The sequence below is a fragment of the Cryptomeria japonica genome, chromosome 9 (assembly GCF_030272615.1).
Source record: "Cryptomeria japonica chromosome 9, Sugi_1.0, whole genome shotgun sequence".
In the NCBI taxonomy this organism is placed as follows: Eukaryota; Viridiplantae; Streptophyta; class Pinopsida; order Cupressales; family Cupressaceae; genus Cryptomeria; species Cryptomeria japonica.
In genome coordinates this window covers 45,217,758-45,357,860 of record NC_081413.1, presented here as the reverse complement: position 1 = coordinate 45,357,860, position 140,103 = coordinate 45,217,758, and the positions used below count along the sequence as shown (strand labels likewise).

At 35.8% G+C, this 140,103-nt stretch overlaps 2 protein-coding genes across 3 annotated transcripts; one reads left to right on the top strand and one right to left on the bottom strand.

The window, feature by feature from the left end:
• Nucleotides 1-20,353: 20,353 nt before the first annotated feature.
• On the top strand, nucleotides 20,354-79,872 carry LOC131043923 (uncharacterized). 2 transcript variants are annotated; one of them, XM_057977158.2, is made up of 6 exons: nucleotides 20,354-20,438; nucleotides 20,585-20,723; nucleotides 21,652-22,243; nucleotides 50,793-51,196; nucleotides 51,710-51,808; nucleotides 79,247-79,872. In XM_057977158.2, exons 2-6 carry the CDS (start codon nucleotides 20,599-20,601, stop codon nucleotides 79,455-79,457), a joined length of 1,431 nt encoding a protein of 476 aa, XP_057833141.2. In that variant the 5' UTR covers nucleotides 20,354-20,438; nucleotides 20,585-20,598; the 3' UTR covers nucleotides 79,458-79,872. The 2 variants fall into 2 exon arrangements, with proteins under 2 accessions (XP_057833141.2, XP_057833140.2); XM_057977157.2 differs by having other exon boundaries at nucleotides 20,414-20,723.
• Nucleotides 79,873-113,489: 33,617 nt separating this feature from the next.
• On the bottom strand, nucleotides 113,490-115,124 carry LOC131043910 (phenolic glucoside malonyltransferase 1-like). Its single transcript, XM_057977145.2, has 2 exons — nucleotides 114,831-115,124; nucleotides 113,490-114,455 (listed from the first exon to the last, which is right to left on the bottom strand). The coding sequence occupies exons 1-2, from the start codon at nucleotides 115,122-115,124 to the stop codon at nucleotides 113,490-113,492; spliced, it is 1,260 nt and encodes a 419-aa protein (XP_057833128.2).
• Nucleotides 115,125-140,103: the final 24,979 nt, after the last annotated feature.

The following is a 140,103-nucleotide window of genomic DNA, read 5'->3' as shown; positions in this document are numbered from 1 at the left end:
GAGAAATTGGCTTGGCAGCAGGGTTTTTCTAGATTCAAGACACCCGCTTAGTACTGTGATAGAGAAGGAAAAATAATTATTTATCTGCCCCATAATGCAAATTTATCATATTGTATTCGATTTGTTAAACATAACTCCTGGAACAACATTTAGAGTTTTTAAGAACCTCCGAGTATTGCATCTAAATTCGTCTCCAAGTTTGTTGCAAGAGAAATTGTTCTCAGAGATGTCAACCGTTTCCATCATTTTAAACACAAACAATGTTCTTGTGGAGATTATTGGTGATTCTAAATGAAACTCAAACAATCTGAAAAAAAAAAGGCTTGCACTACAATAATGTGCACTGTATCAGATGTCCAGTGATGATAAATTGATAATAAAGGAAAATCCATCAAATCATAACGAAAGGAAATTTTTATGAGACGTAGTTGAAAGTTCAACTTCTAATCACCAAAGCCTGGACAACGACTTAAACTAAGATTATAATAATAGAAAAAACACGCAGATCTTATACAAGAAAGCACTGACATGTAGACCACTTAGTAAGATATAGGCAGTAGAATATTGGGAGCCAAACATAATAGAAAAGAGAGTAAATATGATATGCAGAGAATTTCAATACAACTTAAAGAAAATCATTTAAAACTTCAACATATTTCATTTTCTAGATTGATTATTTAGGATAAAGATCTTTGTCACATGTTGTTGAAGCTTAGGAGCAAATAATTGCTACATGTGAAATTGCCTTAGTTTTAAAAAATTGTTGTTGTTGTTGTGTTAAATTCTTTCATAAAATGGTCTATTTTTGTCAATTTTTTGTTTTATTTCTAATTAGTATCCCATCAAATTAATTTTCCTTCCTTTTACTGTGTTTTTCTACATATGCATCAATGCACTAGTCTAATTTATATTGCTTCAATTTGGTTTTCAGATTTCACTCTGTTTTACCCTAGTAAAAGTTTGATTTTCATAGTGATTTAAATCATTTGAAAATATTTTTCTTCAAAGTAAAAATTATACAATAAAAAAGAAATCTTTCACAAGTAGGGTTCTAATTGGGCTCTGTAAAATTTCATTTATAGTGTAATGTAGATACTTTGCAAAGTAAGGATCAACTTGAAATCACTATCAATTCAAATGAATTTCAAAACAAAGAACCCTAAATGGAGACAACATTTTATCAGACTATTCTATAGAAGATAAAGATTCATTCATACTACAGTTGCTCTCAAAATCTCCCGTCACTATAAAGGGTAGATTACTACTATGTTATAATTTCAAATGTTTCACATGCCTCAGAGAGATTCCATCTCATGGAATGATATGATTGCAAATATACACAAAATGATTTTATGACAAAGATTAGAAACAAATTCAATAGAAGAAATTTTATTTTTCTATGGCTGGAGGTGAATTTTCAATTAAAACACGAAGTAAATTTGATCACTCAAACCAATCCAACTTACCATACCAATAGGGTTGCAAATTTAATATTTAGTTTCAATGTTTTGTTTACTAGATGATTGTAGGTAAAAAGAAAAGAATTCTTTTCAAGTTTGGTTCTATTCAATCAAACTAGATGGTTTCAACTGTCAGACTATTAAATAAAACGATTGATGGGAGTTGACATTTGTTTTCAACATATTTCCATCTTATATTGTTCTTTTAATATCTTTTTGGGAATTTGTCTGGTAGCAACCATGTTATATCAGATGAATATTGATATCAATTTACTGTTGTAGTCACATAAATCTGTCCACTTAATTAAATGAATATTTAGTATTTATTTGATTATTTAACCATCAATCAATAATTAAGTAATTTAATATTTAATTAATTAATCTTAACACTCTTCTCCTGTTAATTAAATAAATTATTGAATTTATTTGATTTAATTCACTTAACCAAATTCAGACCATTAATTAAATAAATAAATCATATTTGTTTAATTAAATCTTCTCTCACATTTAAATAAATTAATATTTATTTAAATCCCCCAAAATCTCATCTCTCACATTTAAATAAATTAACATTTATTTAAATCACATTTATCCTCCACCCACTTGCATTTTCCTACAAATGCAAGTTGCACAACTATTTTAAATAAATAAATTATTTATTTAAAATCTTATTTATCCTCACCCACTTGAAACCTTTAATGGTTTCCGTTAAAGTCTTCAAACTTAATGGCTTCTTTCTAGAGTCTTCTCAAACCTTTAATGGTTTCCCTTAAAGTCTTCAAACTTAATGGCTTCCTTCCAGAGTCTTCTTAAGACCTTAATGGTTTCCCTTAAAGTCTTCAAACTTAATGGCTTCCTTCTAGAGTCTTCTTAAACCTTTAATGGTTTCCCTCAAAGTCTTCAAGCATTTAATACTTTATCTCCCTTTTTCTCGTGTAAATAAATTAAGATTTATTTAAATACAATCCAAAATTCATATTCACATTTAAATAAATTAAGATTTATTTAAATATCCATCCAAATGCAAATTACACCATTTAATTGAAATAAATGATTTTATTTTAATTGAAAAACCCAAAATTCCTCTCACTTGTATTCTCCTACAAAATCCACTTGCATGCCTAAATCCCTTCTAGATTCTTCTAACTCCTTCTAATTAGCCTAATCCTATCCTAGTCATTGTCACATTCCTAAATAAAAAGAAGTCACTTCTCAAAAACCTCCAAAGTCTTCAATAACCATTAAAGGCTTTATGTCTTCAAATGGTTAACCTCTAAAATCTTCCAAACCATTAAAGGCTCTTACATAACCATTTGTGGTTAACTCACCTTTTACCTCTGGTTAGAGACTTTCCTCTAACTTAGCCATCCTTTTGACTCATGGGTCTCTTCAAAGCTTTTATTTATTTGACTAAAGTAACCATTTAACCCTTGCACATTCATTTATCCCTTGGATAAAAGGAATATCCATTAACCTAACCCTAACCCACCCCCTAGTGTAACCATCATGTCCCCTCAAGCATTTAATGCTCCTTATCTCTCCTCTCAAGCCTCCTCATGGTGACACTTGTCAACATGGGATTGGGTTGAAAGTTTCACATGGATTGAATATCTTTCAATCCTAACCCTTGTTAAGATTGCTCAATCTTAACCATTCATTTCCCCATTTCTTCTATAAATAGAACCCTTCTCCTCAAGCAAAGGAGGACGCATTAGAGTATTGTTGTTATACTGACATTAACATAGAGCTTTTTCATAGCATCACTATCTACACTTGCATAACATTTGTTTATCATATTCAACCATCTTGAATCTCCATATGGCATCCATGGCTAGTGCTAAAAGCTGAGAGCTACACTCGTGTGGAACTTGGAGAGGAGAGGAACAAGGGAGGAGCAACTATGAGCATCTTGATTAGCATTTGGAGGAGTATAGTTTATCTATTCTATGTTTGTATGCTTTCTATTTCATGCTTAATATCTCTCTTGATATGCATGTTTAGGATAATCTTTTGTTGCTAACACTAACGTTTGTTTCTTGCTCTCTTGTGTGTGTTGCCATAAAATAGATTTTCTAATCCTTTTTTCAGAGCATCATTTGGTGAACCCGATGTGAATCAAAGAGCAACCATTTTGAAGGCTACTAACTTTTTAATGTTTTAATTGACACACAGGTCATGCTCTTGCACTTTTGTTGTTAGTTTAGCGCCTTCACAAATTGATACTTTAGCGCTATTATTTATACTATTGCTCTTTTGTGTTAAATAGCGCTTCTATTTTCACATAGAGTGGAGCTATTGCAACAGAGAGTTGTAAGAAAATTCCTTGTAACCGAAAACCAAAATTTTTAGGCTTGTAGAAGCCCACCAAAACATGCGGATTTTTCTAACTAATTATCTTTTGTGCAGGTTTTAACTAACCCCTACAATAGGATTTTTTTAGCAATTTTAGCTTAGGAAATAAATTTGTTCATATTGCTGACTTTGTCTTTCAAGTTAGGATAAAATAAATTCATTTTCCTTTTGGGTTAAAATCAACTACACTTTTATTTGGAGTTTTAAAAAGAACTACATCTTTCGTTTGGAGCTCTAAAAAAGAATCACACTTGTTCAGAGTTAAAAAGAATCACAAAAACAAACACACAAAATTATTTTTTGCAAAGTTAGCAACAAATTCTTTTGGTGCTTAAAATCAACAAGGCAAAATTTATTTCTTGCATCAAATTAAAATTCACAATCAACACTTCATTTTGTGCAAGTTAAAAAGAATCTCCAATTTGTCAAAGTTGTTCTCAAATCAATTTACTTCAAGTAAAACATGCTCTTAATTCAGTTGACCAGGATTTCCAATTCCTAGATTACAACACATTTTGCCATTGAAGGATAAAAAGAACACCATGACTACTGGAGCAACATCTCCAAATAATTAGATCACATTGCAAATGATGAATTAAAAAGAAAAAATATCTTTTGTGTTTGGCACGCTTGTGCAAAAAAAAAGTTTGTCGAGTGGTTCTACTTCTAACAGACACTATCCTCTCCCTTGACTTTCATGGTCCTAGGTGCAAGAGAAAAGTGTTAATAACACTCAAATTTTATCTTTTTAAGAGAGGCCTGCCAAGAGACCTCGCGCGGTAAATCCTTCGAGCCGTTATAGAAATCAGGTGTGAGCGAAAGTTGTAGCCTTGGGTATAGTTGTTCCTACAGTGTAACTTGTCGAAAGGACAAATGGGACCTACCACAAGTTACAAGGCTCTTAAGTGAGTCGCTGCATAATGAACTTATGTCCAAAAACATCGAAAATTACTAAACACCTTTATGTAGTAGCCCACCCATTCTATTGATTGAGGATATTTGCGATAAATTCATTGCAAGAGCATAGATGGTTTTGCTCCCAAGATAATCACCATACATATTTCCTTGAGTAAAAACATAGCTTTTTGAAAGGTTACTTGTAGCTCGATAAAAGTGGTTACTCCCCCATCACAGGGATCATCTATTTGTTATGCTCGTGCAAGACTTAGTATATCACATCCTTACCTACTACGACAGGATTCATAAGGTGTGTAGTACCAAAGTTGAAGAAATATCAAGATGTGGACTGAAATTATCGCAACTGGCCATTTGACCTTAGGGATAAAGTGTGTTTGAAGTCTCTTCATTTTGTGTTAGACCATTACAAATTGAGCCGACTTCGGGCTTTGGAAAAACACCTAAAAAAAAACATTTGAAGGAAAGGGTCATAAAAAGTTCAAAGGATTGGGTTGATCTAGACCCACACCTATTTGTGCATTTTGAGGCAACATTCTTGTGTTTGTGTGCTTGCTTTGTTTTCTTGTCAAAGAAAAATTAAAAATCAGTTCCAAAAACAAGTATTCATCCAACACAACATTTTCAAATACCGACAAAAGATCAAAAACAAAGAGCAAAAGCAAATTATCAAAACTATATGACCATTCTTCACATATTAAGAAAGAAGAATCATCATCAACATGTCAACTTGAAGAGAAGACCATTGAGCTCAAAGGCTCTTATCAAAGGAGGAAATTCTTCTATCTTAATAGACAAATCTTTGTCTCACATAGAACCTTCTTACGTCACATGCGTTTATATCTTCAAGGAAAATCAAACGAGTTTGACCAAGAGTCATTAAATCTCATAGCTTTTACTCAATATCGAGCTTTGAGTTATCACAAAAACAAGGGAGGCAAGATCAATCCTGCCTTCTTTCCAGACATTTGTATCACATATAACTCAGCTAGGGTAGAACTACCAACCCCTGAACAAGAAGAAGAATAGTTTGTCCCTTTTGTAACACAAAGTTTCTATTGAATTAAAAACATTTCATCCATTATCACATTCACATAAAATCCATTCCAACTCTCAAAACATCAAGAGGTTTTTGTCTTAAGTTCTATTTTGATATTGCTTTAATCAAACACAACACATCACCTTTTTTTAGAGTGTCTCTACATCTAGGATAAACTCATCCTGAGAGGCATTTCTACGCTGGTTAAAACTAGTCTATGAGTGAATCCTCTCACTGCTAGGTAGTTGGGTTTGTAACACATCTCAGATCTCTCTAAACTTTATCACATCAAACTTTGTCAATCAAACACAACAATCAATTCAAGGAAGAACTTTTGGTAACATCTACCTTTAGCGTTAGAGATCCATATGCAAAACACTCCACCAAACATAAATCTTTCGTTTCATCACCAACTCATCATCATTTTCATCAAAATTCAACAAAAACTTGTAAACAAAATGGCTCAAACCAGATCTGGATCTAGACAAATAGAGATTGAGGAAGAAGAGGAGGAAAATATCATGGAATTCCAAGAAGCTCTTGGAGAAAATGCAAATGATGAAAATCCAAGTAATCCTACTCCTGCGACAATAGAAAGGGCACAACACAACCCTCTCTTTAATAGACTTTTTGACGAAATACTCAGGAGCAACGTTGATGCTCACTTTTTAAGACTTGCTCAAGAGGGAGCCAAACTACCCTCTGATTTTTATGTGGCACAACTAAGGCAAGCATCAGAACGCCAAAGTCGTAATGAGGATGAAAGAGGTTGAGATCACATTAGATGCAACCTTCATCAAGGAAATCCCTCACCTCCTCTCCTCCAAATGACATAGACATGTTGCGGCAACAAGTCGAGAATCTTGCCCAACAGCTTCAGAGTGGTGTGAAAACTAACCAGTTTTCACTTAATGATATTTGTCCCTGTCCCTTTGATAGGAATCTTCATATGCCATCTTTTCCACGAGGGTTTGAAATGCCCAAGTTCAAAAAATATAGAGGAAAAGGAGACCCTCGCGGTCATGTTAGAGAATTCCATTCAGTATGCCTAGAAGTGGCATATGAGGACACATACCTAATGAGTCTCTTTCCTCAAAGTTTGGCAGGGACAACCACGTAATGGTTTTCTCAACTAACAAGAGGCATTAGGACATTCGAAGAACTGGTCCAAAAATTCATAGCGCATTACTCACATAACATTGAACGCGATATCACCATAGCCGGTCTATGTAACACTAAGCAAAAATCAGGGGAGCTATTTTCAGCTTTCCTGCAACGATGGCGACAAATGTCTAGCAGACGTTCCCTTCAGCTACCTGAAAGAGAGCTAGTGGAAATATTTATTTCCAACCTGAACGAAGAAATGGAATTTCATTTAGACATGAAAGGAACAGAATCTTTCAATGACGTGATCACACGGGGTTTAAAATGTGAAAGGGCTCTCATCAAAAAGGGTCTTATCAAAATATACAATGAACCCAAAGATGCACCTTGCTCGCGCTTCAATAGTGACAAGCCTAACTTCTGGAACAAAAACAAAAACATCATTAATGACATGGTTGTGGATGCTAGAACTATCAAAAGTGCACAACCTGTGGTCTGATTTGCAAGACAAATCAAGGACCCAATGTACCTCAAGAGGAACCTAGACAACGTCAGCAAAATTTTAAACCAAAATAAACATACACTCCCTTAGGGGAACCTATTGAAACAGTGTTACAACAGTTGGTTTCTCAAAATCTGGTGACCTTACCCAAAACATCAAATTACGAACCTCAGGTCAAACCTTCATGGTGGAGGGATACTGAACATTGCAATTTCCATCAAGGGAAAGGGCATAAGACAAGCAATTGTCATTGATTGAAAGATCTTATTCAGGATCTTATTGACTGAGGTGAGATCAAAATCGAAGGACACGATCCGAAAACAACAAGCAATGATCATCTCATGTTTAAGAATCCACTTCCATCACAAGATCAAAGGGGTCCTTCCACTTCAGGGCGAGACACAGATACCATTGATTGTACATGAGCCACATATAATTACACTGTGAATCACCTATATGATGCCAGTGAACAAATTGCAACTATTGCCATCAAAAATCCTAGCTCCACCTACAATGTTGTTACACATCGCGACAAGATTACCATAAAAGCAGCTCCACAAGGCACACCATCTATCCCAAAGCAGTATAACCTTATGGAACAGTTAGACAAAACGCCTGCACTGATATCTATCTTAGAGCTATTGCGCCTATCCCCATCTCATAAAACAATCTTGGATCAACTTCTCCAAGAGGCGTCAGTCCTTGCAAACCTAAATACAGATCAGTTCCAAGCCATGGTTGGAAATCTAAGGTCATCACCTTGTCTCACATTCTCTTAAAGTGACAACTCATCCTTCCAGCAACCTCACAATGCCTCACTCCACATTGAAGGGTTTATCAACCAACATAGAATCAAGTGAGTCTTGATCGATAATGGAGCAGACCTGAATATCTGTACACTACAATTGGCCATAGCATTGGGATATGCAATTGAATCAACGGATCCCCGCAAGAAGATAACAATCAAAGCCTATGATGATGCAGAGTGTTCATCCAAAGGAGCAGTTGTGCTATTGATTTGAGTGGGCCCAGTGGTGAAGCACATCATCTGTCAAGTTCTGGACCTTCCTCTACCATATAATTTATTATTAGGAAGACTTTGGATACATGTCATGCAAGCCGTTCCATCCACCTACCATCAGTGCATCAAGTTCCCGCATAATGGTGTAGAAATCACAATCCTGGGAGATGCAAACCCCTTTGCATATTGTCATAATATCAGTCATCGACCAGAGATTATCGTTCCTAACAATAGAGAAGCCATCTCACCCACATCATATGTAAGTCCAACCTCTCTTTCCAATTCAAACACCACTATACCCAAGCAAGAGAAGCTCAAGATGAAAATACCAGAAGAAGGTCCTGGGGAGTACAATTTGAGCCATCTCTTTTGTGTTGGACAAATACCTACTTCTCCTAGAACTCATGGTAAACATCAACGGTTACTTCAACAACCACTGATCAAGCCAGCATGTACTTTGAGGCCATTCATCCTTGGAAAGAGTCAAGAGGAAGAGACCAGAGATGAGGACTTAGCAGAATGGATCTATAAAGACCCAATCATCACGGACATCCTGCAAGCTAAGCTTCCCACTAATCAGTATGGTAAAGGCCTTCTCATTATGCAAAGAATGGGTTATGATGGTCAGAGTGCTTTGGGACCTTGCAAGCAAGGACAACATGAACCACTGCAGCCGAAATTAAAGCCCAAAGATAACATAGGACTAAGCTTTCAAAAAGAGATCCTTCCTAAGCTTATATTTAAAGGGAAACCTAACAAACCACTATATCAGCCTAAAAACCTAACGAGGTCACCTTTGATTATATCAGCAGCACCGCACACCATAACAATTGCCCCATTGAGGCTAAAAATCCCAGGAAAACCATCCACAACACCAATTATCCCACCAATCAAACCAACAACCCCATCAATAGCAACAACCACATCAACAACACCATTAGCACTATCATAACACCCAACAATATCTACAACACCAACAATTCCAGCAGAAGCAGCAGGTTCAACACTACCAATACTCCCAGTATCAGATTCTTTGATCCCCATAATTCTTCCTGCAGCACCAATTATTTCATCTACAATGGTACATCAGCTGATCACACTTGTAGTGTTTAACTCAAAGGATATCCTAATATGGTATAGTAATCGGATACTGGAAAGCAACTCAAAGACTGAATCACATGAGTGGGAATTTGATTCCGTCTAGCTTAATACTTTAGATGAGGAAGACACATCACTACCTCCACCTTGTAAAGACATCCCTGTTTACGAAGAAGCACAGATAAAGACCTCTCGGATTCTTGAATTGGAAACTTCTTCCACAGACCCTACGTCACATCCTACACTTGATTCTGATAGGGAGAGTACCATCAATGACCTTCACCACAACGTCTTAACCCTCACCGACACATCTAACGAACTTAACCTAATCGACGAGGTAATGCCCATTATCCATCCTGAACTTATTGAATGGAACCAACCTAGTCCCCCATATCTTGACCACTTCCAAAATGGCAAGGCAATCATTGACTTTTTGGAACTATGAGATAACATACCAAGTGGGGATCACAAAGCTGGATTCGCCATTGAACTTAATAGCGCAGCATACTTCGAAACGGATGCCAAACCTTTCAACTGCAAAAATATAAAAATAAAACATGGATCTTCCAGTGAAAACCACACCGTGGCACTGTTTGATCCCACAAAAGTAAAAAGAAATAGCGTATCCAATGGTGAAAACCTCTTTGAGGTGCCAGAGGATAAAAGGTTTGACATTCTCCCCCCTAGTACACAGCAGGAATGATCAATGATTCTCATCGAGGAAACCAAAAAATACAACGTGGGGACTCCTGACACTCCTCACCACATACATCTGGCATCTCTTTTGACTCCAGAGGAACAACACAAGTTTGTCAAATTCTTCAAAAAATGCTAGATCAACTTTGCATGGTCATATGCAGATATGCCTGGTCTTGATCCTGATTTAGTCATGCATCACCTCACCGTCGTAGAAGGAGCCAAACCTGTCAAGCAAAAGCTTCGCAAGATGCATCCTCAGATTGCAATACTAGTCAAAGAAGAACTTAAGAAACTCCTAGATGTTGGTTTTATTAGACCAATTGATTATGTAGATTGGATATCCAATATTGTGCCTATCAACAAACCAAATGGGGGCATCTGTATTTGTACTGACTTCAAATATCCGAACAAATCATGTCCTAAAGATGACTTCCCCCTACCAAACATCGACATAATAGTAGACCTAACAGCAGGACATGCCATGCTTTCACTCATGGATGGCTTTTCAGGGTACAATCAGATAAAGATCACACCAGAGGATCAACATAAGACGACCTTCACATGTCCATGGGGAACATACTGCTGGAATGTAATACCTTTTGGTCTAAAGAATGTGGGAGCAACCTATCAAAGAGCAATGACCACCATCTTTCATGACATGATGCATACCACAATGGAAGATATGTTGATGAGTTAGTGGCAAAATCAATAACAAGAGAAGGTCATCTAGACATATTAGAGAAAATCTTTGACAGAGTGGAACAATATCATGTTCAACTCAACCCAAAGAAATGTGTCTTTGGAGTAACCTAAGGGAAACTTCTAGGATACATTGTCTCAAGCAAAGGCATTGAGGTCGACCCAACAAAAGTCAAAGCAATCATGGACATGCCACCTCCAAATAACATCAGTCAACTAAGGACACTAAAAGGGCGGCTACAATCCATTCGAAGATTCATTACACAACTGGCAGATAAGTGTCACCCCGTTACACACTTGTTACACAAGAACATCCGTTTTCAATGGAATGCCAGATACCAACAAGCATTCCAGATACTTAAGGAGAACTGCTAGCAGATCCGATCAACAACATGCACCTCAAACTATTTTATACATAAGCTGTCCAGAGCATCAGGCTCCCATACATATCGGAAAAACACCAAAAACATTCAGATAAATGCCCTGAAGAACAAAACAAAAAAAAATCAAAATAGTAAAGAAAAATCATGCATCCAAACGATGAACAACCACTTCGGTGGCACCTTGGGTAAGTGCTATGGTGAAAACCTCGAAAATAGATGCCACTCGTAAAGGCTATGGCTCCATTGTCTTTTAGACTTTTTGCGATCACATTCATTTCATCCCTTCATCCATCCATCCAAACTATGACTTGTTATTGATTTGCAATCAAGGATAGTACTTCATGCGTCTTGCTTCCCACTTTTTCATAGTCGTGTCTAAGTTGGGGGCAATGCCCTTAACCTATTTGATGGAAGTGGATTCCGCATTACTTGTGATTCATTTAGTTCTTAATTGAAAACCACTCACAAAATCCAAAAACATTAAAAAATGTCTCACAAAATTCCAAAAACATTCAAAACTATCTCACAAAATCCCAAAACATCAGAAAACATCAAACAAACAAAAACACTGCAACGCATTGTACATACACATTCAAGCAGATGCCAAACAAACATTGTGAAATACTCAAACGATGATCACTTATCATATCAACCAAACAATCAACATCTACACACAAACTGTCTTAACAAGGATGCATCCTTCCTTACCAAAACAAAGACAAGATAACATTTTCTTTGACCATGTTTAAGCTATCAAGTACTTGGTTGATTTGTAGGTTATTTATATCAAGTTCCTACTTTACTTCGGGATATCCACAAGTGATTAGAGTAGTTAGGATGGTTCCTAAGTGTCGTTTTGTATGTATGTCTTCTACGAATTATTCCAATAAAGTTTTGGGGCATTTACTAATGGTGTCTACGTGGGAAGTTCACTAAGTTACGTGATCTTATGCAAAATATAGTCATGAATCACTACGGCTTGCTGACTACAACGTATACCTCAACCATATGAGCATGAACCATTATGGAGGGTCCATATTCTTTATTTAATTATGCTGCTTGTTTGCAGGTACAATGCTCCAAACTTAGTTCCTACTGCCTCGTCCAAGATTGATACTACCATGCTCAATGATGAAAAATAAAGCACTATGGATCGTCATTTCACCTCATCTGTATATATTGCATTCAGTTACATTCCATCCATCCATACATTCATACATAGTTGCATATCATTCATACATAGTAATGGCAATGGGTGCATACTCTATTTTCCTCTTCTTCCATAGGAATGAGTCATAAGTCCTCCATTTCTTCTATCTAACATCGAACTCTCCCCCACCCTCCCCATCTCGATAATCAACATCACATACCCTACATCATGCCCCATCAAATCAATCAAGCCATGTTCCTCGCCATCCATCTTTAATAGGAGGGGTTGTGTTTCATATCCTAAGTCATCCTCTAAATCAAGCAAGTTACTCTGTCTGCACAGGTACATCAACTCACACACACCTAGACTATCAACAGATACTTTGATCGAGTCTCTTCGGGTCTCAACAGGTAATCGATCGTGGTAATCCTAGACTACATCAGGCATTTATCATAATGACCTAGTCTCAACGGGGCTGCTATGATTAACCACAACCATCCATCACACACACACACACACACTATCAATTGATCAACCAATTAAACACAATTCAACAGAGCAATTACATCAATTGTCTAAGTCACCAATAGGTCACTTTGATTCACTTACTCAGACTTTATCCTGTCCAAGCGAATAACTGACATCAACTATCATGCTTTGACTCGACTGGGGCAATTAAACTGGTTGCACCAGATTGTCCAACCATTTTGATCAATTGTACAGTATCAATCAAAAGCACAACACCACATTTGCACCGTATCTCCTGCATAACCTACAGGTACTCATTGGCTTGCCATTTCTCCGTATTCACTCTGTTTTCTTCCATTTTTTCACTTGTATTGCTAATTTCTTCTATTCTACCTCCCCTCCACTTCTTGTTCTTTTTCGAGAGATCACCCGATTTTTCAAAAAAATTAGCCCATCTCTCGAGGGGGCATACCACCCACTAAATTAACATTTATGGGGCATATTTCTTCACACCTATTTTTCTTTCTTTGAAACGATGCGATAAAACTGCACTGTCTCAAAGAAGGGCAAATGTAGTCACATAAATCTGTCCACTTAATTAAATGAATATTTAGTATTTATTTGATTATTTAACCATCAATCAATAATTAATTAAATTAATATTTAATTAATTCATCTTAACCCTCTTCTCCTATTAAAAAAAAAATTATTGAATTTATTTGATTTAATTTACTTAACCAAATTCAGACCATTAATTAAATAAATAAATCATATTTGTTTAATTAAATCTTCTCTCACACTTAAATAAATTAATATTTATTTAAATCCCTCAAAATCTCATCTCTCACATTTAAATAAATTATTTAAATCACCTTTATCCTCCACCCACTTGCATTTTCCTACAAATGCAAATTGCACAACTATTTTAAATAAATAAATAATTTATTTTAAATCCTATTTATCCTCACCCACTTGAAACCTTTTATGGTTTCCCTTAAAGTTTTCAAACTTAATGGCTTCCTTCTAGAGTCTTCTCAAACCTTTAATGGTTTCTCTTAAAGTCTTCAAACTTAATGGCTTCCTTCTATAGTCTTCTTAAACCTTTAATGGTTTCCCTCAAAGTCTTCAAGCATTTAATGCTTTATCTCCCTTTTTCTCATGTAAATAAAATAAGATTTATTTAAATATAATCCAAAATTCATATTCACATTTAAATAAATTAATATTTATTTAAATATCTATCCAAATACAAATTACACCATTTAATTGAAATAAATGATTTTATTTTAATTGAAAATCCCAAAATTCCTCCCACTTGCATTCTCCTACAAAATCCAATTGCATGCCTAAATCCCTTCTAGATTCTTCTAACTCCTTCTAATTAGCTTAATCCTATCCTAATCGTTGTCACATTCCTAAATAAAAGGAAGTCACTTCTCAAAAACCTCCAAAGTCCTCAATAACCATTAAAGGTTTTATGTCTTCAAATGGTTAACCTCTAAAGTCTTCCAAACCATTAAAGGCTCTTACATAACCATTTATAGTTAACTCACCTTTTACCTTTGGTCAGAGACTTTCCTCTAACTTAACCATCCTTTTGAATCATGAGTCTCTTCAAAGCTTTTATTTCTTTGACTAAAGTAACCATTTAACCCTTGCACATTCATTTATCCCTTGGATAAAAGGAATATCCATTAACCTAACCCTAACCCAACCCCATAGCGTAACCATCATGTCCCCTCAAGCATTTAATGCTCCTTATCTCTCCTCTCAAGCCTCCTCATGGTGACACTTGTCAACATGGGATTGGGTTGAAAGTCTCACATGAATTGGATATCTTTCAATCCTAACCCTTGTTAATATTGCTCGATCTTAACCATTCATTTCCCCATTTCTTCTATAAATAGAACCCTTCTCCTCAAGCAAAGGAGGAAGCATTAGAGTATTGTTGTTATATTGGTATTAGCATAGAGTTTTTTCATAGCATCACTATCTACACTTGCATAGCATTTGTTTATCATATTTAACCATCTTGAATCTCCATATGGCATCCATGGCTAGTGCTAAAAGCTGAGAGCTAAACTCATGTGGAAGTTAGAGAGGAGAGGAATAAGGGAGGAGCAACTATGAGCATCTTGATTAGCATTTGGAGGAGTATAGTTTATCTATTCTATGTTTGTATGCTTTCTATTTCATGCTTAATATCTCTCTTGATATGCCTGTTTAGGATAATCTTTTGTTGCTAACACTAACGTTTGTTTCTTGCGCTCTTGTGTGTGTTGCCATCAAACAGATTTTCTAATCCTTTTTGCAGAGCATCGATTGTTATAAGTGAAACCGTGGCATTCTTTCTGCCACAAATATGGAGTAAATTGTTATTATTAATAATATTTTTTATTTTTTTAATTTCATTTGTGAGGATAAAAACAATTAGTGACGTGCACTCGTTCAGAAACAAGTAAATTTACTGACATATTTACGGGAAAGTACTTTATACCCATTTCGTCTTGTCTAAGGTATTCATAATGTTTGTCAAGTGAAATGAATTTATCTTTTTTTAAATTTTCTCTACCTAACTAAATGGTAAGTAATTGTCTTTGGATCATGATGGAATTCTATTATATATCACCACATAATTAATTTTTTTTGAAATATTAATTGAAAATATTTAATTCATCAATTTACCATGCTAACAAAGTTTCGCAAATTTAAACTGTGATTTCTCTTCAAGGTAAAATTTATCATATGGTTATAAGTAAAATTTTCAAGATATATTAATCCTATCATTCATGTAAATCCTATTGTTTGGTTCTAAATATCAACTTGGCTATGATACCAAATGTAATGGTACTTTTCCCTTGTGATTTATTAAGTATCAGTAGTGGATTAACACTTTACCTAAGATAGATAATTTAATATTAAGGTGTTAAATTCATTATTTATTATTAAGTGTTTACACAATATTTTAATAAAGTATCAAAGTATTTTATTCAAGTAATGATAAACTAATTACTCAAAATATAAAAAAAATTGAGATAATGACTTGCAATGGTGAAACATTAGGACAATGACTATATGAAATTGATTAATACATATCTGTAAATTACAGAGAGGCTGCTTTCCTGCACACAGATGATTAGTTATAGGTATAGGGTTTCCAGGCAAGGGAGTGTTATAGGAGGACATGGTTCTTACACAGAACCCCACATGCCTTCACGACATGAAATAAACACGGCTCTTACATAGAACCCCACATGCCTTCATGACATGAAATAAACACAGCTCTGCCCAGGACACTCCCGGGTGCATGTTGTACCTCGAGTTGGACACACACTGTATGCCCCTTCTCCAATATCCAATGCCCAACCACCAGACCTTAACTATCCTCTCTCTTTTATTTTTTTCAATTTCTTTTTCCTCTACTATTTTCTTCCTCTGTGTCCTTCTTTATTGATTCATAGGTTTTAAATAATGTCTCAAGGGTGGTAACAAAAGTCATAACCCTTCATAACAATTATAATGTCCATAATTATATTTATTTAATACTATTTATTATAACTCCATTCCACGTGAAAAAGTCCCATAACAACTTGCTCAACCTTCAAAATTCCTCCCCTCAAAAAGTATCTACCCACCAATTTTCTGAGGGACCCGTGGGGTTGTGTCACTTTTACCAAAACCTCCCATGTTTGTGCTTCACTGCTCCATTTTGAAATTTAGGGTTTCTATGAAATTAGTAATCTGCAAACCCCTTTTTGCCTCTAAAGAAGTTCCCTCTCTGTCTACCATTTCCTTCTTGCAAATGATATCTTGCAACACCTCTATTGAGTCCTCACCTCTTGGTTGACCCTTGCAAAAATTCATCAAAATCCTCCCTTGGTTGTGCTTTACAATTTGGGAAACAACTATATCCACTCATCTACCTTTCTTATAGATCCACTGCGAAATGTGCTCAATTTCCTCCACCTTGCTTTTGCGCCTATCGTTTTCTTTAGTCACATATTCCACATCACCCCACACCTAGCCTTCCAAGTCAGCTATTTTTTTTAATCCAACTCTAGGTCGCTTGCTATTTAGTAAAAAAACATAAAATAAAAATTAGAAGCTTTCGTTTACTATTTTATCTATAGAAAACATGTTTACATGTACGAAGACCTAAAAATGTCTCATGTCATAAATATGGTATACACATTTAAAAAAAATTAATATGACTAAATTGAATTTAAGAATAAATTAAAGAAACAATGATAAACCTTTTAATAAATAGTATATGTATATCCTACATAGTAAAATATATATACATTACTCAAAGAAAAAATTAAAAATATCATAATTAAAAACACTAATCCTAATCCTCATTTTACATTAACATTAATTAACCTTAACCCAAATTGAAATCTAACCCTAACCTAAATGGAACAATAACCCTAATTGAAATATATGTATAACCTACTTAAATCATTACTGTTTTTGAACCCTAACGCTAACCCTAATCTTAATTGAATCTTGATTCAATTATATCCCTAATTTATCTCCAACTATAACTCCTAACCATAATTAATTTCTAACCTCATTAAATTCCATCTAAATCAACAACCCTAAGGCTGGGGTCCCATGGGAGGGGCTTGGGCTCTATTTTTGTGGAAGAGACAGTTCGATAAAGAATTTTTTTTAGCAGCCCCTACTTTTTAGGCATGCAAATTCGAGGGGGTGCAAAAGGGGTGGGGCAATTTGCTGGAAATTGCCCCACCAGCTTAGGGATGTTATCTGCCAATTGTCAAAAATCTAAATTTAATTTCTATTAAAAAGAAGTTTTGGAGGGAGATGAATAAGGAAATGAATTATTTTTATTTGTTTTTATTATGCACATCATATAGCCAACTTAAATTTTTTCCTAAAAAATCTTAGCAACGCCGACTCTATTTTTTAGGAAGCCCCCTCCATGGGATCATAATTGAACACTAATATACAAGCCATAAAATTCAAAATTTAACTATTTTACATAAGAAAATTATTAATTTAAAATTTGAAGCTTGTTATGTTTTGAGTACCTAATTTTTGTCCTTCAAATTTGAAAGTATTTGGACACAAAACACTTATTTTGAATACAAACATCCAACATCTTTAGCTTAAAACATTTATTAAAAATTACATTTTAGTATAATAGAAATTTAAATCAAAGACACGTGTCGATGTAAAGTTACTTTAGAGGCATATTGTGTCGATGTAAAGTTACTTTAGAGGCATATTAGTTAGTTCCTCTTAGAACTGTATCAATCACATTTTTTTAACATAAATTTTTGATATGCAAAAAATGTTAATTTTTCTTAGAATTTAAATGCAAAATTTTCAAATAAACATATTTGATTTTTTTTTTTTCATTTGGCTAAAAATAATTGAGTCATATGGACGATTAATGTGCTAAATGGAGCTTTTAAGATAACCAATTTTACTCATTCGACAGTTATGTAAAATCGAATCACAACAATTAAAAGCCAATAAATCTCGATATTTTTAAATTAATGCTGCAATAGCAACCAATCATAACCTAAGCCTATGTCAAGTCTATATTACCAACTTAATGTGCCTGCCTTTGAAAAGATACATGTACATTTGTATTCTCTATTGTATTTTTGTCAATAGCCTTCTCATCCTTGCAAAATTTCAAATTTGTTAACACATTTTACATTGGTATTCTTGTTCATCTCATTTCACACCAAGCCAAAAAGAAAAAAACATAATTTTTTTAATAGGTTTTAACTTTTATTACAAATAAGTCAAGGTGGATCTATTTCCATATTTGGGCATTCTTCTCTCTTATTAGTACTTGCCGTTAGGCAAATACTATTGTAACGAGTTTTTTATTTTTGTTTTTAAAAATATTTTTATTTTCTAAAGTTACTTGTGCAATTTTTAAGTTTACATATTATAAAATTATGTTTTTGTATCCTGATTGGTCAATGGAACTTTTGTTGTTATAAGTAGATTTTTTGGAAATCGAAAACAAATAATGTTCGTGACAACCATTTAGGCGAGATTTTTAGGAAATCTAAAACAAATAATGTTCGTGACAACCATTTAGGCGAGATTTTTAGGAAATCTAAAACAAATAATGTTCGTGACAACCATTTAGGCTGGAATATAGGTACCGATTAATAATGTAATTTTTATAATATAAAAATTTGTCAATTAAAACATATCATAATGAGGGCAACCAGATTAATCATTCATTTTTCATTTTTTCTGATAGCTCAATACCAATCATATCATATCAGTGGTTTGGTGTTAAATATTTAGATTAATTAGTTTTATTGATGTTTTTTATAAAGATATTATCATATAAATTTTTTTTTTTTAATAATTAATATACATAAAAAACTAAAAAGTCATGACAATTAATCTTGAACTATGATCTATTAGGAATTATATTTTATTTTTTTAATATATATATTAAATAAAAAATTCACATTGAAAATTTACTTGATAACAAAATTAATATAAAAATATTAATAAATCAATTTATTATTGTAAAACGTAAGAAGAGTAGGGGTCTTAGCAAAATGAAATACTAAAGATTAGCTCATGATTGAGATTTTTTTTTTTTTTTTGGAAAAACATCATTTTTATGAAACTCTTCAAAATATATACAAGTACCTTTGTCCCCATTACAAGTCACAAACAATAGCTAACGATACTTTAAAACATCTTTTATGCATATTTGCAACATTGATAAAATTGCTTTATTTAAGATTTCAATTACACTCAATTAAAAAATTAACAAAGGCAAGTACTCGCCACTATGTGGCACTTATTAGAATTGGCTTTGTTCCAAGGATTCAATTAAGGCCTATCTGAATTTGATAAAAGAAGAAGAAATAACTCTATAGGGATTTTTTACATTGTGTGCATTCGTTATCTTTTTTCTTCCACATAATAAAATATTTGTGCGTTGTTGTATTCACACATTTGATCATATAATAGTAAATGAATAGTGTATTTTAACTTCAAGTAAATATAAATATTGAGTAAATATTAACTAATGGACAAAAGGTTGGCTTTAATTTTATTATTGGACAAATATTTTCTTTGTATTTGCAATGCAATTTTTTTTTCTTATTTTGATGTTGAATTATATTTTAAGAAGAAAGAAGTAATGAAGAGGTTTCAAACAAATGCATTTCAAGAAACAAAAGTCTTATCGCAATTATCTACATATCAAGAAACAAAATCCTATCACATTTCCCAAACTACTATCAAGAAACAAAATCATCTTACTACATTTAGCAAGAATTTCTTAACAACCCAACCTTGTTTTTAATAGATATATTAAATAATCTATACTAATAATTTTATACTATTATATAAAATATTTACCTTGCAAAACTCAAATATTTTAAAATGTTTAAAAAAAATGAGAAGGAAAGGAAGAGAAATAGTCCCACCTAGAAGTTTGTTTAGAAAATGAACTTTACACCAAACCTAAATTCCAAATTTAAATATTATCGTTAAGATATTCCCGGGCATTGTCTACCCGGTACAGCAACATCTGTAAGTATTCCCGCCACAGTTTTTCTCTGTTCCCTGTATGCCTCATTTATTGTTCATACCTCCAAAGCTGAAAAATCGCGAAACATAATAAACAGAGAACCCAATTTTTATATCCCAAATCTAAAAAGTTGCGGTATCGATCACAGAGAGCTGCAGAAAAATGGAGCAAATGACAGAATATGAGCGCAAAAGGCAAGAGAATATTGAGCGCAACCAGAAAATGTTAGCAGCTCTGGGCGTCTATCACACAGCTCAGGACCTCCGCTCAACCGCCAAAAAGCCAAAGTGAGTTTCCTATATTTCCCCAAAAACACAACCTCTTTAATTTTAACATGAAGAACTATAAAACCCACCTAATATTTAGATTTGCTTACAGTTTGAAGTTTTAAACCCACCCTTACTTGAAATGTTATGTACTAGAAAGTGTTTTTTATTAAAAAATTCAATCGGAGTCATGGGCTACGGTTATATTTCTGGAGGGGAGTGGGGAGGGCATTTGGGAGAGGAGCGGAAACTCTTAAGAATGCATTTCCATAGCAGGAATACTGCCTCGAAGTGGTGTATTGACTGGAAAGGCTTGGAATCATTGTAAGCTTGGTCAGAGATCGAAACGGACGACAAGTTGGAAAATAATCTCCTAGGTGGTGTATGAATTGGCAAGGTTTGGAATTATTTTAAGCCTGGTCAAAGGTCGAAACCCTAAGGTAAATGGGAAAACAATCCTCTTGCTGGCATCTGCAAGTGCTGTCTGATAAGCTAAATTATTGCCTCACATGTAGTTGACTTAAAAACCCTAATACCTTACTACTTAAGGTGCTTAAGAACAAACTGGAGTAGAACCTGTACTTGCGACATGAATGTTCAACATTATTCATTACTAGATTCAAACCTTTTGGGCTTTGGGGAAAGTTTATTAACTTGTAGAGAGGTTTGCTTATTCTTATAGGTAAAGCTTAGATGAGATTTTGGGTTACCTTTTGCATGTTTGTATCAAATTCGTGCCAGCCGTTTAAGGTTTGTAATTAATTGCGGCGGCTTCTTCTTTGCATCCTTTTCGAATATAGCAAATATTGATGTCCTTTTAGGCCAACGTGGTGTTTAGTTATATTCATGTAACTTAATTTCATATTCTTGATTTAAAGATTTCATATACTGATCATTACTGCAAATTGATATAATCGAGCATAATATCATTATCTGTGTTATATTGCAGGTTGGAGACTAAGGGTTTTAAGATCTCAAAACGAAAAAGAGAATCAGAGCCTACGATTATCCGAAGATCCCTGCGCACAAGGGGAATTTCACCTGAAACCCTCAAGGGTTTAGAAGTGGACAGTCCCTCTTCTAAGCCCTCACACAGAAAATTCGATTTAATCACTCCTGAAGTCCCAGTCTCACAGAAGAATGGCCCCATAAGTTTTGCTGAAACTTATGTAGAACATGGGGGCAATGCATCTAACTCTCATTGCCTTGGCTGGCTAAAAGATCTCGCGGATGATGTGCCTTTGGTTGATTTAAAATTTAGAAAATCCAGTCAGCTATCAGAGGGTGGAGGGGCTGACTATAGCCCGGGAGGCCTAAAGTTGAAGTCTGAGAATATAGTTAGGATTAGCCCTGACAGGATTTTTTGTGTTGAGTTTTTGCCTTTTAGGGACAAGGTAATAGTGGTAAGTGGAGATAAGGAAGGACATTTAAGCTTGTGGGATGCAGGTTGCAGCAAAGAAGAAGGAGATGGGCTTCATATATATTGTCCTCATTCTTCTCCCATAAGTGGCATTGCAGTCGATCCCTTTTCTTTAACAAAGGTTTTGTATTTTTTATTTCAATTTCATGGTCTGGGTACATTCTTTTGTAGTTCATTAAGGAGTTGTAAGGTTTCAGTGGAACATAGATTTAAATTTGAAGGTTCATTCCTTCCTTTTTAGTACATTGGAGCTTTAAACCTGTGCCTTTTGTCTAGTGACAGTCCAGCTCAACTATTCAGCCCATCACAACAGATTAACAGTCAATGTTTGTCTTGTTTACATGGTTTGTTGTGAAGAAGGATGCATTTTAGTAGACCATTGAAAATAATTTATATATTCAGTAAGCCTTTTATTTAATTAAGGCCTTTGCATTGTTGTGTATTTTGAATTTCCTTGCTTTGGATATAGAATGATTGAATTCAGTTTCAAAAATTTGAATCTCTGAGGTATTTTCATTCTACACCTTTATGAAAGTGTCTTTAAGTGTGTGGAATTTGTTTGTCATTTATATGCTTCCTCCTTGTCCTTTGCAATTGCGTAATACGTTTGGTAAAATTTTCTGTCAAGGCCTTCGCATTATATTATAGTGGAAATCTTAACTATCCCCCATTTGTTCTTCTTAGTTGATTTTTCTATCCAAGGATCTTTATATCCTAATACTTCTCTTTTAAAATTGATTGTACTTTTTAAGTCCTATTGACCTTGTTAGGTTATTCATGGACATTAGTGTAATTTCTTTCTTTCATTCTTCTTTTCATTTATATATGGAATGAGTGAATACAAACTTAAAAATGTTGAATATATAAGACTTTTTCATGTTGGATTGTTTACCATAGATATGCCTATTTGTCATTCTCCTTTAAATTTAGGTCTTATATCTCACTAATTTTAACTCAGATGATAACGATGCAACATATAATCATTCTTTTAAATTTTACACTTCTTTATGCGTGCTATTATTAGCAATAAATTAAATTCTTCTCAATAACACTCATAAATTTATTACTGTTCATTTTCAGTTAAGCTTACCACTTCTCATACAACCTTGCTTTTTACCACTTAATATTTTTACTTATTGCTCTCGTATATTATATTTGTTGTTAAAGTTCAATTAATTGTGTCCTTTTTTTCCTAAATAGTGGTAAGTAGGTTGATTAATACTTAGGAAGTGTGCTTGCTGATTCAGAAGCCAAGAACTTCTTCACACCTCCATCATGTTTTATACTTGAATTGCAGAAATTCAACCCTCGACCTTTTTTCATCCAAGTCAAGGAAGAATGGAGGGCCAGCTTGTCAAGTATTAAGTCTAGATTATTGTAGCAAGGAGTGTCCCATCTCACCTCTAGACCGCAGCCCATTCTAGTATAGTTATTATTTTGTTTGTGTTCAGTTCTACTCTTAAAGAAATCCATCCACAATCTTCCAAGTCTACGATATGCATAGTACCAAAAATGTTAAGCCCTAAATTTTTGCTTTTACCAAGAACAATATCTACAGATGGTGTTGGAGACATACACAAACATTTATTTCTTATTGTAAGAAACCTTAAATTAAAAAAAACCACATTTCAAATTTGCTCATTTTTTAATTGGCTGGCCACATAAGATGTTTATTTTTTGAGAGATTCAATTAACATTTTTCCTCTCTCTATAATTATTTAACCCTAAATCAAAGATTTTAAGGAAGTTCTACATGCTTTGAATTTTTTGTATGGGATTTTTTTTTGTTTGATAATTTAGTTGTCAGTTCTATAGCAGGACATTCTCTCGAGAAAAATGATTTCATCAAGCTAGAAACCGCAATAGAAAGCTAGGTATAATGATTCCAATATTGAGGCCTTTCGATGAAAAATGACCTTTGAAAATCATCAAGGATGTGTTACCTACACTCACAAATGGGCTTTAGTTGGTGGCTCACAAGAAGAAAGAGAAAAAGGCCAAGTGGATGATCTTGGATGTGGTGAACGATTATTTAATTCCTCTTTTGTTTGAAAATAAAGTAGCCAAGGAGATATTTCATGCTCTAGTTAGTCTCTACCAAAGTGAAAACATAAACAACATGATGGCATTGTGAAACAAAATCAAATGCATAGAGATGTCTATATCTGATTTATTTCCAATTACGTGACGTTCACACAACTTCATGACCAACTTGCAGTATTTGGGGAGAAGGTAGAAGATAGAACTTGTGAATTTGGAATTGAGTGGGTTCCCATCTTCATGGCAAGCTTTTATTTAGGCATTTGTTTTTATGATTATCTTCCTTTGAGAGACTGTGGAATGATTGTCCAAGAGGAAGCAGAATGCACTCAAAGCTTGCAAAAATGGTCGTGACAATAGTTTAGCCCTCTTTTGGGTAGATGAAGGGAAATGAAGGAAAAGGGAACACGGGTAAGGGAAAGGATGAGGATTCATCCTCAGCCAAGGAAGGACTTAGAGTAAAATCAAGTGTTTTATTTGTCATAGGTTCAATCATTACGCATTAAAGTGTGTATATAAGAAGGACAAAGGGAAGCAATAGCAACAAGAAGTTGTGACCTTTGTATAGATTTAGATAAAGGAATTTATTGCCAATTTGGAGGAGTTCTCAATGGTCTTTGTCTTTCTACTAGCATGACTTTGAAGAATGACAATGGGGCTTGTAGGCATTTGACGTTAGCCCAATAATGTTTTATCAACATAAGAGGACATAACTTTGGAGTTTAGGTTGAGCTTGGTGATGATGGCAAGTACCTAGTAGTAATAGGTACAATTCCCTTTTCACTTTAGTCAGGTAATTCTTTAGAGTTTGATGATGTTTTGTAATTTGTTGGAAATTTTGTTGTCATTGATGTCAAAGGGGAATTAATGTCAAGACAGTTTATTATTTATGTTAAAGGAAGTTTAATAAAAAAATATTTATTGAATTTCAAAGGTAATTACTTGAATTTTAAGAGCTGGCTGACCTATCTATTAATCATAAAATAAATTTATTTAAGTTCAAAAGCTGGCTGACCTCCTTGGTAAAATAAATATTCGGGGAATTAAAATAAATTTATTTATGTGTAAAGGCTGGCTGACCTCCTTGGTGAAATCAAATTAAAATTATTATTTTCATATGAGGCTGACCTCTTGGGTGTAAAGGCATGATTGTGGTATAAATAAAAGATGAAGTTGAGGTAAAGATATCAAGCAATTAACGAAATGACTTTCAGATTTAGAGCAGAAGTATATTCTACATCAGCAGATTTGTAGCAGACCTTTCAAAGAGATTTATAGCAGGCTTTTGGAGGTGATTTGTAGTAGTTTTGGAGTAGACCTAAGAGCAGATCTAAGGCAGATCTCCATGTTGATGATTTAAGGCAGATTTGTAGTAGACCTTCAAGGTGATTTAACGAAGATTTCTAGCAGATCTCTTAAGGAGTTTTATAGCAGATTTTTGGCTATTTTACCCCAAGTTTTTGGGAGGGGGGGCACAATTTTGAGTCCCCAACTTTTTGAGGCATTTTGGGGGACGGCCAGGTGACAGCAAAGGGGACAGCTATATAAAAATAGGGAAAATTTAAAATATAAAGGGAAATTTTAAATATTCATATGATAACATTGATATTTGATAAATCATGAGTGTCAAAGTCAAACAAATTAGCAAAACTCAAATCTTAATTCAAATTAGCAAGTGTTGAAGCTTCACTTGTAGCCGCCTTGCTCTTAACATTGCTCATCGATGATAGAGTTTGTATCTAATTTACAGTTTATTGACTGAATCCAGTTCTTAAAATTATGCCAGTTATGCTCATCAATCTCGTTGTAAATCTGTGAAGGTTAGAAATCAGTTTCAATGTTCATTATGTGTGTTGCAGCTATTAGGGCTAGTTAAGGCACAATTCGGCTGTATTTCATGTTGTTGTAGTTAGAATTGACATATGCAGTTTAATATGTGTATGAAATTTATCAATCACTTTATGTATGCACTATTGCTGAGGTGTGGAGGGTCTCAAAAAGGAATAATTTTTTTTAAAAGTATTTGAGTGTTTTGTTTAAATGTTCTTGGAAAATGGGGACAGCTGGTTGTCCTCGAGATGGTTAGGGGATGTCATAGATGTCCTTGATCATCTTAGGGATGTCGGGTCATCCCTTTTGAGAATCATTGTTGTCCTTGTTTTTTTGCCATTTTCTAGATTTTGGGGACGATTGGGGGATGTCCTCAACCTTACTTCCATTTTTGGGACGAAACGGGGAGGCATCAAAAAGGGTTGGGGACGTGCCCTTGGGTAACTCTGATCTTTGGAGGTAATTTATAGCAGATTTGGAACAAAACTAAGAGAAGATTTGGAGCAGACTTAGGAGAAGTCTTATAGCAGATTTGGAGTAGACCTAAGAGCAGATTTGGAGTAGACTTGAGAGCAGATTTATAGCAGATTTTATTAAGTAGACTGTCATGCTTTGAAGAAGCAATGTTAAGAAGAGCAAAATTGTGTTGCGTTAGAGTTTGGTGCCTCTCTAAAGAAGAGACTGTTGTCTCTTGTTGAGTTGGTGCTTAGTAGTGGGGGTTGGTGCCTCGAGTGGGTGTGCATACAAACATAGGTTGGGATTGGTGTTTGCATTGGGTTGGTGTCTACAAAGATAAGTAGGGGCTTACAAAGTTTGTAAGACAGTTTAGCTATTAAGATTTTCATATAGCAGTTCGATAATTATATCAAGGAGATCGATTTATATTGGTGCAATTAAGTCAGCCTTGTGAGTGGCCTCATAATTGGCTTTGTGTTAGCCATATTGTAATTGAATTATGTCATTATATAAGAGGTATTATTGCTGGGTTTTTCTCCCTCAAGTAGGAGGGTTTTCCTAGGTTATATTGCTGTGTTAATTGTTCAAATATTGGTTAATTTCTGCTTAATCTAGTTCTGATCATAAAAATAACATGGTATCAGAGCAGGTTTAAGAAAGATCATGATTAGAATTGATTAAGCATCAAACCCTCATTTGTTCTTCTCATTCTTAGCGTGTCTATCTTAGCATAAAAAAAAAATGGTGAACAGAATCAAGGTCGAAGATAGACTTGATGGTGCCTCTAACTTCACCTCTTGGAAGTTTAGAGTTCTAATTACACTAGAAGAGAATGATATTCTCGAATTTGTGGAGAAGGAAGTGCCCAAACCCGATGATGAGAATTAGAATACTTAATGGAGAAAGAATGGCACAAAGGCCAAAAAGATTTTGATTGATTTTGTAAAAGATCACCTTGTGTCTATTATATCCAAGTTGAAGACAGCTAGGGAGATGTTCAAGACTTTGGAAGGATTATATGAGATCAATAATACCAGTAGAGCTCTTGCATTAAGGCAATAACTACATCAAATCAAGATGGCTAAAGGAGATTCAGTCATCTCCTTCTTCATGAAGATCACTGAATTGAAGGACCAACTATATGCTATTGGAGATATAGTTGAAGATAGAGACTTAGTGATGTTGGCTCTCAATGGTCTTCCTCAATCTTGGGAACCCTTTATCCAAGGTATCAGTGGAAGATCTAATCTACCAAAGTTTGATCGCCTTAGGGCTGATTGTATTCAAGAGGAATCTAGATTGGCCGCAAGAGGGATTGGTTGAAGCTCTCACAATGAAGACACTCATGTACTAGCTGCTCAAACTTCAAAGAAGAGAGGAAGGGAAGGGAGAAAGGGAAATTTCAAGAGGAATAGAGACATGAAATCATATGCTGCTCTTGATACAAAGAAGAAGAATCTCTCACAAATTCAATGCTTTAGATGTGACAAGTATGGTCACTATGCTCGAGATTGCCCTACAAGACCAAAGCAACATGCTTCTATGGCAAATGTTGGCGAAGCATCCCCTCAAAGGGAATCTAGAGACAACAAAGAAGGGTTTCTATTCATCTTTACCTTGTCAAGCAATGTTCCAACCAATAGCAGCACATGGTTGATTGATAGTGGCGCTTCTCGACACATTACAGGAGATAGAGAGCACCTTTCAGATTTGGTAGAAAGAGAAACCAACCTCCAAGTCATAATTGGAGATGATGCTTGCTATTCAGTGAAAGGAGCTGGAACCACCTCTCTTCACCTAGATTTCGACATTCCTCTCCACTTCAGTGATGTCTTGTTTGTACGAGGCATCAAGAGGAACCTTAGATCAATTTCAGCTTTAGAGGATAAACGTTATCAAGTTGCATTCTTAGAAGGGAAAGTTCTTGCCTGGCTGAAGAACTCTAGCATCAAAACAACTAAGGTGATTGGTGTTCGCCAAGAGTCTTTATAAACTTACCACCAGCCCAATTTAAGCGTCGCTGCATGATTCTTCCAGTTCGCATGAGCTATGGCATAGGAGGCTTGCTCATCTTCACTTCAAAGCTCTTCTATCCATGCAAAAGATGGTTATAGGCCTTCCGAAACTCAGTTCGGAGCATGATGGTATTTGTAAAGGATGCGTAATGGGTAAGTTCTAAAGGTCCTTTTCATAGTAGTGAAACTAGATCAAAATGCATTTTAGATCTTGTTCATTCTGATTTGTGTGGACCAATGTCTGTAGCATCCTTGAGTGGTTTTTGGTATTATGTAATTTTCATTGACGACTACTTTAGAAAGACTTGGATTTACTTTTTGAAATCTAAAGAATTTGAAGAAGTGCTTGATGAATTCAAAGAATTTAAGGCACAAGTAGAAAATTTGTCCAGGAAAAAGATCAAGGTGTTAATGGTTATATCTGCATGAGACATCATTTTTATTTGCTTGGTTGTATTTCTGTTTTATTATTTGTTCTTTTGTTTTCTGTCGATCCTTTATTTACTTCATTTAGTTGTTTATGTATCGGATTTTGTGTATGCTGTCACCGACCTAGTATTAGCTGGAAATGCGTTTCTTTTATGAGTTTCAGTTTCTCTTTGCCTTGGTGGCTCAATTCATGTTTCGTATTTCTTGTAACTGCCATCTTTAGCAGTTTTCGTGTGAAGTGTTATTTAACCTTCACGTTATTCATTTTGGCGTTGGTTTTTGGTCATCTCGCATGAATTTCAGATTGCTTATAGGAGACGGGTGTAGCTCAGAAGAAAGTATATATTTTTTATATACAGTGGTGATTACATATACGTGTGGAGATTTATGATTGATATCTTCTTCGACATTTCTATTTGATCTTAGATGTGTAAAAGCCTTCTGGTTACTGTAACATTCTTGGATTCTCCTCTTGTTTTTTAAGTGCAATCAATCATGATTAGATGATTGATTATTAAGCTCGAGAGATTTGCTTATTAAATTTGTGTCTTCAATAAAACTTGATTTGGTGTGGTTGGGTTTTTCACCCTCAGGTGGAGGGTTTTCCCAAGATAAATAGTTTTTTTATCTTGTTCTTCAATTTTTCCTAGTTACAATTATCTGAGTTTTTACCTTTCTGGTTCTAATTTTAATACAAGGTTTTGAAATTTGATAACAGAGGAGAATACACCTCTAGAGGTTTTCGTAACTTTTGTATCGAGGTAGGGATTAAGAGGGAGTTTTGTGCTTCTTACAATCCTTAGCAAAACGGAGTAGCAGAAAGGAAGAATAGATCTATAGTTGAGGCAGCCAAAGCTATGATCCATGATCAAGATCTACAAACCTTTCTTTGGGCAAAAGCATCTAGAACTGCAGTGTATGTTCATAATCAAAGCCATCGTCAAACATTAGAAAATGTGACTTTTGAAGAAGCATTTACAAGTGTGAAACTTGAGGTTAGTCATTTGAGAATCTTTGGTTGTCTTGTTTATATTCATGTGCCTAAAGACAAACGAATTAAGTTAGAACCATCTGGCAAGAAAGGAATATTTGTGGGTTGTAGTGAATCATCAAAAGCCTACAGGATTTATATTCCATGATAGAAATAGATAGAGATCAATAGGGATGTCTCTTTTGAAGAAGATGTTGCATTCAAAAGATCCAAAGGTTCACACATGGAGATAGATAATGAAGAAAAGGAGACTTCTCAGGACATGGACATTGATCATACCCTGCGATTTAGAGGGAGTCTATTGAACCAGTAGAAGTTATTGATCCGGTTGAGCCCTTGGAACTTATTGATGGTCCGAGGGATGTTGTTATAGGTCAGAAGAGACCTCTATGGGCTAGACAAACTATGCAAGAGGCAGAAAAGTGTGCAGCTCCTCGAGGCACCTTTAGAGAAAGCAAGAGACCACAAAGGTTTCCAGGTTATGTGGCATTGATGAGTCACATCATTGATTCCGAGCCTTTCACTGTTGAGGAAGCTTCAAGTTAGTATGTATGGAGAGATGCTATGGATGAAGAATATCAATCTATTATCAATAATGATGTTTGGGACATTGTTTCGAGACTTGAAGGAAAATCAGTTGTATCTTCCAAATGGCTTTTCAAGATCAAGTATGCAGTTGATGGAAGTATTGAAAAATACAAAGCAAGATTTGTGGCTAGAGGATTCTCTCAAAAAGATGGAATAGATTATGAGGAGACATTTGCTTCAGTTGCTCATTATACATCCATCAGGACTATCATTGCCATTGCAGCAACAAAGGGATGGAAGCTTCATTAGATGGACGTAAAGACAACATTTCTTAATGGTGTGATTGAAGAGGAAGTATACATTGAACAACCTGATGGCTTTGTGATTCATGGGAAAGAGTCTCATGTTTGCAAACTAAAGAAGGCCTTGTATGGCCTTAAGCAGGCTCCTCGTGCTTGGTATGAAAGGATTGATCAATATTTGATGGGCTTGGGCTTCTTTAAGAACGATGCAGATTCAAATCTCTACTTAAAGGTAATTGATGGCGAGGCTCTAATATTGGTTCTTTATGTTGATGACTTATTTATTATTGGAGAAGATCATCTTATTGACAAATGAGTTAGCTTCTGAGTTTAAGATGAAGGATCTAGGTCTTATGCATTACATTCTAGGATTGGAGGTATGGCAAAGACCCAATGAAATTATTCTAAGTCAAGGGAAATACATCATTGATATCTTAAAGAGATTTGGGATGATAGGCTGCAAGTCCATGTATACACCTATGGAAACAAATTTGAAGAAGTTGAGTGAGTTTGTAGCTAGTTCAGATTTAGTAGATCCTACCATGTACAAACAGTTGATTGGTTCATTGATGTATCTAGTCAATACTAGACCTGACATTTGTTATGCAGTAAGTGCTCTTAGTCAGTTTATGTGTGAATCAAGACATTCATCTAGTTGCATCCAAACATATCTTGAGGTACTTGCGTGGCACAATAGGATATGGTTTGAGATATACTTCCAATGCAGATTTGAAGTTACAAGGTTACACTTATTCTGATTGGGTTGGGAGTGTAACTGATAGAAAGAGCACATCTGGTTGTTGCTTTAGTTTGGGGTCGGCCATGATTTCTTGGTGCAGCAGGAAGCTGACTTCTGTAGCACTTAGTACTGCAGGGGCTAAGTACATTGCAACATGTGTAGCAGCTCGAGAAGTAGTGTGCCGTCAAAAGCTCCTTGCAGGATTGTTTGGACAATCAATGTAGTCGACTGTTATTCACTGTGACAATCAAGTTATGTGAAGCTATCTATCAATCCAGTGTTTCATGACAAAACAAAACATGTTGAGATCAAATACCATTACATCAGAGATATGGTATAGAGGAAAGCTATCCAGTTGAGTTATATTTGCACTGATGAACAAACAGTTGATATTCCCACCAAGCCTCTCTCCAAAGTGAAGTTTGTGTACTTTCGAGACAAGCTTGGAGTTGTGGAGAATGAAGCCCTTGCTGAGAGAGACTCAACATTAGTGATTTTTTGTGGCTTGCATCTTTCTCTGTGATGGAGAAATTTGAGGTGAAAGCCCTTGTTCATCTCTGAGATGGAGATGTGGTTCTTTCCACCCTTTGGGAGTAGCCATGGTGGATGTCATGGTGAGAGACTCCACGACAACATCATGTTGAGAGACTCCGTGACAAATTCTTTATACTTGTGTTTTTCCACATGGGAGTAGCCATGGTGGACATCATGTTGAGAGACTCCATGATGACATCACGTTGAGTGACTCCATGATGGGCACTTGTACACATGTTTCTTTCCACATGGGAGTAGCCATGATGGACATCATGTTGAGTGACTCCATGATGATATCACGTTAAGAAACTCTGTGATAAACCCTTTTCACTAATGGGTGTAGCCATTGTGAGTGTCATGTTAAGAGACTCCATGACATGTGTATCTGAGAAAATATCTCCCTAGCTAAAGAGGGAGTGTTGATGTGTGTAGCGGCGAGAGATTTCATCATGATCGCCGCCAATGATCATCGCCCATGCATTTGTCGCCACCTTGTCTTATTTATCATTTGGGCCGACTTAATTAAGGGACACATCCCTTCACATTGTGTGGTCATTCATTTCATACTTCAGCAGTTAATATTTTCATATAGCAGTTCAATAATTATTTCAAGGAGATCGATTTATATTGGTGCAATTAATTCGGCCTTGTGAGTGGCCTCATAATTGGCTTTGTGTTAGCCATATTGCAATTGATTTATTTCATCATATAAGAGATATTATTGCTGGGTTTTCCTCTCTCAAGTAGGAGGGTTTTCTCAGGTTATATTGCTGTGTTAATTGTTCAAATATTCGTTAATTTCTGCTTAATCTAATTCTGATCATAAAATTAACACTTGTCTCCCCCAAGTGATGAAGTTCTTTCTTCCTTGCCCGCACAACCTTAAAATCAAACACACCTTGATCAAGATATAGAAGAGAACAAAATTATTCTTTAAATTTGTAAATGATTTCTCTTCGTTTGATCTCTGATTTTCATCTCTAAAGTCGGATTTTTGCAAGTGTCATTTTTACTGTTTTCATGTTTGATTTGATAGGTGATTTTCATATCAACAGGTCTGATTTTCCACTTGTATTGTTGTGGATTTTGATGCGAAGTGGAAGTGTAAATGGAAGGAAGGAAGTGGAAGTGGAAGGAAGATGGAAATGGTAGGGGATGGAAATGAAGGGAGATGAAAGAAGAAAAGAAGGAAAAGGAGATGGAAGAAGAAGGCGGTCGAGGTTTGAGCATCCATTGGCAGTGTTGGGAGAGGCAGGTCAGAGATTTAGGAGGGTAAAAGAAATGGCTAAGGGAGGGTTGCAACTTTGCTTCAACGCTGGAAGTGAGTAGAAGATCGCGCATTTGGACCTGCATTGGAAGTGTCAAGGTGAAGGTCGTGCTTTTAGACCATCATAGGAAGTTCACACATTTGCAAGGGCAAAGGAATTTTTTATGGTTTGGAGTAGCATTGACAACACCTCATAACTTGATTCGAATTGCTCCCTTCACTTGCCTTGGATCAAACTTTTGAATAGCCTTTTGGAAGCGCTCAAGCATGGTCATGGCTATCGCTAAGCAAAGAAAATGTCGAGGAGAAGGTCACGGATTTGAGAGGTCAAAAGAAGTAGCACAAAGAAGGTCGTGGATTTGAGACGCCAAAGGAAAGGACTCAAGGACGATTGTGGATTTTGGGGGTCAAAGGAAATGATGCAAATGTAGCTCGTTGGTTTTGGTGGGCAAAGCAAATCACTCTAATTGCTCCCTTTACTTGTCTTGGATCATACTTTTGATACCCTTTTTGGAAGTGTTCAACCATGGTCAACATTTTTGCTAAGTAAAGAAAACGACTAAGGGAAGATCGTGACTTTTGGGGTTCAAAGGAAATGCATGAGAGAAAGATCGCGCATTTGGGGGGTCAAAGGAAGTGGCACATGAAAGGTCACAGTTTTGGCCAGGCAAAGAAAATGACCTTAAGATGTTCAATTTTGCTCACTTAATCACCTTACCCCAAGCTGCTGCTTGATGATTGCTTAGACCTTAGCCTATCCTCCTTCCAAGTCTTCACTCTCTTTAAGCAATTGGCCTAGATTAAACCTCGACATTTCATATCTGATTTTGCAAGCCAATGATGATGATCAAATGAAATGATCATCATGAAATCATTCATTTCCTAAGCCATGAAAAGCCATATTGACTCAATTCCATGCACAGGGAGAGAATTGAGCTGATCAACTCTTGTCAATGTGAGACAATATACTTCCTCCAAATGAAAGGCTAAAAACATTACCAAACGACTAAACTAAGACAACTAACCTAGAAAGCGGAAAAAAGTGGGGTCCCCATTTGCAATGGGGCGATGTGTGAAAACGTCACAATAGATACAAAAGCATTTGTTGATTGGAATGGCTATGGGTTTGCGTTTTGGTTTTAATTGATTTTTTGGGCTAGCTTTTTGAGGCATATCTTGATTGGAAATTTGTTAAATCTTCTAAATGTTTGGATTGATAAAAATGGTGTTTCTTGGATGGATGATCATACTTTTCAGATTGACAATGAATGCTGTCCATGTCCAAGTATTTCTTCTCATCTAATTTTAGATGAACCACCTTAGTAGATGGTAGGAGAATATGAAAGGTACATTTGCAAACCATGAGATCATCTTGTAAGTAAGAAAATACACATAAATATGTAAAATCAAACACATTCACAACAAGGTCATCAAAAAGCATAAATAAAATGAACAATCAAACCATCTAAGCTCCTTTGATGAAGGCCTCGCTGCTCCTTCTTTCTTCTCTAATCAAATGGTATGTTGGCTCAATTCATTATGCAACTCATATGAAGCAAGGGAAAAAGTGTGATAGGCGAGAATACTAGAAGATTTAGAATGATAGCATAAATGTAAACTGCTAAGATATCAAAATGAGGAAACGAGAGCCCAATTTATAGACCTTGAGATTACATTGAACCGACAAGATCAACTCAATTTAACAGTTGAGATTTCGTGCAAGAATGAGTTAAAAGGGAAATTACCATTAGAAGTGAAGAGGAAAAGGTACTAAATCAAAAAGAAAATGGAAACTTCCATTTGTATTCGAAATATTCCATTTAAGCAAGAATGAGGTGGAATTAATAATTATAAATTATTAATTTTTCCTCATTTCTAAAGTAGCCAATTAAATAAATAAATTATTTAATTGTGAACTTAGGATAAGAGGAGTAAATGAATAAATTGATGAAATAATTATAGGATTCCAACCCCAATATCGAATTAGGCCCAAATTATGACTGAAATAAAATGACTGATTGGCAATATTGACAAAATTGATGACAAATGACCATAATCCAAAAGTGTTTTGATAAGACCAAGAAATTGATAATGATGATAATGACAAGATAATTGAACGCAATAAGGGCAAATGAGATGTCAAAATGATTAATTCTGACATTGCAATTGATTAAAATTGATAATGTTGATTGACAAAAGACCAATGGAAATTGATTAAAGATAATCGAAAAGGATTTGATAAAAAGATTGAAGAGATTGATAATTAGTGGCTAATTAATTATCAATAAAGGTTTATTTAGAACCAAATGATCAAATGATAATGTAAATGTTATTGCAATTTCCAATTCAATGAACAAGTTATATGCTAGATTGTGTATTTTCAATTTTGGTATTATTACTATGACAATAATATTATTGTATTTCTCTTCTGCAGGTCTGAAGGATGAACATTTATCGATTTCAATGTCATTCCTTTTCTTTTGAATGGTGTATATGTAGCAAGGTAGCCACGATCAAGTGGCACCTTGATCGGGCATGTCTTTTAGACATGTCCGACCAAGATGTCACTTGGTCATGACTTGTCCACATATTTGCTTCGGTGTTTATGATGACTAATCGGTGCCATGTTAACAGATCGACATAAACACACCCGATAATGAATCGGTGTGAAAGCAAATGGTAATGGATCGATATGAACACACCCGATAATGAATCGGTGTCAAAGCAAATGATAATGGATCAATATAAACACACTGATAATGAATTGGTTTAAAGTAAACAATAACAATAATTGTTAGCATTATATGTTATCAGGTTAATACCCCGATAGTATATTAATGCTGATTCATCTATGAATCGACATTAATATGCTATCGGCTTACTAGCTTGATAGCATTTAGATTGACGCTTAACATAGTTAAGTAGGTCGTCAATCTAATCCATCATTATCCAATCTAATCCGTCATTATCCAATATCAATATCATAATCAAGATCAAAGTTACAGTCTGATAAACATATTCAGTTTTGAAAGCATAAATCAGATAATCTAACAGACTGGAGGAGATTAACGGGTCAGGAAAATCTTATCTTTGCAGAGGCTACTAATGCATTAACATTCTTTCTTAGCTTTGAAAGATAGATAAAGTAACCTGCATCACATTTCTTTTTCCATAATGTCAGTCTCCAAGAATACATATCATCTATACATATGATATGAAGTATCATCAGGACATAATATACAAAGATAATATATCACTCTAAGCATGTGATATAGAATATCACCTAACCATGTGATATAAAAGATTCATCATTTCATTATGACAAGATATCACCTCAACACGTGATATCAGTATTGCCTAAACATGCAATACTAAGGATAAACATACGAGGATGGTTAGATCCCCATCTTATCCAGGTTGTGATATGTGCACAAACATTCTATACAAATATTTTATCACAACACTATCATGGCACATCCATGACATACCAGAGATCCAACATGATACTGGTTTAGAGAATCATAAGATCGTCACTTTATGATGTCTGCATACAAGTGTTCATAATCTGAGAGATCGTCACCTCTTAGATATAAACACAGGGGGTCAAACCTAGAATGTCCCAACATGACAAAAGAAGTTTACACATTAAACATCTTATTAAAGCAGATTACCTTTCTATCATACCTAAACCTTTTCGGAAGTGATCAACCTTCACTCTGGAAAGTGGTTTGGTTAGAATATCTGCAGTCTGATCTCTTGTGCTAACATATTCCAATTTGATCACATTTTTGTCTACCATGTCTCACACATAATGGTATGGAATCTCAATATGCTTGGATCTGTCATGAAATACTGGATTCATAGAAATTTTTATGCAGCTCTGGTTGTCACAATGGATGATAGTGGGTTTCACAGGTTCACCAAATAGTCCCACAAGCAACTTCCTAAGCCACACTGCTTCTCGGGCAGCCATGGAGGTTGCAATGTATTCGGCCTCGGTGGAACTTTGCGCTACAGAAGATTGCTTTTTGCTGATCTAGGATATCATGGCTGATTCCAAACTGAAGCAGCACCCAGAGGTACTTTTCCGGTCAGTCACACTTCCAATCCAATCTGAATCTGTGAATCCGTGTAGATCAAGATCAACTTTCTCATACTTGAGACCAAGACTTAAGGTGCCTTGTAAATATCTCATAATGTGTTTTACTGCAACCAGGTGTATCTCCTTTGGCTCACACATAAACTGACTCAAAGCATTTATTGCATAGCAGATATTTGGCCTTGTATTTACCAGGTACAAAAGAGACCCAATCATCTGCTTGTATAGAGTGGGTTCAATAGAAGGTGATTCTGCTGTTGCTTCTTTAAGTTTATGAAGATTGGTTTCCATGGGAGCGGTCATGGGTCTGCAGTTTAGCATTCCAAATCTCTTCAGGATGTCCAAGGTATACTTGCCTTGGTTTAGAACAATGTTATCATAATTCTGCCATACTTCCAACCCTAGGAAATAATGAAGGAAACCCAAGTCCTTCATATCAAATTCTTTGGATAGCTCTTTCTTGCATTGATCTATAAGGTGATCTTCTCCTGTGATTAATAAGTCATCAACATATAAAATCAATATAAGCATATCTCCTTTATTCTGTTTGTAGTAGAGATTAGGATCTGCATCATTTTTAGAGAAACCCAGTTCTGATAGATATGTGTCAATTCTTTCATACCAGGCCCTGGGGGCCTGTTTAAGACCATATAGAGCTTTCTTGAGTCTACACACATGAGACTCTGCATGATGAATCTCAAACCCTTCAGGTTGCTCTAGGTATACTTTTTCAGATATCTCTCCATTAAGAAATGCTATCTTTACATCCATTTGATGTACCTTTCATCCCTTTGTTGCTGCAATGGCTAGCACAATCCTTACTGAGGTATATTTGGCTACTAGAGCAAATGTTTCTTCATAGTCTATTCCTTCCTTTTGAGAGAACCCTCTGGCTACAAATCTTGCCTTATGTTTTTCAATACTGCCATCTGCAGCATGTTTGATCTTAAAAAGCCATTTAGAAGAAACAACAGATTTCTTAGTTGGCCTAGGAACAATCTCCCATACATCATTTTTCATTATGGATTGATACTCTTCAGACATAGCATCCTTCCATACTTGATGTTTAAGGGCATCTGTTACATTGTTAGGTTCGTTTTTAGATAGATCATTCATAAGAGCAACATAGGTAGTGAATTTATTAGGCCTTTTGCTTTCTTTGAAGGTTCCTGATGGAGCAGCAAACCTCTGAGCTTCTTCTACTGTTTTGGTGGCCCATAGTGGTCTTTTCTTGAGATTTCTAGGTGAGTGTTCATTGTCATTTTCAGTTTCATCTAGATTCTCCCTCTGAAACTCAGGAGTAGGATCTTCATCTAAGTTAGAAGTAGGGACATAGATTTCAGGTTCTATGAAGCTCTGAGCTCTTTTGAAGGCTAAGTCCTCCTCAAAGATTACATCTCTACTTAGTTCAATATTTCTTTGACCAGGTACATAGATTCTATAGGCTTTGGAGGTTTCACTATATCCTACAAGCAATCCTCTTTTTCCAGAAGGCTCTAGTTTTAGTCTTTTTTCTTTAGGTACATGGATATAGACAGGACACCCAAATATCCTAAGGTGGTTGATATCTGGCTTAATTTTAGTGAATACTTCCTCAAGAGTTTTGTCTTCAAGATGGGAGTGAGGGCATCTGTTCTATATATATACAATGGTGCTGGATGCTTCTGCCCAGAGATTTGAGTTAAGGTTTTGATCTAGAATCATGGCCTTGGCAGCTTCGACTATAGTCCTATTTTTCCTTTCGGCTACCCCATTTTGTTGGGGGTTACAAGATATAGTAAGCTCCCTCTTAATCCCATTATCTCTACAAAATTCTTTAAACGAATCTGATGTGTATTCTCCCCATTGTCAGTTCTTAGGGTTTCAACTTTGTTTCCTGAGTGGTTTTCAGTTAGTGATTTAAATTCTTTAAACCTAGAGAGGATCTCTTTTGATTCTTTACTTTTCAGAAAGTAGATCCAAGTCTTCCTAGAGTAGTCATCAACAAATATTACATAATACAAGAATCCCCCTAGAGAGGATACGGACATAGGTCCGCATACATCAGAATGAACTAACTTTAGAATTTTGCTAGTTTTCCTAGTACTATTTTGGAATGTACCCTTGGTATTTTTACCTAGGGCACATCCTTTGCATGCCTCTGAATGATCTTGCTTTAACTTGGGTAGACCTGTGACAAGGTTTTCCATTGAAGATAAAGCCCTAAAATTCAGATGGCCTAATCTTCTATGCCAAACTTCATTTGCATTAGTGGCTTCATGGATTAGGGCTAGGTTGGGTTCTGTGCACAACTCATACAAATAACCTTGTCTCTGTCCAATGGTCTTTGCCTTCTTGATGGAAGAGTTCTTTGGCCAAGCCAATACTTTGTTGTACATGAATGTCACTCTGTATCCATTATCTTCCAGTGTCGATATAGAGACTAGATTCCTTTTTATGCCGGGGACATATAATACTCCTTCGAGCTACAAGGATATGTCTGTCTTCAATTTGATGGTGCAGGTTCCCATTCCTTTGACTGGATGTGTGGAGTCATCTCTGATGGTTACTTCCTCATTACTCTCCTCTGTCATGGAGTCAAGTACTTCTCTAAACCCTGTGATGTGCCTGGATGAGCCACTGTCAATCACCCATGCTTTGATCTTGTTAGAAGCTTGGCTTGTGAGTGCTGAGTAGAATACATATTTTCTGGAGTCATCTTCCTCTTTAGTCTTTCTTGCTTTGGCAAATGTAGCATGTTTCTTGGTTCTTTCCGGGCACTTTGCAACATAGTGTCCGAACTGATCACATCTGTAAAATTGGATGTGAGATAAGTCCTTCTTTGAAGTATTCTTACCTTGACGACCTTTTCTCTTTCTAAACTGCCTTTTCTTGTTTTGCTTGGTGGAGTTAGTGTTTAGGACTTGTAGGTCTTCATCTATATTCTTATGTTTCATTCCTATTTTGTTCAATCTTGATTCTTCTTGGAGACAATCGTCCCTTAATCTTTCAAACTTAGGATATTTGGACCTTGCACTGATGCCTTGGACGAATGTACTCCATCCACTAGGCAACCCATCTAGAGCAATGAGTGTTAACTCTTTGCTTTTGATCTCATAATCCAGAGTAGCTAGTTCATCTCTTAGAGTTGATATTCGCATAAAGTAGGCGTTGATTGTCTCCCCCTTGTTCATGGTGATATGATTTATTTCTCGTTTTAATGCCAGAGTTCGACTTGCATTCAAAATCTCAAATGTGCTTTCAAGTGCTTTGAACATTTTATAGGCTGTCTGATGTTTTCTTATGATGGGCATTATGTTGTTTCTCACCCCATCAACTATTATTTTGATGGCTTTTTCATTTCCTTCAATCCATGCCGTTTTGTCAGGTTCATATTCAGGTTGGTCATTTTTAGTTTGAACAAATGAATCCACTTTGTTCTCCTTTAAGATCATGTGGATTCTGAACTTCCAGGCTGAAAAATCATCGCCACCTCTGAGTCTGTCTTCGAATCTGATAGCGCTGGCCATTGGAGAAATGTGATGTAGTATATAACCTTGTGTCTTAAATTGTTCACGAAATTGAATAGCCTCAAGTTCGATCAACTTGGCTCTGATACCATGTAAATGTTATTGCAATTTCCAATTCAATGAACAAGTTATATGCTAGATTGTGTATTTTCAATTTTGGTATTATTGCTATGACAATAATATTATTGTATTTCTCTTCTGCAGGTCTGAAGGATGAACATTTATCGATTTCAATGTCATTCCTTTTCTTTTGAATGATGTATACGTAGCAAGGTAGCCACGATCAAGTGGCACCTTGATCGGGCATGTCTTTTAGACATGTCCGACCAAGATGTCACTTGGTCATGACTTGTCCACATATTTGCTTCGGTGTTTATGATGACTAATCGGTGCCATGTTAACAAATCGACATAAACACACCTGATAATGAATCGTTGTGAAAGCAAATGGTAATGGATCGATATGAACACACCCGATAATGAATCGGTGTCAAAGCAAATGATAATGGATCAATATAAACACACCGATAATGAATCGGTTTAAAGTAAACAATAACAATAATTGTTAGCATTATATGCTATCGGGTTAATACCCCGATAGTATATTAATGCTGATTCATATATGAATCGACATTAATATGCTATCGGGTTACTAGCCCGATAGCATTTAGATTGACGCTTAACATAGTTAAGTAGGTCGTCAATCTAATCCATCATCATCCAATGTCAATATCATAATCAAGATCAAAGTTACAGTCTGATAAACATATTCAGTTCTGAAAGCATAAATCAGATAATCTAACAGAATGGAGGAGATTAACGGGTTAGGAAAATCTTATCTTTGCAGAGGCTACTAAAGCATTAACAGATAAAACTGCCAATCATGATGATTTAGGGCCAAATATGATTGAATAGGTTTGTTAGGGTTGGAAAGGAATCAGATAGAATAGGAAGAATGACCCAATGTCCACACATGATGAAAATCAAATGTGACATAGAAAGACATGTTAAAAATTAAGGTTTAGTGACACAGGCATAAACCAATTTTTAGTGTCTACACATCTAACTTAGCTTCCAAGTTATAGAAAATTCCTCAGCTATCGATGCCCTATTGTTCTTTAAAACCTGCATTTCCCATATCAGCAACACCAAAAATCTCTTTTATGAAGGCCATAGTAGCAAATTTTTTTATTTTAAATGTGCATTGTCTCCAAAGGTTAGAGACAACACCAATATATGGTGTGTCATGCCCCATCCCATGTCTTGTTATTGAACCTCACAGATGTGGAGGCTCTTAATCACTCTTGTGAAACACTACAGAATAGCACAAGCAAGTACCACAACAAAACTATATATAAAGAATACCTACATCTCACATATAATAGTGATACCCATGTAGATGCCAAACGGATCATGCTACATGTGAGAATGAATAGAAGGAGCAAACAATGGATGATAGAGCTTATAGACACTTGAAGTCCATAATGATTTGTTAACACGATGTTGAGCAAAAGCTAGGAGGGTGGGTTGAGAGATGCATAGCCTCAATTGCTAGAAAGCCTTCAATATCTCATTCGATGGAGTTCACACTAATTTTACTCGAAAAGGGACATTGGGAAACATCGGTAGCAAGACAATCTTCTACCTTGTTGCATTTCTCACAACAATGACTGAAATTTAAAACATTGAATCTGCTGCCTATGTGCAACAATTTCTCTAGAATAATCTGCAATTTCCAGTCTTTCACACATCTCTTACTGCAGCCCAAAGTTGTAACTTAGGAATCTCCTTCCACCACCAATTGCTTAAAATCTAAAGATTCAGCTACCTTAGTACCTTCAACAAGAGCTACCATTTCAGCTCATTGTTTGACTTAGCTCCTAGAAAAAGTATCTTGCTACAAGTGCACTAAATTAAGATTGAAAGACCACCTCAGTACTGATTGGACTTGGATCACCTTTAGCAGCACCATTGAAACTAAGCTTAATGAAATCCTCCCGGGGAGGTTGCCATTTGCATGCAAGTGTATTCTTATTTTTAGCTGTTAACCCTTTAATGATCATGCAAATTGGTTCTTATGTTGAGAAGTTCTTTTGTAAAAGCTTGCCTGCAAATCTTTATTTCATCATCATTTTGGATCACATTGCTTGATCTGTGATTAAGGTGAAATGATAAGATTACAATGTAGAGTCCCTTATTAGATGTTTCCATCATGGGACATAAGTTGTAAATCTTAGGAAAATATTAATTAGAAATGTTTTAATTAAATTGACAAATAGTCTGGTAATTAGTATTTTTTGGATGAGCTATCAGGCGTAGCCTTTAAGAACTAGCATACCACCTAATTAATTAATTGAGCCTTTAACTAAATTAAATAAATAAATATTTAACTTTGTGTTACTAGGTGCTCAAATCAATGCTAGTTAGAAGTACTAGTTCTAAGAGTTGACTTAGATCCAGAATTCATCTCGATTTATGATGTTAGGCTAGCTTCTGGTTGCCACTGCTTCCCTGAGCTTCTACTTGTAGAGGTGATCCTGCTTTGTAATGATCAAAGTACTTTCAATTCAAATCTGGTGTTTGGTTCCATTGGAATGCTTTGTCAAAGCTGATTTCCCCATATTTTTTAGACAAGTTTCAGCAATGTGCTCTTTGATTCTAGTTTGAATGGATCTATGTGTCTCCCTCAGATATGGTCTCTTGCCAGAGCTTTTTATGTAATAAACCTCTTCACTCAACTTCATTTTAAGCCAATCCTTAAGCAGTCTGTGCAAGAGCATTTTATATGTTGCTCTTTTTGTTCTTTTCTTCATTTATTTTGCTTGAATTCATTTCATGGCCTTTTGAACCTCTTGTTTTGTGTACTAACAAAATGGCTACTGTGCTTAAGACTCATACAAAATCATTGTGTAATATATAGACCAAAACAAAATTTTGCCATTTCATGACTATTACTTGAATTGGCATTGCAAATAAGAAGGCCATGCTAATACTTGTCAAAATATTGAGATGGGATGGTTCTTCAGTTGGGATGGCTGGCTTTATATGCTTGCATCCCTGTGATGCCCCCTATTAGGACTTACTTAATTTGCCCTAGAATTCCTAGTTGAAGCCTGGATTAAGAGCCACAATATCTGATAGTTATGTAACTATATATATATATATATATATGCGTGTGTGTTAATTTCTGAGTTGTAACTTGTATTGGCTTGAGTGCTGGTTGATCTTCTTTTCTGCGATGGTACTGATTTGCTCTTCTTTGGATGAATCCTTGTGCTGATTTATGAACTGATCCCTTCTTATGAATATCAATCTGCCTCTATTGATTGCTGTACCTATTTTCTCTTCCTCTCTTGATCACTTGGTATAGTGCTTTTATACTTCTCCATCATGGGTGTAGGGTTGTGACTTTCCTCGTGGTGATCTTTGGGAAGGGGTGTGTCCTCTTAACAATCACATAACTAAAATGCTGCATCATAATGTGCCTTGTTAATTATTCATAACTAATTCTTTATTCATGTCTTAGAGGAGATCATACATAATCTCTTAACCACAGATCTTATGATATCGGGTTCGTAGTGTTCTTGACCATAGAAGATAAGCGATGAATTTGTGAAGCCTGGTCTGCAATATTTCTTGTCATAGCAGATAAGCGATGATTTTGTGAAGTCTGGTCTGCAATATTTCCCGTCATAGCAGATAAGCGATAGGATGAAATTGTGAAGTCTTACCGGATTAAGAAAATTTCATGCTCTGCTTTTGCAGTTCTTAGGTCAGGGTCATGACAGTCCGCTCTCTTCCCGAGATTGCTTGCCCTCAAGCAATGTAGGCTTCTATGAGCTGAATCATGAAGGTTTTAAACCAATTCTTGGAGATTTGTATTCCTTATTTAAATTGGTTGACCCAACATTTGCACAATGTCTTGGATATCTCTCTGAGTTAAAACCAAGGGTGACCTTAACATATATTAAGATGAGAAGCATGACACATATCTATGATCTCAAATGCAACTCATAGCTGTTTGCTCTTGTTATTCTTATATATGTTTACTCTAGTTATTCTCATATCTGGAACTAATTTTAACACGAAGCATACACATGAAAACACAAATTATACACATGAATATATGCAGACACGGAGCATACACATAAATACTCAAGTATACACATGAATATATGCAAACATGGAGTACACATACAAATACACACGTTGTTAGATCTCTTCCTTTTTTTAAGTTAGAAAGTGGGCCTAACCGCAACCTTGTTGCTCATAATCTTTTTTTAGCTAGAAAGTGGGCCTAATCTCATCTTTTTACTTGTAATCCATTGGAGCCAGAAAGTGGGCCTAACCCCAATCTTTTTGCTCCTTATCCATTTCTAGCCAAAAAGTTGGCCTAACTCCAATCTTTTTGCTCCTAATCCATTTTGAGCCAAAAAGTGGGCCTAACCCCATTCTTTTTGCTCTTAGTCCACCTTTTGAGCCAGAAAGTGGGCCTAGCTCCAATCTTTCTGCTCCTAATCCCTTTTGAGCCAGAAAGTGGGCCTAATCCCAACTGTCAGCCATAATCTATTTTAAGGTAGAAAATAAGTGTAACCTCATCTTTCTCCTCATTGTCCATTTTGAGCTAGAAAGTGGGCCTAACTCCACCCTTCTCCTCGTAGTTCATTTTAAGCCAGAAGGTGGGCCTAATCCCATGTTTCCGCTCCCATATGCTCATTGATGTGCCAAAAATTTGCTCCAATATGCTTCAAACATTTGCTCAATATGTCCCATAGATCTTGAGGATGTAAGGGTGTTGTAATTACTAGATTGGCTCCTCCACAAATCTCCACTTGTGGATGCTTTTAAAATCTTTGTCATCGTGTCTTGTTTTCTTATTTGGATTTCCTTTTGCTTCTTCGTTGGACATTGCCTCTATATCACATATTCTGCTTCCACATGTGTCCTAGCCTCCATTTTTCCTTGCATTTGAAGCACAAACCTTTTTCGTTTGGGTCTTCTCGTCGTCTTTTAAGTCCTTGATTACAATCGTGTCCACGTACCATTTTCTTTTACATTGGAAACAGAGTCCTTTGTTCATGAGCTTCTTCTTTCATTGAAAGATAGAGGGGGATAAGGTTGATTTCTTGTATGGTATTTGTCTTTTGTATGTGTAATGTCCAGCTTTAGTGCCTTTTTGATTGCATCTTCAAGATATGTAGGATTTAGGGTGCTTTCTAAGTCATGGAGAGAGTCCTTTAATCCTTCGATAAATAAGTAAGCTAGTCTACTTTGAGATACTTCTGGTACCATAACCAAAAGTTTTTGGAACTTAGTGACATACTCCTCTACGGTTCCTTGTTGCCTTAGTTGTGTAAGTTCCCTAAAGCATAATTTGAGATGTTTTTGGTTGAACCTTTGGAAATTTTTTTGGGTGAACTCATCATAATTAATTATGTGTTGGTAGCCTTGGGTGATAAGACCATGATGCCACCAATCATGGGCTGTTCTCTCACAAATTTAATGGCATTTTCTTCCATCAGGGACTGAGTGAAAGGTAGGTGTCCAACTTTTGGACCCATGAATGGGCCGTAGTCTTCCCGAATCCATCAAATTTGGAGGGGGTCATTTTACTAATTCTTTCTTTTAAGTCTTTGTTGGGTTGCCCTCTTCTCTTGATAGGGTCAATTCATGTTTTAACATCACAATAGTCCCTAAAGTAGACATCACTTTTAATTTCAGGATCTAATCTAGAGTACATTTCTGCAAGTTCTTCCATATTATCAAAGGGGGGATTATTTACTTCTTCTGTCATGGGTTCTTCCCTAGCTAGGAAGGGATGTCTTGTTGGTCCAGGTGTTGATACCCTTGTTGGGTTGCTATTTTCAGAATGGTTGGAGTGGGTATCCCTCCCATTGTTTTGGATGGCTTGGAGGAGAAGGTGGATCGTTCGTTCAATTTTTTCATTTTGCTCCATTATGGTTTGGTTGGTTTGCTCCACGAAGGCCCTCATTTCGTTGCCCATTTGCTCACTCATGGTGGATGTAAGCTTCTTCCTTTCTCTTTCCAAAGCCCTTTGAGCCCTTTGGCTAGTTTGCATTAATTATTCTCCGTCCCTCAGGCTGGCAAGAATGGTGCTCTAATACCAATTGTAATGTCCTCTTTTAGGACTTAACTGAATTTGCCCTATAATTCCTAGTTGAAGCCTGGATTAGCACCTTGATTTAGATCCACAATATCTGATAGTTATGGAACTGCTGTGTAATGTATACATATATGTTAATTTCTTAGTTTGTAACTTGTATTGGCTTGAGTGCTGGTTGATCTTCTTTTATTGGATGCTACTGATTGCCGTTCTTTGGATGAATCCTTGTGCTGATTTATGAACTGATCCCTTTTTATGAATATTGATCTGCTTCTATTGATTGCTGTACCTATATCTCAGTCTTTTCTTCCTCTTTTTCCCTTCCTTCCTTGATTGCTTGGTGTAGTGCTTTTATACTTCTCCATCGTGGGTGTAGGGTTGTGACTTTCCTCATGGTGGTGACCTTTGGGAAGGGATGTGTCCTCATAACAACCGCATAACTAAACTGCTGCCTCATATTGTGCCTTGTTAATTATTCTTAACTAATTCTTTACTGGTGTGTTAGAGGTGATCATACTTAATCTCTTAACCACAGATCTTATGATATCAGGTTTGCAGTGTTCTTGACCATTGAAGATAAGTGATGAATTTCTGAAGTCTGGTCTGCAATATTTCCTGTCATAGGAGATAAGTGATAGGATGAAAATGTGAAGTCATACCGTAGTAGTGACATGGTGCAAGGGTGCTAGGTTCTTTCAACTGTGAGTTAAAAGGGTGGCTTTGGATTTGCCTACTAGTGAGGATCATGGTAGGCTAGGTGATAACGAGTTGAAGCAGGTGACTAATTCAACTATGTAGGATTCAGCACTGATTCAGGCTATCCTGTGGCCTCTGTTGCCACCTAAGTACTTTGAAATAGTTAGCCTATCTCAGTCTCAGTGGGTGCAAAGTTAGTTTCTATCTTCCCAGAAGGGTAAACAGACAGCTTTTGTTAGTATGGCAGAATTTAAGAAATGCCCGAAAATCCTGTTTTATTCAATGAATTGCAACCAGTCGTTTGTCCTTTGTCTCCTAAACAGCTGGTGGGAAGCATTGTTGCCACGATGGCCATTGCGTCTTTTGACTGAAGAAGAATAGAGTTGCTTCCCATTTTCAGCATTGATCAATCAATCATTATTTGACTTGTCTTATATGGATTATGAAGTGGATGGGTATAACGTTCCCATTCATTTGGCCTAGAAATATAATTAAATAATTAAAATTATGTTTTAATTATTCAATTTGGTCATTAACTCCTTAGGCTTAAGTGACCATTTTTTATGTCAATGAGGGCTACTTTATTATTTCCCAAGTTAAAAGTTTAAAATTAAAAGAAGGGAAATAAGATAAAGGGAAGTTGAAGAGGTGAATTTGAAGAGTTATTCCAAAGGTTATAAAAGAGTGGTGAAGGGCTCATTTGGAGCATGTTGAGTTATTCATTTCCTTTGCTTGAAACCTTCGTGGTTCTAGAGATTGGAACTTGTTCCATCTTAGCCTCTCGAGGATGCAAACCCTCTTGGGAAGGCCAGTTTCGGGGGTGAAAGATTCCTTGCTAGCTGGTGATTGGCGGAGTTATTCAGACTTCGCATCTGGAGTTCAACGATTGGGATTTGGAGATTCTATGGAGCTTTTTTCAGAGAGAAAATTTGTAGAGGTTGGAGTTTAATTACTGGATTGATAGATTTTGCTGCCGCATTCTCCCTATTTTGCATACTTCTGATATTAACATTAGCAACTTCCAATGCTAAACATTAATCTTCCATAACCTGTATGAATCTGATGTTGCAAATGAAAAGTCAGATTAATTATTTCTTAGTATATTATTCTGCTGTTTGCACATTATTTCTTCTGTCTATGCACTTTAATATTACCAGACCTGTGTTAGAAAGCATTAAATAGACAAGATATCAGATCTGAAACTCTTAACAGCAGTATTGGTGAGATTCTTCAAATTCAGAATAAGTATTTTATGCCTAGGAACCTGGTAAATAGGGAAGGAATCATTACAATGAGGCTTTGTTTGGTTGGAAAGAGGTCTAGCAAAGAAAGAAATCTGTTAAGTTTCAACGTACAGGACATATGGTGACAAGAGCAAGAAGCAAGAAGGGAAAAGTGTAGTGTCTTCTGTTAAGCGGGTTGGTGGTTGTCTGTGTTTTGTCCTTTTTAGTCAGTTTCTGTTTGTGGCTGGGTGGGTGCCCTGTATATTGATCCTCCAAATTTTATATTAAAATAAATATTAATCACGGTACAAAACCTTTTGGCCCTTCTAGTGCTACTTTTTAGAGTTGATGATTCTACTGTCAAGCATCCCCTTGGACCGTCCAGCTGTTTTTGAGATGCAGTGTTGCTATGTAAAAGGCCTTGTCATTTCCTTGACAGGCATAGAGCCTTAATATTTGTATGTTCTGTGTATTTTGGTTGGTTTATCATGTAAGGAGCACCACATTGTTGTGCTGTAAGGAGATAACATATCATATTCCCTGCAGTGGAGGTTGGGTGCAAGAAATGGGTGAATTTCAGAGAAGTGTTTATTTGCTAATCATGCCATCTAATCTGGTGATTTGTACCCACTAAAAGAAATTGTTGATGCAAAAATAATAGCATATGCCATCTGATTAATAATTATTTTTGAGTATCCTGCTATAGCCATCTTCCCATAGCCTCTGCAGAAAACTAACTTTATCTGCTTAAGGAGAGCATTTCCTTCTGCCAAATGGCAATGCTTAAATTCCATATCGATTACAAACACTTGTAATCCCTGTTCCCAACTCTCTTTAGAACTCCTCCAAAATCAAATTATCTTGGATTCCTTCTCAGCGCTTCAAAACATTCAACAAAAAAATCAGTTCCTATAAATCCATTTTGCTTAGGTTGTACTGATACATTTTGAACTGTCTTTATTAGATACCCTATAACTATTAATGCATAAGCATATTTCTTTCAGTAAGTTTCAGATTTGTAACTATTGCGTGATGCTTTATTCCTATTGTGGCAATTGTTGTGTCTTATTTTACACATAAGGTATGGTTTTATAATGTTGGATGTGTTTTTGCTGCTTATAAAAGAGTAGGTGCTTGATGGATTGATATTTTTACTGTGCCTTCCCTGACTAGGTTTTCTTTGGAATACTTAGAAGTTTCGTTAATGGAAGGATGATTTGATAGCTGGGTTGAATTTGAGATCCATTTGCTTTCTAATATTTTGGTTCATCTGAGCAGATAGATTCTTTTTGCCTATGATTTCCATATATTTTGTGTTGAATAATGGGTTAAGTCACTAGTTTAACTGCAATAATGCTTAGCAATATGATACCTTACTTTGGAGTGACAATAAGTAGTCACTGTTGGTGGTAATATTGTACGGGAATAAAACCGTAGTTAATTAGGTAGTACTTTACTTTGTTAGTAAGGTAACCGAGGGATGGTAGTTACGGGTGCGACGGTTGCCCCTCGCATCCCCTCAGTACCTTTATATACCATGGAAGGTAACTTGTAAAGACACGCATGATTATGAATGGAAATAGTATCTCTTATATTTGCTTGATCTTATCTGGTACCTATGGCATTATTGTTTCTCGTCAAGCATTCTATCTGTATGTTCTAAACTATTCACCCAGAGGGTAAACAGTCACTAAAATATCTTAGGATACATTCCATGGGTAGACATTCCTATAAATTAAATATCAGCAAAATCTTACCATCTTTGATTGGTTGGCCTAGTTTCCATGCTATTTAGTTTTATGTTGAGGCTGTCAAAGATCTTAATTAGTAAATTCAAATTATTTTTTATTACTGTGTGACAAATGCTAATATGGTATCTTTACATTCAGGTCATTTCTTGTAGCTATGATGGGTGCATTCGAGCTATGGATGTTGAGAAGGAAGTATTTGACATGGTGTACAAGGCCAACGATTCTATTTATGCCATTTGTTCATCATCTAGCTACCAATCCATCTATTTTTCAGAGGGGTATGGGACAATGAAGGTGCTGGATAAGAGAGTAGGAGGTGTTTCAAATTCATACTCTTTACATGAAAAGAGAATAAATTCGATAGATTTTCACCCTCAGAAGTCACATGTAGTGTCTACCAGTTCAACTGATGGCAGGGCATGCATATGGGATTTGAGAAAGATGAAAAAGATTAATACTGAAAGCTTGGCTACTGTGCAACATATGAGAGCAGTGCATTCGGCTTACTTTTCTCCTGGTGGAGATATGCTTGCAACCACAAGGTTTGTAGTTATCAGGTTAATGTAGCTTTTGTTGTTTTTAGAAAAGTAATGCCACCTAATTTTCATTTATTAAAGGGCAAAAAGCACAAAAGGTCTTTTCCAAACAAGACTGCTTATTGCTGAATTCAGTTTCTTGAATGCTTGATTGATCTACACTCACATGATTTGGAAGCAGTACTTTTGCACTAGATAATTTAATTTTTAGGGAAAGGGAGTGGATATGAGGTCCTTGCTAGGTTCAGAACCTTGAAGCTAGCAAGTGTAGTTTTTATACTTAAGACCCTAAATCTTCAGAATCTTAGAAGCTAACAAGTATAGTTTGTTGTTGATTTAACTTTAGAGTTATCTTTCTGTGGGGGTAGACTTGTTAATTGATAAAATCATCGATGCATTCTACAGTTGCTTTAATTTTGCTCTAATGCATAATCCATGATGCACTTTTTTTGTACCCAAAGTTTATTTGAGCAAAGCTAGTTTGTAATAGGATCATGGTTTTGGGATTTTGTACTGCAGCTATGATAATAAGGTGGGATTGTTGAGTGGACTTGATTCGGCAAATACAGATATGATATATCATTACAATCCTCCACGAAGATGGATCTCTTCTTTTAGGTATGAACCAATCCTTGGTCACAATATGATTGCAAATTTAAGAATTGTAATTCTGTTAATTAGTTCAAGCAGATATAAGTATGGGTGGTCCGTAGTGCAGCTATGAAGAGTTTTATATTGCTTCCCTTTAAAGTGGCTTGTTTTCTGGCTGGGATGTTTCTTTAGTTTGCATTTTTATTATGATTACTATGATGGCTTTCACTATCGATATGTTGATTATTTTGTTACAAATTGGCATTATATTTTAATCAATCCTTATAGAACAATGTTAGATGCTATAATATCTAATTGATAAGATCAAGCAGATAGATGATCATTCAAATTCCTTTTTTAAAGTCTCGTTGTAGCCATGATTAGTGAGTCTTTCCCAAGGATACAGTGTTCATTCTATTTTAGATTTTCCACAGGATAGGTTTTATAATTAGTGTTTTTGGTGTGTATCTGTGTGCCTAGATTGATGTCGTGGATTTTATTCCACACCCCTCCGTCCTCCCTACCCCGATCTACATTTCTAAGTCAGATTACATGATCTGTCATGCATATTTTCTTATTAGAATCCTGAGTAAAACTACTAAAACTTGGGCCAACCTATTTTCAGTTGAATGATATGGAAAAAGACATTAAAGCTTATATAAAGTTCTGATGAACTGCATTTATGAATTCATTTAGTTTGATAATATACTGGAACATCTATCATAAAGTTACGACAACGTGACCAAGATATTAAATGGTGTAACAAAGACATTTATCCTCTTACAATATCTATCAGGGAGTGCAACATGTTGGATGTTGTTCAGGCAAGTGAAGTTTACCATTGATGTCAACTTTTGTCTGTTGACCTGTAACATTTTTTTCTATTGCGATGGATTTGTCTTGTGAACATAATTGTGTTCCACAAGATTGGCAAAGAACAGAAAATAGAAGGATGCTGCTATCCACACAGTATACGACAGACAATGCTTATTTATGTAAGGAAGGTCTTTTATTAGGTTTGGTAGAAATTTAAACTTAGCATGTATTCTGCTAAATTATATATAAATATTCTTTCTGCCAGATTCAAGTGCCCTAATATTATGGGTTGATTGGAAAGTTATTACCGATGTTACCTGATTGAGCAGTTTGAAAGTGTGTTAATGTGTCTCTTCATAATGAATGCATGTTCTTGTCAGTCCTTGCTAGGGTTTGTGAGATTTGGCTGGGGAATTGAATTTGCAAGTGATCAAAGAGGATGAGATATGTCAGCTTGGGACTTGCATGGAACCTCTTCACTAGGGCATTTGCTTGTATATTTTATTTCTCAAGACAGTGAGTAAAAGGGTTTGAACATGCCCTTAGTTATGGGAGGTTCAGTTAAGTGGTATAATAGTTATGAGAGGGTCAGTTAAGTGTTATAACAGTCGGCCAAGGCTTGTTTACGAATGTTATGCATGTTTTTAATCATATATCCTTGAACTCATGATCTGAGGAGCTACAGTTTGTTGGTGTTGGAAATAAGCCACACCCGGACCGACAATGGACTGGTCCAAGAGGGGCCAGTAGCTCAGTGGTAGAGCACTCCAGCAGCGTATGGAAGGTCCTAGGTTCGAGTCCTAGCTGGTCCATGTCTCAACATGGTATCAGAGCCAGGTCCAGGCTAGGAGCCCCAAGCACACGAGAGGTGTGGCTTAAGGGGGGGTGTTGGTGTTGGAAATAAGCCACACCCGGATTGACGATGGACTGGTCCAAGAGGGGCCAGTAACTCAGTGGTAGAGCACTCCAGCAGCGTATGGAAGGTCCTAGGTTCGAGTCCTAGCTGGTCCATGTCTCAACACAGTTGGCATACAGTTTTTCTGTCTGTCCTAATTGAGTTCAATATTTTTTGAGGATTCACTTTTTATTTCCAGTTTGTGTGTATCAGAAAGATGGTTGGCAAGCGTTGTCAATTGATGTGATTGGTAGCATTACAGTTCAAATGATAAGTGGATGGTGTGTTGATAAAATAATGGTGTTGTCAATTAAAAAAAGGTTTTGAATGGAACATCTGCTAGGATGGATAACAGCTGGTGAATTTATAGGCATATGATCCAATAGATAGCAAAGCAGGATGCATTTTCATGAGTGAATAGATACCCAGTTTTTATTTAGAAACAATGTCGCGAAGGTTTGTATGGTACAAATATTTGAGAAGTTCCATATAAAGATAATATATAAATACCAAAGATTTGGTTTCCATTCTAAGAAAAGTTGATGTCAGAATGCTGAATTTCTAGTGGCTTCTTAGCAATATATGTTGTAACTAGCACCCTTTTGTTGGCGCATTAGCAAATTTTAGTTGGAATATAGAGTAGATATTTAATCTGTGCCTAATAATATCATTTATTAGAAAGCTTCTTTCAAACCCAGCCCTTTTTTTTTTATAAAAATATTATCAGAAGCATAAATAAATACTTACACCTTGAAATTTATTTTTTCCAATGATGTTGATTTCCCTTGACAATTATTTGTATGCTCCACATTACATATTTTTCTCTTCGTACTGTTAGATGTATTGTCTGCAATTTTACTTGCTTCCATCGGTTGCACTTCATCGAGAGTTATGGCTTCAAGAAAATTATGTTGGTGAAAATACTCCGTAGTCCTCCATTTGCTTGTGCAATAGTCCATTGAGGGAACTTGTTTCATCCTCCAAGCAATCTTCTAGTTCTAGTACCCCTTCGTCATTCAGTTCCATCCTCTTCCTTCCTTCCTCTGTACTCCACTCGCTCTTCAGACTCCGAGTTTGAAGATGCCAATTCTTCACTCACCACTTGATTCCTTAGGTTGATGACGTACTTCCTTACTTGACTCTCGATGGAGAGTGTGTTCCGCTTCCAATTGCGATCCGCCTTCGCAATGATTAACCACCCTCCCTCGAGGAGAGCCTCGTACGCCTTCTATTGTAATGGGATGATGACGAAATTCAAGGAGGAGGGTTGTGTGCCAATTATTACCTTTGTGCCATCAAAGCCCCCAATGGCTTAATGCCATGCTAGTCGACACCCACTAAGATAAAAGTTGGTGGCTAGAGCGTAGGTTTTCCAAGGCTCTTCCCAATTTCCATTGGTAGTACATTGACCCCCAAGCCTCCATGGATGATATTGTTTGAAAATTTCATTCCCATAATTTTCATCTCCACGATGGTTGGCTTCCTGCCAATGCTCACCATTAGCAACATCTGGTCACTTGCCTCGTCCCCTTCACATGGTGGTTTCTTTGGCGGTTTCTCTTGTGGCTTGTTTTGTTTATGATGATTGGAGTTGTTGTCACTGAATGTGTTGGTAATTGCCATTCCCAGTTGCGACATGGTTTGAAGGTCTATCACCTTGATGGGTACGGTTGTTTGTAGCATCTGTTGAACTATGTTCTTCTTTGACTCCGATCGCAATGACGTACTTGTAGTTTTGTTGGAGTTTATTCGTTCCTTCGCCAACACTTGTTCTAATTTTTCTTTGGCTTCTCGGAGTCGTTCCTTCTCCATACATGGGTCCGAGTACATTGCCTTCTTTGTTTGTGTTCTCGTTCTCGTTCTCGTGATTGCTAGAACTGCCTCGTCTTTGGCTTCTCGTAGTCGTTCCTTCTCCATACATGGGTCCAAGTACATTGCCTTCTTTGTTTGCGTTCTCGTGATTGCTAGAACTGCCTCGTCTTGTTTGTCGTTTTAAAAATTCTTTTTGACAGATTTTTTGTATGATGAGGACACAGAGTATGTTGTTTTTGACAAGGCTTTCTTTGTGGAAGAATACGTTTTTTTTAAGGAATCTGTAGGTGTGTAACGATATTGTTATGAGGTGGAGTTGTGTCTCTTCAACTACTGGCTGTTGTAGTTCTGGCAGTAGCTTTTCAACGGAGGTAAAATGAAGTATTTTGATTAAAAAATAAAGAATCATGTCTTCTATGTAGTGGCTGTAGTTGAATGATAGAGTATCGTGGTTGAAGTTTGAAAAAGGAGGAATTTTTGTTATGATATATGCAGTCTTTGAAAACAGTTGTAGGATGAAAAAACATGATGATGCGCAAGGATCATATGGAATGTTTTGCGGGTTTTAATGTAATGTAAAAAAAGACCGATATTGTTTAAGAATATTGTGCATGGTGAGTTGCAGATAGGTTAGGATTCAACAGACTTCAAATCATGTGTTTTACACGAAGGGTGCTAAAAATTGTTGAATGGTAATACGTTTTCAGAATATGTAACAAAATGTTTTTTGTGTGATGGGTGAACCGCAAGCTGTTGTTTTTCTGAAGACCTCAATTTGCTGATGTGAAGCAAGAATTATCACAGGAAGTGCAGAGAATGTATCTTTATTCTAATGTGTGGGTCCTTTTTATATGCATATACGTTGTTCTTTCTGAAGACCTCAATTTGCCGACGTGAAGCAAGAGTTATCACAGGAAGTGCAGAGAATGTATCTTTATTCTAATATGTGCGTCCTTCTTATATGCATATACATGGTTATGATTTGGGGGATATAATGCATGACAGCAAAAATGTTTAAGCTGATTTGATTCTGGGTATTCTGTGTTCATAAAGAGAGAGAACATATTGATAGATTTTCAGAAGCAATTAAGCTGAGAAGGAATATCATAGCTCTTGAATAGTGGATATATCTACCGGAGTTTGTTTTCAGCTGTGTAAAGCTTTCGTGGACATTGAATGCACGGTGAAATTTATCTATCAGAAAGAGTCAAGGTTTCATATACTTGGTTTGTTTGCTAAAGATTTTGATTTGAGTTCAGAAGTGAAAATGTGTAACTGGTGTGTTCAAACAGAATGTCAACTGGAATCAGTTTGCTGCTACAGAATTGCTGAGTGTGATTAGTTTCTTCACCTCGAATCTTTTCTAAATTTGATGTTGGTGCTCACTTATGTAAATTGGGTTGGTGCTCATTTTGGCTATAGAAAGTTTTTGATTTGCTGTGGGTTTTTACTCGAAAGGGTTTTCCACTTGAAATCTTGGGTTCTTGTGTTTGTGTACTTTCTTCATTCTTTTTGATTGTTTTTTTTGTTAAAAGGTAAAATACTGATTCACCCCCCTTGGTAATGTCCCCTTCTTAGCAGTGATCAGTTCAGTTGGCTGTTAGCCTATTATGGAGACCCGTAGGCCAGTCAGGAGCAGTAATTAAGATTTCCTATTTTCTAGGAGGATTCTTTGGTAGTTTTGGTGGCTTGCATGTTGGAGTTTCACAGTTCTGATTTTGGATTTCTTTTGGGTTTTCAGAGAGCTTCACAATGGTGTGACATGCAAATGAATCTGAAGACTTTTTCGGACGTACTATTTTTAGTAAGTTGTGACGACTGCTTAGAATGTGGTTAAAATGCATTTGGACACACTATTTTTAAGCAGTATACTATTTTTAGGATGTACTATTTTTGGCAGTGCTATTTTTGGTAGGTTTCAGTGGTCCAATTTAGAGGCTATTTCTAGTAGTGCAGTTTTCAATATTTTTGGCCTTCAACTCACCATGGCAGTTGTTCAGCACATGGAAAAAGTATTTTTAATATATTTTATTCCCCCCTTTGGCCTAGGTGTGTGACTTATGTATTTTTAGTTATGATTTAAGGGGACGACTTGTGGTGATAAAGTATTATTTAAGTCAAGGTTGGGCATCCACTTTGGAGATATTTTATTCAAGGTTTTAATCTTTGAAATGCAAAAATATGAGCTTAAGTTGGTGTTGATGTGTGCTTTATGCTCATAACATTTCAGAATAAAATACCAAGGTAATTTACCCTCTCTTGAACAAAATCACCTCAGATGCTAAGGATAAGATTCACTTGTGGACTTATGCAAATGTTAGGATTATATTCTTTGATCATGAAATATGCGGAATAGGTGTGCTTACAACTTAGGATTTAACAATATGGCTCTGGACTTAATTCTTACTTAAAAAAGGGGAAAAAGAATAGGGTTCAGGAAATCTATTCTAGGCCTAAGAATGTAGGAAATGATGAACAAATCTAGTGGAATCAAACTAGGCAGGGTCTCACAAACAAGTATTGACACAAGCTTAGTGCAATCGTCTAAGGTATACTCAAGGATTTGCAGACTATCACCATCAAATGTTGACACCATCCAAGTTGATGCTTGCCAAGGGATGCGTAATAGTTGAAGTTAAGCTTACTCAAATCTCCTGTTGACCACACAAGGTGCACTTACCAACGACAAGAGGCTAGTGGTATGGATTAAGGATTCCACACAAATATATTCAACAAGTCTTTCACTCAATCTAACAAACATGAAAATAAATTCTAAATTAAAATTGTAATCTAACTTGGAGGAATTGAAAACTATGAATGCAAAGACAACATTTGAAGAGCAAAACCACCAACAATTGAACAATGATTTAGATTCAAATAGCTGCAGCATATACCAACATTCTACAAAAACTCTCCCTTACAAATGAGAGACAAGGAGGTATATATAGAGTCTCTTACAAAATGGATGGCCAAGATTGCTACAAGATCAACGACCAAGAGCATGCTAACAAAACCCTAGAATTGCCCTAATTAGGGTTTACATAAAAAATGGTGCCACCAACATATGGCCCAATAAAAAGATACCTAGTCATCAAACAGGGAATCTTCTAGAAGATTCTTCCTTGCATCTATTTCTCTCCTAGCATACTCCAAGGATCTAGCCAATACAAAATCTAACTCCTCCATGGAAATGCTAGGCAAGGTATCTTGCTGCAAATCAATCACGTCCAGTGAATCCGAGCAAGCGTCCAAAGTGTTCTCCCAATCTGGCATGAGCTTTTGTGAACTATGAACATGAATCAACAGAGACCAAGTCATCTATCTGACTCTTCTTCAAAGAGTCCAACTGACAAAAATACATAAATTTCATCTTGTCTCTTAATTCGGCTAAGTGTAAACCACTAGCATCACTAACATCAACACCCAATAACTCCTCAATTGAGGCAAGGATCTTCATTTGAATGTCTTGAATCAATCCCTCCATCTCCATACAGCTCAACTGGGCGCTCTCATAAGTTGATCTCTTCACAGCCAATGAACAATACCAGCCATGAAAATCATATTTGTCTCCACTGTGCACAATGTTCTCGCTAACCCAGGTGGAATTAGGAATCCTCTTCAAAGCTTTGAGGCGTGGAATAGTCTTCTCCTGGATAAGCCGAAATTCTTCCCAAACTCCCTCCAAATACTAGATTCGAAACACGAGCCTTGTTGTCCTATCATATGCATGGACAAACTGAGTAAGGAAATCATCCGCTTGTTTTCTTGCACTCTCAATTCACTTTTCCACCTCCGAGAGTGTATTTCTCGCTGCCTCATAGTGTGAATGTAGTCCATGATCAACTGCAATAGGGGAAATAAGGGTGGGATTCTCACGCCTTATCCTTGCAATATACTCTCTAAGTCTGATGTTCTCTTCTCTGTACTTTTCTTTCTCTTCAATTTCTCTATCTAACCCTGTGTTGATCGCCTTAAGGTTATCACCAACCTCTTGAAACTCTTGCTCTCTTGATGTATGACCAAGGGCAATTGAAGTAATTTGGAAATCCATAGGAGGAGTGATGTCTGCCGTCACACCTCCAATAGGAACAATAACCTGTGCTATCTGCATTCCTGTCTCATCTCTATCTATGTGCGACAAAATCTCAGCTCTCTTGGGTTCTTTCTCCTTACTGCTCCTAGCTAGGTAATCATCAATGTTATCAATAGGTTGTACCTCTATCATTTTCTTACTCTTTTCCATACTTCTCATCAACCAATCAAGAATAGCGGCCATCTCCATACCATCATCGAGACACATCTCGATCAAGTCCTCTCAATGCCGAGATAACAACATCATCATCATCATGATTATTCGTGGTCAAATCGTATACTTGATTTCCCAAACTAACCTCCAAAAGGACCGTAGGGGATCCCAGATGATCATCGTTCTCATTTGGTGTAGCAGATGTCGCTGTGGCATGTAACTCCTAAATATTCTCTGGTAGTATCACTATGTTTGAACATTGTTGGGTTTCCTTATTTTGCTTTGTTATTTCAATTACCTTAATTAATGAGACACTGAGAGGTGGTGAAGGAATGATAGGTGGAGGAATGATAGTCTTTTGTTTCTTCTTCTTCTTCACCTCCTCAATCTTTTTCCCTTTGGCCTTGACTCCTCCTGGCGTGTTTTTCCTTCTTTTGAGAGCTTGACTCTCTTCATCTGCATGAATCTTGACATCATTGATAGTCCTCTGATCATCCTCGGAAGTAGACTCTTCCGGCTTCATCTTTTCATAAGTGAAGGAAACAACCATATCAACTAACTTATTCATTTGAATATCTACCCATGTATGGGAGAAACTCAAGACCTCTGTCATCAATATATTCAAATCAATCTCTTCTGATTCTAACTAATTAGGCAATAAGATTGCCTTCTTCATTTCATTTTCATATTGTGGATGCATATGATCCCTGTCATCTAACACCTGATCAAGAATGAGGAAAAGTCCACACTTCCTCATGAAATCCATTGACATTCTGGATCACATTCGTCTCTTCACTGCTTGCTCGTCCATCAGGTTGGCCCAATAATCTTCTATGTCTACCTTGTGGATGAACTTCTCTCCCTTGATCCTTCCAACTTTCTTATTTGGATCAAATCTTTCTCTTTTCTTGAAGGTTGCAAATCGATAGAATGCAAGCTCCTCACTCGCAGTGTTGGCGGCTAAGGTAGACTGACAAACTTCCAACGTCTTCCCAACTAAAATAGGGAATGTCTTGCTTGTCCTATACTTCTCTCTCTGAATGGAGTCAAACTTTAGAAGCTGTCTCACCACTTCCAACAAGATCATTCTGTTTGACGGATACCTAAGAAGCTTATAGGGTTCAGATTGAAACCCATGAATCCTAAGGTACGTGAAAGTGGGAAACTGAATATACCACGATCCATATTTCTCTATTAGCTTTGTTGCCTCCTTGGACAATCTTCTGTGGATTCCGCTTTGCAGCATCCGCGTGATGTACATGGTGAATACATCATTCACTTTTATAATCTTCAATTCTATACATGTTCAGCTGGGGATAGCACTCATGACTCCTGAATTGTCCTTGCCCATTCTTGACTTCACCTTTGCATATCAATCTTTTATATGAAACAAATCGTGCAAGCAGGTATACTAGGTAGGAAGTCATGGCGAATGAGTTGGATCGCTCTACATTTCTCAGCTGAAAGTCCAGATTGTCACTTATGATTCTAGACCAATTTATCAATGTCCCTCTAAGACAATCTTGGATGAAGTAGAACATCCATCCATCAAATATTGCACTATGCACCCATCACTTTGTTAAGTAGGAATACTAAGTCACTATACTCCTCTTTGAAGTTTGTGCACATGAGTGTCTTGGGACCCTTGGAATGACGAAGCCTAGGCTTGATCATCCACTCTTTGTTTATCATACTCTTACACGCATCCATCTTCTTCGTGTACCGCTCTTCATATTCATTCTTAGTTGCATCCTTCATATCTGCTCCGCCTTTAATTCCAAACACCTCCACAATCACATCCTCAACAAGGTAGGCAATGACAATGCCCTTAGGAGTCTCGATCATTTGCGAGCGAGGATCATAACATCGTGCACAATCCAGGATAACCTCACTGCATTGTATGGACTGTGGAAATCCAACGGCTTGAAAAATACCACTCTTCATCATATTTACATATGTGGGGAAAGGAATCTGATGTCCGACTCGGAACATTCGCTGTCGTATCAAGTTTAGGCTCAAGAAATGCATGTTTGTATCCGTAATCTCCTTCCATCTGGATGACATCTTAGACTTTGGATAGAATCCAGTCTCCAGTATCTTCTGCTGTTCTCTTCTTTCCTTAAATCCAGACTTCGACATCGCACCTGTACGAAGCTTGAAGTTAGAACTTAGGAAAAAAACAAACAATATTCTTAATAGAATTTTTAACTTCCTAATGTTTTTAAGCTAAATTAAAGCATGAAGTTAGAAAAATATTCCACACTCTTGGTAGATCTTAACAATTTAAACACAAAATATGACAAGACTAGGGTATGAAAACCCTCATGAAATCAACACCTCCTTATACTTGGAAATTTCGTGCAAATCATAGTGCAAAGGAGTATACCGGATTGAGAGTGACTAGGGAAAGGTGTGAAAGGTTGTGTTTTCACAAAAATTATGTTTGAAGACACCTTCCGCAGTCAACAATGGAGGTCACAAATCTGAAGACAACCTGCAACTAATAAATTAACCTCTCAAAACATGTTGCAATTATCTAAAAATATGCTCAAACTTGATAAAAACCAGTCTTGATGATGAAACAAATCAATTTTGGGAACATAGGTATGACTGGTAAAAGATAAATTTTCTTGAAGACAAGCAGCCATGGCGAAGTTGCAGACCTGTAACAGCCTTCAAATGGTTTGAAAATGATCCCAAAATGTCTCCAAAAATGCCTCCCAATGCAAATCACTAAAATGGCAACTAGCTGGGCAAAAGTTAGGTCTGAAAAATGAATGTACAGCCAACAATGGAGGTCACCTTGTTGTGATAATGGCGTTTAGGCTCAGATTTGAAGCAAATGACAGCAAGTAGGAATAATGGCAGCCACCAAGTGTGAAGCGAATTCACCAAAATATGCTCCAACACTTTTAAAATAAAAATCGAACTTTTCCAGCTATGGCGTCAAACACTTAAATCTGAAAACAATGGTTCGAAAAAAGGTCTGAGAACAGCAAGCAATGATGGCGATGTCAAGGAAAAATCGTGAAGTTCACCAATACTAAAATCACCAAATACACCAAAAATGGCAGACTTCATTAAAATCGTGGGATGGGAGAGGTCTCAATGGCATTCCAATCAGCAAGCAAAAATGACGGACCTCATTAATATCGTCAAACTTGAAAATCGCTTAGCCACCAAAGTTGCCAAACTTGAAAAAAATCACTATCTCCCAAAATCGAAAAATCTGAAGACAATGGAGTCACTAAGCCTCAATGGCAGCAAAGGAATGGATTGGCCAGTTGGCTGGAATGGAGGAACAAGTCTTCAATCTAACACTTCACCAAAACACCAACTCCAAAATCACCAACTATGGAGAAATCGCCTTTGCATGGAATCCACTTGGCAAACTTAATAATAAAATATTGCTGGACTCCTCTCTTTAAACTAACTTTCATCATCAATTTTCACCACACAAGCAATGTGGGATAAAACACTTGTTCTTATAACTGCTTGGGTGAAACTAACTTGCTTCTAGAAGGTTGAAAACATTAAATGTTCATTGCAAATCATTTATTAATTGCTTTCATCTTTTAAATAATCATTGCCTCTTATTAAAAAATAATTAAAATGGGGCTCAATTATTAAAATATTTCAATTTAAATCAAAATGAACCAATTGGGGAAAATTGATCTCAGTAAGGACAAAAAAATCTTCACAAAATCATTTTAAAATCGCCAAGTATCCCCCTCGGGGAAAATTAATAAAAGTGTGGAATGAAAATTCCTCACAAAAAATTAAGTCATCCCCCAAAATACCCCTCTAGTGGAAAATCGACCTCAGTTTGGATGAAAATCCGGGCTCAAAATTATGAAATGCACTCCCTGTGGAAAATCGTTGAGTCTGGATGAAAATCCGGACAAAAAATCCTCAAAAACTTGTCACAAATACCTTGTGGAAAATCGATCCAAGCGTGGAATGAATGCAAACATCATTAACAACCTATCCATACTTCCTTGGTGGAAAAACGCGGGTAGTCAAGATTAGAGTTCCGTGACTCATGGCGAGTCACATGAGTCAGTGGGCTGGGTGACCCCTGTCGGGTCACGGTGACCCTGACCCGGGCTCGGGTGGGCCAAGGGGCGTGACTCGCCGCGAGTCAGCGAGTCACTTCCTGACTCGTCAAGTTCGAGGGTCGTGACTCGGTTGGGTGATGCATTTTGAGTGGTCATTTGTCATATTTGGATAAGAATTGAATTTTCTAGGCTGATCTCCCTACTCCAGGAAGGCTGTACATCTTGCCTTGGCACATGGGAGTTATAACAGGTCTGAAATCTGCTATTTGGTGGCTTATTGACATCAATCTTGGGTGCCTAATACTGCTGGTTAAGGTTCTATCATTGCTGGAGCAGATTTATATGAGTTTGGAGACTTGGAGGACCTTCATACCAATTGCCCTTATCATTTGAATGCCTAGTAGTGGTGTTTGAAACATTTCTGAGCAATGCTTTCATGTATTTGAAGACTATTCCAGGTCTGATTATGTTTTAAATCTGATTTATAATGCTACGTAAGAGTGTGATAAAGTCATGGATTTTATATACATTGGACAACATTTATAACTCTATATATCTATGTTTTCTAATTCCTTCAGCTACAATTTACATTTCTACGCATGTGATGGATGTATGTGATCAAATTAGCTTCTATTTGATGATGTTATAGTGTCTTTAAGCTTAATTCAATAATGGGTGTATGAAACAAGTTTTAAATCGTTAAAAATCTCTAAAGTTCAAGGGTTTTCTTATTTTGCCGAGTCCGAGCCGAGTCACGAGCCGAGTCAGCTTTGCCGAGTCCGAGTCTGGGAACTTTGGTCAAGATAAATCTTGACACTTAGTCAAATTTTAAGGCTTCCAGGGGAAAAATGACCCTAGTATGGATTAACAGTGGTGGAAAAATGAGGCAAGTACGGATTTCAGGGGAAATCCATGTCCAGTCCGGATTTTGAGTGGGGAAAACCATGGGTAGTCAGGAATATGAGGGGAAAAGCACCTCTATTGCGAAATTTTGACCTTCAACTCTAAAATATGGATTTTACTTCGGAAAATGATGATTTTTCCACGCAGAATCACTTAGAAACTTAGAAACTTAATAAAACTCAACTGGACTTGGGCAAATCCATTAGAAATTGGAGTGTAACACGAGGGAATCTATCGGGATAAATTACGAAATCATTTCGAATAGGAGCGATAAAACAACTCCAAAAGGCCTAAAAACACCTTAGCACTTAAAATCATTGACGAGGACATTTAAAACACGTTAACGCTCAAAAGGGTTTACACTTAGACAAAACTAGGATCATTTAGAAATCTCAATTTTCACGCGCTTGATCTTGTAACTTCAAAAACCCTAAACGGAACTAGGCATGAGAAACACAAAATTGCCCACTAAACAGCCAAAACCCTAACCTAACAACACAGAAAGCAGGAAAAGAGGGGGTCCTCGTTAGCAATGGGGCGATGTGTGAAAAGGTCACAACAGTTGGCCTCCCCCTTGGAGAGATATTTGGCTTTAATCCAAGTCAAATAATTTTATATTTTGTTGCCCAAACTAGCATTTCATTTCATTTCACTTTGGAGGGAGTTGAATTTGAATTTGAGGGGATCTTTCTCTATAAATATAGGGTTCTACTCCTCACTTGGGGGCATCCATGGATATTTTGTAATGAAGTGTTGCCGAATTTGTGCCAGCCTTGTGCTTCGAAGTTGAGAGCTTCCTAGTCTTGTGACAGTTTCGTTCTTGAGAGATAGCACCTAGTTGATTGGAGAGACTATTTCTCATTCAGAGGGATAGATTGAGATTTTTGAGGATGGATTCGTTGATGCATTTTCAGTTTTATGAGTTTTGGAGTGTTTTCATGTTGCTGGATCAGTTCATGGCTGTAGCAGTTATTCAGTTATATCTCACTACGTGATTGTTTGATTGTTTTGGGTAATGGCTCGTTGGATTCCCCTTTGCTAGGTGCCCCTCCTTGCTGAGTTTTAGATTTTATAGCGAAGGACCTGATTTGTAATTCAGATCGCCTCTCTCCAAGTAGGCTATCATGCTGCAGTGACGTTGGGAAGCATGCGTAAAAGTTTAAGGGGTGTTTGACATAGTTTGTTGATTGGTACTTGGGCGCCTCTGTCCTAGCTTTGCTTTGCCACTGATTTGGAGCTATTCAGAGGTGTTTTGATTGAGATACGGACTTCACAGTGTTGCTGGTCTGATTTTTGGTGTTGCTGATAGGCTATATCAGATTTGTTAAATTGTTCATTTTGGCTTGTGTTTTTCAGTTTCTTGTTTGTTATATCTATTGGAGATTGGAGCTTTATTGTACTAACGGTATCTTGCAGAGTTGCTCTTGTAAGGCTGTATTCAGTAGTACTGAAACAGTCCATTTTTATTCTGTATCTTAATTTCTTGTATTGCCCATTGCATAAGTGGAAGAGGTTGGCCTAGCCACCTATCTCTTTTTCATATTGTACTCCTATCCTCCCATTGAATAAGTGGTTGAGTGATAGCTTTGTTATTTCTAGTCCTCCTGCTGAAAAGTGGTCGAGTGATTGTTATTTACTTAATTCAGTCCTCTTTGGTTTGTAATTTTCCCCACTGAAGGTGGAAGTGGTTGGTTATAGTTTATACTGCCAATTAGTTGTTTAATTTTCAGTCTTTCATCATCCCGCTGAAAAGTGGAAGTGGCTGGTCTAACCGCCAACATGTAATGCTTTCAGTATTTCATCTTTGCTAATGCTAATGGGTGAAATTGTTGTGTTTAAAAATTGAAAAAAACCAAGGGGGAATTATTACTCCCTCTTAGTATTTTTAGTGTCTTCAAACATATCCTGTTGAAGGGCCTGAATTGTTTTGGATTCTTCATCACTGCTACCTTCGGTGTTTTTGTCATCGTTGGTCTTCCTCTTCCCTTGGGAGGATGTTTTGTTTTCATTCTCGATTTCCATCGCCCAATTGTAAGCATCGTTGTAGGAGGATGGAGGCACTATTTTCATCTTCTTGCGTAGGGAGGGGATCAATCTCTTGATGAACCACCTCTTCTTCAACTCGTTGGTTGGTTGGTTCTCCATCTTACTCAGGAACTCCTTGAGTCTATGATTGTAATCTCGTACATTCTCATTTTTTCCCTGCCTGGTGTTGTAGATTTCTACCACAACGTAGTCATCCCTTAGAAATTTGAATTCCTCCTTGAATGCCTTCCTCATATGCCTTCCTCAATCTGCCCCATGACTCTTTGTGTGTATTTGCCTAATCCGTATGCCAATCAATGGCAATTCCTTGTAACGTGGCTGAAAATGACCTCAACCAATAGTCTTTGCCATCTTGACCACTTGCTAGTTGTATTGTCACGCATGTCTTGCATTGTCGTGTAGGATCCTCGAACCCATTCCCCATGAACTTAGATAGTTTTTGTCGATCCACATTCAGGCTTGTTGGAGTCACCATCTTTCTCACTTGATTAATCCCTTGCGTGTTGGACTTGGTTGGACTATTCCAATTGCTATGTTCCGGTGCTTTCCTAGCACTTTGGCCACGCGGACGTCCTCTACACGTCCACCTCCAACGTCCCCAACACTTTGAATACTTTCAGGCTCTGACTCGTTGTTGTGCTGCCTTCGTTGGAGGGTTGGTGGTTCAAATCTTCCAATTCCTGGTTCTCTTGAGATGGATAGTTGGCAGAATATGTTTGTGAGTTCAAGATTTCCCTCTTCGTACTCCTCGTCCGACGTTGGCTATACGGACGGGTTGTTTGATCGTCCGATTGGATTTTTCTCAAATGTTTCTCGTAATCTTCTTCGTTCTCTTTGTTCTACAATCCTTAAAGATCGCTTGATCACTTGGTCTTGACCACCTTGAGGCCTTTTCTCACCTTTATTGGGATCTAAGGGCATGAATCATGTAAAGCTGACCCGATTTCTTTAAGGCAACGATGCCGAACGTTTACTGCTTTATCTGGTAATTAAGTAGGGAAGTCATACTACAAATGACAATACATACCAGACACTGGAGTAAAATATGTCTTTATTCGCACAAGAAATTATTACAGAGAAGAAGACTTGAGATGATCGGCCAAGGATTACAATTGATCCGGCTCTATCCTACTACCTCCCTTGGCGGTACACAACATTTTTAAAGGACTTGACGGTTGTTGAGAGGAACACAATTGTCAACCAACGGACACATAACTACCTAGCAGTGACAACCCAATTAATACAAATAATTAATACATTGCTGGATAACCAATATTATCAAACATGACAATAGGCATAGCGTACTAAAGATAACTCTCATTACTTTGAAGATGCTGTTTTTGTTAATGTTTAATTTTTAATATCGAGTGTTAGGAAATGCTACATCTTTACACAAAACTTCTTGTAAATATGTACATAAAACTGTAAATTTCATTGTTATACATTTCTTGCAGGTAGTCAGAGAATGCAAGTCTTACCTGATAATAGAGGAGGGCAAACAGTCCTGCATAGTGTACCTAATCAATTTGTTTTTGAAAATTTTAAGGGATAGACCTTCTAAGCCAGTTTGTTTTCTTCCTATGCATTTTTGATGTTTGGTATATGTGAGGAAGTGAAAATGGTTGTCTTCACTAAATGGAATAAATATTAGTTTCACCAATTGTATCATGAAGTGATGTAATTTACATTAAAGTAGTCTGTTTAACCGTAGATATTCAGTTTTCTAGATGCAGTTGATACCTACATCTACAATGCAAAAGTGAATATAGCTTTGGTATACTAGATTTTTACGCCGAAGGCGTTCCCTATATGAGATGAACCACACAATCTTTAAAATCTATGGCTGAAAGTTAGCCAAAACGAATGCAAGACCATTGGAAAGGTTTCCGCCGTTGATTGGTTTTTTTCCTGTTTCGTCGTCTGCGTACGGTGTTTTTTTAATTCACGCAGTAAATGTGGTTTGGTTTGTCATTACATCACTACCAATGCAAGACGATTGAGAACCGTCGATGGCTTTCAATGTTTTCTTTGCGCTGTTTTTACCGTTGTTTCCTGCTGCCGGTTTTTCCTCTTGCCTCGGTGATTCACGATTCATGGTTCATAGAAATAGTACAAGCATCGTTGAAGGCTAATTTTAAATCGATGACAGCTGTTTTCCATTAACTGTTTCAAGTTTCAAATCATGTTTGGCTTGCTCTTTTTATCAAGTACGAACAGGTTTGTAAAAAAAATTGTTTGCTCTAGAATATATAGGTGACATGAGTATTTTAGTTTGCCTTTCATTAAGAAGTGAACTTAGTCTCCTTTCATAATTCAGGGGTAAGTTAAAAAAAAATAAATTATTTTTTATTTTTTAATATATTTAAAATTATAATTAATTAAATATTTTTAAAATATTAAAATAGAATAAATTATAATTCGTTCAAATAGGATTTCACACTCAAAATTTAAGAGCACCTAACAAAGTGTGTTTAGTTGTATAAAAAAAATGGTTTGATGATTTCTTAGATTTAAGACATTTCTTTATTTAATATTCAACATAGTAGATTGTGATTGCAAATATATATGTAATGGAGATGGTGACTATAAATGAAAGAGTTTTAAAGGACTAATCAAAAGTGCGTTTACTTGTTTGAAAGTTAATTATATGTTTAGTTAGTCTTAAAATAAAATTATGACGATTCATTTAAAGAAACCCTACTTAAAATTTCATGAACTAGATTAGTATTATAAATATATGAATAGTAAAAAAAAACTATAATTATTTTTTGATTGATTCCATTTTATCAATAGTTAAACTTATGAGAGGTGCCCACAATTAACATTTCATATAAACAACATCATTTTTATCACAATTTTAAAATTTTGAGATATACTTTATAATGTGCATGTGAGTTGATAGGGTCCCTTCATTCTAATTTTAAGATATTCTTTAGATGGATTGGCAAAACTCTAATGAATTAATGACACTACTAGGCTTTTAGCTTTACCCTTCTCTCCCTTTGTCTTACTGTCAATCACTCTATCTATCTCTTCATCTCTCTACCCATCTTTCCCTCTCTATAATTTCTTATATCTATATCACTCAGCCTGACAATCTATATATCTACCTATCACTCTACTTGTCTCTCTCTCTCTTGGCATGTATCCCTCTATATCCACCCATCTCTCTCCCTCTTCCTACACCTTTATATCTAAATCTTGTTGCCTCTCTATCTCTATCTCTCCATATTCGTCTCTCTCTCTCTCTCTCTCTCTCTCTCTCTCTCTCACATAACCCCTTCTCCATCTCCATCCCTATCTTATTTTCTATCTATATCTCTATACCCATCTCCATCTATATCCCTATCTTATCCACCATCTATCTCTCGCTCTTTGTATCCCTATCTTTCTCCATCTTTCCCTATCACAAACATAACATGATCCTATTTGTAATATAGCATGATCTTTCTATTTTTTAGGTTTTACTAGTTATGATTTGATCCTTGTAAGTGAATGTATATGCGATTTGGACCTATACTTCTTTATTGAGACCTTTGTGCACAAACATTGTTTTCTAAAATATGTACCAATTGACCTCATGTATGCAATTAATAGACCAATCTCTCTATCCATCCATTTTTCTCCTTCACCCCCCCCCCAACCCCTATCTCTCTCTCTCTCTCTCTCTCTCTCTCACACACACACACACACACACACACATGTAATATAACATGAGACTATTCGTAATGGATCTTGATTATATTCCTAATTTAGAGGTTTATTTTGCATTATGTCACTTTATCAATTATTGTTTTGACAACTATTCTTCTATATAGCTAGAAATCAACTATACAATTATGTATCCTCTTACAAGGATCAAAAATCAATTGAAGCAAAACCTGATATGCAAAAAAAATTAGGACCTTGTCTATAAATGTTGATTTTGTATTGGGTTGAGAGGTTCCAAGAACATTTCAAATTAATATATTCAAACAAAGATAATGTAAACCATGTGGTCATTTCCATAGTGTTTGTTATTATATTGTACATATTATACATACTTTTTTGAAGCACCACTAACCATTGATCCTTTTTCAAATTTATATATAGTACAAATTCTAATATATGAATCTTCATATCCTTCATTTCAATGACATTCTATTGGTCATAAATGAATTATCTCTATATGATGAATTATTAAACTTGATCAACCTATTTAAAAAAAATGATTTACAATGTCACTTTATCAATTTTTTTCTTACAAATATTCTTCTATTTCTAATATTGATTGTTTTGGTCAATAATCTTGTGTACGCTGTCGCTGCGTGAAAGGACTGCCTTCCTGTCACGCCTTTCACCGCTCTTTAACTTCCTTCTGACGCAAAAAAACGTACATGAAAGCTCACGCGTTTGAAGCAATTGTGACCATTTATTTTATCGCCGTCACTGCACTGTCCATTTTCATTCGCTGATGGACCGTTAGTTTTTGTCATCGACCGCCGCTCTTCCTCCCGTCTTGTCAGCGCGTCCACCTGAAGTTTTTCAGTGCATTTATAACACACTGACGCTGCCTGTACGAAAAGATTTCTACGTTGCTTTCAGATCCAGGAATTAATGATAAGTACCCACGATTTATTTTTGCAGATATGATAAATCAGCTGGTTTGCATTATTGTTTGTTACACTCCAAATGCACAGCTTGAACAAGAAACTTTTCAACCACTAGGTTTAGTTTCTATGAATAAGAAAGTGTGTAAAGGCATACTCTCTTATGGTTTGCATATCCATTATGTAGATTGTATTAGTATATTCAGGATATTGTGGGCTGGGCTAGCCTTCCATTCTCCATCCATCCATAAATGAAAAACTACATTATTATTCTGATTTTTTGTTTTTTTTTAATCTTTTTTCTATGGGTGTTTTCAAAATCATTGACAGTAGATATGTTCAATGTAATCCCTTGCAAAGGATTTTCATGAATTTCATTCATGATGAGAAATAAAGTAAAATAAGTATAGTTATCATAAAGTATATCAATTGATAGTTTTTTACAAATTATATTATTATTTAAAAAAATTATATTTCAATTGATTATTACTCATAAAATACCATTAGTAAAATTGGCTTGGGTAAGAAAATATTATTTATCTACATTTTAAAAATATTTGTTTTAATACTTGGAAAAACTTACCATATATTTTCTTGCAATTAACTTTAAAGACCAAGAAATTAGCAACTATTTTCATTGGGACAAGTTCTGAAATCAACTACGGCATATCTCACTATTTCATTTTGAAAAACTTTGTTCAAATTAATTTATCATTTAATATCTATCTAATTATTTGGATTATCACAGTGAAGGATGCTTGTAAGATTAATGTAAAATTTTTTCCAAATTCTCACAATGTGAATATTACACTATTTTGTAAAGGAATGCAACCTTTCCCCATGGCTTATTTAGGCTAATTCAACAAAAAATATATATTTTAGATTAATATAAAAAATTGTAGGACTAATAATATTAAAATATTATGCATTAAGTTAAAAGTAAATGTGATACGAAATATATTTAGTTTTAGGATGATAGAAAAGGAATAATTCTAATATTACGTAGATTTTAATCATTTTGGTATACTAAAATAGTCAATCTAGATGTATTTATTGTTTAGAATTTTACAACGAGTGCTTATTAGCTTTGAGTTGAATATGTGAATCTCGATCAATTTTGAGTGTATAAATTTGTCACATGGTTTGTAGATATGAAATTTGTGAGAGTATTTTACGATACAAATTGACTGACTACATGCATCGATACAAACTGTTGTTGATAGAGTGCAAGATCATTCAAATTACCTTGACAGTTGAATTTCTATTGTTTTTCATTCGTTGAATTGACATCAAATGTAGTCATTTCCTATACTAGACAAGACTCTATAACTGAATTATGATGTCATTGTCATTCCCTGCCTCAATAAATAATTCACAAAGGGTTTTATTTACAATCCATTCACATAAGTTCCTATCACAAAACTTTATTAATAGAGTTCAACACCTACAAGGTTTTAAGAGCCTAGCATCCATCATACAAAATGACTTCACGCATCGATACAAACTGTTGTTGACAGAACTTGCAAGATCATTCAAATTACCTTGATAGTTGAATTTCTATTGAATTTCTATTCTAGACACAAGACTATATAACTAAATTGTGACGCCATTGTCATCCCCTACATCAATAAATAATTCACAAAGGGTTTTATTTATAATCCGTTCTTATTAATAGAGTTCAACACCTACAAGGTTTTAAGAGACTAACATCCATCATAACATCTTGTTAGAGGATTTTGTTAGATGTTATAGATGCAATTTTAATTATTAATCTGTTTAGATTAAGTTTTAACTATTAATCTCTCTTCTCTTAATGTCACTTTTCCTTTATCTCTCTTATCTCTCCCTCTACCTCTTGATCTCTCTATCTCTTTAATCTACTTGTCTATATCTCTCTCTCAATTTCACTTTCCCTTTATCTCTCTCATATGCCAATGTATCTCTCTATCTACCTCTTCCCTCTTGGATATCCCTCTCCTTCTTAGGTCCTCTCTCTTTGTTCTTTGTATCCCACTCTAAATTTTCTTCTATCTACTTACCCTCTCTCTTTTGCAAACATAACATGAGCTTATAAACCAATTTTTTTCCTGATTGAACTTCCACACCTTTTCGGCGTACTTATTGCACACCAAGGTGCAATTGCTAGTTTTAATTTGAATGGAAAAAATTATGCCAGATTCTAACAGACTAAAATATATTTACTAATACATTTAATACTAACCTATATTCTCAGAAGCAAAATGACCAGTGGTTATGGTGTTCCAAAATTCGTTTCTTGAAAAGCCTGTGTTTGTTAGGCTGTTTTTGGCCTAATAAGACAAATGGCCAACCAAATTTGCAAAGAACAAAATATAAAAAATTGAAAAGAAATTTTTTCCATAATGCATTTACCATTCCAACATATCCAAAATAATTGTCTTTTTATCTCAGCCGGAACTCTACATTGAAGTAGATTTCTGTTCAATGAATGATTTGGGTAGTAATTTAATGCAGGCAACTTTTTTGTGTGTGAAGGCTACCTAAACCCTCTTTTACATGGCACCAGGAGCAATGGTATTTTAGGGGTTGCAGCCTCTGCAGATTGAGATGCAGGTTCTTTCACAGAGCAGTCCCCAAAGTACCTTTTTTTTTTATATTGAAGAAGTTTACAAATATGGCTTATGTGAGCAACTAGTCACAAATGAGACTAATACTCAGCTCCTTACAAGCATTAATGAGACTAATACTTAGCTCTTAATGGGCACTAACGAGATCAATGCTTAGCTTCTTTTAGGCATTAACATTAGATAATAATTTAGATATCCATAGTAGAAGTCAATAATGGAATACCAAGAGTCACAACTTAGAAACCCACATTAGATATTACATCCAGACTATAAGTCAACAATGTTGGACCAATAGTCTCAACGTAGAATTCTATATTTAATGTCCATTAGGGGATTTGAACTTTGGTGCCCACATTGAGAACCCAATGTTTTAATCAATTGAACTCAACCCCTTTAATACCAAAGCTACTTTTGGAATGTGTGGGTCATTAGTATCGTTACTAGCCACATCTTAACAACAGTGTCAGCTTCAGATGAAACTTTTTTAATTTTTTTGTTTTTTGTTTTTGATGGAAGTCCAGACCTGCGAGCACAGCAGCCCAGCAAGGGCATGAAGCCTGTGAGCGACCAGCCCAGCGAGGGCCTTCACAAAGTAGTTTTTACCAACCGATATGGGGGCACGAGCCCATAGGCTGAAACCTCTTCGGCTAAGAGCCAAGGACTGAGGGGTATCCATTCTGCCAAATTTGCCCAAGGCATGACCCTAGCCTCATCCCTTATGATGTTGGAGCTTTTGCACTTGCCAAGACTTGATCCCTAGTGGGCTCATTTGGAGCCATTCAACTTCACCAGTAGACCAAGGGCCCATTGACACTTTTTTGATTTTTAAGATGTGTAGGTATTTTAAGATTCGGTTACTCTCTTATAAGATTCCTCACTTCACATTACACATCTGTACGTACACCTATTATGGCAGCATGGGAGAGCATAGTGAAGAGCCATTTATCTACAGTCCATTTTTATCAAATCAGATTCTGCTGTTATCAATTCGCCCTTCCCTCAAGCAGGGATGTTAATATCCAGCATGAATCACATGTTCAGCCCAGGCATATTTTCAGGGCATTTACAAATAATGGTTGAGGCGTATCCTGATGACACAGTAGTAGATTTATATGAGTGGGCATCCATAGCATTCACTTGACGTTATGTACTCTTCTCATATACATAAATTAACATATTCTAGAGTAGTTACCATAAACACTATATAATGTTGATTTCTATGCAATATTTTTTCCTTATGTCATTTACCAAACAGCTCTGCGATTCAATTTATACTATAACTGTCAATATGATTTACTATTGTTTATAACATGTCTAGTTTCCAGTGGTCTATAGTTGCTTCCACTGGATATTCCTAGGTTTTGTTGACGTGTTTTTTATGACATCGTCGAACACAAAGTAAAGTTGCCTAACGGTCACTTCACTCTCTCTTGATCAAAGTACGATTGCATGCTAAGATTGCAAGAAGTTCAAACAATCGACTCCAAGGTTCCTTTATGCTACGGACGTGACTTGGTTGATGTGATTGCTGGTAATCCAAGAGGCCTTACGTTTGCATTGTTCTTTCACTTCTTTGCTGTGGCTAGAACTCCATCATTGGATATGGCAATTCTGTGATGCTGCTGTTTCAAACGGACTAAAATAAACTGAAAGTAAAAGGGAAAGGGTTTAGAATGATCTAAATCTACTCCTAAGGGCAGTGGTAACAATGAATAGTGCTTTGGTGGACAAATTCCAAATAAACCAAGCTCTGCTTTGCCAAGATCAACCACAACTCCGCAAGAACCGGTGCAATCTTTTGGGGACGCTAGAGAATTTTCAAATCGAGAAAGTACATTTGAATACCCAAAAAAGACGCAATCCAAACGACCACCCACAATCAAACTTAGCACAAATTTAGGGGGTTCAGGCTAACTTTACATTGCAACATACAATCAGCAAGATGCAAAAAGTATGAACCATGGAAATTCATCAAAACACCATTACATTCTCCATTGAAATCAAAGCACTATACTACTACTCGAAGCGAGGAAGGTGAAACCATGTAAGTCTTGAAAAAATAACTTAAGTGGACACCATCAGAGAACAATGTTTCACAGTTATTATCTCAAAACTTATCACAACAATTTCATGCAAGTCTCCCTCCTTTTACAAATGAGGGGGGTTGCCCCTTTATATAGGCCTCGAGCCATGATAACATGCAAAACCCTAATTAGGGTTTGCTCTAAAGATTCTCCACTCAAGATGCAACAAGGTGGGAATCTCCAATTAATAACCCATCATACCCATATACAATTAATTCCATTCCATTACAATTAATTACATTCCAGAAGTGCCCACTATGCAATTAATGTACCCTCGTGCAAAAATCGCTCGTGATGCCATAAATGCACCATCATCTTTTGAATGTGACGACTGGATGCAGAAGGAATATGTCATAATGCCATAAATGTGATGGCTGCATGCATAGAGATGCTTCGTTAATTCAACGTCCATTGACTCGGTTGCCACTTGGCGAGAAAACCTTGGAGAGAGAAAACTTTAGGAGAGAAGAATTTGATCCATGAAGAATTTTTTCTTGAAGTTTCTCGAACTCTCCTTGCTTTGGAGGAGATTTTCAACAATTCTCCACCATCTCCTATTTTTTAGGAATTTCCACAATTTTAGGGTTTTGGTCCAGGAGAGAGAGAATTCTCTCACGTATCCATATCTTCAAAAATTTCTAAATTTGGAGGTCATTTGAGCCCTGAAAATGGGTTTTTCAAATTTTTCCCTGGGGGGGAAATTTCTTGTTCAGTTCATCCCTGATTCCTTCCATGCCTGAGAAATTTTATCTTCAATTCATCCTTGGGTGTGATTTCTTGTTGTGGAGGAATTCTCCTTTGGAAAGGAATTTGTTCCTTACCCTGAGGAAGGAAATTCTTCATGCTTTAGCCAATTTTCATGATTTCCAAGAACTATGTCCTAAAGGAAGAAACTTCAAACACTTAGTCGATTTTTTACCTTTCCTGGAATTTTGTCCCGAAGGAAGGAATTTCCGACACTAGTCAATTTTGTCACTTTCTTGGTATTTCTTCTTCTTGGGCACAATTTTGACTTGGTGGAGGATTCAGTGAATTTTGTGAATCCTCCATGCCTCCTTGGTTTTGGTGCCTGTCCTTCATCTTGGGCGGAATTTTGACTTGGTGGAGAATTCAGTGAATTTTGTGAATCCTTGAGACCCTCATTTTGGCGCCCAAGTCAACAGTTGGGCGAATTTTCACCCCTGTGGAGGATTCATGAAATTTTTTCATTTATCCTTGCCTCCTCCATTCTGGCGCCCAATCACTTCATGGGGCGGAATTTTCACTATGTGAAGGATTCATGGAATGTTTTGTGAATCCTTGAGACCCTCATTTTGGCGCCCAAGTCCACAGTTGGGTGGATTTTCACCCCTGTCGAGGATTCATGAATATTTTTCATTTATCCTTGCCTCCTCCATTCTGGCACCCAATCACTTCCTGGGGTGGAATTTTCACTATGTGAAGGATTCATGGAATTTTTTGTGAATCCTTGAGACCCTCATTTTGGCGCTCAAGTCCACAGTTGGGCGGATTTTCACCCCTGTGGAGGATTCATGAAATTCCAAACATTTCCTGACCTGCTCATGTAGCGCCCAATCATTTCCTTGGGCGGAATTCTTCATGCATGTAGGATTTTGATGTTTTTCACAAGTTCCAGGCTCTTCGTCAAGATATATATATATGAAATATAACATTTAAGTATAAGTTTTCCTTTCTTATACTTTAAGTTATATTTCATATATATTGTCAGGATGTTTGAGAGTGGTTTCAGGTCCATAAGAATCATAATGCAAATTCTGGATTTTGGAAGATCTTTAAAGTTTTCAGACTTGGTCAAATTTCAGGCCATTTTCGGATCAGGATGACATTGGTGGATTGATGTGAATTTCTCGACTTGGATGATTTTGCATGCTTTCCTCTTCTGGAATAGGAGTTCCAAACTTAACCATTTTTTGATCCAACTTGTCTGCCTTCTGACTCTTCCGGATTTAGAAATGGTCTTTAGGAACGTTCAGTCTTCAGCGTCTTCAGAGATATTCAACTTTCAGTGTTTTCTTGTGAAGATCTTGCCAAAAATAGGTTTTCCCAAATAGTAAGTGTTTCAAAATGTCAAGGTTTGGGCAAAATAGGTCAGAAAAGCACTTACTAAAAATAGAAACTTACTAAAAATAGTAAGTTTGATTTTTGGCAAAATGATGACATTCCGGGACTCAGAAAAATCCCTAAAAAATAGGGACTTTTTAAAAATAAAAAGTTGCTCTGTTTTGGCTCAAATTTTACTGGGAGGCTCCTTGCAGGGTCCTAATTTCATTCATATGTTCAGTTTCTTCAAAACCCTAACAAAAACCCCTAAAATTTAGGACAAAAGGCATAAACCCCAAAAATAGACAAAACAGGCCCTAGACTTCACCTAACTCGCTCAAACGAAAAGCAGATTTAATCAATATGACCCCAAACACTTGCAAAGTGGAGAAATTGACGAGACTGCTGTGAAAAAACCCCAAAAACAAAGCCAAAAGACCGGAAGGGCCTAAAAAGTAGGGGGTCTCCATTTGCAATGGGGCGATGTGTGAAAACGTCACAACAGGTTCCAGATATTCTTTTAGTTATTTACTTGAAAGATGTTGTCTTTTGAAACATAAAAATTATAGGAATTAGAGTTGAATGTGATTTTCTTTGTTTCTAGTCTGTATGAATTTGGTATGATATGACTATCTTCATAAACTAATTTTTGACCTTTGAAACCTTAGATTTTCAGGATATATGGTAATTGTTATTGGCTTCTAACAGAAGACAAGCTTGTATGATTGGGCATATATTTTCCGATTTGCATTAGTTTTTTGTTTTCCTCACAAGTTATGTATTTAATGTTTTCTTGTTATGCATTGCACATCCATGGTATTTGATATCTTTGAAGACGTGATAATGCTTACCCCTTAATCAAAGGGGTGAAACCTCAGTAGGTTCAAATTTACTATAAAATGACAAATTTGACATCAGACTAGCTTGTTTAAATAGATACATAATTGATAGGTGCATCTTCCATGCAAAAGCAAACGCATCATTGAGATATTGGGATTTTTTCATCGAAACACAGAGATAAGTAGAGTATGTACTACATAAAAGTTTTTTTACTATTGACCATAAGCCGCTTGACTGTTCCATTTACAGAAAAGCTTGCTTGATATAGTTATGTCTAACTGTAAATTAGTGCAACACAAATTTGAATAATGTTGTCGTGTCAAAGGTGCATTGCAAATGTAACTTAAAATGGTGGAGAGGAATGCGGAAATGCTAGTAAATCATCAGAAAAAGAAATATCGAGTACATGACTATGGTGTTGTAAATTCATTTCACATTATTTAAATTGTATGGGAAGGCTTTTTTGGGTGTTTAACAATATGATGTGAATTTTTTAATATTTCATGCAGAGCAATATGGGGATGGGATGATCGATATCTTTTCATTGGTAATTTGGACAGAGGTCTTGATGCAATCTGTACAGAATCAAAAGCAACAACTACTTTATCAAGCCCATTGCTTACGACAATTCCAACTAGATTGGCTAAGCATCCATTCCACTGTGGGACATTGGCTGGTGGGACTGGAGGTGGTAAGGTTTATGTTTGGCAAAAGATGTAGGAGCCTTTTGACAATGCTCTTGAAGAGCTTGTAATGGTGATACTGAACATAAGAGCTTTAGGTATTATGTTTTCAAGATGTACCATACACTTGTATAAAATACAAGTTCTTTTGGTAAGAATAGCTGTCTCTAGGAATGTACATCATTTACTGTGGCCAACTTTATTCAGTACTTATCTAACCTTTTGTCAAAAAAAAAGAGGCAATGGGTTACTCTTGTGTTTTTTATGTTCCGATAGTTCTAAGGTTATTGTACATGAGCAAACCCAGTCAAATATACTGTCGGGCAAATGTGTTAATATCTGAGATTGCGATGAGATTGCAGCATTTGGACTTGCTATTGCATTTAGAAATGTTTGTTGCACATATTTATCAGTTTTTGTACAGGTATAAAGGGGCATACAATTTCTTTCCACATTGTAGGTTTTAATGATAACAATTTTGTCTCCCATTTCTGTTTTGGCATGGCACTGCAATGATGCGTTGTGCATGAATGCTCACATGCTTCCTTACAGTCCTGCTTAATGTTAAATATAACTTTGCTGTTATATTAACATTTCTCAAATATCTAATGTTAACATATGTTTGTAATATGTTTGATTTTGATTTTGCAATTGTTCATTGAAAAATAATATGAAAGTTATGCAGATGATTCTAGAAGAGGCACTCTCATGCTGTAAGTTACTGCTTACAGTCACCCAAAACAGCCTTCACAACTTGGGGAACAACAATAACTGTAAAAAAATACGTTTATTTACAATTTTAGAACAGAGCAGAGTTCATTTGATCGGTTCTTGTTTTGATTTGCATCAACTGTTAAATGCTGACAAATTGAAAGAATTAATAAATATTGGAAGGTTATTTCAGGGCACAAGCGCTGTATGTATGGGTCAAAATTAATAGATTAACAATGTCCCATTTTGTATTTCAATTCTTATACGAGTGCCATGGAAGCAAGCCATAATTAATTAAAATAAAGAAAATATCACCTTATCACTTACTGGTCATTCATCTCAGAAGATCTTTGTTTTGTGTCTTTGCAATGACCATGTATGCATAATTTTTATTATAATAATTATTTGGAATGGAAGAATTGAAAAATTAGTCATACATGTAGTTATTTTTGTTTTTTAAGTTTGAATCTATTTACCATGATATAGAGTTAATGATGTTCGGAATTCATGCAAATTTCCTTTACCACCAATCTTTCAAAAATATTCTTTGTTGAGCGAAAACCACATCCTCAATCTACTTGCCACATCTCATGGCGTGATATTACTAGTCAGCTAAACCTTATAAGCATTCAGACAGTTAAAGTTTTCTTTGTATGTTTGAGAACTGAACATCTTAGCCAGCAGCGTTATGTTATGATTTTTCAAAATCTTAACTTTAGCATGTGCGTTAACTGAAATAAGAAATTCATGGTAAGAATTTTGCTTGATCTGTTGGAGCTCGTAAGATGTATTTGGTACTTTCATTACAGAGCTCAACAGGCAAAAGTTGTGGTTTAATCCAATTAATAATTAATGCATTGCAAAATGATATTTGAGATGTGCAATATCTTGCATGGTATTCAGTACATGTTCTATATGATGTGAAATTGACTTACCTTTTACAAATTGACGGTATTTGAAGGACAATTCTAATTTACAAGAATGCTTGACAGATGATTGGGTTACACCTTTTCAAGCTTTATGCTACAGCCAATGTTGTACGCCTGATAGATTATCTTGAAAGAGGACTGATGGCTAGAGGGTAAGCTGGATTAAAGGCCACTACATCTGCCATCATATTTTAATATTTTCTATAAAAAATGCCAACACCAGGCCCTATGAGAAATATCTCAATAGATTGATTTGAAAAAGTAATTTTATTTTGCTGATGTTTTTTTTGGCCACAGATAAGAAAGTAGGATTAAGATAGGGATAGACTGCAGGGAACATGAATTACTTGAGCACAATGGCCTCTTTGCAATATTATAGATCAATGAACGCTAACCCATCCCTTCATAACCAAAGCCAAGGGACAAGTTGAAGGCAGTGCCAAAAGTGCTAAAATGAAATGGCATAGCACAAAATTTCTGACTTGGCAAAACTTGGAATGTCCAACTTTGACCTCTACTTGACAAAAACTTGCAGTTTAACAAATATATTCCTTGAAAAACATGAATTTCAAGCAAGATACAGTTACAAAACACATGAAATGAATTTGAAGAAGGTTGGGAAAGAGTTCTCTGTTAGATTTGAATAGAAAAGAATACTGTTGGCAGTCTTAATCCACCTTGGTATTGGGGATATGATAAATACATAAATAATCAGTAGATATGTCTACTTTTTGCCAAGCTGCCATCCAAGTGAGATTGCTAGGAGATTTAGCCATTAAATCTATCAAATTAGAAATATCCTTCAAAAGATTAAAAGTGTCACGAGATTCACATAAAGTAGCGAAGTGTTGTGGGGAAGGATTCATAAACTATTGTAGCTGTACTCCACAATGAATGTGCCAAATTTATTGTTTCGCACAATTGAAAGGAAGCACCATTACTCTCTTGATTGTAATGACAAAGGCTGTTAGAAATATACAAATATAAGTCTTATGTAATTTATAGATACATTTTGGGTGAAATTTTCAAGGCCCATGGTATTCGCAGAAGTAGGGCAGAGTTGCAGACTCCATTACTCTACTGCCCACCATGGCAAATGGCCCATGGAATTTGTAAATGTGGGGCGGAGTTGTGGAATTTGACTAGAGTTATTGCTCACAAAAAAGTGGGTGAATAATTTGGTCCAACATACAACTTGCATGTGCTTTTGAGCTTTTTTGCAATGATTTTGGGTAATGGTTTATTGACATTAGGTCATAGTAGGACTAGAAGGATAAATTTGTATGGATTAGCTTCCAAGGATTTCTAAGTGTCACCTAAATCTGATTGGTTACAATACAACACAAAAAGAGGGCTAATAATAGCTTGATGCAATTGGATTTAGAAGCAGCAAGAAGGAAACCTTTATAGGTTGTTAGAAAATAAAGGTTGGAGAAAAAGGAGAGAAGGTTGTAAAATGTATTTTGTCACTTAGAACAGGTTGGAATAGAATACAAATGAAAAAAAACAGCTTTTGGAGCTAACAATAGCCTTTAGCTGCAAGGATTTATTAGGGAACCCTTAATTTATAATGTAATGGAACATCAACATTGGCAATAAAAAAGGCCTAGTTTGACTAGGCAACCATAAACAACCTTGAAAGAGTGTGCATTAGTTTGCAAAAATTAAATGTAGATTTGTTGTTGTTGTTGTTGTCGTTGTTGTAGGGGTCTTATTTCTAACCGTTACTTGGTTCTCATTAAATTGTAAAAAAGAGAAATGGATGCTTGTTCCAAACCCTATATTTAGAGAAAAACTAAAAAATAAAGCGATAGTTGATGATGACAATGCCTTTGGGGCAAATATGATTTTCCTCCAAGGAAGCTAGTTGGATATATGATTTTTGACACTAGGACATGATTTTACAAAAACCAAACAATACTACAAGAGATTTAAAAGGATATGCCTAAGAAGATATGAGTAGGTAGCAATGATAGACATAATTTAGGGAAGATAAGCCTAAACAACAATGATAGACATAATTTATGAAAGATAAGCCTAAAACAACTTAAGAGCTCAAGTGAAGAAAAATGAAGTGTGAAGTTAGAACTGTGAATGGCAATGAGGATTGAGTAAAATTCAAGTTTCTCACAAATGCTTTAAATCACTTGGTTAATGTCTAGTTTGATGACAAATGTTGAACTACATTGAACAAATTGATAAGTAGACCATTTAACAACTCACAAATAGCTCTTTGATTCATGTATAAGAAGCATGGATACTAAATCAAAGTAAATAGAAAAACAGATTTTAAGGGATCAAAACATGAGAGACATTTGGGTTTTTAAAGGTCAAACTAAGCCATCATGTGCTTTCTTAAAACTGTTTAAATTTTCTTGTGATATTAAGTTCTTTAATTGATTCTTTTTAGATTTTGCAAGGGTAAGCTTTAGGAAAAGGGAAGAAATAATAGTTTTGAGAAACTAGTAACTTTTAAATGAGGGAAAATATAGAAGTAGTAGTTTTGAGAAAGTAGTAACTTTCAAATTAAGACAAAAATAGCAACTGTTTCTATATATAAATTCACAGTATCATATTAATTCACAGTTTTTGATAATTCGAGGGAACAAAATTGTTTGAGTACCACTTCAACTTATTATTATTTTGAACGCATTCTTTCACTATAATAAGTAGTGTACCCAATTGATGCATCTCTAACTTTTTGATAAAGATGTACCAAAAATATTTCAAAAAATGGAGGTGCCCCTAGGATGTTTTCCCAAGGTGGGAGGTGCTAGGACTTCCTTGTAGGTGTTTACTTTAAATTGGTCACAAGAAAAAACAGTCTAATAAAAATACCCTAATGCTTTGCATAGGGAAAAAATAACAACCATTTCTTTTAATTAATTAATACCATCATGTTAATTTGAAGTTTTTGATCAGTAGAGGGAACATAACCTTTTGAGTATCACTTCAACTTATTGTGGGTTTTCAAAATGTTTTGAACTCATTCCTTCTCTATAGTAAGCAGTATACCCCAAGATGCATCTCTAGCATTTTGATAAAGTTTTGAGGACAAAAGATGTACCAAAAATATTGAAAAAAATGGAGGTGCCCCTACGAAGTTTACCCAAGGTGGAGGATGCTGTTGGCATTACAATAAGTTTGTTGGTATGATGATATTGAGAAGGTTGTTGGAGATTGATGATATAATTGATAAAGGATGATTACTGTCTTAATAATATTATTTTGTCATTGATGTCGAGCAATTGATTTTCTGATTCAGTATGATGTTGCCATATCTTAAAGAGTATGTTTTGATGAGTATAAAGATATCGGTAAGTGACACAGAAAGAATGTGAAAATGAAGGGGAGTAATAAGTTATTCAATGGGCAACTATTACCGAGTTAGACAGTGATGAGATTATGATATTTTGATTGTTTTGATATCCTATATATGTGTATTCGAAGACTGAATAAGAAGGAGAAAAAATTTCATGTAATAGAATGAGTAAAGGTTTGATACTGATCTATTTTACCGAGCAAGGAGCTAGTCGGTAAACACCAAGGTTATCAGTGTCGGTTAAAGAAGAAAGAAGTTACCGAGTAAAGTTTAGTATTTACCGAGTATCAACCTAGCAGTAACAAAATGCATTGGATGAATAAATACATTATTAAATGAAGGATGCCAATGAGATGGAGATTTATAGAAGATTGGAATGTCGTGCAAGAAGTTTGTTAAGGATCAACGACAATGAAAATTCAAGAGTTAGATCTACTGCACAGATTGAACGGTCATAACCGAGCACAAGTACCAAGGAAGGAATACAAGTTTCAAGGCAAGATAAAATGTTTTTCAGTTCGAAGGATTCAATGGACCTAGTCAAGTTTGAAGATGATGGCTAAGATTAATCATGGGAAATGTGATTAAGGAGATTAAGCGGTTAGGAATTGCTTATAAATAAGGAAAAGTTGATGAACAATGTATGTGGGCAAATAGAAGAGCAATGATACTGCAAAGGTGATTACCGAGTACAAAAGATTGAAGATCTGATTGAAGAACAGATTGAGAAGCCAAGCAAGGAGGAAGATAAGTCTTATGACAAGATTATTTTGAGCACATAGAGTCTGCTTTAACATTTCAGATGTGAAGTTGCAGATATATTTTATTACTGTTATTTATTTTTGTAAGTGACAGGAAATCTCTTAATCGAGTGGACCTAACAGTCTTATTTGTAAATCCTCTAGCAAGGTAACATTCTGAATGAGTGTTTGAAATCCTTTGACAAGGTCACTTCTAACAAAGTGCAAGATTCTAGTAAATCTGAGGGAAATCCCTTGACCGGGTCACATCTAGCAATGTGTTAATGTAATTTTTAACAGGATTGGCTTTTAACCGAGCATACTCTAGAAGAGTATATTTTCTTAGTGGGTCTGAAATCCCACAGTGGTTTTTCCCTATTTGGGTTTCCACGTTAAATCTGGTGTTAAATATGTTTTGATGTTTCAAGTTTATTAGTTTATGAGTTTGAATGATTTACAGTCATAGTTGCATATCAAGTAAGTTCTATCGAGGTTGAATTTGAAGAATATTTTGAATTGTGAGTTTATCTGATTCACCCCCCCTCTCATCTAACTACCAAATGCTAGGACTTCTATCATAGGTGTCTACTTTAAATTGGTTGAAAGCCAAAATATTCCAACAAAAAGACCCTAATGCTTTATGGGGCACCCCTAAGGCCCCCCAAAGTTGAAATTTTTAGTCTATTTCAAAGTATCCTAGGTTGGGTTCATATTTCTTTTCTCATCTTTCATTTTTTGTAGCAATAGTTAACTTCTACAATAAAAAAGAAAGTAAAAAGAGAGGAAGTAGGAAGGAGGGAGGAGGAAGAAGATGACATTGAAATTACAGAATAATTTTACTTGTCATTAGATGCTATTGTTGGAGGATCACATATTTGGTGGAAATTGTGGATGTGGTCAATTTTTTTAACACACATATGATGTTTCCACATTATAGAACTAATTCAGAAGGTGTTTCAATATTATAGATGAACTTGTAAAGTGAAATCCTAGTAGTGTGTTATTGGATGCAATGGTCCTATTGTGGCATCCCTTATTTATCCTCATTGTTTGGATTCTCATTATATATGGTCCCAAAATGATGACTTTCATTAATATTTTTGTAGACAATTATATATAGAGGTAATTAAGAAAATAAGGCACAAAATAGAAACAAATATAAGCTATAAATAATTAAAAATAGGATATGCGTGCTCCCCTCTTCATTCAATATAGTAAACATATTTATCGGATTTGATAGATCCTACATTATAGGAAACAACTTATCTAAATATAATGAGTTGTTTGAACAACTCATTATATAATAACAAACTAATTATTTTGACATCTAGAATAGGTACGTGAGTTGTTTCTATAACTCACTTTAGTTTTATCATAACACACTTATTTTATGCATCCTATATGAACACTAATATTATATTTCCCAACATTCCCCCCCTTAGTGTGAACAAGGTAAGAACTCACTCCCTACATCTGCAATATGCACACCCCTGTGGCATGTCCAACTAACTCATGACCTTGATCCAAAGAAAGGCTCTCTCCTCCCATGGTTTTAAAAAGGCTTACCACAAACTTTGACATGAACAAAAACCCACCAATTGTTCACCTCATATGGTTTTATGGATCCTCCCACAAACCCTTTCAAGATCCATGAATTGACTTACTTTGGTGCTTTTGTTCCCTACTATGCTTGTACATCAGGGAAGTTATATAGAAATCAACATACATATCACAAATTGGAAAAACACATTCTATAAGAATGCAATGTTCTTAATTGTAGTCACTATTATCGATCACTGCCACTCGATCTCAAACGACATACACAATTGCCATTGCCATTGGAAGATGTCCTCGACTTTAGTTATTTTGGCGCGAAATGGGAATGGAACATTGGTTATATTTCCCACCCACAATGTGAAATTCCACTTATTCACACAACTAGGAACACTGGAAAATAAATCATAAAAGCTAATGAGTGGCCTTGTCGTTGGTGACTGACGAGAGGATGGCAATTGTCCTCCTTCCTCCATTGCCTTCAGCCTACAATGTTTTGCTACTTAGTTAGTGATTTTGACACTACTAGGATTAGTTCTAAAGTGCTCTCCTTCAATATGGATGTTGTGTACAAATGATAATACATTCATTTACAAGTGAGACAATTTTAAAATTCTTTATCACTTTTGCTTACATGACCATTGATGACTTGTGAAAATGAACCCTATTCTACAACTTGACTTAAAGTAACACATAAAATAATTTTATAAGAACTAATAAATTTTTTTGAAGCACTCAATCTACGAACATAAACAAAAAGAGACTTAGCAAAAAAATACGTCACCATGACACATTATAAAGACAATTTGACTCATGTGTTAATCATTCCACATGGGTCACTATGCCATGGGCGCATCTATTTTGGCTCCAAAATACAGTACGGATTGACTAACACGCGTGTTAGTGACGCGTTTTACATTGTTGATTTTGCAATAAACGGTTGTGATTGACTAACACGTCACTATCACGCTGTACGAAAGGTCTGTTTTGAAGCCATAATAGCTTTGGCCCTACGACATAGCTGAGGATGATGCCAAAGTACAAAGCTACTTCCACACAACGCTGTCAATGCTGGGTACCCACAAAAATGGAAATAAGATCAAGCAACCCTTCACTTGCCTCTTTGCGTGGGATATGACACCCCAATAAAATAGCTTCAATCAATCGACTCACAAAATTGAATGTAAAAACCTGAACTTGCCCATGTAATCACCTTATTTGTTGATATTCTTTCTGCCAACAACAACGTACGAACACCATGCCTATGCCAATGACTGCTGTCACCTCATCAATGCTTTTTGCTAAAGAGAGAAAATATGGGCGAAACTCATCCACAAAACCCAGTTGATACAAACCATTGGTTTGTCTTGCCTTATGACTGCTTTGAGTGGCCTTCAACGGGCTGGCTTAAACATCACACACTAAGCTCTGACTGAGCTTAGGTGGCTATGGGCCCAATACTTTCATCTAACCATACATTCTCATCAATTCCGTCCAAATGAACCGCGCTGTTAACATTCGAATTTGAATTGTTCCTGCACAGAAGTCTTACCGTATGGAGAAAATAGGTTTCCATTCACATCGTTGTTGATTTTTAGTGTACTCCTTGCTTGTGCCAAAACGAGAGCTTTTGGAGAGGGTAGACATCCAACAAACCATAACAGAAGGGCTTATCATAGTCGAACATGCTTTGGGAAATTTTATTACAATTGAAAATGCTCTGATAGACATTTATGCGAAATGTGGAAGCATCGATGAGGTACGTGAACTGTTTGACTGAATGTCTCCAAGAAATGCCGACTTATGGAATGCTATGATTGCAGGATATGCCCAAACCGAGTTTAATGAAAAGCGTTCAGATGCTTTTAACCAAATGTGATTAGCAGGTGTAAAGCTCTGTTGACATCCTTCAGCTGGTAAGAAAATGGGAGCTTTGGAATAGGGTGTGGACGTCCATCACAAGATCAGTTGGCGTAGCTGCAATGACCTTGGTAGACATGTATACAAAATGTGTAGAAAAGACACGTGAACTATTTGACAGAATGCTTGAGAGAAATATGCTCCCACAGAACACCTGATTATAGGATATGAACATAAAGGGTTTGTGGCAAAGGTTTTAGAGACTTTCAATCAAATGCAATTGTCAGGCCTAAAGCTTTGCTGCATCCTTCCAACCTGTGCTAAATTGGAAGTTTTGGAAATGGGTATGAACATCTATTGGAGGATAAATAATAGAGGAATTTTGTCACATGTAGCTACAACTACCATGGTGCATATTTTTAACAAGTTTTATCTCATAAGTCACTACCTCAATTATTGAAGAATATCTGAGATTAAGAAGGTTTATTAAGATGATGAAATATATTTAGATTGAAATTGATAAATTTTTTAATTTCTCAATGTTTATTATGTGTGAGATTTGTGATGTTATTAAAATGTAATGATTCATGTTCAAGCTAAAATTATCATTTTAAAGTTAGATATTTTTTTACTCATTTAAATACTATAATGATTTCTTATATCATTCCTCTTGTCATCTTATGACAACTTTTCATTTATAGAGTGATTTTCCTTCCACTATCATTCTATTCCCGCTTCTCACCCTCTTTAGACATCCTCTATTCTTCTCATATCACATCCAAACCTTCAATACACTAATGAAGTAGTTTGATCAGCTTAAGTAAAAACTGGATACTATGTTTGTAGCTCTAATTATGTTAAATATATGTTTCTTATGGATATAGAGATTGAATTTATTAATTAAACCAAAATTATATATGGCAAAGAACCAATAAAAAATTAATTAAAACAAAAAGAATATATGAAACCCTCTTCATTGCCTCATGATGCTCTTAAGCCCAAAAACCCAACTTCTAACTCTTGTTATCTATCAATAATGTAAGAGAAAGGATTTTTCCTCTCTCTATATAAAATCAAGGAAGTTTTCATCTTTATGCTCCAAAAATGATTAAGTGAGCGACTTTCAAGAATCCTAATGCCATCATATTTGAAGATAACTTACTTTCACATGGGTTGCAAAGAAAAATCGAAATATTTTTTGAGTTGAGGTATTAGAAATAGTTAATTAATCTTGGTCTAGTAAAATTGGGTTGTAATAATATATTACATATTAAATAATCTTCCTACATTTATGTAGTATCAATGGGAACATTGTTGAATTCACATAATGTGGTGGTTTTTGACTATTCTATCTTATTATTGGTAATAACCTATGATGTGGTATTTTGGTGCAATTTATATTTTTATTCTTTGGGTGGTATATAGTGTAATAATCATCATGACAATCAAGCATCATTATTAGAAAGGATCTCTTAAGAACAAATCAACTCATGGATACTAGATTGATTTAAACCTTCACTTCTAATGAAATAGTTGCCTTGATGTTCCTTAATTAGTAGTTTTGTTAATCATGTCACCTACATTAGAAGGCCTAAATATGGGAGGATTTCATATTGATTCTAGTAGTATATATCCCCAGTGTAGCTTAGAGTGTAGAGATTATATGTTTTTTATATGCTACACATTTAAAGATATGCATATATTAAAGTTAAGGAAGAAGTGGTGATAAATATGGAAGAAAATTATTAGTAATAATTTTAAGAGCATTCATTCAAATCCTTAAGGATTTTTAACTATAAACAGTGAATAATTGAAACTAGTGCATTGTAAGTTGCTATTTCTTCATAATTTTTGTGTAGATGTATGGTAGGTGTTGACAACTTTCATGGTGATTCATAGTAAGTGGCAAGTAGATGTCTCTAGCATCTTCACACAATCCAATTATTTTTTAGATATAAGATCCATAGAGCTTGGCATAGGAAGGATTTATTTCATGAAATAGGTTCCATTACTTGATCCTATAGTTGGTAGTGTCTTGACAAATGTAATGTAGAACCCTATTACAATAGAGGTTGAATACCTAGTGGATTGTAATGTGGTATAGTGAATTCAAGATTTTGGCATTATTGAGTTTTTTTAATCCCTCACTATTTATGATTTTGTTGGTTATGTTTGTGGTGTTTGTAGGGAAACATTCATAAATTTATATCAATTTTCACTATTTTTTGGTTTATTGGTTTGTAATGGTAACTTAATGTTCCTTCATATTTTTGTATATATACTTTATAATAGACTATAATGGTGATTCGTTCTCTTATGGATGTAATCTTTATATTATATTCATTTCATGGGAAATATTTCTAATAGAAACCCCAATTAATTAATCTAGAAAAAGATAACACTAAAGAAAGAAATATAATCATTTCTTTTATTTTTATTTGAAAAAATTGAGATAAAAGACCAATTAGGGAGAATTAAGACATGAGATTTTATCATGCAATGTAGGATACATTAATGATAGCAAATAACAGCTAAGATAGTTTGAGATCTTGAATAAACGTTCTAATTAGGAGGTCCTTGTCTTCAAACCCATCACTATATGAAGAAACTAATAAATGATTAATGATCAGGTAAAATTCTATTTTTCTATCACATTTTATAATAGGTTTTAAAAAAATATATTAAATTATTCATCATTTTAACACATTGTTAATGTGAATTAACTACTTCCAACTCAAAAAGGTCATGCTAGAATGTTTTGAATTAGTCTAAAGACTAGGTAAATCAAGAGAGGGTCCAAACCCTTATATAACAACCAACTAGGCAAAAAGAGGATCTCACAAGCAATGAGCCAACCAAAACGAAAAAAGAGAAAACTCTTTTTTGAAAGAGATGCTTTTGACTGGAGCATCAAACTGACAGGAAAAAGCGTCTAGAACCTATATTAGATTAAATTTTTTTAGATCAAACCTGGGTTTAGGTAAGAACCTCGAACCAAATTAAAAAAAAAAACTTAAGCTAAGACAAAAGCAACTAAGGGAATAGACAACAACCAACAGGTTTTGAAAGGCTCCCTAAAACCTTTTCCTAGAGGACCACCTTGAACACAAAATCTCTCATATAAGGAAAGGGACCACCGAGATTTAAAAAAAAACTGGGTTTGGAATGTACCTAGAATCCATGGAACAATACAATCACCTAGCCAGTCCTAGAAAATAAGCACAACATAAAATGTAGTCAAGGAATGAACTAGAACATGAATGACCAAGGATTTTGAAAGGCACCCCTAAACCTATTACTAGCATGAACCCCTACAAACACAACAATTGGGTACATAGGAGCAAGGAAAACCCCACAACCCACCCCAATAGGACCAGGATCACCATAATTGGTAGAAGCCACCACAATAGGATCTACAAAACTAGCCTCAACAACAAGAACCAAAAGCCTCGTAGGAGAAAACACAAGGGAAGATGCCCCCTTTAATAATCTAGATCTTAGAAAAACCACTCCCAATCAACATTGAAAGGGAGACCCACAAACCAGGAAGAAAAAGACCATAGCAATGAAATCCACAATCCAGACAATTGCGAGGAAGAAGTCAAACTAGAATGTTATTGGAAAGAATTTTATAACTATTAGGACACATTCTAAGTACACAATCAATTATGCAATAAATTGAACCAAAAATTTTCTATCTAAAATAGATATAGCCAAAACATTTTGGAAAGAGTTACTAATAAAAATGTGTAGTAGTGCTTGGTGTCAAGTTATAAACTTTAAAAAATAATTTGAAAATGCATAATTATCTCCACTTCAATTTATTAGTGCCCAAACAGAAGGTTGTTTTCTTTCTCAAATAGAAATAATGTTGTTGTTTCATACACAAAATAAGGATGACTTTATCTCATATGAATTCATCCATTGTTATAGATAAGCAAATCAAGCTACCCATATAATGCCAATACGAGAATCAACCAAATTGAATATACTATGTTCTATGAGTCGTCTTCAAACACGGAGTATAAAGAGTTAAAGTTAGAATTTCTATAATGATCATAATGTTTGTTTTCATTTACCCTTTCGTTAATTGTTAAAGTTTGTGCCTCATTTGAGTTTTTTTAAATGAATGACTCATTTAATCACTCTACAACTCCACATGGTAAACAATTAAGAGAAGCTAACTTTTTAATCTACTTTTCATCAGAAGTTATTATAATTAGGATTTGATTAACTCTATAGTATTACTACAACTTATCTCTAAATCAATATTTAATGTGAACGATAGTTTTATTTTACTCACCTCATTTGGTTGATCATTCACACATTTTTATTTATGGTCTCTTACTATTTTAATTGTCATCTTACTCTTCTTCTCTAAATACTATTAGAATGGGTGAGATGGAAATAAATATAAGGATTTACATGATTCCACAAAAATTATAACCACTCATTCTAGGTCAAGTTGGCTCAACCTTACTAGCATACAATTTCTCTATGTATTGGCCCCATGTTCAAATGGTGTTTCAAAGTTATTTAAAATGACGTTCTTCAAGGTGATACCAATACACTTTAATGATTTAGTATCATCTTTGATTTTCACTCTAATTATATGAACTCAATGTATGATATAGACTTTCAAAATATAATTTCTTATGGGTATATTCAAGATTTTTCATTAACATCAATTACCTATAACCAAGTTATCATTTCCTATGATATAATTCTCTCTCTCTCTCTCTCTCTCTCTCTCTCTCACACACACACACACACACACACACACACACACACACACACACACACACGTGGTTGTCTACCCACTACATTTAACTATAAATTTCTATTTTTTCACTTTTAGTATTATATATTTATTATTGATGATCTCTCACCTATTATTTTTAAATTGTATTGAAAAATGTGATGCCTTGATGAGAGAACATTTATTGAGATAGTTATCACTTTTTGAACATTTTCAATGATCAAAGAAATCTGTCAAGTTTTTTAAAATAGCCTAATATTTTATATTTGAAATTTAAATAAAAATATAAAACAAATTAAAAATTCTATATTTGATTTTAACACAATTTCAATATTTAAAATATATATGCCACTTTCACACCATAGTCTAACATAATTCATTAAGTCAATGTCTTTAATTTTAAATAGTTTTTTAGTTCATATAACTCTAGGAAATTAGAATGAAAGACTTGTCCAAACCCTTATAAAATGTAATTGAACTAGAATCTAATCGAGGAAACTAAATTAATTGATAAAAATTGAGGTTGATCCAATCTTTTGTTAGCATTATAAATTAGAAAGTCATTATGCACACAAAAATATCATAGAGTATCCCACAAATTATTAGGAAATGACTTTGAAAAGCATTAGTTGAGCCTAAGAAATTCTAAAATAAAAAATCCCCACAACATAAAACATTATAGGAAATGAGGAGATTATAACTACCCTACCAAAATTAGTTGACCCATTCCTACAAGATGACTTGCTCTTCTAGTTTGACGGAAATTAAGGAAATTCCTCTTGATTTATAAATCAGATCATTAGAAAAAATTATAGATGTTATTTATATTTAGTTTGGAACAAAGAAAGGTACGTGAAGAGTTAAGTGAAGAAGTTGAGAGGTAGAATGGAAGTAGCATGAGATTGTGAGGTCTTAAATAAAAATTGTGAGTAGAAAACAAGGACTATGAAGTGGAGTGCAATCTAAAGGGATATAATAATGTAACATAGTGGAGGTAATTAGACTAATGTGTAGTTAAGAATCTATATTATAGTATAATCTATGATTGAATTGTCATAGTAAGTGTAATTAAATGACTATGAACTAGCATGTAAGAAAGTGTATTGAAAAAAGTGAGAAGTTTTAATCATTATTATAATAATGTAAGCTTAAATAAATAAAAATGTATTATTATTTTTTTTAGGTCTTTGTGTTGAGTGTATTAGTCATTGTTATAATCATGTAAACTTAAATAAACAAATCAATCATGTTCATATCTTGTAATCAGGCGTTATGTGAGACCACATTTCTCCAAGGCATTCTGTCAAACAGTTATGTGCCTTGTCTAGGCTTACACATTTTGCGTACATTTCTAACAGGGCAATTGCAACTACACCAACAAACAAAATCCCTCATATGTTTTTCTTGGATGCTCCCATTTTCGCACACGCTGTAGGATGTTGACACAGCATTTGGTTGAAAGCATTTGAACCTTTTCATTAAACTCGTTTTGTGTATAGCCTGCAATCATAGCATTCCATGAGCCAACATTTCTTGGAGGCATTCGGTCAAACAATTCACGTACCTCATCGATGCTTCCAAATTTTGCATAAATGTCTATCAGAGCATTTCCGACTGTAAAAAGAACTCCAGGAGCATTTCTGACTGTAATAGAAACTCCCAGAGCATTTTTGACTGTAATAAGCCCTTCTGTTATGTCTGCCCTGTTCAGAAGCTCCCATTTTGGCATAGGCGGGGAGTACGCTGGAAATAAAAACTGATGTGATGGAAACTTGTACGCGGAAACAAGCGGGAGCAATTTGAATTCGAATGTTAACAGCGCTATTCGTTTGGACGGAATGGACGGGAATGTATGGTCAAGCGAAACGACTGAGCCCACAGCAACCTAAGCTCGGTCAGAGCTTAGTGTGTGATGTTTAAGGCTAGCCGCCTTCAACTGGGGCAGATCTGTCTTAAATATTCTGAGATTCAATAGCCAAACAAAGTAATAACCCGATCAATCTGAGAGAAGAGATTTAACTGATCCTTGAAAACCACGAGCTGTGTGTTGCAGGTATGTGAAGGTTCGATCACCAATGTGTAATCAAAATATTGAATGCCAATCAATAAGCCACTGGGGATCTAGGATGATAGCACCACCCAAGAGCATATACAAGTTGCACTGTGATAGGAGAGTGTTGACCAATAATCGTCACAGACCAAGAAGGAAGATGTGAGCTGGATCTTAAAACTAACACACAGGAACTGCCTCACGACTTGTAGACCGCCTGCCAAGAAATAAATATGAGGGTTGATCGCAAGGATATAAGGCCTGATCTACAAACATGAACCACAAGCCAGCACTGATCTGCAAAAACTCAACCCCTCTTCATTCAATAGGCGGAAGGTAAACTGGCTCCAAAAACACAGTACATTTGCATTGAATGTGCATAACATGAAAGTTAGTCACACATTTTACACCGTTGATCGTGCAAGCTACGACTACGATTTTCCAAACAGTCAATAACATGATGTACTATTGCACTGTTTTGGAGCCAGAATAGCTGCGTCCCATTCAATATAGGTTACTATCTAAATATAATGAGTTGTTTGAACAACTCATTATATAATAACAAACTAATTATTTTGACATCTAGAATAGGTATGTGAGTTGTTTCTATAACTCACTTTAGTTTTATCATAACACATACTTATTTTATGCATCTTATGTGAATACTAATATTATATTTCCCAACAAGATCCACTTAGGTATGAGTGCAGTGTACACATCCATTTTGGTTCACATTGGAAATGGTAGATGTATAATATGCGATGAACTTCAATATTGCTGAATAAATAGCCCATCTTTTGTGGATAAGCAATATTTTGTTGGCCCTTGACAACTAGGTGTTCCTATTGCATTTTGTAGGTGATATAAAGCTCACCAGAGGAATTTGTGAGAGAAGGATTATACGAGTATGATTGGATCATCCAACATGTACAATATATATCATTTAATCATAATTGTAGTTTCCAAAGATCATTAATACGAGATTGTAGTTGACACCTGAAGGATTGGTATCGAATAATAAAAAGGGTATTATGTGTTCTAATTTGAGGTTTACTAATAGATTATTGGTTGTAAACTTTAAACCCATATTTAGGCACTTGTAAAATAGTGGGCATGTACATAACAAGTGTGTAAATTATGTAAGGCTCCTTTTATGATTTTATATTTAGGTTAGGCATTATCAATCCAATTATCTTCTATGTTCTTAGCTACTTTGCTATTTGTTGCTTTGTTAATGTCCCTCTATGCCTCTTCCCCCTCTCTCTATTTACTTAGCTATACCTTATTCTTTCCCCCTCCCCTTCTATCTTTCTTTCAATCCATATCTCTTGCTTTACCTTACTCTATCTCTATTTGTATCTCTCCCCTCTCTCTTCCTTCCCTACTTATATCACTCCTTTTCTCACCCTCTTTAGATATTTCCCAATTTATATCTCTCTATGGATCTCTCTTCTCTCTATTAATCTCCCTCCTTCTACCCCCCTCTACCTATACCTATTTATTACTTGTCTCTATCACCTCCTTTCTCTCACTCCTGCCCTCTCTACATCTATCTTCCTATAGACATATCTTCATGTCTATCTATATCTCATTATCTCTAACTCTCTCTTATTCCATCTCTCCCTCCATCTATCCTACTCTCTCTATTCATTTCTATCCATATCTATCTCTCTACATATCTCCCCCTTTCTGTACCCCTATCTCTTTATTTACCACCTCTCAATCTATTTGACTCTCTCTTATCTCTATTTTGCTCTTTATCAATCTATTGCACCATCTATGTCTCTCTATCTATCCATCTTCATCTTCCTTTATATCTCTTTGTCTCTTCCTCTCAACATGTCCCTTTTTATCCCTCTCCTCTTTTTTTATCTAGATATGACTCGCTATTTCTATCCACCCTTCTCTTTCCATTTTTCTCCCTCTCTCTTCCTAGATCTTAATATCTATATCTATATGTTTGACTATTTCTTTTCCATGTATTTATATCTCTCTATATTTCTTCTTCTATCTCTATCTCTCCGTACTTCTCCTTCTATCTCTCCCCCTCTTTATCTCTATCTTCTACTCTCTCAATGTATCTTTGCCCCTATATCTCCCACTATCTTTATATTTACGCTTTTATATCTTGATCCTCCATCTCTTCAATCTCCCCCTCTATATATTTATCCCTTTCATCTCTCTTTCTTTATCTCTTCCTCTCCCTATTGTTAATGGAGATTGATTATATTTCTAATTTAGATGTTTTTGTGTTATCTATATTTGGATCTTAGTTCTTAATGAGGGGTGTGGGGTATCTTTTATCTTTGAATTTTGTTGCTAGGGAGGGATGGAGAAATAGGGAGTGGGTGTGTGTGTATGAGTGAGAGAGGTATATGCAAATAATGATACAAAGGGTAAGAGATATAGAAACAAAGGGAGAGGGAGATAGAGAAATAAAGAGATGAGAAGTAGAGGAGGGAGAGAAATAAAGACACAAGAAGTCGAAAAATATAGAAATAGGGAATAATAGGGACAAGAGAGAGAGGGATAGATATCTAAAGATGGAGAGATAGAGATGGAGAGGGAGAAATAGGGACTGTGTGTATGAGTGGGAGAGACATATGAAGATAACGATAAAAAGGGATAAAGATATAGATAAATAGAGGGAGTGGAGGGAGAGAAATAAAGAGCTAAGTGGAGAGATATAGAAAGGACGAGTAATAGGAGGAGAGAGAGTGTGAGATAGGGTTAGAAAGAGGAATCTAGATATCTAGAGATGGATATGAAGTGGAAAAGATAGAGGGGAAAGAGAGAGAGAGAGAGAGAGAGAGAGAGAGAGAGAGAGAGAGAGAGAGAGAGAGAGAGAGAGAGAGAGAGAGAGAGAGGTGGAGATACATAGAGAGATAAATATAGAGAGATAGATAAGGAAGGGGAACTAAATTAAAAATATGTGTGGTTTCATATTAAAAAATTAAAAATATCAATAATGTATCAAATGTTAAATTAAAACCCTAATATGGTTGCCATGGATGGATAGGGTAAGTAAAACACATTTCACAACTAAGATAATAGAAAAAGATGTAACAATATATAATCAATGAATAATTGGTCATCTAAAGAGTTTAAAATATAAAATTGAGATGCAGTACCCATGAAAGTATGGATCTAAGAAGCCCTAATATAAATAAGAAACTCTAGAATAAGACTAGGTTGTATGCAATTGATTTGGTTCACTAAAATACAAAGAGCACCAAAAATATAAACATAGAGAGATGAAAGAAGGATGGGAGGGAGAGGTAGAGAGATAGGGAGGGAGGGAGATGTATAGAGATAGGGAGGGAGAGAGGGAGAGGTAGAGATATAGGGAGGGAGAGAGAAGTTTTTTTCTTTTTTCTTTTCTGGTATGCTCAATTATACCTTTTCTTCAATTGATTATTGCCCACTTAAATGAGATCACATATCTCATAAAATATTATTCAAGACGTGCCCCTTTCACCAAGGGACACCACTCTTATTAATTAATTATCTATAATTATATTAATATAATATAATGTTAAATATAATATCAATATATTATTATATTATCAATAATTATAAGTATAATTATATTCTCACAATTATAATATAATTATATCATCTCATAATAATAATAATCTAAAAATTATATAATATATTATCAATATAATTATTATATTGTCAATCACAATATAATCGTAACCTTTGTGTTATGAAGGCCTGTGGATTCCGACCACAACTACAATAAAATAAACACTCCCTCTTAGCTAGGAAGGAATCCTTCTTGACATCTTCTAGTTCGTTCGCCCGATGCTATCTTCAACACTCCCTCTTAGCTAGGGAGGAATTCTACATATGAGTCACATAGTGACATCCACCATGGATATGCCCATAGGGTGGATTCATCATGGCTACACCCATGAGTGAAGTACAAATGAACATATCACTATGGCTACACCCATGGATGGTAAAAGAATAGATATCACCTCACATGATATCAACCATTATGGCATATCCATAGATATCACTTCCCGTGACATCCACCATTATGATTTATACAAAGATATCACCTCACTGTGATATCAAGTATTATGGCTTATCCACGGATATCACCTCATGTGATATCCACCATAGATATATCCTCATGTAATATCCACCATTATGGCTTATCCATAGATATCAGCTCACATGATATCCACCATTATGACATATGATATCCACCATTATGACATATCCATAGATATCACCTCACGAGATATCAACCATTATTGTGAGATCATCACCTCACAATGATGGTAAGATGCACGAGTGTTCATCATTGTGAGATCGTCACCTCACAATGATATTCACCATGGCTCATCTAGAGGGTAAACACACTAGTACAAAAAAATCACCACAGACTCTCTCGCGTGGCGTTGTCATGGTGTCCCATATCAGAAAGTGGAGATAAGAGCTTACACCTCAAGTCTCTCTCAAAGAGAAATGCATTACAAGGGCTGATGCCTCTAACTTCTCTCTCACAAAGAAGAATGCATTTTATCACTTAATAAGAACATCAGAATTTTGAGACTCCCTCTCAACAAAGACTCCCTTTCAACAAGAGAAACATTCTCACAGCTTTGATACAATAAATACAATGGATCCAATGTTTGACCAAACAAGGACCGTTCGAAGCCACACTGCTTCGCTAGCTTGCCGATCCGCTGCAAAGGACTTGGCACGCTCCATCTGTCACTCAAGCTCCCTCTGAATCTCTAATCCGATATGAAGGAAGAGTCACTATAGAGTATTTACACACTCGAAACAAGCAATATACTGCACATGCTTTGGCCAATACAAAGAATGAACCCACATATTGCAGTCACATCCAGATACAAGCTCATTATTTGTCTATTTCTGTGATAACTCTGTCACATACGACTCCTTGTCTCTTGTAGAGTTTCTTAATTAAATGTTTTCCTCCATGACCATGAATTTGACATTTATTATCCTCGCTATCATGGCTAGAGCATTTGAATCAGTATCGTTGTCATAAGGAAGCCGCTTTTCATGTTCACTGCATATATTGAATTGTTGCATAAGTCACATTCAGGTATCGTTGCATAATGTGGTCTGCTTGTTCATTGTCTCCTTTTAAACCTTGAAACGGGGTACACGTTAGATGTCTGACAATAATCCATCTGTGCCACGTCAACAAATATTACTTTGCTCAAATCCCTTCCAAGCTTGGAAAGATCTCTATAGCACATCATAAATTCATGAAACACAGTCTGACTAGGATCCAACTTATCCAACACATGATTGACGGAGGCTTCGTTCTAAGCAAAGATTTGAAACTGTGACCACTCGTTCCCTTGCGGACGGCCCTTGCGCTGGATGATTATGCGTCGGTCATATGAGCAGGAGGCGAGCAAAGATCCGAACTTGGGATGCGCCTAGGCAAGCTGCCAGGCGGGGCCTTGATGATCAGAGAGAGTGGCGAGGGGCGTCAAGGAGTCAGAGCCGCTTAGGCCAAAGATCTTGATGCTTCGATCTGAACAAGAAGTAGCCATCTACTTCTTGTAGTAGTCTATTGCGATATCGTGAACCACATCTTGGTGTCCAGTTTCTCCCCTTTGATTTTCCATTTCCTTTAGTGCCGAAGCCATGCCTCCCTTGATCATAATGAATTGCTATAGATATAATTGCTGCTTGTTGATGCCGCCTAAGATTAGTGTCACCTTCTAAATCACTTGTTCTTTGTTGTCATTAAGCAAATTGATTTCTTGCTGATGTGTATTATGGGATTGCAACATTATGTACATATAATAATACTTTGGCTTGAGCACACAAATAAGTTATTGAGAAATCAGTGTGTTCTACAACACACAAATATGTCTTGTATGCAGTGGTAGGGTGTATCAGGGTCTTTCCAAAAAGCCGCTCGGGAGAGCATGATCGGTCGGAGATGTACCGGTCAGCATGATCGACTTGAAGGTACAGGAAACGATCTTGCTTTGATACCATGTTTTTTTTTTCGATCTTGCTTTGATACCATTTAAAATTTTTTTCTTCTTCTGGTATGCTCGATTATACCTTTTCTTCAATTGATTATTACCCACTTAAATGAGATCAGTATATCTCATAAAATATATATGCAATAGGTGCCCCTTTCACCAAGGGCCACCACTCCTATTAATAAATTATATATAATTATATTAATATAATATAATGTTAAATATGATGTCAATATATTATTATATTATAAATAATTATAAGTATAATTATATTCTCACAATTATAAGTATAATTATATCATCTCATGCAACAATAATAATAGTTATAAATAATAATAATATAATAATTATATAATATATTATCTCATAGTAATAATTATATTATCAATCACAATATAATCGCAACCTTTGTGTTATGAAGGCCTATGGATTCCGACCACAACTACAATAAAATCAACAAGAGGTAAGTAAAGAGAGAGTGTGAGAGGGGAGATAGAGATATATAGAGAAAAAAGTAGAGGGTTTTGGGAGAAAGAGAGGTGAGATTGAGAGTTGGGATGGAAGGAGAGAGGGAGAGTTAGAGAGAGTGGTATAATGAGGGACAAAGAGAGGGAAGGAGAGATGGAGGGGTTTATAGAGAGACACGTATATATCTTAGAGGAGAGAAAGTGATATAGACAAGGGAGTGATGAAGAGGTAGAAATATAAGTGTAGAGATTGAGAGAGAGAGGGAGAGGGGAAGGAGATATTGAGGGTGAGGTAGAGACAGACAGGTCTAGAGAGAGATGTATAAAGGACAAATAGAGGGAGAAATCAAGGGAAAGGTGGAGAGATAGGTTTAGATCTTAGGAGAGAGAGGCAAAGAAAGGGACAAAAAGAATATGATGGTTTATACAAATTTATTAAGTATCTCTTTAGTAAAAGACTATTTTTTATTATTGATTAATCATTTAATGTTTCTAGTATTTTGAGATGATTGTTACAAAAAAAATTCATGAAAAAGGGACTTCATATACAAAATTTGTGAGCATTTGATGTTTAAAAAATGAACGATGCATTTAAATTACTTATAATTAATTTTTTATGCATAATATAGAAACACTACCTATTCGATTGTGTAGAGATTCAAATCACTTTTCCAACTCCCATAAATCAAAATTTCGATAAGAAATGTAAAAGTTATGCTCATTTTACTAAAATGTATTTTTTGGCTTTTCAAAATATAGATTCTATCAAATGGATACCTGTTTTGAAAACATAAAATTAAAAAAGAAAAAAACTTTAGGAAATGGATACCTATTTTTGATGATCAAAAGATGAATATCTATTTTTTCAGACATAATCTTTTTTCCCTCCATTTTTTTGCCTTGGGAAAGTTTTGGAATTAGGCTCGGGAGGGTCGAGTCTAAAATATGAACTGCTCCAACAAGTTTAGAGGTTTCATTCTCTTTTTTGGACTTTGCCCTTGTGGTTGATGACTTTTATATCCAAATTTGATGAAAAGAAAAGGGGTTATTAAGTAAATTGTCAGCTTTCCACTGTTATAAGACATGCCTTATTTTGAATTTAATAAAGAATTATTATTGATTTTCTATATGCATTATGTCTAAATTCTCAATCGTAGGTTGATTAAACAAAATCCATAACTTTCAAACAATTTCACATTTTTAAAATCCAAAAGATGTGCCAAACTTTGTGCTTCCTATATTATAGGATATATATTTTTTTGAATTTCATAAAATTTTGACCAAGTTATGTGTTGGATATCCCATTATTTTCTCTCGTATGGCTTGTTTTGTGTGTTTGTTTGCTTTTGCAAACTCAATATATTTGTTATTTTGCAAACTAGACTATATAAAATGTTAAGATAGTGATCAAAATTGAACCTATTGACAATACTAAAAATAGTAACCCTGCTAGATGGCCAAGTCAGTGGTTGAAATTGACTTTCTAAAAATAGAAGTATCAGAAAAATAACCCAAAATCACTTTAGAAAAAGGCATTATGTTCATAATAACTCAAGGAGCTCAACTAATGATCAAATACTGTCAAACCATTGGATAAACTGCGTTGAAGGTTCCCTCACCATAACTCATTAGCCTATGTGAACTAACTGGATAGGCTACCCTTCCCAAAATTGCATGTCCTCATGAAATCTTAGCTCTAGATGTTGCAAAATCTGTTCATTGTCCCACATGGCATCCTCTATCGGCAAGTTCTTCAATTTGACCAAAAAATCTCTAATGACCATCTTTTGAAGAGTTCTCTCTTTGGTATCAATGATGGCCTCTAGAAGCAATATCAACTTCCCATCCTCATCCAATGATGGCAACACGAATGAGGGAATCACATTGTACTCGAGTGCCTTCTTGACCCTAGATTCATGAAACACATTGTGAACTATATTGCTAGTTGGCCCAACTCAAGCTCATAGACAACCTCTCCTACCCATTGAGACACTTTAAATGAACCATAAAATCTAGGTTTGAGATTCTTTGCTTCACTCTTGTTAAGAGTAGTTTGTTTGTATGACTCCAATATCGGATAAACCATGTTCCCAACCTCAAAATTGTGCTATGTTCGATGCTAATCAACATACAAATTTTGTTGATTCTGTGCCTATTGCAAGTTTCCTTTCAGTGACTTCATGATGTCTTGACTCTCCTATAATAAATTATTTTCCTTGGGAACTCTACTATCCCCAAATAATATATCCATAAAGTTGGGAGCCTCATATTTGTATAAATCCATGAATGGCGACATCCTGATAGACATGTAAAAAGTAGTATTATATCTGATGCACATGAAAGGGGACAAGCCAAAAACAAAACTCAAGTGATCAATATGATAGTCTCAACCCAAAACCAAAACAAACGAACTTCAAAACCTTCACATTAATATCAAAAGAGATTTAAAAGCACACAAATGGAAATCAAACAAATAAAAATAAGGGAGAAGAGACTCCCTAATATGCTCGCATGATGCTCTTGTTGCCTTTCCCTTATTCTTCTCCTCTCCAAGATCCAAAGCTTGCTTGAGTGTAGCCCTCAGTTTTTAAAGCATGTAGCCATGAATGCCAAATGAAGGATTGATTATGGTTGAAAATGTAGTTCTATTGCTATGCAAATGCACAAGATAGAAATGATATGAGAAAGCTAAGTAAAATGCTTATGCAACTATAGTAACAATGCTCACAAAATGCTTCCTCATTTTTTTTTGCTTGAGGATGAGGGTTCCTTTTATAGGCAAAATGGTTGATTGAAAGGTCAAGATTGATCTAAATTAGCAAGGGCTAGGATTGCATGATCCTAAATCCATGTTTGCAACTTCCACCAATGTAATGGTGACAAGTGGCATCATGAGAGGGCTTGACAGGAGAGGGAAGAAGCATTTAATGCTTGAGAAGACATGAGGGTAACCTCATGTGGTTGGGTTATTGGATAAATATATTATCCAATGGGTAAAATCTTGTGCAAGGGTTACCCATGGTTAGGCCCTGACTAAAGGGACAAGACCCATGCAGGTTAGTGTGTTGAAGAAGGGAAGCATTTAAGTCTCTATAAGAGTCTTAAATGGGTGAGATGTTGGGTTAGGGGTTAATATGGGTTTAAGATTGTGCAAATGATTAGAAGGGGGTTTAGGGTAATTTAGAAGGGCTTAGAAGAATCTAGAAGAAGGTTAGTGAGCAAGTGGGCTTTCCAAGTGGGTGAGGATTTAGGGATTTTTAAATTTAAATAATTTATTTATTCAAAATAAAGGTGCAACTTGCATTTGTAGCAGAATGCAATTGGATGAGAGGATTTTTAAATAAATATTTATTTATTTAAATAGAGATTTGACTAGGGATTTTTAAATAAATGCTTAATTTATTTAAATGAGAGGAAAGGGGAAAAAAATATTAATTTATTTAATATTTGGACTATAGTTATTAATTTTTAATTTAAATAAATTTAAGAAATTTATTTAATTAAATTAGAAGAATAGGATTGAAATGAATTAATTAAATGTAAATTTAATTAATAGAAGAATATTGTTGTATTAAACAAATATTAATATTTATCTAATTTAGCGGACAAATTTATTTGTCTACATTTGCCCCTCTTTGAGATGGTGCAGTTTATTGTGCTGTTTCAAAGAAAAATGGATAGGCATGAGAAAAATGCCCCATGGATTTTAGTTTAGCAGGTATGGTATGCCCCCTCGAGAGATGGACCAATTTTTTTGAAAAATTAGGCAAGCTCTCAAAATAAAGAAAGAAGTGGGGGGATGATAGTGTAGAAGAATCTAGATTAAATGGCAAAAGAATGGAGGAAAAGGGGGTTAATACAAAGAAATGGTGAGCTTCAGAAGTTATGGGGGTCCACGACGGTGAGCAGGGTGAAGAAGGGTTAGGGCTAGGTAGGGTATATTTGGGCAAGAATGGGTAATTTGTCCTTATTTGTACACTCCTCCATAGTGAATTTGAGATTTGCCAGAGACCCTTTTGCGAGAAGTTGGTAGCATAAAATATGGTGGCACTGATAGAATATTATCGATTTGAGTGGATCCAGAGGTACTAGTGGCTAGCCGACTACAGTCCCTTGGTAAGTCCAGTTCTGACTTTTGTAATTTGAGCTTATTTTATGCATTTTTTATCTAGTTGAAATTGAAGCCAAAAAAGGCACTAAAACTTTGTTTTAGTGCTTTTATCGCCCATTTTGGTGCTATTGTGCTACAATGGCGCTATTGCCTAGTTGTTATAGTGCTTTTGTCAATGTAGCGATATTGTGCAGTAGTTGTATCACTATTGATAGGTTGAGTTAGCGCTTTTGTCACTATCTTGAGTTTTTTGAGTTGTGATTGCCTCAGTAAGATTTGGAGTGTGACAATTGATGTCAGTTTGATGTTTTAGGTGGTTTGTTGCATTTGTGAGACTCATTGTACTTGTTAAGACTAGGTAATTGATGTAAATGCTTGTTGTAGTCTAGGTGTTGGTGAGTTGAGTAACCCGTTGAGAATTGAGATATTTGATAAAAAGTATCTAACGAAGTCTAGGTATCAGTCAATTATGTGAGCAAAGAGGTTGACATTGTCACTTGATTGGGTTTGTAGGAGGACCTAGGTGCACTATAGGCTTGAGAGAGGCATCTTGACACTCAACGTCTGTGAGACCAGTTGTCTGACTTGGAGATTGATTGCGTGTGTTTGACTAGTTTATATGACATGATGCATTTACCTGTGATTCATACAAATTGCAGACTATTGACTACGTTGGCCGAGAGATGGCATAGTGAGACGTACTCCTTCCATCTACTGATGGGAGAGATGTTAGTCACACTGGAGGATATATGGAGGATCCTGCACATTCTGATCATAGGTGAGTTGGTGAACTATGATAGACCAATAGGTGAGGTTGTATTGTGATGTATCTTGGCGTATCCTAAGCTAGAGGTGCATGGTGGATTAGTGCCAAGGGATGACATTGCAAAGCTATATGAGCCACTTCCTGCTATACTTGTTGGTATTGTCGATGATTTACTATGTCTGGACTAGAGATCGCATGGGTTGGCTATTGGCTGGGGACAAGTGATTGAGCAAATGGCAAGCAAGGGGACTCAATATTCTTGGGGTCCATGAGTGTTAGCTCCTTTTTTATAGTGACTTGCATGACGTTGTATATCATGGGATTACTTCACTGGGTGTCGGAATCACATTGCTATACATCTAGGCATGGGAGCACTTGCCTATCTGTAGACCGGTTTGTATGAGATTTAGGGCGATCAACCAACCTTATGCATACATGTATGGAGGTGTGATGAGTCACCCCCAATTGGGTAAGCTGGAGTATTGGCGTCGAGCATTGGATGACCTAGACTCAGTGATATGGCAACCTTACCTAGACTGTGAGCCTTGGGAGAATGATACCAAGGCTATGCCATACGTATATTATACTCTGTTTGTTATTGGGAGGACATCATACATTATTGAGAGGCACCTACTGAGCCGGGTGATGAGATAGTTTGGGCGGGCACATGGTATACCGAGGGGATCAGGTGAGTATGCTCATGTGGTCTGGGGGAGATATCAGTGGGGACCAAAGCAAGGGGTTTGACTATGGAAAAAATCCTATATAGCCACCCATACACCATTTTCCAGCTTGCAAGTACACTTGCAGGTTTCTGTTGGAAAGGGCAACTTTTCAGGAAGTCTCAACAAGTTGGTACAGGTCCATTTATAGATTTTGGTCTCAGACCTCTAGGACTGGAGTGCCCAACACTCTAGTCCTGGACTAGAGTGCCCAATGCCCTGGTCCTCAATTAGTTGTAGTTTTTGGTAGTTAAACTCTAGAGCAATTCAATTTATAGATATCCTATTTGTAGGACAATATAGTGGCTGGGAACAAAGTGCCCAACGTCTTGGTCCTACCAATTCAAGCTTAGATTTCAGTATCAGGTGCACATCAGAATTCTCTTCCCATATCTATACTCCGTTTCTCAGTTTCACTTCTGTATTAGTCTGTTATTTACTGTTATTCTAGTTGTTTTCACTACTCCTACTAGCTTAGTTTGTTTGCATCCTTCATTTGGCCCAGTCCTCTTTCATATTAGCAAAGGAATAGAAACCCTAAGAGTATTCCTTGACTCTCTTTAACAAGAGTTAGTCAAAGCGAATCACTTCCTTAGGCTCTTTTGTATTCCAATGTATGAATGAGAGTGAGATTAGGTGCTAGTTTACCCGATTCCATTTTCATCCATCACACTAGTCATTCTAAAATTGTTATTAGACTTTCCCCTTAAAATAAAAGGAAGATTATTTTTCCATGAACTAACCATTTGAAATAAGAAGATATAAATTGGTTATTATCAAATTTTCGTTAAAATTAAAATTAATGAAATGTGTGTGTGTAATTTTAAAAAAAGGGAGGAACAATCATATTTATTAAATAACCATGAAATGCATCCCTTGTGAAAGAGTTAGATAATGTACTCAAGGTACATAGAGCACTAGAAATTTTCCTTGCTAAGTGTTACCAAACATTTACTCTCATATACATGTTTTACATACTTTGTTTTAAATAAGAACTATTCCTCTTGGAGTCTATCATAATTATGAGGGCCAAAACCATTAAAATTTTCTTATGGGGTGAGTGGTTGATCTAAGTGATTTTTTTCAAATAAGTATTTTTTTTATGCTAAAAGATATTTAGAATTTTGTATATCAAATTGATGCTAATATTAACAATTTATCTAATTTATCATGTTCCTTACTTATTTCATATTTGTTAATAAATCGCTGCATTTTATAGTTTTTAATGGTTTTTAATATCTATTTTTTATAACATTGCATATTCTAAAATATTTTAACTCTAGTATTAACTAAAAAAAAAACACTAAAATTAATTATATTATAGATTTAGGAGAAAAGAGCATTGCATGTATTCAAGTGAAATAAAATAATTTTTGAACCAATACTTGATCTTTGATAATTTGATAAGGCAGTGGATAGATAAACTAGTTTCATTTAGTCCCAAAAAAATGATGACTTGACCCAAATGTAATAAACTATTTCTTCTAAGCTATTGTTACCAACACAACAACTACAAATATATTATTACTACCTAACTATCAACATTGATGCATGTTGCTCTATTTTTCATCATACAAGTAAACAACATTGGATTCTTCTACTTTCTTAATCAATAAAAAATTAAACCATGTACAATATGCTTCCAAGAATCATGAAATTATTTTATAATCCACTATAGTAAAATGTTCCACTCAAACACATTATCATTGACATGTATAAAGAAAGGACTCTAAATTACAACAATAGAAAAATGTTACAGATGTGAGAATAAATTTCATGCTAGGTAAAAGTATAGAGTTGTGTCACACTTTTGGCTTACAAATAGTTTGTAAAGAATTTTTTTTCTCTATATAGTTTTGGAAAAAATAGTTTCACTTGAAACTACATGGCATATATGTGACACATCTAATTTCGGGTGAAAACCTTTCACTCAAAACTATAAAACAATTTTTTTCCTTGTTAAAATTTGAATCATAGTTGAATTTACATGTAAGGTTTTGAGAAAAGGTTTTTAGTCAAAAATATTTCAATAAAAACCCTTTCACTTGAAATTATTTATGTTGTTGCCTATGTGAAAACTTAACCCCTCTTTCAGAACATTAAAAAAAAAATTCAATTTCGAATTTTTCCAACTAAATTGATATTGATATTTTAAAAGAAAATACCTATTTATGTGATATAAGTGTCTCAAATAAAATAATACAAAAATATGGAATCATATTAGAAGTACAACGTTGACTCTCAAATTTGATCTTAATAATTTTGTTTTAGAGTTCATAACAATGTTCATGACTTGATTCTAGAATTTATTTATGGGCACACGTATTTGAACAAAACCACTAATATTTGTCTAAGATTATAAGAGACTTCTATATTTCAAGATCGATAAAAATCATAAGTTATTATTTGGAGTTGGTGAGTGTTGTTTACCTTGGAAAAGTAATTCAAATGTTTCTTTTAAATGGTACAACTATGCTTTCATGATTCTCTATTAAATTGCACTTTTTTTCATAAATGTTTTCTTACAAAGGTTTTAGGGTAGCATTGTAGGTTCCTAAAGTACCACTTGGATATTCCATCAAATATTTTCAAGGTATTATATAATGATCTCAATTAAAATTATGCAATATTTTGTGTAACTTTATAATTTATTATATATTTTTAATATAAAAATTAGAATCTACCTAGAACAAAAAATAAAAAATAAAAAATAATTGCTTAGAAATAATTAGAAAACCCTGGTTTATCAACTTCATATGATCAATCTCAATGATTACAATCATTGATATAAAACCTATGTTACTCCAAACACTCAAATCTGAATTAAAATAATCATTTCAGCATCATATAGTCAAATTGAAAACCCTTAGATATGTGATTTTATTTTTCCCACTAAGTTAGAAATGATAACAATGCATGAAACAATATTTTATTATGAAATTAATAATGAAAAATCACTCACAAATATAGATGTGGATATCGTTGAAAAATCTTGTTTTATTGTGAAATCCTCTGATAGTTGGTATGAATAATTGTCGGTTGTGATGGGGAATTCAGGATTTTGGTGGCAAGTAAAGTGGTGTGAAGAGTTGTGCAATATCATATAATGCTGATATAACTACCTCAAGTCTAATCAAACCCTCAATGATTCTAGTACACAATACATAATGATGATAAATGATTGTTATGGTGTGAAAAGCCTACATGGATAATGTAATTCGTCCCATAATTTTTGTTATTGAATAAAAATGCAAGTTACAAATGAGAAATGCAGCAACAACTGCAAGAAGACTTGAGTCCGGGAGAAGAAGTTCATACAAAAAAGTATAGATCTAAACTTTTGTACAACCAAAATTTTTACAAAGAGGAGCATCAACAACTACATAGAAAAGAGGAGATTACAAAATAACAATGAAGGCATTGCTCCAATAGAACAAATAACATAGACATGGACCAAACTCAACTTTGTAAGGAATATCTTAACCTTGATGTCATAGGGATCCTTTTATTCTTCAGCATATGCTCCAAGTGGGTTTTAATTTATTGAATTTAGAAGTCCAATTTTAAATTCTTCACGTTGTTCTCCTGAAGATGAAAAAATAGACAAGCCAAAAGGTAGAAAACATTAGAGTAAAACCTTAAAAATACAACTTCCTGGTGATCATTGTAAATGTTAAAGACTGCTTTACATCTATTTCTCCACAAATGCAATAAAATAACATGTTTAACACCATCAACAATGACATTAGTATGTAAGCCAACCCCAAGTAAAGCCTGTTTCCAACCCAACTTGTGTTAAAAAATAGCAGGCAAATCATTGAAAATGAAATTTCACTGCTTTTTTGCAAATGGACATCCCTAAAAGACATGTCTCATGTTTTTAAATCTATGACATAATGGACAATTATTAGACGGAACCATTAAACATTTCAACTTGTCCTTGATTGGCAGTTTGCAATGTAATATCTTCCAAGCCAATAACTGAGAATTTGAATTGATTTTCATTCTCCAAATTTGGGTAGATAATTTAGACCAAAACTTTTCGTTGAACCTACACTTCCATCTAATGTTGAGATGAGGCTTTTAAGGCAAATCGGGAAGCATTTGTGTGTATAATTTCTTTAATGGAAAAAACAAAAGGGGATAGGATGACAACCATACCCAATGAAAAAAACAAAAGGGGAGAGGATGACAACCATACCCAATTTTTGTAGAAATTACAATGGATAGTACACATTTTAATAGAGAATTCCAATGGCACCAAGGATTGAAAAAAAAAATGGTTTATACTTATTGCTCAAACTAAACTGAGCTTTAATAGTATGCCATGGTAACCAACTCAAAGTAGAGAAATCCCAAAGGTCTCCCACATTGCAAATTCCCCTCTTGAATAAGAAGTATGAGAATTTGGAAAATATTAAAGCAAGGGGCTACTCCTAATACAAAATATGTCTATTCCACTATGTTGAAGAGAACCTTCTCTCCATTTCAAGAAATAACATATATGCTGCCAGACTTTCCAAATAGATTGAAGATGAAATGATGCTTTGACTGAGAAAAAAGAAGCATGAGGAGTTTTGTCTAACCACCCCATAACTTGCCATTTGCCTTTGACAGAAGCAAGGTTAATTCTATTTCATCCCATAATTGTTAATATTATATTGATCTAGAATAAATGCTAGACAAATTAACAACTAATGTGCATGCACACTCTTGTAAAGATAATTTTTGAATTTTTATGTAGCTGGGTTACCTCCAAAAAATAGTGTCAAAACCCTCTCAAACGATGTTAACTAAAATTTTATATCAGTGTAAGAACTTCAATATCATCTTTTAGGATGCTTAAAAAACCACAAAAAAATTGAAACTTAATATAGACACCCTTAAATAAGATGATTTTTTATTTGCCGAATAATACTATAGTGCTCTTATAGTGGCACTACAACATATTGGAAAATATCTTCAAATCCTCAACCAGTTGACACAACTATGATCTTTGGATGAAATCGCCCAAAATGTGAAACAAGGGTTTTCGTCTTTGATCGGAAATGTGAAATCCAAATTGATTTTCATCCTCTTAAAACTAAAACAAATTAAGGGTTTTCATCCTTGGATGTCCTAGATCAAACAAATTACTCAAATCTGAAAAATTAGATGCAAAAGGATAACTTAAAGGATCCTCAAATGAAGATAGGCAACTCCTTGATGTAGATTTTTGAATTGAATCCTAAATTTCCCTCCAAGTATTTAAAACTACTTTTATTTTAATACTAATATTTAGAAACACCTTTTGCTATAATTATAATAAGATTAAGATGTCTTCTGAAGTAGAGATTATTGAGCATAATTTAAATAATATTATTAATTATCTTAATTCAAAAATGATTTAGCGTGACATATTCAAACATAAAAACTATATAAAACTAATATTATTAATTATCTTAATTCAAATAAAAGAACATGTCATATTCAAACCATAAAAACTACATAAACATGATATCCCATTTGAAATCCTTCACCTATAAATTATAAAAATCTAGATTAATATCTAATTTAATGATTTTTTAAAAGTTTAACACTACTTTGCAAACTAATTACTCAAATTTTAATTTTAAAATAAATATATTCAATTTTAAAATAATACTTTTAAAAGTTTTTATGATTTAAAATTTAATAATTTATAAAAAAATAAAATTCCATTCTTAGATCTATATAAATATACATAGATTAGTATACTAAAAAAATTTATATATAAAAATATTTGTGAGTAAAAATGTTTAAACAAAGTTAAAATATAAAGATTTAGTTTTTCTATGATGAATTATGTAATATGATTTGAAACGTAAAAACTGTAGACAATGTAATTTGAAAATTACATGACTTCAAAGTTAGAACATTTCTCATTCATTTTCCATGCACTTAAACTAAAGTTCAGAAAAGTCTTTGTGTTGTTCTCAGATTTGAATAGTAGACATGCCTGCTACTAATTAAAATGGTCTCAGGGAAAAAACATATATACAACTAATTGCTTACAAAGGAAACCAACGACATGCAATTCCCTTTGGGAAGCTTAGCTAAGAAGATTTCAGTGGGGAGCAGAGAGGAGATGAGTTAAGGTTTCTATTTGATGTTGAGGAAGGCGAGTGGACACAACTATGCTTCCTCCTCCATCTTTTGGAGCAAAGAAAACCATAACCCCATTTTCATTCATGGCTGCAGCCTGCACATTCAATGGCCTTCCCCACCCAAAGTCAATCTCATAAACTGGAAACCTGTGAGAACTCACCACATTGGAAGTACAAAGCCCTCCAAATTCATGAAACAGAGGCACAAAACCGCTATCAGGAGATTCCAGCCAATCTACCATATTATTAATCTGAGTTTCTGATGTACAGGAATTGACGAGCTCCTGTATAAGCCCCGCAGCAAAGCAGAGTTTGTTTGCAAGCAAAATTTTTTCTGTTGTACGCACAATACCCAGAGACAAGCAGTTGCCAAAATAAGCCTTAGGCAATGGGGGCTTTACACGGCCTCTGCAATCAGCCAGAAGTGAGAATACAATTGGTTCATCATCTGCCACTTCGCGGGCCCTGGTTAGGCATCTCCAAAACTGTGCAGTTACTGCAATGAAGGAGCTCGAAGCCCCGCTCTGCTGTTTCAGGTCTCTGATCATTATTTCTGTAAAGCAGAAGGTTGAGTATCTGGGTTCTGTATTGTTCCCCAGCCATTTTTGAATACCCACTTCACGTTCCAATGCTTGTTCACTACTAGAATTTTCTGAGTTTTGCTGTAGGTCATCTGGTAAGAACTTGTAAATCTGAGCCCGTGGAATCCCATTGATTACTACTTCATGGGGTTTGTATGAAATGGGAATGGGCTTCTTGTTTTCTAGTTTGAATACTGTTCTACTGTGCAGGGGAGGATTCGAAACCGGGAGGCCTCTGCTACACTCTGCCCATGATTTCATGAAATTCCAAAACGAGTTTCCATCTGCTATAACATGATGAAGAGTGGTTCCTATACATATTCCCCCTTCCTCAAAAGATGTAACCTATCATACCAGTTCTTTCAAAATTGAGAAGAGCCAATACGCCGGCAAGAATAAAAATCCAAAGAAATATTTTAATCAGCAGTAAAACCCACTCAGATCTGTGCTCGAATCTTAAATTCCAGAAAAACAAAATTAATTCTTATTATTTTTTACCCTTGAAAAATAATCATACTGCATAGTAAATAAGTCTTCAAGAGATGTGCATACCTGCACAGAGAGAAACGGTCTAGTGCAATTTTGTTCCTCTAATGGGTGAGCTTTAGGGACCAGGTTTTGGTAAAAGGGTTTATACTGAAACCCATCTCTTTCCAGAAAGAAGAAGGGCATATCTATTGATGCTACCATGAATTCCACCCCTGCATCATTTCAGTCAACCTCTAATCTGCCTGATTGTCCCTTGTCTAAGCGACCAGCCAATGGATAGAAATACACCAGGAATGAGGAGAGGCTTTTCTTTAAGCTCTCCAGTATTGAAGGGTATTGGTTTTTAGGCGAGATTGTATAGAAGAGAATCCTCTGAACATTATTGATTGGCAACCAGAGCAGATCAAGGTTTGAGAGAAACATTGGGTGCCTCTCTGTTGGGATGGCCGGTGCCACACTTGAAATTCTGTGCACCTTTACCTGTGCCTGTGCTTTTTCCATTACTTGTCCTTCTGCTTCCTCCATTACTGCTACTGTTTCCTTCTCTCTTCATCACACAGCAGAGCATTCTTTTGACAATATTGAACGCCTGAAGGAGTTTCTTCATTTGGAGTGATCGACCTGCTCTACAAAATCAACGGTTGGCAGTACACTACACCCTATCAATGCAAGACGTTTGAATTGATCGGGTCCGTTTATCTCATCGCCTGCTCATTGGTTTGTTGGCAGGATTGTCAGCTAAAATCACCCTCAAATTTCGAGTTACCTGGTTGGCCATGTGACATTATATTGGTTTGAACGTGTATAGAAAAAATAATAATGATAATGATAATAATGAACTTGGGTTTGTGCTGTAAAAAATGCTTTTGTAAAATCAAATTGAAAATATAATAATATAATAATGATATAATAATAATATATTATTTACTTCAATAATATAATAATAATATATTAAATTCTTCAATAATAAAATAATGATATAATAATTATATATTATTTACTTCAATTCGACTTTAATCAACATTAAATCTTATTTAATATTACTCTAATTGAACCATACTCTTGATCTTTAACCCAACCCAAATAATTAATAACAGTATATAATAATAACAAGCATACTTATATTTTTAGAAATCTAAGTAAAATATGTCTAGAGATATCAAGTTTCAAAATATGGAATATTTATATATTCAATGATAAAGTATGAGGTGCAATTAAAGTCAATGATATATGATGTTTTTAATTTAATTTTGGTTAATTTTGAATTAATGATAATTAAAATGAGATAAAGGCAATATCATACTTTTAGAGGTATAATAACAACATTTGTAAAATATTATGCAAATTAAAAAAATAGGAATCATTTATCAAAATGATACTTAAAAAAGGGAAAAACATTCACTTGACAAATCATTCACGGAGTAGTAATAACTGTTAAACATCTATACTATATTAGAATCATTGAATTTAGTCATAGATACAATGTGTAAATAGGTTTTCAAAATTCGTATCAAGTTTTACTTTGTTAACCATTTATGCAATGGTAATATCTCTTTCTTTTCAATATCATGAAGAAGAGCCCGAACTTTGATTATTACATTGGATTTCACAACATATAATTTACGTATCCCATAGTGAGCATGTAACAACCTGAATGATAGCATGACTTGATGCACTATGAGTTTGATAGAATAATTAAACTTAAGAGTAGTAAGCAACCATTCTTCAAGTGGTCCTGTGTAAAAAATTAATTCATGATTGTCCTTTAAGAAATCTCATGAACTTCATATTGAGTTGTTTAGATTGGTTGTGGTTTTGATTGTCACTGTTGGCCTAAGAGTGACCTTCTAGATACATCTAGCAGGGTAAAGGTCTCGAAGCTCATGGTATTGAGAAATTGGCTAGTCACATAAATCTATAATCTCAATTTGTAGATTATAAAATTTTACATCTAAGTTCATTTTCACCTTGGAATCATAGAGGAAGTTAAATTATAAACAATAATTATGAATTTTCTTTGACTATTCTTTGGTCCATTTTTGTCAATTCTATTGATCAATTTTTCTCTCAACCAGTAGAAGACACTTAATTCCTCTATACGAAGGATGACATTGAACGAAAGATGGTGGTGGTACTTTTTCAACCAATTGGACATCTGTATAACTTGTAGTATTGGGTTGACACATGCAATCAACATTTCTTCTACTTGAGTCAATTTGACAAGCTCCTCTAGTTGTGGGCCAAGATCCATTTTAATTTGAAGCGGAAAATCTATGAATATCTTTCTCTTGTCGATATCTAGTACATACTATACCTTGAGCAGTGCGAGCATTCTTGACAAATATGACACATGTTTGGCAATCTAAGGTTATCTTATTGATGTTGAAATTGCAATTGGAATCTTTTGAAATCAACTTTAAGCATTCCATTTAGGTTTTATATATTTTCAACATGTCTTTGTACAACTGAATTGATTCCCATTGGTGTTGCATGCTTAGGTGTTTTTGGTACATGTTATGTTGAACTTGAAATTTCATTTAGAAAATTCAATTCAATATTTGAATAACATTGTTGATCGTATGTACCACTTGATTGTATATCAAATTGATGTCCTTCTTCTCCATTTTGATTTTCTAATACTTGGACTATTACTTTTTCCCTTCTTCTAATATCTCTTTGCCGTCAAGCTTCATTATCTCGTATTCTTTGTTCTTCCCTTTGAACTTCTATCATTTATTCCTATTGTCGTCTTCGATTTTCTTTTTGATCTACTCTCTATGACATTCTCTTTGATATTGTCTTCTTTGCTCCTTTGATTCAAAATTCAATCTTGGTTGCACCATAGCTATTAAAAAAACATATTTGGCATAAAGTAATTGTGTTAATCTTGGAGTATTATAGTGAAGAAGCTTGAACTTGAAAATTTATAGTGGAAGAATGGAAAACCCATTTTTATTTTATAGCAATTGAATTTTGCATGCACAAATATTGGAAAAGGAACATTCAAAGTAGAAGATAAACTTATAGGAATTGAGAAGTCTATATTGAATCGAACAAAATTGACTAAGTCGAAAAAATACAGTTCCCTCTAGATTCAATGACTATGTTCACTCTTGTTAGATGCCAACCTTTTTCTATTGTTGAAGTTGTTTACTATAAATTTGGAGGTCAATTCCTTGTTGTACATAGCAGAGGTTATTTAATTTAAATTATTTGATTTATTTTTTGATAAATATGCATTCCATTAAAATAAGTATAAAGTATACACTATTCACAAAAAAAGTGGGAGAAAGAGATCACTCCGCCAGAGTCACATGTAGAGAAAACTTTAGTGGCGATGTTTTGCCAATTGGCAAATAGTCATGAGGATCGGGGATTTTGAAATTGGTGAATATGAGAATTGGGGGTCTATCTCTCATTCGCCCAATTTTATTGCATTATCGATTGTAAGCAAAGTGTTTGGCTACCATCTTTTGGGTCCAGTCATACTTTGTGCACCTTTTTCGCCAACAACTTACAAAGTTCCAATGTACATGCACCCATTTATTCGTCAATACCAACTAAGCAGTTGGATACAAAAATCGTTTAGGAAGACCCATTTCACCAACTGTTTTGTAAGTTATCATTGAGGAGGATCCATTTTCACCAACTGTGTTGTAATTGAACGACAATTATAGTTCCATGATCGCCTTGGAAATTGAAACGTATCATTTTTTTAGCTAGGGAGATTCACCCATTTTCACTCAATGATGCGAATAGCCCGCTTAAATTCGCCAAACTTTAAGATTAATTTTAAAATGATCCGCGAAATTTGCCAAATTTGGATTGGTATAAATACAGTCAAAAGTTGGTACTTTATTGTCCTAATTGTTTTGTTCTAAGCTCTTTATAGTCGATTCAGACAAACAATTTGCTACTACAGATATTGTTGTATAAGAGACTTCGACAAAACCAATTTGTAGGTGTGAGTGAAAATTTCCTTTTCAGTTTTATAAGATTATTCATCCACAAAATTTACAAATTTTAGTTCATTTTTTAAAATTATTTAGTAGTGTTTCATTTATTGCCTGAGTAATCAAGACTTAGGGGGCTAGGATCTATCTTCTTAGTTCTTAATTTCTATTTCTTTCAGTTTGTATTTCTTGAGAGATATCGAGCAACCAAAGTCTTGAAAATGTTGAAGGGAGGCCATCAAAGCGTAGAAATAAAAGCATAAGGTCACACTTCAGTAATATTAATATTGGCGGTCCATGAGAGGGAGATGCAACATCTATACTTGTAGATGCACCAAAAAATATTGTTGAAGGAGAAACGTCCAAGAAAGATTCAAATGAGATAATCGAGATGGATACCAACGTCGTATTTGATGTTCCAATGGAATTGGATTCCCATAATATTCATAATAAGCTAATTGAGGTTGATGTAAATGCTATAGGAAATGTTGATGTGAATGACCTAGATGATGTTATTAAGAAAGGTGTAGATGATGTTGGTGGAAGTACAGGAAAGGGAAAAAGAAGAAGAAAATAAAAAGTGGGCCGCAAGTGGGAAATGCAAGGGATTTTCAATTAGATTGGGTGTCAAGGTACCCATTCATTGAAGAAGTGCCAAATCTAAACAAAGATGAGCCTTCAATAGAATGCAATTGTACGATATGTAGTTGGAAACTAAAATGGGGCAAGAAGTTGCATCTAAAACTAGATACTATAGAGAAGCATATCAGTAAAGTATATGAAAAACAAATCATAGATGAAAAAGAATGATCAGTGACTAGATGAAAAACAAAGGAAGAATGTAAACATGTTAAGTATGAAGAAGAGTATAAAGAGCATGGAGAAGAATGCTAAATGTTGAGGTTAGATTGAGACTCAATTCAAACATATCATGTCAGAAACATTCAAGTCAAAAATTGTCCAGTTGAGTGTTGTTTTTCATCTTTTGAAAAATGGTCATCCTATGTTAGACTACCCTGAATTTGCTACTTTATTAAGATTTTTGAATGTTCCTAGATTTCCTCAGAAACATTGGTCAAAAAATAGTGGATGGGAATGGGCAAGTTGTCTTGGTGATGTGGAAATAGACGATGTAAAGGAAAATACTAAACAATCAAACTTTATTGCATTATCTTTAGATGAAGTTACAACAGTCGATAATACTTCTTGGATATGTATGCATGTGTATACCGTAATGAGGCATGAACACAAATCTCATTTAATTTATGTTGTTAAAATGAAGGAAAATTCCACAATGTAAAATATATTTGAGTTAGTTAAGAAATCTTTAAAATAGTTTGGTGGTATGCATGGCTTATCAATTGCCAAAAAGTTGGTATATGTAGGAGTTGATGGAGCTGCAGTGTTTCAAGGTCATAGGAATGGTCTTTGTGCAAAGATACAAAGTTCTATTTCACCATATGTGATTGGCATTCACTGCATGACCCACAGATTGAATTTAACTTTTAGAATTATGAGCAAATTTGAATAAGTAGCTAGAGTTGAAAATATGGTTCGCGAGCTATACTCATTTTTCTGTCGAAGTCCCAAATAATTTGCAGAATTTCAAAAATTTGCCAAGGTAATAGTCGATGGAAACGAGCTTCTTAAGGATGTTGATACAAGATGGATCTCCTTGTGGGGACCAACAAAAAGAGTTTTATCTGAATATAAATCCCCGATTGGACTAATGTACGAAAAACAAGAAGGGTCAGTAGACAAAGCTTCAGAGAATTTACATAGGTTAAGTGATGTAGAGACACTCTTAACATTGGCTAGTATTCTCCCCCTTTTGAATGAAATGAGAAAGCTTGTGAAAGTAGCTCAAGAAAGAACTCTGTATATTCAAGAATATACTAGTCTACATAGAAGGTTAATAATGACCCTTGATAATATGTATCGATCACAAGAGACTTTATAACGGAGGAATTTTCTAGCTAGCATCTGATGAGAGATCTAGAAAATCCTGACAATTTTTTTAAGTTTAACACTAGCGGAGATTTATGTATACGCGTACGTTTATATGAGGTACCAATGCACCAGTATGCCACTAGTGGTTGTAGGCGCTCAAGTAGAATGAGAGATGTACCTATTACTAGGGAAGCTCTTAACCAAATCGTCAATTCTATAAAAGAGACTTTAAAAAGAGAATTGCAAAAGAGGTTTCAGATAAGATTTTAAGCCGATTCGTTAAGAGGGACTATTAGAAGCCATGTCTATTATGTATCCTAATTATTGGGCTAGTTGTAGTATAACATATTATTTAAAAAATTACAATGCTTGATTTTAATAATTTTTGTAAGAAATCCATATGCCATGTCGATGGAAAGGAAACATCAATAGATGGAGTTTTGGATAAGCACAAGCTCTCACAACAATCATCCAAATTTTTAACAACAATGACCCTACAGGCTAAGGCATTGGAAAAACCCCACCTATCAGAATCAATAACAACGATTTGGCGAAAAAATAACTAAAAGCCTAGTATTGTGTGATGTACTATCAAAATTCATCAAACTTGCCGATTTATGTCAAACCATGATATTGGGATCTGTTGAGGATGAGAGAGATTTCAATGCATTGGGGTTATTGAAATCAAATCCTAGAAACAAACTAGACAAGAATTTGGAAAATATTTTGAGGGTGTATACAAGTAAGTATGATGAGAGTTTTCCTTATGAAAGGGCACTACCAATCTTGAATTCCATCCGTGAGAGGAGAGGGTTGTGCAACACTTCAAAGTTTGGTACTATTTCTGGTGGAGAAATTGATGGTGGCGGATCGAATGATAGTGATGATTTTATTTTAATTGTAGGTGCGCATACACAACAAGATGATTCAGAGGATGTAGAAGAAACTGCAGAATAGGAGGAGTTAGATTCCGATTGGCATTTCGAATTGGCTGGCACTGACAATTGAGAAAACAACATTTTCAAGGTATTTATAGTTTTTACTTCAATTCATATTGATTCCCATGGGCTAGTGCAAAATGCAAACTGTAATGGTCTAACTGGTGATATTTAATACATTTTTATTGTATGAATGAATGTTGACAGACAATTGCAATTTTCAAAATTTCCATGATTCATTGCATAATTTAAATTGTAAGAGTTGTCTTCAAATTTCATTTATTTGACATAATTTTTCCATTTGTCTGATGCTGATGTGCATTGTGTATACATTAATCTTTCCCCTAAATTATATACTTTTTCCCTAATATCATTGAACAATGGAGACTGGTAGTCCGGTAGAAGGAACATAGACATCCCGCTACCCCATGGGACATAACTGCATGATGAAGGGTCTCATCCCCACCATGGTTTTTCCCTTGATTGGGTTTTCCATGTATAAAATCTCGGTGTTATGGTATTGTTGCTGATTTATTTGCATTTCAACATCATTCTTTTGTTCATTTGCATTAAGTGGTTGAAAGAACAAGTTAATAAAGTTTAAAATTGCAAAACACTGATTCACCCCCCACTCTTAGTGTTCCTTGATTCCAACAATTTGAGTGTGTGGATGTGGATTCTTAACTTTTTAGCTTGTTCTTGGACTCTTGGAGCAGATTTCATGTATCTTTGTAAATGGAAGACATCATTGTAATCATACATAATTTGGATTTCAATTTAGTAGATAAAGACTGGTTCTTGTAGTAGGAGATGTTGATGTAACTTTGTTAGTTATATAATGTATCTTGGATATCCATTATTCATGTAATTAGAGATTGAGATTCATGGTTGAATAAAATATGCTACTGGACTAGAAATATGTCTATCTTGTGTTATTGAATTGATAATTATGTTTTAGACTTGTGCGAATCTCCTAATAGAAAATGAGAAGTGATTATGCTTTAGAATTGATGGTTGGGAATAAGTGATTAAGAACATTTGGATTTGGTGTTCTAAAACGAACCTATAACATAGAAGTAGATTGGGTTGTAATTGTATATGTATAATGGCTTGTTAAATAGATGTTTACTATGATCATAGGAGGAATGAACACTAGTGGTATTGTAGGAAATAATACTCTTGTAAGACTTGCTTTGTATCCTAGATGATTAATATTCTTGTAAATAGAGTTGTGGATTATTTGTTGAAATAGGTTATGTTATTTTTATCATGTGCAATGGTGATGTGTGATATGTGTTAGATTTGTATGGATTTATCTTCTAGGAAATGGAATAAGTTGATGGGATATACCTCATGTAAATATGATGTCTTAGATTAATGATTATCTTCCCATGATTTAGTTCCAATAAATATTAAGTTAATGTAGAAAGTGATGTTTATATTCTTAGTGACATGTTAAGGGATGGCATTGAGATACCCTAGGTAAGGTTAATCTTAGTGATGTTGATATTTCTACTTGCATACTTATGTTCTTATGATCATGTTTGAGTTGATTATGTGCATGTTTAGATGATGCATGTAATATTTGAGATCATGCCTAGATAATGTTTATGTTTATTTAAGTTATATGTGTTAGTTATGATAAAAAATAAGTTATATCCAATTTTTCTTGTTAGTTGGCTAGTTTTCTCTAGGGTATTGTGGTGGGCATTACACATTATCTCTACCTCTATCTCTTATTCAATCCATCTATTCCTCTATATATATCTCTTTATTTCTTTCTCTATCTTGTTATTGCTTCTCTCTCTATTTCTTTCTATCTATATATCTCTATCTCTCTTCCTATCCCTCTCTATCTCTCTATATTAGTTCCTCTCCCCCTCCATATCTCGTACTCTATATCTCTATCTCTCTATTTCTATCTAACTCCTCTCTATCTCTTTCTAGGATCAATATATTTCTGTACCACTATCTCTTGTCCTACTCCTCTCCATATCACCATCTAGATCTATATCTCTTCCTCTCTTCCCTCTCTCTATCACCCTATCTATCTCTCTCCCCGTCTAGATATCTATCTCACTCTCTCCCCCCCCCCCCTCTCTCTCTCTCTCTCTCTCTCTCTCTCTCTCTCTCTCTCTCTCTCTCTCTCTCTCTCTCTCTCTCTCTCTCTCTCTCTCTCTCTACCCACTCTCTATCTATCTCCATCTCTTCATTCCTCACTCCACTTATCTATCTCTCTATCTACATCTCACTAGTTACCATTATATATCTATCTCCCTATCTCCCCTCCCTCTATGTATATCTCATTATATCTACCTCTCGGGTATGTGCAAGATCAAGGGGGGCCAAAAAGTGGCAATAGAGAAAAAAATGCGCTTTCAACCTTTCCAAACACGCCAAAATCCACTTTGACTTTTTGTTTGGGTCAGGCGAAATTTGAATTTGGTTTGGTAATACCAAACCAAATCGGATATCCGATTTGTGATGTCACTATTGTGATGTCACTAGTGTGATATCATACTTTTCAAATCGGATATCCGATCAAATCGGATATCTGATTTTATCAACATAAAAAATATAGTTTAGTAAAATGGCCATAACTTTTGCTTTTCTTATCGAAATTTTGATTTTTTATAGGCGTTGGAAAGGAAATTCATAGACCTATAAAATAGATGAGGTAGTTTGATGATGTTATAGACCAAAAATTAATTATAATCATTTAAATTTAGTCCTTCAAATTTAAAACTTTAAATACTTACAAATTTTGTATACAAAGTCTCATTTTTTTTTTTCCTATGACCTCCTTTATCTATCACTTGTCTATCTATACTTAAATAATATATTTTATATATATCTTTTTTCTCTACTTATGTCACTTATTTTCTCATTCCATGTAGATAAATAAATTCCCAAGTTACATGCATCTCTGCATATATCTCCATCTTTCTATTCCTATCTCTTCCTCTCCCACTCCATCATTGTCACTCCTTATTTCTATATTTATCTCTAATAATCTCTCTTCTCTCTATTTATCTCCCTCCTTTACCTTATCCTACCTATACTTATATATTACTTGTCTCTATCACCTCCTTTCTCTCCCTATCTTGTCCCCTCTCTCTCTATATCCCTATAGATCTATCTTCATGTATATTTATATTTCATTATCTCTAAATCTCACTTATTCACTCCATCTCTCCCTCCAATTATCTTACTCTCTCTATCATGTTCTATCCATATCTATCTCTATCTCCATCTTCACATCTCCATCTCTTTCCCTATCAATGTCTCTTTTTATATGTTCCTCTATCTTTATATATATATTCCTCTATACATGATTAATCTACTTCTCTGTCAATTCCTCTATCACCCACTTGAAGTATCTTTTCCTTTCTCTACTTTTATCTCTTTAGTTACTCGATCTTTATATATCTTTTTTCTCTCTCCCCACATCCTTCTCTATAGTGCTTTTATATATCTCTATATCTTCCTCTTTTTCTCTCTCCCTCTCTATCTATCCCTATCTATAATCTCTATCTCTCTTTCTCACTCTCTTGCACTATCTATATATCTCTATCTATCAATATTTCTCTTCCTTTATATCTCTCTATCTCTCTTTTTTTTTTTTTTTATCTCTCTTTACCCCTCTCTGTCCATTTTTCTCTATCTCTTCATATATTTATCTTTGTCTTTACCTCTCTCTTTCTCTATATCTATTCACCTCCCTGTCACTTTATCTTCATCTTTTATCTCTATCTTCCTCTCTCCTTTTCAATATCTAGATATGTCTACCTCTTTCTATCCATCCTTGTCCTTTAGTTTTTCTCCCTCTCACTTCATACTCCTTAATATCTATATCTCTATTTATGTCCTTGTCCTTTAGTTCTTTTCGCTCTCTTTAGTTCTTCATCTCTCTTCACCTTTATATCTCTCCTTATTTGAAAATTAGTATATATGGTCTCCTAAGGGGTTATATCATGTCCTAAGGGGTCATAGAACATCATATGACCCCTTAGGACACAATATTACCCCTAATGACACCATATGGTCTCCTAAGGGGTCATATGGTGTCATAAGGGGTCATAAAACACCATATGACCCCTTAAGACACCATATGACCCCTAATGACACCATATGGTGTCCTAAGGGGTCATAAGACACCAAATGACCCCTTAGGACACCATACAACCCCTAATGACACAATATGGCATCCTAAAGGGTCATATTGTGTCCTAAGGGGTCATAGGACACAATATGACCCCTTAGGACACCATATGACCCCTAGCACCATATAGTGTCCCAAGGGGTCATATGGTGTCTTAAGGGGTCAAAGAATTTCATATGACCAATTAGGACATAATACGACCCATGACGACACCTAAGGGGTCATATAGTGTCATAAGGGGTCATAGGACACCATATGACCCCTTATAACACCATACGATCCCTTACAACACCATATGGTGTCCTAAGGGGTCATATAACACCATATGACCCCTTATAACATAAGAAGACCCATAACGACACAATATGGTATCCTTAGGGGTCATATGGTGTCAGGAGACACCATATGACCTCTTAGGACACAATATGACCCCTAACGATACCTAAGGGGTCATATGGTGTCCTAAGGGGTTATATGATGTCTTAGGAACTTTTAGGACATAATATGACCCCTTAGCACACCATACAACCCCTAATGACACCATATGGTGTCCTAAGGGGTTGTAGGACACCATATGACCCGTTACGACATAATATGACCCCTAACAACACCTAAGGGGTCATAGTGTGTCCTAAGGGGTCATAGAACACCATATGACCCCTAACAACACTATATGGTGTCTTAAGAGGTCATATTGTGTCCTAAGGGTTCATTGGAGACCATATGACCTGTAACGACACAAAATGACACCTAACAATACCTAAGGGGTCATATGGTGTTCTAAGGGGTCATAGGACACCATATGACCCCTTAGCACACCATACAACCCCTAATGACACCATATGGTGTCCTAAGGGGTCATAGAACACCATATGACCCCTTAGGACACCATACGATGCATACTGATACTATATGGTGTCCTAAGGGGTCATAGGACACCATATGACCCCTTAGGAGACCATATGACCCATAACAACATAATATGGTGTCCTAGAGGGTCATAGAACACCATACAACCCCTTAGAACACAATATGACCCATAACGATGCCATCTAGTGTCTAAAGGAGTCATAAGACACAATATTACCCCTTAGGACATAATATGACCCCTAACGACGTCATATAGTGTCCCAATGGGTCATAGGACACCATATGACCCCTTAGGACACCATACGACATCATACCACTGTTTACGACACCATATGGTGTCCTAAGGGGTCATATCATATCCTAAGGGGTCATATAACACCATATGACCCCTTAGAACACAAGAAGACCCATAACGACATGACATGGTGTCCTAAGGGGTCAGACATTGTATGACCCCTTAGGAAACAATATGACCCCTAACGATACCTAAGGGGTCATATGGTGTCCAAGGGTTTATATGATGTCCTAGGAACCTTTAGTACACAATATGACCCCTTAGCATACCATACAACCCCTAATGACACCATATGGTGTCTTAAGGGGATCGTCGAGCACCATATAACCCGTTAGGACACAATATGACCCCTAACAACACCTAAGGGGTCATATCATATCCTAAGGGGTCATATAACACAATATGACCCCTTATAACACAAGAAGACCCATAACAACATGATATGGTGTCCCAAGGGTTCATATGGTGTCAGGAGACACCATATGACCCCTTAGGACACAATATGACCCCTAATGATACCAAAGGGGTCATATGGTGTCCTAAGGGGTTATATGGTGTCCTAGGAACCTTTAGGACACAATATGACCCCTTAGCACACCATACAACCCCTAACAACACCATATGGTGTCCTAAGGGGTTGTAGGACACCATATGACCCGTTAGGACACAATATGAGCCCTAACAACACCTAAGGGGTCATATTGTGTCGTAAGGGGTCATAGGACACCATGTGATCCCTAATGATACTATATGGTGTCTTAAGGGGTCATATTGTGTCCTAAGGGGTCATAGGGGTCATAGAACACCATATGACCCCTTAAAACACCATACGACCCATAACAACACCATGTGGTGTCTTAAGGGGTCATAGGACACCATTTGACCCCTTAGCACACCATATGACCCCTAATGACACCATATGGTGTCCTAAGGAGTCATATAGTGTCCTAAGGGGTCATTGAACACCATATGACCCCTTAGGACACCATTCGATACATAATGATACTATATGGTGTCCTAAGGGGTTATAGGACACCATATGACCCCTTAGAGGACTATAAAACCTATAACAACATAATATGGTGTCTTAGAGGGTAATAGCACACCATATGACCTTTTAGAACACCATACGACCCATAACGACACCATGTGGTGTCTTAAGGGGTCATAAGACATAATATTACCCCTTAGGACATAATATGACCCCTAACAACGTCATATAGTGTCCTAAGGGGTCATAGGACACCATATGACCCCTTAGGACACCATACGACCCCTTGTGACACCATACCACCCTTTACGACACCATATGGTTTCCTAAGGGGTCACAGGGTATCCTAATGGGTCGTATAACACCATATGACCCCTTAGAACACAAGAAGACCCATAACCACACGATATGTTGTCCTAAGGGGTCATATGGTGTCATCAGACACCATATGACTCCTTAGGACACAATATGATCCCTAACAATACCTAAGGGGTCATATGGTGTCCTAAGGGGTTATATGATGTCCTAGGAACCTTTAGAACAAAATATGACCCTTTAGCACACCATACAACCCCTAACGACACCATATGGTGTCCTAAGGAGTTGTAGGACACCATATAACTTGTTAGGATATAATATGACCCCTAACAACACCTAAGGGGTCATATTATGTCGTAAGGGGTCATAGGACACCATATGACCCCTAACGACACTATATGGTGTCTTAAGGGGTCATATTGTGTCCTAAGGGGTCAAAGGACACCATATGACCCCTAACGACACAAAATGACACCTAATGATACCTAAGGGGTCATATGGTGTTCTAAGGGGTCATAGGACACCATTTGACCCCTTAGCACACCATAGGACCCCTAATGACACCATATGGTGTCCTAAGGAGTCATATGGTGTCTTAAGGGGTCATAGAACACCATATGACCCCTTAGGACACCATACGATGCATAATGACACTATATGGTGTCCTAAGGGGTCATGGAACACCATATGACCCCTTAGAGGACCATACAACCCATAATAACATAATATGGTGTCTTAGAGGGTCACAGAACACCATATGACACCTTAGAACACCATACGACAAATTATGACACCATGTGGTGTCTTAAGGGGTCATAGGACACCATTTGACCCCTTAGCACACCATATGACTCCTAATGACACAATATGGTGTCCTAAGGAGTCATATGGTATCCTAAGGGGTTATAGAACACCATATGACCCCTTAGGACACCATACGATGCATTATGACACTATATGGTGTCCTAAGGGGTCACAGGACACCATATGACCCCTTATAGGACCATACAACCCATAACAATCTAATATGGTGTCTTAGAGGGTCATAGAACATTGTATGACCCCTTAGAACACCATACGACCCATAACGACACCATGTGGTGTCTTAAGGGGTCATAGGACACCATTTGACCCCTTAGCACACCATATGGCCCCTAATGACACCATATGGTGTCCTAAGGGGTCATTGAACACCATATGACCCCTTAGGACACCATTCGATACATAATGACACTATATGGTGTCCTAAGGGGTCATAGGACACCATATGACCCCTTAGAGGACCATATAACCCATAACATCACAATATGGTGTCTTAGAGGGTCATAGAACACCATATGACCCATTAGAACACCATACGTACCATAATGACACCATGTGGTGTCTTAAGGGGTCATAGGACACCATTTGACCCCTTAGCACACCATATTACCCCTAATGACACCATATGGTGTCCTAAGGAGTCATATGGTGTCCTAACGGGTCATAGAACACCATATGACCCCTTAGGACACCATACGATGCATAATGACACTATATGGTGTCCTAAGGGGTCACACGACACCATATGAACCCTTAGAGGACCATACAACCCATAACAACATAATATGGTGTCTTAGAGGGTCATAGAACACCATATGACCCCTTATAACACCATACGACCCATAACGACACCATGTGGTGTCTTAAGGGGTCATAGGACACCATTTGACCCCTTAGCACACCATATGACCCCTAATGACACCATATGGTGTCCTAAGGAGTCATATGGTGTCCTAAGGGGTCATTGAACACCATATGACCCCTTAGGACACCATTCACTACATAATGACACTATATGGTGTCCTAAGGGGTCATAGGACACCATATGACCCCTTAGAGGACTATACACCCCATAACAACATAATATGGTGTCTTAGAGCGTAATAGAACACCATAGGACCTTTTAGAACACCATACGACCCATAACGACACCATGTGGTGTCTTAAGGGGTCATAAGACATAATATTACCCCTTAGGACATAATATGACCCCTAACAACGTCATATAGTGTCCTAAGGGGTCATAGGACACCATATGACCCCTTAGGACACCATACGACCCCTTGCGACACCATACCACCCTTTACGACACCATATGGTATCCTAAGGGGTCATAGGGTATCCTAATGGGTCGTATAACACCATATGACCCCTTAGAACACAAGAAGACCCATAACTACACGATATGTTGTCCTAAGGGGTCATATGGTGTCATCAGACACCATATGACTCCTTAGGACACAATATGATCCCTAACAATACCTAAGGGGTCATATGGTGTCCTAAGGGGTTATATGATGTCCTAGGAACCTTTAGAACAAAATATGACCCTTTAGCACACCATACAACCCCTAACGACACCATATGGTGTCCTAAGGAGTTGTAGGACACCATATAACTTGTTAGGATATAATATGACCCCTAACAACACCTAAGGGGTCATATTATGTCGTAAGGGGTCATAGGACACCATATGACCCCTAACGACACTATATGGTGTCTTAAGGGGTCATATTGTGTCCTAAGGGGTCAAAGGACACCATATGACCCCTAACGACACAAAATGACACCTAATGATACCTAAGGGGTCATATGGTGTTCTAAGGGGTCATAGGACACCATTTGACCCCTTAGCACACCATAGGACCCCTAATGACACCATATGGTGTCCTAAGGTGTCATATGGTATCCTAAAGGGTCATATAAAACCATATGACCCCTTAGAACACCATATAACCCCTTAGAACATAAGAAGACCCATAACGACACGATATGGTGTCCTAAGGGGTCATATGGTGTCATGAGACACCATATGACCCCTTAGGACACAATATGGCCCCTAACGATATCTAAGGGGTCATATGGTGTCCTAAGGGGTCATAGGACACTATATGACCCGTTAGGACACAATATGACCCCTAACAACACCTAAGGGGTCATATTGTGTCCTAAGGGGTCATAGGACATCATATGACCCCTAACGACACAAAATGACACCTAACGATACCTAAGGGGTCATATGGTGTTATAAACGGTCATAGGACACCATATGACCCCTTAGCATACCATACCACCCTTAATGACACCATATGGTGTCCTAAGGGGTCATAAAACACCATATGACCCCTTAGGAAACCATACGATGCATAATGAAACCATATGGTGTCCTAAGGGGTCATAGGACACCATATGACCCCTTAGGAGACCATATGACCCATAAGAACATAAAATTGGTGTCCTAAGGGGTCATAGAACACCATATGACCCCTTAGAAGACCATACGACCCATAACGACACCATGTGGTATCCTCAGGGGTCATAAGACACAATATGACCCCTTAGGACATAATATTGTTAGGGTTTCAAGCATATTCGAAGCAAATATGAACTAACAATTATATGCAGATTTAAATACAAAAGATAAAGAAATAAAACATGACACATATAACACAGAGATTTAACGTGGTTCACCCAGAATGGGTTACGTCCACCATACACAGCCGTCCAATCATTCTTATTATCCAGCAAAAAATAGTACATCAACCTTACAATGCCTTAAGCATCCCAGCCGCTTATAACATGCGTTTTTAGGGCAAAAACAAAGTCAACCTTTTTAGGGTTTTATTACAATGTCGGTTTTCATAAAAAAAAATACCCAATTTTTTTTTTCTTAGGGGCTCCCACCCCTAAACCCCCGCTTTTCTCAGGGGTTGCCGCCCCCAAACCCCTGCCCGGGGCTCGACCCGGCCCTGGACCTCGGCGAGGACACGTGCTGAGTGTACATTACTTTGCTGATCAGTCACCACATTTCAACAATCTCCCACTTGGAGACTGATCAGGCTCCACACCGAACAATCTCCCACTTGGAGACTGATACTACACGACACCACTGTACATGCAACATCCACTAGATAAAACACTAGGACTCGACTGGTATAAATTCCACAATTATCAATCAAGAAGACCAACAAAAACTGATGAAGAAATCAGCTTCTCCTGTGGAACTGCCTTCGTGAACATATTGGCAGGATTCTCACTTGTGTGAATCTTCTCAAGCCGTAACTGACCCTCCTCCAAAATAGTCCGGATGAAGTGGTACCTGAGTTGAATGTGCTTTGTCCTTGAATGAAAAGCAGAGTTCTTCGCAAGATGAATGGCACTCTGGCTATCAGTATACAATGGGCAATCCTCCTGTGTCTGACCCAATTCCTCTAGAAAATATTGTAACCAAATCATCTCCTTGCTGGCTTCTGTAGCAGCAACATACTCAACTTCAGTGGTTGAAAGTGCAACAACCTTTTGCAGCCTAGAAATCCAACTAACTGTAGTTCCCCCTATAGTAAAAACATACCCTGTAGTACTCCTCCATGAATCAATATCACCTGCCAAATCAGAGTCAACAAATCCACTCAGAGCAGCATTAGATCCTTTGAAACATAATGCCTTCATAGTAGTTCCTTTCAAATACCGAAGAATCCATTTCACAACATTCCAATGTTCCATACCCGGATTACTCATAAACCTGCTCACAACTCCCACTGCATGTGCAATATCTGGCCTTGTGCATACCATTGCATACATCAGACTGCCAATAGCTGATGAATACAAGATGTTAGACATTTTATTAACCTCTTCCAGTGCCTTTGGGCACATCTCCTTAGTCAATTTGAAATGACTAGCCAAAGGTGTACTAACTGCTTTTGCATCCTGCATGTTAAATCTTTTCAACACCTTCTTTATATACTCACTTTGGGACAAATTCGAGGTTCTATTTTTCCTATCCCGTGTAATCCTCATACCGAGAATTTGCTTAGCTGCACCCAAATCCTTCATAGCAAATGACCTGGCTAATTTCTGTTTAAGATCATTTATATGTTGCATGTTAGACCCAACAACAAGCATGTCATCAACATAAAGCAACAGGATAATATAACTGCCATTATCAAATCTCTTAAAATATACACAATGATCAGAATGACATCTATGATAACCATGTTCAGCCATGAAACTATCAAATTTTAAATACCATTGTCGGGGTGCTTGCTTTAGGCCATACAAACTTTTCTTCAATCTGCACACCATGTTCTCCTTACCTTTGACCTCATATCCCTGTGGTTGCAACATGTAAATTTCCTCCTCCAAATCTCCATGGAGAAAAGCTGTTTTGACATCTAATTGTTCAAGATGTAAATCATCTGCAGCTACAAGACTAAGTATAGTTCTAATTGAAGTCATTTTTACATCTGGAGAAAATATTTCATCATAATCTATACCCTTTTTCTATGCAAAACCTTTTACCACAAGTCTGGCCTTATATCTTTTCTGACCTCCTTCCTCCTCCTTCAGCCTATAAACCCATTTGTTAGGCAACACTCTTTTTTCTGTAGGTAAAGGGACTAAGTCCCAAGTCTTATTTTTCATCAAGGAGTCCATCTCCTCTTTCATGCCTAGCTCCCACTGTTGTTTGACATCTACCTGCATTGCTTCTTCATATTCTTCTGGTTCACCAGAATCCGTTAATAAAATAGAATACAAAGAAGGAGAAAATCTTTCAGGGGGTCTACTTGACCTTGTAGAACATCTAACACTTGCAGGAGTTTGTGGGACAATCTGTTGTTGCTGAGCATTAGGTACCTGTGGCATTTCATTTTCAGGAATCTCATCCAACACCACATATTCTCGTTTGTCCTGTTCATGCTTCTTTTCCTGCATCTGTTCTTTATACATGACCTTCTCATTGAATATAATATCTCTACTTCTAATTATTTTCTTATTTTCAAAATCCCATAACCGATAGCCATATTCATCTATCCCATATCCAATGAAGGTACATTTCTGAGATTTAGCATCAAGCTTGGTTCTGTTTTCTTTATCAACATGGACAAAAGCTTCACAACCAAAGGTTTTCAGAAAAGAATAATTTACTTTTTTACCAGTCCATGCCTCCTTTGGAATACCACCATCCAAAGGGGTTGAAGGTCCTCTATTTATCAAATAGATAGCAGTATGTATAGCATCTGCCCAAAAATGTAAGGGCAATCCAGCATGCAATCTCATGCTCCTCGCGCATTCCATGATAGTCCTATTCATTCTCTTTGACACACCATTTTCCTGTGGAGTTCCTGGAACTGTCTTCTGCTTTCTAATCCCATTTAAGGAACAGTAATCTTCAAATGCCTTGCTGCAATACTCACCTCCATTATCCGATCTTAGACACTTCAACCTTTTTCCTGTCTCATTCTCAACCAAAGCTTTCCATTTCTTAAAAGTTTCAAAAACATTTGATTTTTGCTTTAGGAAATATACCCATGTTTTTCTGGTTGAGTCATCAATAAAAATAACATAATAACAAGAGCCACCAAGAGATGATACCTGAGCCAGTCCCCATACATCTGAATGCACAAGCTCTAACTTCTCACTCTTCTTCTCTTTCCCAACCTTGAGAAATCTGACTCTTTTCTGTTTGCCATAAACACAGTTTTCACAGAACTCTAAATCAATCTTTTTTAGTCTTGGCAATAGATTTTTGGAGTGAAGGGTTTTCATCCCTTTCTCACTCATGTGCCCAAGCCTATGGTGCCACATTATCGAATCTGTTCTTGCAACATCTATTGTTGTTGTCCCTGCAGTAACTTTATCTATAGCAGCTAGGGTAGAGTAATTGTTACCTGTACATAGATATAATGTGCCTACCTTCGCACCTTTAGCTATTACTAATGATCCTTTACTGACCTTCCACATACTGTTTGAGAGGGTAACTATGCAACCTTCACTACCTAGTTGCCTAGCAGAAATTAAATTTCTTCTTAAATTAGGAACATGTCTTACCTCCTGCAGAAACCAGTCATTTCCATTCTACAACTTGATCTTTATCTTTCCTTTTCCAACAATTTGACAGGGCTCATCATCACCCAAATATACCTGTCCAAAATCACCTTGAACATAATCTAGAAAATATTTTCTATGGGGTGTAGCATGAAATGAAGCCCCAAAATCTATTACCCAGGAATCATTAACATTATCTAAACATAAGATTAAAGCATCTTGTAAAGTATTACTTGCAATTTTAGCTTCCTTACTGCCATTTTCATTTTTGTCTCCTTCTTTGTTTTTTTGAGACCAACAATCTTTCTTTAGATGACCAGGCTTTCCGCCGTACCAACAATCTTTCTTTCCTCTAGATTGAGAGCATCCTTTCTTTGACTTCCCTCGTGACTTCTCATTCCCAGGGCCTTTTCCTCTTTCCTTTGATCTTCCTCTGTTCTCCACATTCAAAACACTACCCGATGATGTTGGAGTCTCACCTGTGCTTTTCCCTTGCATTTCCTCACTTAGGATAACACCAACAATATCATCAAATACCAAAGTATTTTTACCAGAGACAGAGTTACTTACAGCCATAACCAAGCTATTCCAGCTTTCTGGCAAAGAACATAAAATCAAGAGAGCCCTAACCTCTTCTGCAAAGGTAATTTTTACCGAAGACCGTTGACTAGTAATTGTATTAAATTCATTTAAGTGCTCTGCTACATATCCTCCCTCACTCATTTTCAAATTAAACAAACGCTTCATAAGAAATACCTTATTCGAAGCCGAGGGTTTCTCATACAACTTTGCCAATGTCGCCATCAAATCTATAGTTGTTTTTGCTTCTGTTATATTGAATGCTACAGACGGTGCAAGGTACAACCGAATGGATCCCAGTGCCTTTCTATCTAAAATGTCCCACTCTTCATCTGACATTGTGGTCACTTTCTTTGCCTTTCCTTCCAATGGCCGCCACAAATCCTTTTGATATAGGTAATCCTCCATTTGCATTTTCCATAACTGATAGTTCTGGCCATTAAACTTTTTGACCTTGAATTTGGAATCCTCCATTGCTCCCACTCAAATCTGAGAGTCCTGCCAATTTACAGAAAACCTCGCTTTGATACCAATTGTTAGGGTTTCAAGTAGATCCGAAGCAAATATGAACTAACAATTAGATGCAGATTTAAATACAAAAGATAAAGAAATAAAATAGGACACAGATAACATAGAGATTTAACGTGGTTCACCCAGAATGGGTTACGTCCACCATACACAACCGTCCAATCTTTCTTATTATCCAGCAAAAAATAGTACATCAACCTTACAATGCCTTAAGCATCCTAGTCGCTTATAACATGCGTTTTTAGGGCAAAAGCAAAGTTGGCCTTTTTAGGGTTTTATTACAATGTCGGTTTTCATAAAAAAAAAAACCCAAAATTTTTTTTCTTGGGGGCTCCCGCCCTCGAACCCCCGCTTTTCTCGGGGGCTACCGCCCCCGAACCCCTACCTGGGGCCCGGCCCAGCCCCGGACCCCGACGATGATACATGCTGAGTGTACAGTACTTTGCTGATCAGTCGCCACATTTCAAGAAATATGACAACTAACGACATCATATAGTGTCCTAAGGGGTCATAGGACACCGTATGACCCCTTAGGACACAATACGACCCCTTAGGACATAAAATAACCCTAATGACACTTAAGGGGCCATAGGACACCATACAACACATAACAACACTAAATTGTATCCTAGAGGGTCATATGGTGTCCTAAGGTGTCATAGGACACCATACAACCTGTAACACCATATTGTCTCCAAGAATATGGTGTCCTAAGGGGTCATATGACACCATATGACCCATTAGGACACAATAAGACCCTTGATGACACCTAATGGGTCATATATTGTCGTAAGGGTTCATAGGACACCATATGACACCTTAGGACACCATACGACCCCTTAGGACACCATACGACTCCTTGTGATACCATATGGTGTCCCAAGGTATCGTATGGTATCCTAAGGGGTCATATAATGTCCTAAGGGGTCATATGGTGTCCTAAGGGGTTTTAGGACACCATATGACCCCTTAGGACACCATATGACCCATAACGACACCATATGATGTCCTAAGGGGTCATATGGTGTCCTAAAGGGTCATGGGACACCATATGACCTCTTAGGACATAGTATGAGCCCTAACAAAACCTAATGGATCATATGGTGTCTAAGGGGTCATACGATGTCTTGTGACCCCTTAGGACACAATATGACCCCTTAGCACACCATACAACCCCCAACGACACCATATGACCCGTTCGGACACAATATGACCCCTAATAATACCTAAGGGGTCATATGGTGTCCTAAGGGGTCATAGAATACCATATGACCCCTTAACACACCATATGACTTGTAATGACACCATATGGTGTCCTAAAGGCTCATAGACACCATATGACCTCTTAGGACACCATAAGACTTATAACAACATCATATGGTGTCCTAAGGTGTCATATGGTGTCCTAAAGGTTCATGAGACACCATATGACCCTTTAGGACACCATATTCTCTCTCAGATCATTTCTTTTCCTCAATTACCCTCGATCACCTCTCTTCTCCTATGGGTTTATAGATACTTCCCTCTCCCCTTCTACCCACCCCCTAATTACTCTCTATGTCTCTCTTCACCTCTGTCCCCATCTCTCTTCTCTCTTTGTTGATACTATCACCTCTTCACCTCTCCTCCTACCCCCTAATAATCTCAAACTCTCCCTCTCATTCTCTCTTCACCCGAATCACCCCCTCCCTCTCTCTCTTTTCCTTCCACCTAATTACCTATAGCTCTCTCTCTCTCTCACACTCTCTCTTCCCCCCAATTAATCTCTCCTTCTCACCTCTCTCCCCCTCTCCTTTTTTTGATACTTCCCTACGCCTCTCCTTGTCCCCTCTAAATTTTGTTGCTAGAGATGAGAATGAAATGCAGAGAGACTAGTCTAGATCTTAGGGAAGAGAGAGTGACATAGAGGAGGAAATTATGAAGAGGTAGAAATATAAGCGCCTTGTAGAGCTTGAGAGATTTAATGAGGTATTCATTGATAGTTAGAGATATAGGTCTAGAGAGAGATGTATAAATATGGACAAAAGAGAGGGAGGAAGAAACAAACAGGTGGTGTGATAGGTTTAAGAGAGAGAGGTGGAGAAAGGAACAAACATAGATAACATGGTTTATCAAAATTTATCGAACTCAATAAAATTCATAAATTTTCTATTATTAATTAATTACTTATTTAGTTTATTTTGAGATGATTGTTACAAAAAATCATGCAATAGGGAAATCATATGAAAAAGTCATGAGTTTTTTATGTTTTAAAAATGAAGGATGGATTTAAATGAATTATAATTATTTTTTAAAACAAATAATTGAAAATATACCTATTCCATATCATAGATCTCTTAATTACCTTTCCAATGCCTGTAAAAAATCAAAATTTTGATATAAAACGCAAAAGTTATGCCCAATTTACTAAAATAATTTTTTTTTATTTTTTCAAAAATCAGATATCCGATTTTATCCAATAAAATCCGATATCCGATATCTGATTTTAAAACATAAATTTTTCCCTCCATATTTTGGTTCGGGTTTGCTTTGGGATTTGGCTTGGAAGTGACAAGCCTGGAAAGTCAACTGAAAAAACGTGTTTTTCAGTATTCCTTGATTTTTCAGACTTTACACTAGTGGCTGACAACTTTTTTAATAGCCAAAATTGATAAAATGAAAAGGGTTTTTTAAGGACGTTCTCAGATTTCCAACAATATAAGGCTTGTCTTATTTCAATTTTAATAAATAATTATTATATATTTTCTAATTGAATTCTGACAAAAGTCCTGATTGATAGACTGATTGAAAAATACTCATAACTTTCAAACCGCATAACATTTTTTAATCTGAAACATGCGTCACAGCCTATGCTTCATCTACTATAGGTAAAAATTATAAAAAATTGAATTTCATAAGGTTTTGACCAAGTTAAGGTGGTCAGACGTAGGAGTTTCTGAATTTCTAAAAAGCTGTAGTAAACAATTCATAAATAATTATTTACTTTATAAAAAATTATAAAAAAATATGTGTCACATCCGGACATGAGTCTAATACTTATATTATAAATCTTATAAAAAAATATTATGATTTGATTGTGATTAGGGTGGTCAGACATACACCTACTTCTTATCTTTTTCCTGAAATTTTTGTACCACTGCATTGAAATTTGAAATTTTCATCAAATAGATTTTTTTTTTCAAAAAACAACTAGTAGCTTAGAAACAAAATTCATTTTTCTATAGATTCTCTTATTACATATTTTAAAAATAATGTTCATAACCTATTCAATTTTTCATGTCAAGTTGCAAAACTCTGATTTTTTGAAATTTCATTGCCACTTAAGGGCCTGTTTTGACACACCATGATCCTGCACATACCCTCTCCTTTATTCACTTCATCTCTCATAGTTTATATCTCTATCTTTGTAGTACTATATTTATCTCCTTCTCACTTCTATCTACCTAACTTCCCTTTTTTCTCCCATCTCTCTCTCTATATTTCTATCTCTCCCTCTATTGTTATCACTCCCACTCTTCCTATCAATCTATTGAGCTATATCTCTCCCCTCACTATGTCTTTCTATCCATATCTTTCTCTAGACCAATATCTTCCTATCTCTGATCTCTTTCCTTATGTTTGTATCTATTTCCATATCCTTTTTTATCTCTCTATAACACCCTCTATATATATGTTTCCCTCCCCCCCTATATATATTGATCTATTTCTCCCTCTACCTATATATCTCCTTGTCTCCCCTCTCTTATATTTCTCTCTCTCTCTCTCTCTCTCTCTCTCTCTCTCTCTCTCTCTCTCTCTCTCTCTCTCTCATCATCTCTCCCTCCCTCCCTCCCTCCCTCCCTATTCCCTATCTATATCTTTATCTCTACATCTCTCTCCCTTTTATCTTCCTAGATATCTCTCTCTTTCTCTTCCCATATATCATTCTCTCTCTCTCTCTCTCTCTCTCTCTCTCTCTCTCTCTCATCTTATATCTCCCCATATATATTTTTCTATATCTTCCTCTCTATATCATCCTCTAAATCTCTCTATCTATTTATCTATCTTTGTATC

Coding starts and splice junctions, on each gene's coding strand:
- LOC131043923 (XM_057977158.2), top strand. CDS start 20,599: ATGGAGCAAATGACAGAATATGAGCGCAAAAGGCAAGAGAATATTGAG. Junction 51,197..51,709: donor GATATGCTTGCAACCACAAG/GTTTGTAGTTAT, acceptor TTTGTACTGCAG/CTATGATAATAAGGTGGGAT. Junction 51,809..79,246: donor AGATGGATCTCTTCTTTTAG/GTATGAACCAAT, acceptor TATTTCATGCAG/AGCAATATGGGGATGGGATG.
- LOC131043910 (XM_057977145.2), bottom strand. CDS start 115,124: ATGGAGGAAGCAGAAGGACAAGTAATGGAAAAAGCACAGGCACAGGTA. Junction 114,456..114,830: donor GACAATCAGGCAGATTAGAG/GTTGACTGAAAT, acceptor CTGGTATGATAG/GTTACATCTTTTGAGGAAGG.